Source organism: Simochromis diagramma, unplaced genomic scaffold (genome assembly GCF_900408965.1).
Source record: "Simochromis diagramma unplaced genomic scaffold, fSimDia1.1 OVJJ01000322.1, whole genome shotgun sequence".
Classification (NCBI taxonomy): Eukaryota; Metazoa; Chordata; class Actinopteri; order Cichliformes; family Cichlidae; genus Simochromis; species Simochromis diagramma.
Genome location: NW_024386731.1, coordinates 678,781 through 822,959, shown reverse-complemented (window position 1 = coordinate 822,959; position 144,179 = coordinate 678,781). Strand labels below are relative to the sequence as shown.

General features: G+C 40.2%; 3 protein-coding genes and 2 long non-coding RNA genes across 5 annotated transcripts; 4 read left to right on the top strand and 1 right to left on the bottom strand.

Moving 5' to 3' along the window:
- Positions 1-22,192: 22,192 nt before the first annotated feature.
- On the top strand, positions 22,193-25,737 carry LOC120727778 (zinc finger CCHC domain-containing protein 18-like). The gene is made up of 2 exons (XM_040022309.1): positions 22,193-22,699; positions 23,004-25,737. Exon 2 carries the CDS (start codon positions 23,981-23,983, stop codon positions 25,700-25,702), a length of 1,722 nt encoding a protein of 573 aa, XP_039878243.1. The 5' UTR covers positions 22,193-22,699; positions 23,004-23,980; the 3' UTR covers positions 25,703-25,737.
- A 1,380-nt stretch (positions 25,738-27,117) lies between these two features.
- Positions 27,118-30,161, top strand: LOC120730713 (uncharacterized protein K02A2.6-like). Its single transcript, XM_040027206.1, has 3 exons — positions 27,118-27,343; positions 27,940-29,945; positions 29,982-30,161. Exons 1-3 carry the CDS (start codon positions 27,118-27,120, stop codon positions 30,159-30,161), a joined length of 2,412 nt encoding a protein of 803 aa, XP_039883140.1.
- Positions 30,162-35,279: 5,118 nt separating this feature from the next.
- LOC120727727 lies at positions 35,280-36,878 on the top strand. Its single transcript, XR_005694585.1, has 2 exons — positions 35,280-35,787; positions 36,092-36,878. It is a non-coding gene; the product is annotated as an uncharacterized LOC120727727 (long non-coding RNA).
- Positions 36,879-50,232: 13,354 nt separating this feature from the next.
- htr2aa (5-hydroxytryptamine (serotonin) receptor 2A, genome duplicate a) lies at positions 50,233-143,939 on the top strand. The gene is made up of 3 exons (XM_040022017.1): positions 50,233-52,418; positions 115,620-115,820; positions 140,864-143,939. Exons 1-3 carry the CDS (start codon positions 51,977-51,979, stop codon positions 141,724-141,726), a joined length of 1,506 nt encoding a protein of 501 aa, XP_039877951.1. The 5' UTR covers positions 50,233-51,976; the 3' UTR covers positions 141,727-143,939.
- LOC120727676 lies at positions 96,297-101,805 on the bottom strand. Its single transcript, XR_005694579.1, has 3 exons — positions 101,614-101,805; positions 101,388-101,462; positions 96,297-97,392 (listed from the first exon to the last, which is right to left on the bottom strand). It is a non-coding gene; the product is annotated as an uncharacterized LOC120727676 (long non-coding RNA).
- Positions 143,940-144,179: the final 240 nt, after the last annotated feature.

The following is a 144,179-nucleotide window of genomic DNA, read 5'->3' as shown; positions in this document are numbered from 1 at the left end:
ATCAGAACATGACGGACTCATGAAAGTGTTATCCCAGACTCCAGATTCCTTAGATTTCTATCTGATAGGCTAAGACAAAGTTGTCAGTTTCTTTAAATGTTTGAAAAATTAGCTTTTCTGTATTTTTTTCCCCCTTTTTTTCAATACGAGGACAAAAGGGAGAAAATGGTGAACTGAAAAAAAGAAGACAGCTCTGTCATTTCTGCATTAACAAGCCTCCGTTTGATTGAGTTTCCAAGTCACATCTAACAGGACTTAAAGGATTTGCCTTTGTCTTTTTCATTGTAGGTAGTCATAATGTTTTATTATTCTGTAATTTGATTACAGAAAAAAAAAAACTCCCTTTTAACAGGAAGAAACCTCCGGCAGAACCAGGCTCAGGGAGGGGCGGCCATCTGCTGCGACCGGTTGGGGTGGGAGAAGGAAAACAGCATAAAGACATGCTGTGGAAGAGAGACAGAGGTTAATAACAGATATGATTCAATGCAGAGAGGTCTATTAACACATAGTGAGTGAGAAAGGTGACTGGAAAGGAAAAACTCAATGCATCATAGCCTACGTCTATTGCAGCATAACTAAGGGAGGATTCAGGGTCACCTGGTCCAGCCCTAACTATATGCTTTAGCAAAAAGGAAAGTTTTAAGCCTAATCTTGAAAGTAGAGATAGTGTCTGTCTCCCGAATCCAAACTGGAAGCTGGTTCCACAGAAGAGGGGCCTGAAAACTGAAGGCTCTCCCTCCCATTCTACTTTTAAATACTCTAGGAACAACAAGTAGGCCTGCAGAGCGAGAGCGAAGTGCTCTAATAGGGTGATATGGTACTACAAGGTCATTAAGATAAGATGGGGCCTGATTATTTAAGACCTTGTATGTGAGGAGAAGGATTTTGAATTCAATTCTGGATTTAACAGGAAGTCAATGAAGGGAAGCCAAAACAGGAGAAATATGCTCTCTCTTTCTAGTCCCTGTCAGTACTCTTGCTGCAGCATTTTGGATTAGTTGAAGGCTTTTCAGTGAGTTTTTTGGACATCCTGATAATAATGAATTGCAGTAGTCCAGCCTGGAAGTAATAAATGCATGAACTAGTTTTTCAGCGTCACTCTGAGACAGGATATTTCTAATTTTAGAGATGTTGCGCAAATGGAAAAACGCAGTCTTACATATTTGTTTAATATGTGCATTGAAGGACATGTCCTGGTCAAAAATGACTCCAAGGTTCCTCACAGCGTTACTGGAGGCCAAGGTAATGCCATCCAGAGTAAGAGTCTGGTTAGATACCATATTTCTAAGCTTTTCAGGGCCGAGTACAATAACCTCAGTTTTATCTGAATTAAGAAGCAGAAAGTTAGCGGCCATCCAGGTCTTTATGTCTTTAAGACATTCCTGCAGTTTAACTAATTGGTGTGTGTTATCTGGCTTCATAGATAGATAGAGCTGCGTGTCATCTGCATAGCAGTGAAAATGTATGCTATGTCTTCTAATGATACTGCCTAAGGGAAGCATGTATAATGTAAACAGAATTGGTCCTAGCACTGAACCCTGTGGAACTCCTTTAGAGGTGAAGAATAATTTTACTGGAATTATATTGTAGTAATGACAGTGATTCAATTATTTCCTGTAACCTTGAAGCCATTTAGTTACTTAAACAGAGTGTGGTGTTGGAACCTGCTGATGATGTAGTGCATAATACATTGGGGATCAAATGAGTCAATCCCTTTTTTGCTCTGATGTTTGAGCTGTTCTTTAGTGAATGTGGATACTAAGATTATTTTCAAGTGAAGTGTTTCCCTCCTCTGTTTTGCTAAAAGTCTCCCTCTAAATGCTGATAATTGTTGGATCGTTCAGTGAATGACATTTAGGATATTTATTGTAGTTAACAAAAAGAGAGAGCACATTTCTCATATATTGGCTTCTCTTCACTGGATCCCTGTTAAATCCAGAATCTAATTTAAAATCCTGCTCCTCACATAAAAGGTCTTGAATAATCAGGCCCCATCTGATCTTAAAGACCTTATAGTACCATATCACCCCATTAGAGCACTTCGCTCTCAGACTGCAGGCTTACTTGTTGTTCCTAGACTAATTAAAAGTAGAATAGGAGGCAGAGCCTTCAGTTTTCATGCCCCTCTTTTGTGGAACCAGCTTCCAGTTTCAGTTCGGGAGACACTATCTCTTTTAAGATTAGACTTAAAACTTTCCTTTTTGCTAAAGCATATCGGGGTGGATAGGGGACCTTGGATCCTCCCTTAGATATGCTGTAATAGGCGTAGGCTGCTGAGGGATTCCTCATGTGTTAATTCACCTCTCTGCATTTAATTATGTGTTATCATTATTCTCTGCCTCTCTTCAATAGCATGTCTTTGGCCTGTTTTCATCCACTCACCCTCAACTAGTCGTTGCAGATGGCAACGACTAGTTCCTGGTTCTGCTGGAGGTTTCTTCCTGTTATACGGGAGTTTTTCTTTCCTACTGTTGCCAAAGTGCTGCTCATAGGGGGGTCATATGATTGTTGGTGTTTTCTCTGTTTTCTTTGTATTATTGTAGGGTATACCTGATATTATTTCCCTGAGGAAACTGTTGTTGTGATTTGGCGCTGTATATATAAAATTGAATTGAACTGATTGTCAGTGCACGGCAGCACAAACAACACAAATCACAGAGGAGTGCTTAACTACTGCAGAGTAAAAAAATCTAATGAAAAACTGTTGTGTTGGTGTTTTCCTCAATTCTACTGTGTCTAATTATCTGAAAGTCTGCACGCTTATATACACACACATTTCCTGGATTGTCACTGTTGATGTATTACATAAAGAAAAAAAAGGCCAAAGAAAATGAACCAAAAAAGCTCCAGTCTCACCAGTCTAGAGACTTTGGCAGTGGCCATCTGGCAATCACTGGGCTCTAGAGCACAGTGGTTGGCTGAAATTGGTTCCAAAGACTTACACAGTGTTACACAGTAAATCTTGTGATTGCTTTGGCCACTAGCATGTTACCACAGTGATCAGTAGTTTAGGAGGAGGATGCCGACTTTTCTGAAAACACTACTCACTGAAAGAGTGAGTGCAATGCAAACCAGAAGCATCTAAAACATGTTAAAACGTGTTGATTGCAGTAGCAATGCATGACTTTTCCTTTGGAAGTGAACAGCCTTCTTCTCTGGTTTGTGATGCACTGTTTAAATTTCACTACTTGGAGAGTAAAAGGTGAATGTTTGAAGATAAGTAAGCATCTTTGATGCAAACTTCAGGTGAATCTGCTAGAGCCAAAGTAATCACAAGGAGCTTTTTGGTGTGGCACCGTTTTTGGGAACAGCCAATAATTTTTATACTAGTTAGTACATTTGCAAGGAGCAGCGAGCAATAGTTAGTGTTAGCATACCTTATTAAAAATATAATGGCTGCAAGAGGCTACAGTGGTGGATTCACTGCTAAGGTGCTGACATCTCTATTCAGTCCCAATGCATTACCACTTATAGGTTGGTCAAGGATCGGCTGATGTCTTGGGTGTTCAACCTGGTATTAGTTCTCTTTGGAAATATTAGAATTGATTTCATATGAATCTTATGAACAGTATGACCCCAACACCTTGTAAAGCAAACCAGAAAACCAAGGGAAAGAAAGCCTGATAAGTCTGATAGATGAGCCACATCACCATGACACGTTTGAGTCCATGATTTTTATCCAGTTACTTGTTTCAGATGCCTTTCAACTACACAATGAGACATCAGCGCAGAAGAAAGGATAGTTATACATTTAAATCAGGGTCAGGAGCTCAGTGGAAGACAAACAACAGACGGACAGATGTGTGTCAGCTGTGAGCTATTATTAATCCTGCAGGAAAGTAGGGCCGGCTGATTCCTACAAAACACAAAATGCGTACAGTGTGTTCACATATTTCTTACATAAGACAAGCACTGCCGAAGAAGGATTTCTGCATCATAGCTTTGCAATATGAGTGTGAGGATCTGGCTGGTGACTTTATATTTTAAAAAAAAAACCCTTCTTGGAAATCAGTCAGGAGGGCAAAATATAGCTAGATTTGTGTTTCGCTCCAAGTCAGATTCCTGATATGTTTTAATCTCTCTTGAATCACAGGAAGGAACTTTATTAGCTTTTTTTTTTTTTTTTGCCTCAAAACGTTTGAGACTTGATTGCGAGACAACATTTCACTCTCTCCTCAGCACTTCAGAAGCACTGCAGAAGGTGATTGTAGATTAACTTTTTAAGCTTGAATTGAAAAGGTGGAAAAAAGCTTCATGCTTTGATTTTCACCCCAAATAATTTTATGAATAATAATGATTTGCCAAAAAGTACTATAACCTGACGGTGACCTTGCGGTTATATTTTTGTGTCTGTCAATAAATTTCACTGAAAGGAAAAAAATATAATATAAAGATATATTTCTGCAATAGTTTAATTTTAATTGAATGAATACCTTAAAACCTGGAATGCCACATATCCATCTACCAGCCCCAGAACACAACCTCACCGTATTCTGCAGCAAGACATCTCTATGTCTTTGTGCATTTCCATGGTGTTGAGGCTTCCTGAAGATCTGTGATCAGCCAGAAACCTGTACCAGAAACATTCACTGGACAAGCTGTAGTTCACAATTATGTTAACTGATGACATGCAAGCACAGATGTGCAAGCATTTTCAGAACATATACTGTATTAAAGTGCCTTGTAATGTAACTTTCTGTAGCCTAACAGCCTCAACTGATTTTGACGTGGACTGAAGCCTTCTTTTTCCCCGGTGAAAGGGTATGGAGTTTATGCTACCTCCCAAGGCTTTGCCTCAGGGCCTCTCTTCAGTACTGCACTGTTGGTCGTTTGTAGCTAGCCAGCAAATGTTCAGTGTCTGTTTGGCAATGTTATATCTAACAAGATGCTAGTGGAGTGGTGTTGTGGTTAGCGATGTCACCTCATAGAAAGAAGGTCCTGGATTCAAAGCCTACCTGGAGGCGGGCGGGCAGGGGGCTTTCTGTGCCGAATTTGGATTTTCTCTCCAGGTACTCCACCTTCCTCCCACAGCCCAAAGGCATGCATGACATTTTGGTAATTAGTGATTGTAAATTGGCTGTTGCTGCAAACGTGAGCATGACTGTGTACTCTGCCTGTCAGCCTTATACGGCTGGAGTAGGCTCCAGCCCCCTTGTGACATGCAAGCAAAAGAAAATGGATGGATATAGAGACAAGTTAAAGAGAGAGAGCTGAGATCCCAAGAAGTGCCTATGCTTTGTCTGTAAATTATAAATAAAACCTACTGCTGTGTTATCTGTATCACCCTGCAGCATATGCTCTGGGTTATTTGGTTAAACAGTGGTATTTGGGGCAGTTTTGGGGTAGGAGGTGTAAATGAGTGGGTTTTTTATGCATAGACATTACTATAGTGCCGTGGAAAAGGGTTTGCCCCCTTTCTGAATTCTTAGTTTTCACATATTCGTCACATTGAAGAGTTTCTGGTCATCCATATTAGACAATAACCCAGAACACAGTTTTTTTTGGCAATGTAATTTATTAAGGGGAAAAAAGCTATCCACATCTACCTGGCTCTATGTGAAAAAAATCAATTCAGCTTAATTTTATTTACATAGTGCCAATTCACAACAACAGTCACATGAAGGTGCTTCATATAATTGCCCTCTAAACCTAATGACTGGTTGTACCAATCTTGGCAGCAAAGCGTGCAATCAAGCATTTCTGATAACCAAAAATGACTCCTTCATATTGCTGTGGAGGAATTTTGCCCACTCTTCTTCGAAATGTAATTTAAATTCAGCCATATTGGAGAGTTTTTGAGCATGAACAGCCTGTTTAAGGTCATGCCACAACACTTCAGTAGGTTTTAATTCCAGACTTTGACTAGACTACTCCAAATCATTCATTTTGTTTATTTTGAGCCATTCAGAGCTGGACTTCCTGGTGTGTTTGAGCCTCAGGATATGAACTGATATCCAAACACTCACTTCAGGGTTTCTGGTAAAGAGCATTTTTGTTACCGCCACTTACAACAAGTTGTCGAGGTTGTGAAGCAGCAAAGCAGCCCCAGACCATCATACTACTGCCACCATGTGTGACTGTTGGGATGAGGTTCTTGGATAGTTTTATTCCCCTTTTATAGATGAAGTCACTATTTGAAGTCAGCATTTAATCTTTGTCTGACATTAAAATGTGATGATTTCAGTTTGACAAATATGCAAAAATACTGAGCTATCAGGAAGGGAGCAAAGACGTTTCCACTTGACTGTACAGTATGCATGTCCCTTCTGTGTTTTTTGGTTTTAATGTGTTGCAACTTTTTTCGTGAGCAGCATCAAATTCATGGACCTTTTGGGGGACTCTTTTATAGTCGTCAGACAGTCTACAGAAGAGTGCACATATGAAACATATCAACACTTTATACTGATGTCTTTTTCTTGAAACATTTTTTAAAATGGTTGGTGGTAGATTGCAGGATGCCATAAGGAGACTCCCCAGTGTTCGACTTGGTGAGAAATGTCTCGACATTACTTGAATGCTAGGCTGCTGCCATGAACAACTACCCTTGAGTATGTTTTTTGTGATGGAGAGATCATTCAGAGTAGAGAACGAGTTGGATATGGGCATCACATATAACAGAAGCCCACTAGAACTCGCAGCTTACCTCAGCCACCCATCAAGAAGTCCCAACCAGACTGGTCCTGAATATGGACTGGTCCATTTCTTTTAAAGCAAAACTAAACTTTACAGGACTTTATGAGTGACTTTGGAGAGTGCCAGTTTAGATTCCTAATGGTATCTAATTTATCTCCTGCAAAGGATTCAACAACTAAAATACCAAAAAGAAATGACTTGCATAACAAGCTGAAAGGCTGCAAAGTAGTTTGTTACTGCACTACAAATCCTGCTTTATAGTGCAGAGCCCTGAAGTTGTTGAAATTAATCCAAATGAGAAAATCTGAGCTAAACAATCAAAAAGAGATTTCATCTGACACCAAAACTGGGAGTGAAATGTCAGATTGAATGACATTTTCATGGCAATTTAATGAAAAATCTGAGCCTGCACTAAAACTCACTGACTTTAACAATATTGAATATATAAAGTACTTCAGTTAATGCACATTATATTGATGTCATTCCTTGATTAAACCCAGAGTCCCAAAGGCCTGTTGCTAAAAGATACAAATTGCTTGTACAGTACACAGTACAGTTGCTTGAAGACTCCGCTTATTTCCATTCTTAGAGACTTTGATTTGCTGGTGATTGATTTTTTTTATTTTGTTTTACTTGGTATTCATTGTGGTTTAATAGCTCTCATGCAGACACCCTATTAATGTCCCGGGCTAATTACGACAGTCAATAAAACCAGTCAAGCACACTTGTAATTATGAAATATGAAGTAGTTTCAAAGGCAGAACGAGAACAAGGACGAGAACAAGGGTGGATTGAATTTCAACCAAAAAAAGAGACATGTCAGAGTTCCCCTCCATTGTGTTCCACGTTACTCAGGAAGTGTAAGTTATTTGTTATTGTTTATCTTTCATAATATTGCTGCAGTTATTACCTTGTATAAAAAAAAAATGCAAGTTAAAATATTCATCTTATTCCTATATTATTTTTTTCTAGCACTAGCACCTTCAGAACAGCGATATAGAGATGTGAAGCCAGGTCCTTGTTTAATTTCTTTCACATTAATTGGAACAATACAGAGTCATTTCTGTGAGAGTCATCACAAACACAGAGGGCTAGTGGACAGAAAGCAGTACTCCTCGTGGCACATCTGGCAGAGATGACAAGGAGCCGTTGAAGTAAAGAAACCAGACTAAAGATGCATGGAAGATGTTTAACACTTGAAATCTTAACATAGGCTTGATAAGAAAAGAAAATTACAGAACCAGGGCATTGAAAAAAATTGTATGCATACAGGTTTTCCTTTATATAATTACTGGACTTTGTGAGATAGCTGAACATATGAGGATTGCTGATTACTTGGAATAACCTGAAATTCATTTGTGGTCTGAAATAGCCTCACAGCCAGCTAACTTTACTAACTTCAACTAAATTAAAGCAAAGTTAGCTATTATACCAATATAACTGTTCTACAAAGAGTATGTAGTGGGATAATTTAATTTAGAGACAGTATAACTGAGTCAACTGTAGAAACAATTAAAACCAACAGTGACAGTAAGTGATGAATAAAATAAGATTGAAAATGACTAGAACAGAGACATGAAAGGCACACACGGGCAAACATTATGAGACACAGAACATGAGCCTGCAAATTAAAGCAGGATCTGGTGCTTAACAATATAATTTCAGATTTAGCGCTCGGTTTTCATGGTTACTTCTTGATTTAGTCGTTCGTTTTTAGGAACTGCACTAAAGAGTATGAATGGCACGCAGATCGTCAGCAGAGCAATACGATCCTAAAAGAAAAAGGCTCCAGAGTCTTGCAATTTTTGAGTTTGTGTGAGCTGATGACAGTTGTGTATTTTTTTCTTTATTTTTTTCAGACCATTGATATCTATCAATGCCTGAACAGTGGAGCAGTGATAATGAAGAGTCTTACATCTACGGCTTAAGACCTATTAAGCTACAACGTCATGATATACTTAAGTATCTTTGGGAGTATTAGTATAGTATTGTGTATATAGTATTATAGTATTGTGAAAAAACTTGTGGATGAAGTTGTGGAATTATTCTTCCTGTCTGCTTCTTAATAGGCTTCGCCTAGAATTGTTCTAAACCGCACAAAAAATAAGAAATAAAATAAGAGCATGTAAAATTACCATCAGATTTATGAAATGTGTTTATTGGTCAGTTTTTTCAATCTGTATAAATCCACAGACTACACTCCCTTCCTACAGTCTGCATAAAGCCACACCTCCATTTGTCTGTATTAGGAGACACGCTTACATCCAGGTGAAGTGATGTCTGGCTGAATCAAACAGGAGGTGAAAGCCAGAAAAGACACATCTTTCTAAAATGTGTTGAAATGTTTAAAGACAGACAGTCCTTCATTATTTGTTTTTATGGTCTAAAGCACTTCTGAATTTGCTAATAGAGTATCCACAAATTCAGGGGTTAATACTGATGAATTAAACCTTCATAAGTATTGTTTAAACACACATATATGTGTTTCAGTGTTTGTGAGGGCCTACCTCTCTTTCTCACACACACACACACACACACACACACACACACACACACACACACACACACACACACACACACACCAGTGTGGGTGAGTTTTCAACATTGAATCACTGCAAATGTGCTGTCAGCATTTCGACTCTGTGACAGCTTTAATTGGCTGAGTGCTCATATTTGTACATATATGTTTATGAGGGAAAAAGATTGAACTGGGGGATGAAACTACAGCAGAGAATCCGGAGATGAGAACTAGAAGCGAACTGGAGCGCTCCTGTTGCGGTCAAACTAAGACGGAGTATTGATCTTTATAAGTCCCCACTCATAAATGGTAAAAGAACTTAAATGTTTAAAACTGAATATTTTTGACTCGGACCTGATTAGATAATCAAATCATTTCATTAACTTTAATTAAATTTGTATCTGATATCCTGAAATAGTGGCTGGAACACCTGAAAATGGACCAAGACTGTCAGCTACAGATAAGATATCCCACTCTGATGCATCCTCAGTTTTCTATAATAGACTCATATACGCTATCAAACACATTATTTTTATTTCTGTTGTTGTATCTGTGCGAGGAAGTCACGGTTTGACAGTCTTCTTGAACATCTTTAGGCGGTGATGTCTTTTCTATTGTTCAGATAATTGTGTTTCAGATTGTGTCATAAAACCCTGCAGGCTTTATGTGGCAAAAAGTAATTCTTCACTCCAAGTTGTCAGTGTGATGCTGACGAAATAAACAGCCCGTAATGTAAAACGTATTCCACTCAATGAATTAATGACTTCCTTTTCTAAATGTAAACTTGACATGAAATTCTGAATTTTATGAATCCGAACTTGCCGTGGAACTTATATACACATTGAACTTGCTGTGTTTTTGTGGAAAATTTGTCCTCAAAAAACACAATGTGTAAAAAATGAAGTTGACATGAAGTGATTATGAACTGGTCTTCCTGCTCCTAAAGGAGAAAAGGAAAAAAGAGGAGACTCTGGGTTCATCCATCTCTCATGGGAAAGCAGCAGCAGGGAGAATACCATGGTTTGATCTAGGAGTTAAAGCTTTCATACATATGAAAGGATGTGAGTGGGACAGTTTGAACTCTTGTTATTTCCCTATTATTGTACATTTAGTACTGGTGCAATATTTGAGCTATGAATGCACTTGTTACCAAAAGCAGTGATCTGATTGGTCAAATCTTGGTTCAAATAAATAAATGCCACAAATTCGTCCAGTGAAAATACACTGGACGAATTTGTGGCAGCTGTGTTAAGAGTAAAAATATTTCAAACGCACTAAATATTTTTATTGATTTTACAGGTCAGGTGTGTAAAGGCCTTGAGAGTCTTGGCTGGTCACTGTAAACTGGCCTGTCTGAGTTCATTTTAACCAAATCAAAAAGCTAATGGGTAAAATATATAGTGCACATTTATACGCTAAACCGATTAACTTTTTGTGCCACCCCTGGCAGCAAGAACTGCAATCAAACATTTCCTATAACTGGCAATATGTTTTTCACATTGCTGTGGAGGAATTTTGGCCCAGTCCTCTTTGCAGAATTATTTTAAATCGGAGGGTCTTCAGGTATGAACGGCCTGTTTTAGGTGATGTCAGCACAGTTGATTCCAATTCCTGACTTTGACTAGGCCACTTCAAAACCTTTCTTTTGTTTTTCTTTTTGGAGCTATTCAGAGGTAAACAATCAAGTTGAAGAAATATAAACATTTTGTAATTTTACTTGATGTTTTGTCATTGATTTATTATTCTACTGTGGTACGAAAGACCACAATATTCCCGCTTGTTCATGTTGACTGTACTAAACTATATAATCACTTAATCGATTCAATTAAATAGCCCTTGTTTTGAACAGCTTTAATTTGACAGTTTCAAGCTGTCACTCTCTGTCAGTAGGTTGTTTAAAAAGCTCATCGGCAGCTTCCAAACACAGGAAACAACTGGTGAAATGCTAACAGTGCAATTACAGATGGTGAAAACTGCTTTGCCTGCTCAGATCAGATCTGCTTTTATCACTTTACCTCAGTGTGCACATCAGATGAGCGGTCAGACTGGGCAGCATCACCTCATCCTCCATCACACTGAACACTGGTGCTCCACAGGGGTGTGTACTGAGCCCTCTCCTATACTCACTCTACACCTATGACTGCACGGCCACTAACAGCTCCAACATCATTGTAAAGTTTGTGGACGACACTACAGTGGTGGGTCTCATCACCAACGGTGATGAGACGGCCTACAGGGAGGAGGTCAGCGCCCTGACCCACTGGTGTCAAGACAACCATCTCACCCTCAACGTCGCAAAGACAAAGGAGTTGATAGTGGACTTCCGGAGGTGCAGAGAAGTACACACCCCCATCACCATCAACGGCGCTGCTGTGGAGAGAGTGAGCAGCTTCCGGTTCCTTGGTGTACATCTGGCTGAGGATCTTATGTGGTCAGTACACACAAACAAAACAGTGAAGAAGGCGCAGCAGCGCCTCTTCTTTCTCAGGAGACTGAAAAGATTCGGCATGAGCCCCCGCATCCTCAGGACCTTCTATCACTGTGCCATTGAGAGCATCCTCACTGGATGCATCACCACCTGGTACGGCAACAGCACCGCTTACAACCGCAAAGCTCTCCAGAGAGTAGTGCTATATATTTATTTTATTTATTTATATATTTATTTTATTTTTACTCTATTTAATTTGTAAAATATGTATACACACACACACACACACACATATACACACACGTAGACATACATATTTAGTATACACATTCAGTAATATGCATACACTCTTATATTGTACATATATTTATTCATATAATTCTCAGATTTAGCCATTCTGTCACGGCGGGGTGCGCCGGTGTGAAGAATGAGGTAGACCCAAGAGCAGACACGGTGGAGACAGAACTAGGTTTCCAAAATAAGGCAAGCCTTTATTGTGGCTGAAGGCATAACGAAAACACTAGGGAACACTGAAACTGGGAAAACTAAGAAGACAGAGAACACTGTGTAAACTAAAAAGGCTAAGACACTCTGTGAAGGAACTATGGAAAAAAACTATAAACACAGAGTAACAAAGCAGGCTATGAAACACAGTGTCACAATAAGGGAAACTACAAAAATACGAGGTGAGGATCACAGACGATCTGACTCTGACACAAAGACACACTGGGCTTAAATACACTGAAGAAGTCATCAAGGAATTAGAGACAGAAGGGGAACACAGCTGGGAGGAATAAGACCTAATGAGACAGGGGGAACAAAGCTAGAAACACTGACATAAGACGGGAACATGAACCTTCAGAGTAAAACAGGAAACAAGACACCACTAAACAAACACGCAGACACGACACAGAGAGACAGACTAGACACTGAACTAAACCTGCAATAAACATGAGAACACAAAAACCTACGAACTAATCCCTAAACAAGAATAACCGAAACATAGAGTCATAATCATCATAATAAGAAAAGAATCCAAAATGCAAAAACATAACAACTCAAAATACTGGGTCAAACTGACCCAGAACCGTGACACATTCTTATATTTGCTTGTTCTTTTGTTATTGTACTTTGCACACCTCTGTTGCTTGTGAAGCTTGCACACAAGAATTTCACTCACATGTACTGTACCAGTGTACCTGCACATGTGATGTGACAATAAAAGTGATTTGATTTGATTTGAAATGAATAAAAGTCATATCAGTAAAATGTCATAAAATGTCTCAGGATCCTGGAAAAACAAACTTTCCTTTTGCATTTGTCATTTAATCCATTGAGGCTTTGAAAGAACTTGGTGTGCCCCGACAGCTATAGAATTTCTTCACCAAAGAGGGCATGTAGTCCTTCACATCAAGTCTAAATATATCAGCTAAATCAGAGCTGAAAGGATAGAACTCCAAAACTGTCATGCCTGGTGTGTCCCTCCCACGTTTCTTGTCATAGCTGTTTTCACCTTTGCTGTTATTGAAAGAACGCTACAGAAACATCAAACTTGCTCACAGGATCACCAGACACTGAATGGAAGGTACAAAACGTGTATTTTTGTGTTTTATTGTGGGATTTGTTTTCTCTGCATGAGTGCTCATCTGGAGGATTTTGTTATTTATATGTGAAGGATAACAGGTGATCCTCTGGTCCTCTTCATCCCTCTTTATCTCCTTCCTACCCCACTGACTCCATCCATGACTTCATGACTTATCCCTGCTGTCCATCTCTCTCTGCTTCTCTTATTGCTATAAAGGCATTTCACTGTGTGTGTCACATTTATTTTCTATATGTTCTACAGCTCTATTCACAGTTTTTCAATTTTAATACTGTTTTTGGTCATGATTTTTTTCACCAATGCACATCCACTCAAAATGTGTGTTTTGATGTGTCAGCGGGAGTGTCTGGTCTCTCCTAACTTGTCTTTTGCCTGCAGTCAAGGGTGTGTTGTAACCCAAACCTCTATCTTTTCCTAAACCAAACCAAGAACAATTTAGTGCTAAAACCTAAAAAAGTTGTTTTTAAAGCATAAACCCAACCACCCACCAAAGGTGACTAAACGGATGGAAAACACTAGGGTTCGACAGGGATGCAAGCCCCTTCCCCTTTCACATCTGTAAAACAGGGCCATTCAGTCCTGTGCATCAGAGCACTAATGCTAAAGGACTCCTTGCATTTAATGGGAGGATGCAGCAGGGATCTGACAAAGTTGCAGCACACACACATATTTGATATTTGTTGTATAAAAAGTTGCATATTAAATAGTGAAATGCCACATGCATTTTCTTTTCTCGCTTTTCTAGCAAACATGTACAGTATTATATGAATCAAAATGCACATTGCTTTGTATCTTGGTCTCCCTGACAACACTAATGATGTTTTGGTTTCTGTCACTTCTGCAGCTGATCCATAACCAGGCTGCACATAAGTGGTCCGCAGGTGCGCATGGGCTGTCAAAATAAAAGACACGCACCAGATAAGAAGTTGCAACGCGCCTTTGCATACATAAGATTTTCTGGAGGAGGACAGATATTTGTTTAGAACTCTTAAAAATGTCGAAGAAGCAAGCTCCTTTAAGCAATTACTTTGGTGTTCCTCCACCTCCAAAGAAATGTCAGAAGGAGTCCGAACCACAAAAGAAGCACGTATTCTCAGAAAAGTGGAGAAGGTGAGCTGGCTTCAAACAAATGATGAATGCAGATGTGGTGCAGAATATGCCGTGAAAATCCCACTCTAGCGGACAAAAACAGTGCCTTTTATATGTACGCAAACACAAGTTGCAACTTCTTATCTGGCACCCCTGTCCATAACATTATTGTGTCCTTAAAAATCTTCTATTGGGTTTTGTGGTAGCTTGGTTTTGTCTACTTCCACTGTGTTTTATTCAATTTCTGTTGTGTTTTGTGTGTTTTTCTATTTGATGGGATTTTCTTAAGTTTCTTAAGTCTGTTTGATCTTTCAGGGCAAACATAATTGTTATCAGTTTGACCTTCAGATCAATTCACCTTAAAGGAGAGGTCAGAGGTCAAATCCCACAATAATTTAAATATCTCTCTCTCTCTCTCTCTCTCTCTCTCTATCTATATATATATATATATATATATATATATATATATATATATATATATAAAATATTGTAATTTCTATATGTTGGGAATACATATCACACTTGAACCGAGCCTGAAGACCTTGGTGAATATAAAGGAAATATCAATGTGTTGTTAACATGACCCCACTCAAGACCCTTACAAAGGTTTTATCAGAATTCATTCAAAACTATGGTGTTTACAGACAGAATGATGATACGCACGCACACAAACACTAACAAAAGGAAGTACCACCTTGGCAGAGGTAATGAGAAATTGGGCAAAATGTGTTTTGTGCTTTGTTGAACTATAAACCTTAGTGTACTGATAAACTGTTGCAAGGTGCAATTAAATGTGATGTGAAATGGTGAGAGTTAAAATAAAATCAAGAGAAAGTCACATTCTAAAGATTTGGTGGACATGTGCATACACACACACACACACACACACACACACACACACAGTGTCAAACACTGTAAGTCTTTTGGCCAAGGCTTTAGCTGATTGATCTGTCAATACAGGGTTTATGTTTTTTTGAAAGGCTCTGTGAGGCTGTAATTCCTGCTGTCGCTGCAAAAAAGGGACAGGAAACAAATTAGAAAATGAAAGTGCAGAGCGATGGTTCTGCAGAGAGGTTGACACACAAGCTAGCTAAAAAAAGAATGAAACTGAGTAAATGAAAAAAAGTGCAAGAGACACTTGGAAACTCAGTGAGTGAACGAGGGAGACAGTAATTACCCTTCTGACTGAGAAGGACCATAAGGTTGAAAGTGAAGATGAGTTAATGTGAGAGACTAGCTGAAAAGGAGGGTACTTTATCTAAGACTCACTGCACCCTTAAAGCCTCTGATGCGGTTTCAAATTAGAAAATTATCCTCAGTGGAAAAAAGGCAACATTTGTTCAAATTACTGTTGTTGAAAAAAGCTGAAACTGACTAAAAACAAACAAAAATCACATCAAACACACCTTTGGTCCACTTATCAAAACCAGTGCTTGAATCAGACTAGAACGCATGTATGGCTTGTTTTTCTGTTGAACTGAGGATGGAAAGCTCCCTGGAGAAAACCTTAAGAACATAAACTCTGTGGTATAGGCTCAAAGTTCTGAACAATTAAAGGGAAAAATCATTATCAGTTCAATTCAATTCAATTCAGTTTTATTTATATAGCGCCAAATCACAACAAAAGTTGCCTCAAGGCACTTTGTATTGTACAGTAGATACAGAGAGAAGCCCAACAATCATATGACCCCCTATGAGCAAGCACTTTGGCGACAGTGGGAAGGAAAAACTCCCTTTTAACAGGAAGAAACCTCCGGCAGAACCAGGCTCAGGGAGGGGCGGGACCATCTGCTGCGACCGGTTGGGGTGAGAGAAGGAAGACAGGATAAAGACATGCTGTGGAAGAGAGACAGAGGTTAATAACAGATATGATTCAATGCAGAGAGGTCTATTAATACATAGTGAGTGAGAAAGGTGACTGGAAAGGAAAAACTCAATGCATCATAGCCTACGTCTATTGCAGCATAACTAAGGGAGGATTCAGGGTCACCTGGTCCAGCCCTAACTATATGCTTTAGCAAAAAGGAAAGTTTTAAGCCTAATCTTAAAAGTAGAGATAGTGTCTGTGTCCCGAATCCAAACTGGAAGCTGGTTCCACAGAAGAGGGGCCTGAAAACTGAAGGCTCTGCCTCCCATTCTACTTTTAAATACTCTAGGAACAACAAGTAGGCCTGCAGAGCGAGAGCGAAGTGCTCTAATAGGGTGATATGGTACTACAAGGTCATTAAGATAAGATGGGGCCTGATTATTTAAGACCTTGTATGTGAGGAGCAGGATTTTGAATTCAATTCTTGATTTAACAGGAAGCCAATGAAGGGAAGCCAAAACAGGAGAAATATGCTCTCTCTTTCTAGTCCCTGTCAATACTCTTGCTGCAGCATTTTGGATTAGCTGAAGGCTTTTCAGGGAGTTTTTTGGACATCCTGATAATAATGAATTACAGTAGTCCAGCCTGGTAATAAATGCATGAACTAGTTTTTCAGCGTCACTCTGAGACAGGATATTTCTAACTTTAGAGATTTTGCGCAAATGGAAGAAAGCAGTCTTACATATTTGTTTAACATGTGCATTGAAGGACATATCCTGGTCAAAAATGACTCCAAGTTTCCTCACAGCATTACTGGAGGCCAAGGTAATGCCATCCAGAGTAAGAGTCTGCTTAGATACCATATTTCTAAGCTTTTCAGGGCCGAGTACAATAACCTCAGTTTTATCTGAATTAAGAAGCAGAAAGTTAGCGGCCATCCAGGTCTTTATGTCTTTAAGATATTCCTGCAGTTTAACTAATTGGTGTGTGTTATCTGGCTTCATGGACAGATAGAGCTGGGTGTCATCAGCATAGCAGTGAAAATGTATACTATGTCTTCTAATGATACTGCCTAAGGGAAGCATGTATAATGTAAACAGAACTGGTCCTAGCACTGAACCCTGTGGAACTCCATAATTAACCTCAGTGTGTGAAGAGGACTCTCCATTTACATGTAGAAACTGGAGTCTATTAGATAGATATGATACAAACCACTGCAGTGCAGTACCTGTAATACCTACAGCATGTTCTAATCGCTCTAATAGGATATTATGGTCGACAGTATCGAATGCTGCACTAAGGTCTAGCAGGACAAGCACAGAGATGAGTCCACTGTCAGAGGCCAAAAGAAGATCATTTGTAATCTTCACTAAAGCTGTTTCTGTGCTGTGATGAGCTCTGAAACCTGACTGAAACTCTTCAAATAAACCATTCCTCTGCAGATGATCTGTTAGCTGTTTGACAACTACTCTTTCAAGGATTTTTGATATAAAAGGAAGGTTGGAGATTGGCCTATAATTAGCTAAGACTGCTGGGTCTAGAGATGGCTTTTTGAGTAAAGGTTTAACTACAGCCATCTTGAAGGCCTGTGGTACATAGCCGATTATTAGAGATAGGTTGATCATATTTAAGATCGAAGAATTAATAAATGGCAGGACTTCTTTGAGCAGTTTTGTAGGAATGGGGTCTAAGAGACACGTTGATGGTTTGCAGGAAGTGATTTTTGAAGTTAACTCAGAAAGATCAATTGGAGAAAAAGAGTCTAACTTAACATCAATGGTACTAAGAGTAGCTGTAGATAATATTACATCTGTGGGATGATTATTGGTAATTTTTTCTCTAATGATTAAATTTTTATTTGTGAAGAAGTTCATGAAGTCATTACTAGTTAACGTTAAAGGGATGGTTGGCTCAAAAGAGCTCTGACTTTTTGTCAGCCTGGCTACAGTGCTGAAGAGAAAGCTGGGGTTGTTCTTATCTTCTTCAATCAGTGACGAATAGTAAGATGTTCTGGCTTTGCGGAGGGCTTTCTCATAAAGCAACAAACTATTTCTCCAGGCTAAATGATGATCCTCTAAATTTGTGACACGCCATTTTCTCTCCAGCTTACGAGTCATCTGCTTTAGGGTACGTGTTTGAGAATTATACCACGGAGTCAGGTACTTCTGATTTGAGGCCTTAGTTTTCACAGGAGCTACAGTATCCAGAGTCATACGTAGTGAGGAGGTGAAATTATTAACAAGATAATCGACATCTGTTGGGGTAACGTTCAGATAGCTGCTCTGCTCTATGAGCATTGAAGATGATAACAGTGGGTGGATTAGTGATGTGCGAATCATGAACGAATCGTTCAATACTCGAGAATCACTTTACTGACTCATGAATCATGATTCACAAGTCCAACTGACTCACTGACTCATCCCTGTTGCTGTTAGCAGCAATTTATCTTGCTTATAATTAAAATTGTGGAGAAAAACACAACATCCAGTATCTTAACAAAAAAATTTCTGCTCTGAACTGGAAGAAAAAACCCTGAGTAGAAGCTCACATCAAGACAATAGCTCCTCGGTTCACAGTAGCATCGCTCTGCTAACATGCTAACAGCACATGTGAGCTACTCACCCCCTCCCTTCCTGTGCTGAATCATAGAGCGAACGAATCACTCACTCACTAACCCCCTCCCTCCTGTGCTGAATCATAGAGCGAACGAATCACTCAGGACTCGCTCACCCCCTCCCTCCTGTCTCACAGCTTCTTCTTCTTGGTTGGCAAACAATGTTAAGGCGCATTACCGCCCCCTGGCTCACAGCTCAGTGGACATTTAAATGAGAAAATATATATTTAACACATTTAAGGAAAATACTAATAAAATGAAAATAAACAAAATAAATGTTTATTAAGCAATTTTGATAGGAAATTGCTTAATTTTAGAAATGTTTTTGCTCTTTTTTGCTCTATAAAATAGTTGTTTTCTTTTAGAATCATTCATCTAAGCAGTAGGATTTACATGAAAAGAGAAACAAATTAAGTTTGAGTGAAAATGTACATTTTCTGCACTCTCTGGTCAACTGACTCAGTGAATCAAATGACTCAAAAACTCGATTCACTTTGGTGAGTGACTCATTAAAACTCGATTCAGTAAAAAGAATCAAATTTACCATCACTAGGGTGGATTACATTCTTAAACATAGTTAAGGCGCTTTCAGAAAGACATCTACTGTGATAAAGTCTACTCTCCACTGCTGTGTAATCAATTATTGTAAATGTAAATGTTATCAGGAAATGATCAGACAGGAGAGGGTTTTCAGGAAACACTGTTAAATGTTCAGTTTCTATGCCATATGTTAACACAAGATCTAGAGTGTGATTAAAGTGGTGGGTGGGTTCTTTTACATTTTGAGAGAAGCCAGTTGAGCAATTTTAGCATCTACATGGATATTAAAATCACCCACAATAATTATTTTATCTGAGCTCAGAACTAAATTAGATATAAAGTCTGAGAAATCAGAAACTCTGTGTAAGGCCCAGGTGGACGATATATGATAACAAGTAAGACTGGTTTCTGAGTTTTACAGCTGGGGTGGACAAGGCTAAGCATCAGGCTTTCAAATGAATTAAAAGTCTGTCTTGGTCTTTCATTAATTAATAGGCTGGTGTGAAAAATTGCTGCCATTGTGCTTCGAGATTTCTGGTAGTTAGAATGACTCGGGGGTGTTGATTCATTTAAACTAACATAATCATCCTGCTGCAACCAGGTTTCTGTAAGGCAGAGTAAATCAATTTGTTGATCAATTATTAAGTCATGTACTAACAGAGACTTGGAGGAGAGAGACCTAATATTTAATAATCCACATTTCACTGTTTTACTCTTTGGTTCAGATGTGGATACTTTATTGTTCTTTCTTTGTAATTGTTTATGTTTAAGTTGTTTGTTGCTGGTTTTTAGTTCGTTTTTTGTCTTTTTGGGAGCTGACACAGTCTCTATGGAGATGGGTTTTTGGGGGGGGGGGGGGGTAGCAGGAGGAGAGAAGCTGCAGAGAGGCGTGTAAGACTGCAACTCTGCTTCCTGGTCCCAACTCTGGATAGTCATATTTTGGGGGGTTTAATTAATTTGTCCATATTTCTAGAAATGAGAGCTGCTCCATCCAAAGTGGGATGGATGCCGTCTCTCCTAACAAGACCAGGTTTCCTCCAGAAGGTTTGCCAATTATCTATGAAGCCCACATCGTTTCTGGGACACCACTCAGACAGCCAGCAATTTAAGAAGAACATGCGGCTAAACATGTCACTCCTGGTCTGATTGGGGAGGGGACAGAGTCCAACATTGTTTTGGCAAAGTTACACATGATTCAATATTGATTTTAGTGACCTCCGATTGGCGTAACCGGGTGTCATTACTGCTGACGTGAATTATAATTTTACTGTATTTACGTTTACCCTTAGCCAGCAGTTTTAAATTTCCTTCAATGTCGCCTGCTCTGGCCCTGGAAGACAATTGACTATGTTGGCAGGTGTCTCTAGCGTCACATGTCTGAGAACAGAATCACCAATTAGTTTGACCACCGGCGGGTGTCGCTGAGTGGGGAGAAACGGTTAGAGACATGAACAGTTGGTGGTGTACCTGGGGCTTCTGTTTAAGACTATGCTTCCTCCTCACCGTCACCCAGACGCCTATCCGGACCGGGGCCCGCAGCAGCAGCACCCCCCAGCCCCACAGAGTCTGGGGCAGCCTAACCCGACTCCACCCCAGAGAAAACTGCACCCACCCCATCATCCAATCATCTCCCAAACTACACAAGACAATAGACACCCAGGTTGAGTTCATTCTCTACCTCTCCTATATCTCTCCCCCACCTGCAGAGTGAGCTCCTGTAGAGAGGAGACCACCTGCAAAGATATAACAACCTCCCCACCAGTTAGAGAGCCCCCTAGTTGGGCCGATGCACCAGAGGTCCCCTGCACTGGGGCTGAGCCCCCCTGCACCCACCCGCCCACAGCTCCGGCGACACAACAGCCAGGACCCAAGCCCTCAAGGCCCAGCCAGCACCCCAGACCGGGGGCGGAGCACCCCCAGAGCCACAAACCTCCACGCCCGTCCCGGACCCACCCAGGGGCAGCCAGGCTACCAGGCCAGTAACCAACGTCCGCCAGCACAGACCCTCCCCCATCTCCGCTGTACGCAGCCACAAGGAAAACACCATCTAAGAGCCACCAGAGCCCCTAACCAGGTCATGGCCACATCCCCCGGGTTAGGCCCTCCAGGGAAAACATCCCTAGGGACTCCCCAGACGCCCTAAGGCCGTCCCTACCCCCATATCAACCACAATAGCGAAGGCAGGACCAAACCATGACCCACCACCCCCACTAGGTGATGAAGCCGATCAAAGGAGCCCAAAGGGATTGATCAAATGTCAGGGCTCTAGAGTGCAACCAAATTTTTCAGTGGTGCGACTAAAAAAAAATATTTGGTTGCACCTGTGCGACCAACTGTTCGGGTAGCAAAAAAAAACAAAAAACTGCAACCTTCCCTGTGGTCAACAACAGACACACATTTTGCCCCTATCGTGGTCTAAACCAATCAGAGATAGTAAGGGGCGGGACCTCGCTGATTGGCCGTGGTCCAGTTGAAAGTGCAGGTGGAAGTGGGAGGTGAGTAGCTTGAATAAAGCGATATCAATTCATTAAATCCTGAATCAACTTTTAATATAACTGTGTTTTGCCAGAAAAGCCAGATTCTCAGATTAAAGCTCACAAAACCATTTCAACAACAACCAAACAGCAAATGAGAGCAGGTACACGGATTCCACACAAAGACGTAAACACAGAACGGACACGACGCATCAGAATCAACTTTGTCTTTCGCGGCTTTCTCACCCGACGGCCCGTAGACGGACACGCTGTCGGAGCTTAGCGATTCTGATGCGTCGGGTCCGCACTGTGATTACGTCTTTTTGCGCTGATTCTGAGCTGCAGGTTTTGTCTCTCCAACCAAAATTCACCGAGCCAGCAGCAAAAGAAGCAGCAAACTGCGCTTCACATTTGATCAATGTCGTCATGAATTTTGCTGTTTTGCTTCCACGACTATTAAAATCACACTCCATGCACAGCTGGTGTAACCCTGGTTAACATAGCTATCAGTAAATAAAAGCCTGTTAGTAAAAACAGTCATAAGAAATATATTACAGGTGATAAATAGTCAATAAATAGATCATAATGGTTAGAAAATTCATTAAAAACATCAGCAATGATATAATTCATGTTATAGGATTTCATTTGTGTTTAAAAATATGTTAAAAGGGTACAGAACTTGCTAATTCATGGTGTTTTATGTTCATCCAGGTAAAATGGCTAAAATATGTGTTGAGACTCTTATTGTGAAAGGGCACGCTGCAGCGTGACTCCTGTGATAGCCACACCCAGTCGGGTTGTTCCTTCTTTTTGATGCTAGAGAGAGAGAAATGCAGACAGTCCTTGCAGAGCTGCTGCTTAAATGAGTGGAAAAATAGTAAAAATAAGCCAAAAATCTACTTAAAGCCATTTTTGTGCCCTGGAGAATGTATTTTTGTTTTTCCGACCTGTCCTTGCCTTGGTGACGTTGTGAACATAACCAAACGGGACTTGGTGAGTTCAGAAATTGTATTTTATTTCATGCAAGAAATGTTTTGTTGTATTATATTGCTCATTTCATGCAAATGGAGAGCCAAGGTAGCAGATTTATGTTGTTTTATGTTAAAAACGGTGGATTCGTGCTTAAACGACACACAGGCTGTACTTCAAAGGCCTTTGACGGTGTTTCAGCGCGCCATATTGGCGTCACCTCATTTACGGCTAAATAAGCTGGAAAAAACGGACTTTTACTGTTATTTAAGGGCTACCCGTGTGTTATTTTCGAATGTTTATGCACTTTATTTTGTTGTTATGGTAGGCCATTAAGGTTTGGATCGGGAAATGCTGAGCTAGAATCGGAGTTTGATCCGCTGAGCGAGAAACAAGATGGCGAGCCACCCACGGACCCATTGAACTGTACCGAGCAGGAAAAAGGAAAACGCCCCCTGCTGGACGTTGAGCTCTTTCGCTGAAAAAAAACTGGTAGGATTAATCCATACACCTCTGCAAAAGAACAGCAGGACTTTCAAAGCACTGGATAATCATTCGGAGCAATTCCAGGATTAATAGTTAAAGGACACAAAGAAAACTTTCTTTTGTTTGTTTAAGGGATTTATTCAGCCTTTTGCTGAATTGTTTTCAGTTTTACATTTATTTATTTATTTTTGTAATTTATTTTGGTCAACCTTACCTTTTAATGCTGTAATGGTGTTAATGGAAATGTAAATAATTTTGTTGGGTTAAAACAAAATAAGAACTGGTTGAAATTTAAAGGTGAACCTAGACCAAGATTAAATTAAATCTTGGGCCTAAAGAACTAAAGTTGATTTAAAATAACACAGTGTTAATGCAAGTAGATCAAAGGATAAACTTGAACTTAGAACTTGAAATAAATAAAACAATAACCTAGGTTGAAAATAACATCCTTCTAAAGCCAAATAAAAGGTTTTGAGATAAATAGGATGAACTAACAGAACATACTGAACAAAAAAGGGAAAGAAAATATCTTGTTTTCCTTAAATGTGTGATGTTGAATGTTTTATGTAATGTGTCTATAACTGTCTATTCTCTGTCTTCACAAAATAATAAGCCGGCAATTTAAACGTATTTACTGGTCTGTGGTCTTTATTACATGCTGCGCTCATTACTGCTCTAGTAGTCGAACCTAACTGGTCCTAGTATACTGTAACGACTCCAGAAGTGTTACAGAAGTGGCGAGCCAGCCAGGAGCAGTAATTGATCCCTCAAGCTTTTTTTTTCTGACCCAGACCTCAAAAATAGGCCAAGTCCAGCAAAATGGAAATAGTTGACAGAGAGAATGTTAAGATCCCAAACTCAGTTATTGTTAGTGGGATTACAGGCACAGACGCTGATGAAGCTTTAAAAGACTTTTTAAGCAGATATGGTCGAACAGCGAGAACCCTTAAGATAGATGACCCTAAGTCTTCTTACCACAAAAATGCTATTGTAGAGTATGAGAGTGGAGCTGCTCTGTCGACACTTGAACCCTTACTACCCTACACACTTGAATGTCCGAATGAAGTCACTTATCAGATACGAGCCTTGTCACCTGAGTACATCGCAGCTGTTACCAACATCGCCACCAACAGTTTTTTCAATGAACTGCAAAGCATTGCTAGACTTAGTGGCAAATCTTTTGAAGCTGTTCTGCATGAACACCTTTCCCAATGTGCTCAATCAGTCACACACAGCACAGAAGCTCCTACCCCAGACGCACAAAGTGAACTAACAACCCAAGTACAAGCAAACGACCAACCTATCCAAAGTGAAACTGCAGAACTGATCAAAGCTAACATATGCATCAGCGATTCTGAGTCAGTCAACCAGACACAACCAGATCTACAAACTACCATTCCGCAGAGCTTTATAACACACCCTGATGTGCAAAAGGTTGTAGTAGAGCACATAGTGCGAAGTGAAGCTCTTGTCTCACCAGTGAGCGCCTCCTTCCGCCTCAGAAATTTTTCAGGCAAACTGCCCTGTCCTAGTCATGAGGTGGACTTTGATACATGGCGCCACAGTGTAGAGCTCATACTTCAAGATCCCAATCTGTCTGACTTGCAACGCTCGCGGAAAATCGTAGACAGTCTTGTACCGCCTGCTGCTAACGTGGTGAAACCTCTGGGCCCTGAAGCTTTGCCTTCAGCTTATCTTGAACTACTCCATTCAGCTTTTGGCACTGTGGAGGATGGCGACGAGCTTTTCGCCAAATTCCTCAACACATTACAAGATGCAGGTGAAAAGCCTTCACACTACCTCCATCGCTTGCAAACAGCTCTCTCAAAAGCTCTGAAAAGAGGCGGTGTCGTAACTAGTGAAGCAGACCGACACCTTCTGCGTCAATTCTGTCGGGGGTGTTGGGATAATGCCTTGTTAACAGATCTTCAGCTCGAAAAGAAAAAAGATAAACCCCCCTCATTCACTGAGCTGCTGCTACAGTTGAGAGTAGAAGAGGACAAGCATACTGCAAAAGAAAGCCGAATGAAAAAACATTTTGCTGCCACCAGACCAAAAGTAGCCTCTCACTCTGTTGCTGCAAATGCCGACTTTCCTGCGCTCACCATGCAAAATGATCTTACTGAAATGCGAACACAAATAACTGCGCTGCAGAGTGAACTGACAAGATTGAAACCCCAGAAAGTAGACCCGCCAGTAGATGCTCAAAAGGATCTGGTCACAGAACTAAAGGCACAAATCAGTCAGCTTCAAAGCCATCTCGCAACATTAACCCCGAACCCTCCTAGGAAAAAGTCCAACCCTCCAAAAGCTACTGCTAAGACCAACTCTCAAGTACCCGAACGAACCCCTTTGACATCCCAAGCTGCGAAGAGTAGGCCCAGGCCAGGTTACTGTTTCCAGTGCGGCGAAGACGGCCATATTGCCTCTGTGTGCCCAAATGACCCAAACCCGTCTTTAGTCACTGACAAAAGGAAACAGTTGAAAGAAAAACAGTTGCTGTGGGATAGACAAAACAAGCAAACACAGCCTTTAAACTAAAGGGAGCCCTCATTGCGGGACAAATGGGTGCTACGGACAAACTAGTCCCACTGAACCTTCACATAAACCCAAAAAACGATTCTCAAACAATAAATCAGCCACTGTGAAACTACCCAAGGGTCTAATTGGAGCTAAGTACACTGCTCAAGTAAAAATCAATGATCAAGCTTGCAACTGCCTTCTTGATACCGGATCGCAAGTGACCACAGTGTCCCGATCGTTCTATGAAAACAATCTTGCAGACCTTGAAATCCATCCAATACAGGACCTGCTAGAAGTCGAAGCTGCAAATGGTCAGAATGTTCCATATTCAGGCTATATTTGTGTCGACATTACCTTTCCAAAGAACTGTTTTGGTACTGAACTTACTGTGTCTTCTCTTGCATTAATTGTTCCAGACACACGCTCTAGTGTTCAGTCTTCTCTCTTAATTGGCACTAACACTCTTGACCTTGTCTTTGAAAGCCTCTCCTTGGCTAATACAGACCTCAGTATCCTGCCTTATGGTTATAGAGTAGTGCTGAGCGTGTTACAACAAAGACACAAGCAAAAAGAAGACGACAGCCTTGGTCTTATCACTCTGTCAGGTGAAAGAGCCTGAAGTCATTCCTGCAGGCCAAAGTCGAGTGTTAGAGGGTTTAGTCCACGCAAAAACTGAACACTCAGGCGGGTGGGTAGTAGTCGAGACCCCCTCTACATCCTCCTTGCCAGGTGGTGTCTTGGTCACCAACTGTCTACTTACCCTTGCTGAGAAACCCTCACAAAAGCTTCCAGTGGTCCTGCGAAATGAAAGTAAGCATGACATAGTTATCCCTGTGAAAAGTGTCATTGCTGAAATGCATGCTATTCAAGAGATCATACCAAATAGTCAGACCACAGAGCAGTCCAAACAGACTCCCAGCTCAAACCCTGCTGAGCTTAATCTTAACTTTGCTGATTCTCCAGTCCCTGCTGAATGGAAAGAACGAATCACACAAAAGTTAAGTGCTATGTCGGAGGTTTTCGCACTACACGACACAGACTTTGGTTGCACTAACAAAGTAAAACACCAAATCAAACTGAGCGATGAAACCCCCTTTAAGCACAGACCCCGTCCCGTACGACCACAAGATCTTGACGCCGTACGGAGGCATTTGCAGGAACTAAGCGATGCAGGTGTCATTCGCGAATCCGAGTCGCCATTTTCCTCACCGATAGTGGTGGTAAGGAAGAAGAATTGAGACGTAAGACTCTGTGTAGATTACCGTAAGTTGAATCTGAACACCATCAAAGACGCCTACGCGCTTCCTAACTTGGAAGAAGCGTTCTCCGCCTTGACAGGATCGAAGTGGTTCTCGGTTCTTGACCTCAAAAGCGGGTACTACCAGATCGAGGTCGATGAGGCAGATAAGCACAAAACAGCCTTCGTATGTCCGATGGGGTTCTTCGAGTTCAACCGGATGCCCCAAGGCATAACAAACGCTCCCAGCACATTTCAAAGGCTGATGGAGAAATGTATGGGCGACATCAACCTTAAGGAAGTCCTGGTCTATCTAGACGACCTTATAGTTTACTCCGAAACCCTCGAACAACACGAGACCCGCCTTCTCCACGTGCTTAATCGTCTCAAAGAATACGGTCTGAAGCTATCGCCTGAAAAATGTATGTTTTTTCAGACGTCAGTTCGGTACTTGGGGCACATTGTCTCCCAAAACGGTGTAGAAACAGACCCCGAGAAAGTAGCTGCGTTAAAAACATGGCCAAGTCCCAAGAACTTGAAAGAACTCCGCTCCTTCTTAGGGTTTGCGGGGTATTATAGGCGGTTTATTAAGGACTTTTCTAAAATCGTAAAACCCCTTACCAACTTAACTGCCGGATACCCCCCACTGCGAAAAAACAATGGCTCTAAGTCCAACTACGTCCAATACTTTCAGCCCAAAAGCTCCTTTCGGGGAGAGATGGACTGAGAGTTGTCAGAAAGCGTTTGAGACGATTATAGACAAACTGACTTCTGCCCCAATTTTAGGCTTTGCCGATCCCAAGTTGCCTTACGTATTGCACACAGATGCAAGCACAATTGGGTTAGGGGCAGCTCTTTATCAAGAGCAGGAGGGAGAGTTGCGAGTAATTGCATACGCAAGCAGAGGACTATCAAAAAGCGAAAGCCGTTATCCTGCTCATAAGCTTGAGTTTCTTGCCCTCAAATGGGCTGTAACGGAAAAGTTTTTGTGATTACTTGTATGGCAGTCCTTTCACAGTAATAACTGACAGCAACCCCCTAACTTACATTTTGACCACCGCTAAGTTAGACGCGACGAGCTATCGCTGGTTGTCCGCCCTGTCCTCTTTCGAGTTCCAGCTTAGGTACAGAGCAGGCAAACAAAACATGGACGCAGATGGCCTATCTCGTCGTCCGCATCTCGAGCCATTAAATGACCTTGTCTCCCTGAAGGAACAGGAGCGGATCCGTCAGTTTGTGCATCACCACTTGCCTGGCACCGATCCTTTCACTCACGTTCCCACTCAAGCTGTCAGTGCAATCTGTGAGAAACATCTAGTCCAGTCTCTTGACACAGACCATGCTCTCGCCTGCCCACTCGTAACTTCACTGTCTATGTCCGTTGATGCTGTTCCCGACAGTTTCGACCACTGTGATGCTTTTCCTGTCATCCCAAGCTTGTCAGAAGAAGAGATAAGACAAAGTCAAACAAACGATCCTGCTATCAGTGAAATCATACACCAGCTTGAAACAGGTGAAACATCTCCTCCTACTGTACGCAACGAGATCCCACAACTTAGCATCCTTCTGCGTGAGTTAAACAAACTTGAGTTGCAGAACGGGATTTTGTACAGAAAAAGACAAGTAGGCGAAGAGACACAGTACCAGCTGGTTCTTCCTGAAAGTCTGAGACCTATGGTGTTCAAAAGCCTTCACGATGACATGGGTCATTTTGGTTTTGACCGGACCCTTGATTTAACCAGAACCAGATTTTTCTGGCCAAAAATGGCCTCAGACATAGAGCAAAAGATCAAAAGCTGTAGCAGGTGTGTTTGTAGAAAGACCCTGCCAGAGAGGGCGGCGCCCCTAGTAAACATTCAAGTCACCAGACATCTAGAGTTGGTGTGTATTGATTTCTTGACGATTGAACCAGATCGCAGCAACACTAAAGATGTCTTAGTTATTACAGATTTCTTTACGAAGTATGCTGTAGCAATGACAACTCCCAACCAAAAGGCTAAAACTGTAGCCAAGGCCCTGTGGGAAAACTTTATAATCCACTACGGTTTTCCCGAGAAGTTGCATAGCGATCAGGGAGCAGACTTTGAGTCAAAAACTATCAAAGAGTTATGCGACCTAGCTGGGATTCAGAAGGTCAGAACTTCACCCTACCATCCCAGGGGAAACCCTGTGGAGAGGTTTAATAGAACCCTGCTAAACATGTTGGGTACACTCAAAGACGAAGACAAGAACATTGGCGTGACTTTGTTAAGCCACTCGTTCACGCGTATAACTGCACCCAAACATGAAAGTACAGGGTTTACGCCGTACGAGTTAATGTTTGGCAGACAGCCTAGGTTACCCATTGATCTTGCCTTCAATGTCCCCCTGAACCATCGCCAGCAGCAATCTCACTCACAGTATGTTAAAGCCCTCAAATCTCACCTTCAGGAGAGCTACCAACTGGCTACCAAAAATGTTAGCAAAGTTGCTGAACGTAACAAAACTAGATATGACAAACATGTAACCGAATCTGTCTTAGGTGTCGGAGATCGCGTGCTTGTAAGGAATGTTCGGATTAGGGGAAAAAACAAATTGGCCGATAAGTGGGAGTCCATCGTCCACGTGGTTGTAAGTCAAAAAGACAACCTCCCAGTATACACAGTCAAACCCGAGCATCACCAAGGTTCCACTAGAACTCTCCACAGAGACCTTTTGTTACCTTGCGGGTTTTTGCCAACTGCCCCTGAAAATCCTCCAGCAGTCCAAGTAAAGCCTCATCGGCCAAGCACACGTCAACACCCAACAACTGATCCTGATGAACCTGAACTTGAATACCACTCTGAGGAGGATAACTACCCTCTGTATTACCCTCCACTTCCTCCCAAAGAGATCTCAAGGTCGATTGAGGAATACGAGGTAGTTTTTCCTCCCAAGGCTAAGTCAAACCATGCTAATGAGCAACCCAAATCAGACAATTCTCAAGTCTCAGAAAATGTGACAGCGCCTGATATTGCTCAAGAGCACATGGACATGACGGAAACTGTAAACTTACCTGATTGTGGAAACCTACCGGATATGGAAAACTTACCTGAAAATGACAAAATACCTGAAATGGAGAAACCACCTGAAATGGAAAACTTGCCTGAACCTGCAAAGGAAGGAGCTCAGATAACTCAACAAAATGAAATGGACAATGCATCGGATTCAACGAAAACTAATGATGAGGAAGCAACTCAAACTCACGTGAATGGAAACTGAACCTGAAACTGAAACAATGAAACTGAACCTGTAAACAATGAAACTGAAAGAAATGACCCCGAAGCAGAGCAATCAGTCAGAAGATCATCCCGAGAGAGAACAAAGCCCAAGCACTTAACATACCCTCAATTAGGCAACCCTCTTGTTGGCATAGTTCAGTCTTTGTTCCAAAGCTTAAGTGAAGCTGTCACAGGCTCTATTGAAATCCATGATATCCAGGTAGTCTGATTTATGCATTATGCAAAGGGGCTTGCATACATTTAAGAGGGGAGGAAGTTGCCGAGCCGCGCAGGGAGCAGTAAGTGATCCCTCAAGCTGTGTGTTGTTTCTGACGCGCCGGACCTCAAAAATAGGCCACAGTCCACAAAAGGAATAGTTGACGAGAGAATGTTAAGATCCCAAAACCAGTATATTGTTAGTGGGATTACAGGGCACAGACGCTGAAGGAGCTTTAAAGACTTTTTGAAGGCGATATGGGGTCGAACGCGAGAACCCTTAAGATAGATGACCCTAAAGTCTTCTTACCAACAAAAATGCGATTGTAGAGTATGAGAGTGGAGCTGCTCTGTCGACCTTGAACCCTTATACCCTAACACACTGTGAATGTGCCAATGAATCACTTATCAGATACGAGCCTGTCACCTGAGTAACATCGCAGCTGTTTCCAACATCGCCACCAACAGTTTTTTCAATGAACTGCAAAGCATTTGCAGACTTATGGTGGCAATCTTTGTGAAGCTGTTGCATGAACACCTTTCCCAATGGTGCCAATCAGTCACACACAGCACAGAAGCTCCTACCCCAGACGCACAAAGTGAACTAACAACCCAAGTACAACAAACGACCACCTATCCAAAGTGAAACGGCAGAACTGATCAAAGCTAACATATGCATCAGCGATTCTAGTCAGTCAACCAGACACAACCAGATCTACAAACACCATTCCGCAGAGCTTATAACACACGGATGTGCAAAGTTGTAGTAGAGCACATAGTGCGAAGTGAAGCTCTTGTCTCACCAGTGAGCGCCTCCTCCGCCTCAGAATATTTCAGGCAAACTGCCCTGTCCTATTCAGGAGGTGGACTTTGAACATGGCGCCACAGTGTAGACTCCATACTTAAGATCCCATTCTGTCGACTGCAACGCTCGCGGAAATCGTAAAGTCTTGTACCCAGCCTGCTCTCATGGTGAAACCTCTGGCCCTGAAGCTTTGCCTTCAGCTTATCTTGACTACCCATTCAGCTTTTGGCACTGGTGGAGGAGGGCGACGAGCTTTTCCCCGCCAAATTCCCTACCACACATTCAAAGATGCAGGTGAAAAGCCTTCACACTACCCCCATCGCTTGCAAACAGCTCTCTCAAAAGCCTGAAAAAGGGCGGGGTCGTAACTAGTGAAGCAGACCGACACCTCTGCGTCAATTCTGTGTCGGGGTGTTGGGGGTATGCCTGTTAACAGATCTGCATCGAAAAGAAAAAAGATAAACCCCCCCATCACGAGCTGCTGCACAGTTGAGAGTAGAAGGAGGACAAGCATACTGCAAAAGAAGCCGAATGAAAAAACATTTTGCTGCCAGCACCAGACCAAAATATGCCTCTCACTCTATTGCTGCAATATGCCACTTTCCTGCGCTCACCATGCAAAATGATCTTACTGAAATGCGACACAAATAAGCTGCGCTCAAAATAGTGAACTGACAAGATTGAAACCCCAGAAAGTAAGACCCACCAGTAGATGCTCAAAAGGATCTGCACAGAACTAAAGGCACAATCAGTCAGCTTCAAAGCCATCTCGCAACATTAACCCCGACCCTCCAGAGAAAAAGTCACACTCCAAAAGCTACGGCTAAGACCCACTCTCAAGTACCCGAACAGAACCCCTTTGAATCCCAAGCTGCGAAGAGTAGGCCCAGCCAGGTTACTGTTTCCAGTGGGCGAAGACGGCCATATTGCCTCTGTTGTGCCAAATGACCCAACACGTCTTTAGTCACTGACAAAGGAAACGTTGAAAGAAAAGCATTGCTGTGGGATGACAAAAACAGCAAACAAGCCTTAAAACTAAAGGAGCCCTCATTGCGGGACAAATGGGTGCTACGGACAAAACTAGTCCCACTGAACCTGCACATAACCAAAAAACGATTCCTCAAACAATAAATCAGCCACTGTGAAACTACCAGTCTAATTGGAGCTAAGTACACTGCTCAAGTAAAAATCAATGGATCAAGCTTGCAACTGCCTTCTTGATACCGGATCGCAAGTGACCACAGTGTCCCGATCGTCTAATGAAAAAACTTGCGAGACCGTGAAATCCCAATACAGGACTGCTAGAAGTCGAAGCTGAACAATGGTCAGAATGTTCCATATTCAGGCTATATTTGTGTCGACATTACCTTTCCAAGAACTGTTTTGGTACTGGAACTACTGTCGTCTTTTTGCATTAATTGTTCCAGACACACACGCTCTCTATGTTCAGTCTCCTCTCTTAATTGGCACTAACACTCTTGACCTGTCTTTGAAAGCCTCTCCTTGGCTAATCAACCGCAGTATCCGCCTTATGGTTATAGAGTAGTGCTGAGCGTGTTACAACAAGAACACAAGCAAAAAGAAGACGACAGCCTTGTCTTATCACTCTGTCAGGGAAAGAGCCTGAAGTCATTCCTGCAGGCCAAAGTCGAGTGGTTAGAGGGTTTAGTCCACGCAAAAACTGAACACTCAGGCGGGTGGGTAGTAGTCGAGACACCCCTCTACATCCCCTGTGCCAGGTGGTGTCTGGGTCAACCACGTCTACTTACCCTTGCTGAGAACCCTCACAAAAGCTTCCAGTGGTCCTGCGAAATAAAAAGTAAAGCATGACATAGTTATCCCTGTGAAAGTGTCATGCTGAAATGCAGCTAATTCAAGAGATCATACCAAATAGTCAGACCACAGAGCAGTCCAAACAGACTCCCAGCCAAACCCTGCTGAGCTTAATCTTAACTTTGCTGATTCTCCAGTCCCTGCTGAATGGAAGAACGAATCACAAAAAGTTAAGTGCTATGCGGAGGTTTTCGCACTACACGCAGACTTTGTTGCACTAAAAGGAAAACACCAATAAACTGAAGCGATAAACCCCCTTGCACAGACACGTCCACACACATAAAACCAAACACCAAAGCAAGGAAACAACCAAAAAGATCTTGACGCCGTAGGAGGCATTTGCAGGAACTAAGCGATGCAGGTGTCATCGCGAATCCGAGTCGCCATTTTCCTCACCGATAGTGGTGGTAAGGAAGAGAGAATTGGAGACGTAAGACTCTGTGTGATTCCGTAAGTTGAATCTGAACACCCAAAGACGCCTACGCGCTTCCTAACTTGGAGAAGAGCGTTCTCCGCCTTGACAGGATCGAAGTGGTTCTCGGTTCTTGACCCCAAAAGCGGGTACTACCAGATCGGGTCGATGAGGCAGATAACACACAAACAGCCTTCGTATGTCCGATGGGGTTCTCGAGTTCAACCGGATGCCCCAAGGCAATAACAAACGCTCCCAGCACATTTCAAAGGCTGATTGGAGAAATGTATGGGCGACATCAACCTTAAGGAAGTCCTGGTCTATCTAGACGACCTTATAGTTCTCACTCGCGAAACCCTCGAACAACACGAGACCCGCCTTCTCCACGTGCTTAATCGTCTCAAAGAATACGTCTGAGCTATCGCCTGAAAAGTGTATGTTTTTTCAGACGTCAGTCGGTACTTGGGGCATATGTCTCCCAAAACGGTGTAGAAAACAGACCCCGAGAAGTAGCTGCGTTAAAAACTGGCCAAGTCCCAAGAACTTGAAAGAACTACGCTCCTTCTAGGGTTTGCGGGTATTATAGGCGGTTTATTAAGGACTTTTCTAAAATCGGAAAAACCCCTTACCAACTTAACTGCCGGATACCCCCACTGCGAAAAAAACAATGGCTCTAAGTCCAACTACGTCCAATACTTTCAAGCCAAAAAGCTCCTTTCGGGGAGATGGACGGAGAGTTGTCAGAAAGCGTTTTGAGACGATTATAGACAAACTGACTTCTGCCCCAATTGAGCTTTGCCGATCCCAGTTGCCTTACGTATTGACACACAGATGCAAGCACAATTGGGTTGGGGGGCAGTCTTTATCAAGAGCAGGAGGGAGAGTTGCGAGTAATTGCATACGCAAGCAGGACTATCAAAGCGAAAGCCGTATCCTGCTCATAGGCTTGAGTTTCTTGCCCTCAAATGGCTGTAACGGAAAAGTTTTGTGATTACTTGTATGGGCAGTTTCACAGTAATAACTGACAGAAAACCCTAACTACAGTTTGACACACGCTAAGTTAGACCGCGACGAGCTAATAAAACCATGACCCACCACCCCCACTAGGTGATGAAGCCGATCAAAGGAGCCCAAAGGGATTGATCAAATGTCAGGGCTCTAGAGTGCAACCAAATTTTTCAGTGGTGCGACTAAAAAAAAATATTTGGTTGCACCTGTGCGACCAACTGTTCGGGTAGCAAAAAAAAACAAAAAACTGCAACCTTCCCTGTGGTCAACAACAGACACACATTTTGCCCCTATCGTGGTCTAAACCAATCAGAGATAGTAAGGGGCGGGACCTCGCTGATTGGCCGTGGTCCAGTTGAAAGTGCAGGTGGAAGTGGGAGGTGAGTAGCTTGAATAAAGCGATATCAATTCATTAAATCCTGAATCAACTTTTAATATAACTGTGTTTTGCCAGAAAAGCCAGATTCTCAGATTAAAGCTCACAAAACCATTTCAACAACAACCAAACAGCAAATGAGAGCAGGTACACGGATTCCACACAAAGACGTAAACACAGAACGGACCCGACGCATCAGAATCAACTTTGTCTTTCGCGGCTTTCTCACCCGACGGCCCGTAGACGGACACGCTGTCGGAACTTAGCGATTCTGATGCGTCGGGTCCGCACTGTGATTACGTCTTTTTGCGCTGATTCTGAGCTGCAGGTTTTGTCTCTCCAACCAAAATTCACCGAGCCAGCAGCAAAAGAAGCAGCAAACTGCGCTTCACATTTGATCAATGTCGTCATGAATTTTGCTGTTTTGCTTCCACGACTATTAAAATCACACTCCATGCACAGCTGGTGTAACCCTGGTTAACATAGCTATCAGTAAATAAAAGCCTGTTAGTAAAAACAGTCATAAGAAATATATTACAGGTGATAAATAGTCAATAAATAGATCATAATGGTTAGAAAATTCATTAAAAACATCAGCAATGATATAATTCATGTTATAGGATTTCATTTGTGTTTAAAAATATGTTAAAAGGGTACAGAACTTGCTAATTCATGGTGTTTTATGTTCATCCAGGTAAAATGGCTAAAATATGTGTTGAGACTCTTATTGTGAAAGGGCACGCTGCAGCGTGACTCCTGTGATAGCCACACCCAGTCGGGTTGTTCCTTCATTTTGACGCTAGAGAGAGAGAAATGCAGACAGTCCTTGCAGAGCTGCTGCTTAAATGAGTGGAAAAATAGTAAAAATAAGCCAAAAATCTACTTAAAGCCATTTTTGTGCCCTGGAGAATGTATTTTTGTTTTTTCCGACCTGTCCTTGCCTTGGTGACGTTGTGAACATAACCAAACGGGACTTGGTGAGTTCAGAAATTGTATTTTATTTCATGCAAGAAATGTTTTGTTGTATTATATTGCTCATTTCATGCAAATGGAGAGCCAAGGTAGCAGATTTATGTTGTTTTATGTTAAAAACGGTGGATTCGTGCTTAAACGACACACAGGCTGTACTTCAAAGGCCTTTGACGGTGTTTCAGCGCGCCATATTGGCGTCACCTCATTTACGGCTAAATAAGCTGGAAAAAACGGACTTTTACTGTTATTTAAGGGCTACCCGTGTGTTATTTTCGAATGTTTATGCACTTTATTTTGTTGTTATGGTAGGCCATTAAGGTTTGGATCGGGAAATGCTGAGCTAGAATCGGAGTTTGATCCGCTGAGCGAGAAACAAGATGGCGAGCCACCCACGGACCCATTGAACTGTACCGAGCAGGAAAAAGGAAAACGCCCCCTGCTGGACGTTGAGCTCTTTCGCTGAAAAAAAACTGGTAGGATTAATCCATACACCTCTGCAAAAGAACAGCGGACTTTCAAAGCACTGGATAATCATTCGGAGCAATTCCAGGATTAATAGTTAAAGGACACAAAGAAAACTTTCTTTTGTTTGTTTAAGGGATTTATTCAGCCTTTTGCTGAATTGTTTTCAGTTTTACATTTATTTATTTATTTTTGTAATTTATTTTGGTCAACCTTACCTTTTAATGCTGTAATGGTGTTAATGGAAATGTAAATAATTTTGTTGGGTTAAAACAAAATAAGAACTGGTTGAAATTTAAAGGTGAACCTAGACCAAGATTAAATTAAATCTTGGGCCTAAAGAACTAAAGTTGATTTAAAATAACACAGTGTTAATGCAAATAGATCAAAGGATAAACTTGAACTTAGAACTTGAAATAAATAAAACAATAACCTAGGTTGAAAATAACATCCTTCTAAAGCCAAATAAAAGGTTTTGAGATAAATAGGATGAACTAACAGAACATACTGAACAAAAAAGGGAAAGAAAATATCTTGTTTTCCTTAAATGTGTGATGTTGAATGTTTTATGTAATGTGTCTATAACTGTCTATTCTCTGTCTTCACAAAATAATAAGCCGGCAATTTAAACGTATTTACTGGTCTGTGGTCTTTATTACATGCTGCGCTCATTACTGCTCTAGTAGTCGAACCTAACTGGTCCTAGTATACTGTAACGACTCCAGAAGTGTTACACTAGCTCTCTCTCTCTCTCTCTCTCTCTTTCTGTACTTCAAGAACAGTTTCCCGTCTCCAATCTCTGTTTTCTGTATTATTCATTCGCTTATTACCCACCAGTCTACCGTTGTTTACAGCGCTGTTGGCTGCTGTCTTTTTCTTTTCTTTTTTTCACTTAAATGACCTCGGACAAGAAAGCCTATTTTTTCTGTTGTTCAATACTGAAGAAATTTAAACTTTATATGCAGAACATTGTAGAATATTTTTAAGGTTATCTGCTATAAAAAGCCAGACCAAGAAAATCTCCTTCATGTTTTTCTGTGTTTTATTCTCAGTTACTTTCACACAAAAGCATCTGCTGTGATGTTCACAATTCTGATGAAGTCAGTACTGATAAATGATCAGAATTATAATATTTCTGACTGTCTGAGGCTAAGTTGAATCGGACTTTGAAAACCGGAATCGAATGGATTATAGAAATCAGTGATGACACCCAGCCCTAGTGAGCAGCCTAGGCACGACAGAAGTGGATGTAGCTGTAATAGGAAAAGAACTATTGCTAACTTTTCTGTTAAGGCCTGATCCTTCTGAAATTCATAGCCAGTGCTCTGACACGGTGTCATCAATCTTTGAATGCTGAAAAAGCACAGTGTATCCAGAAAAACGCATTATATTATATAAATTATTATAAAATTTGTGTGCGCCTAACTTTTGTGCCGGTATGTCTAACTTTTTAAAGTTAGGCGTACCGGTACGCCCATGGCAAAAAGTTAGTCTAGAGCCCTGAATGTGATGGCAGAGGCTGTATCAAGACTAATGTGATCTATTAGATGTTTTTTATCTTGGTTAGAATTAAGATTATTTTTATTTTTCCAGTTAATGAGGACCATTTTCTGAAAAGTGCTTGAATTTCAGATGTGGTACTTAAAAGTGCTTGAAAGTGTAACTGTATTTCATTCACCATAAATAACTATCTGATTGAATAGTTTTCTTATCAGATAGAGAAATAAAATGAGTCGCAAAATGTAGAGGCAAATTTTCCCCGCCTGGGCTGCCTTGCGTTTCAACGTGTGACCCCGCCCCTTCCTCGGACAGTCGGGGATGAGTGCGCTAACATACCTGTAGGTTGCCGTTTTAATGAGTGTTTGATGGAAAACAACAATGGCGGAGTTTGCGCTCTCCAGTCGCATGATAGGTGAGTCCTAGTAAATAATTTTCCAGTACGTGTACGTTACACATGCTATTTTTAAAAAATTATGATTATTATTTTGCTAGCTATCAAACTTGCTGGAGAAATGATTGAAATGCAGTATGGCAGCGCTATTATGGAATATGCTGTGAACTTAGCTAACATTACTTAGCAGTAATATGAGTTAATTTACTCAAGTGAAAGCTTTAAACATTAGCCTGATACATAACTAGCTAACTTAAGGCTTTCTGGTTAGCCCTCTGGGGTCGACGGACCCAGAGTCTCCATTTCAACTTGGTTCGAACGTGCGGACTTCAAACTATATACCAGTTTTTAAATTGTGTTGATAGGCCACGTAAAACCGGTGGTTTTTTTTGTGTTTAATAAAACAGTGTCGTTTCCTCCGGGAAGAAACAGTAAAAATGGCGTTTTCTAAGGAGAGCGCTGGCAGACACGCTTTGCTTGTGAGTGAAAAACAACAGTCATTGGTGAAAAAAGAAAAAACACTCCTTCCCTATTCGTGGAAAAATGTACCATGTCGACCAATCAAAAAAATGATATGGCAACATATGGCATTTGGTTGTTTGGGAAGAGGGGGAAGTTTTAGGAGTGAGCGAAAGAGAGAGAGAGACAGTTTTGATATATGAGAAATTTGTGACGTTTACCGTATTTGGAAAAAGCCACCAAAGACAGATTGCAGTGTAAACGCTGAGTGACACACCTGCTGATTTATCCCTGTGCTGTTCTCATCTGTGTTATAGTGGATACAAACTATTTTTTGGCGTTGCATAAATAATTTGTGTGCCTTCTTCTTTGATGCAGAACACCTGATTGTTCTGTAAATAGCTTTAAATGGTTATATAAAAAAAACGTCAGAGCCTTGGCTGCATTTTTAGGTAAATAGTACCATATAACTTTGTTGTTTACAGAACTTGTGCATATTTTTAAAAATGTACAATTTCTATTTGCATTTCAAGTTATGAAAATGATTCGTTAAACATGCTTGTGGTTATTACAGTTAAAAATTTCACTTTCTACTTGTAAAATTTTGTCTGAATTTAGATAAATTGTGCTGATACAGTTTGTCAAAATGAGAAATTAACAGATTGGCAAGATAAACAGTTTTTAAAGGTGAAATATAGAGGCCAAATCAAAAGTAGTCAAAAACGGCCAATTATACCCTGGACCCCAGATTTTTTGAGTATTTGAAATAATGGTAATATGAGTGATCCATATGGTCACAAAGAATAGCCACTTGTTTCTGTGCTACCAAAGTTCTCCGGCTTTCATTCAAAATGTGTTTATCGTCATCTGCACATTAAACTACTTAAACATTATAAATGTCTTCACGTTCACACTGAGACCTGTGGGGCACTATCAGCCACTCAGACAGTACACACATTTATGTGTTTTTGTATATGAATATTTCATACTTTAAGGCTGCCTGTTTATTTAAGGGAGATGAACAAAATACATTGGAATTGTACATAATAATATCACGGATGATAAATTCAGTAGATTTTAAGTAGATGCTTGTGCATTCTTAAAGTCTTATATGTTGAATTGAACTATGTGATCTGTTCAAAGCCTCCCAGTCAGTGCTGTTCTCTGTGCCTGTCTGACTGTACATGATGTTATTAGCACAAACACTTTAAAGGTGATCATTTAGGACTTCAGCAATAATACAGACAGCAATATAGTTAGCAGTAAAACAGTTTTATTGGGAATTAACTTAAAAACCAAACAAACAACAAACAAACGCCTGTGGTGATGCGAATTGAAACATGCATTCTTTTTGGGAGGCGGCGGTGGCAGCATGTGCTGGAAAAGCTTGAAAAGGGACATTGAAAGTGCTTAAAAAGTGCTTGAATTTGACCCTGAAAAAGGCGTATGAACCCTGACTTGCTCATCAGAGGTTATATGATGTTGGGGTTTTCTCAGTTTTTTGTGGGTTCTTCGCCTTAAACCATAAATCACCTTGAGGCAATTTTTGTTACATTGTACAACTTTCCTCTTTATCATTAACCCCATGTTACCATTTTACATAAAATGATCTTATGCCTTTTCCCCCTAATGTCCCATGTTCTCTTTTCTGTCATTTCCTGTCAGTGGAAACTTGGACTTACTGCAAGCAGTGTAAAAACAACTAATGCAATATGATAATTCCAAATGTCACCTAAAAAGTGTAACATATTTCTTCCTAATAAACTTGTTTCACATACATGTGGGCTATTTCTTTAAGATTTTTGTGGCACTGATAAAGTAAATAAACTGATAAACAGCTCGCCTATTTTCCAAAGAATAACAAAGGTGCAGTCCCTCTGCTGTGAAACGTAAACAGTTAATGTGGACAGTAAATCATTCTTCATAATGGATCTGTTCTCTCACACAAAGAGCAGTAATAATGAGTCTGAGCCTGGCTTTGTGGCGTGCTCGGTGTGGTGAGGAGGAAGAGAAAAGAAATCAAGTCCTCGCCCTTAATTCATTTTACGGATGTGCCGCTGTATAGAGTGCAAAATGGACCAATACAAAATGAAGAATACACACTATTTGTTACAATTAGTGAGAAGCATGTAGCACAAAAACACAATTAACACAAATCGAAAGCTGCGTTCACTGCTGTTGTCAATGAGCTTTTCTTTGCCTACAAAGGCTAAACAAAGCATATTGATGAAAAAGAGATGGTTGTTAGATCTGACACTCATTACGCGCATGAGTCGGAGACAGAAAGAGGCAGTGCAGGAGAAAATGAGGCAAATCGTCGGAGAGAGAAAGCAAATGGTTTATGCTCTTCATTATGATTTTCTGTTAACAGCTTCTGCTTCATTGAAGAGCGTCTGTGTGGTGACGGCCTTTTGTTTCACCAGCTGTTTTGGAGCGTAAAAACACCTTTTTACCTCACCTAAAGGGAAGTGAAAGGAGAGTGTCAGCAGCACAGAGAAATTACACAGAGTCGGATTCAAACATCGCATAAGTGGTATCGCTGAAAAACACACCTGCTGTCGCCCGACACCTATATTACAAGCAGTTGTACCATAAAATCTCAAGTGAAAGCTGGAATTTAAAGTTAAACTGACATGAACAATTTTAAAATGAAAGGTTAAAGTATAAACATTCATATTCCCACCCGATTAATGCACTTTCCGAGACACAGGCTGTTCTGTTATCTTGGTCACTTTAAGTTTAAGCAAATGACAATAAACCTTTTACTTCCTCATATAGTTGCCTGCTGCTCTGTGCAGAAGTCCTATGTACGTTACACACTTCACCTACAGCAGGCCTTGTAAGCATTAATAAAATATAACCTGCAGCACAGCTTTCCAGCAGAAACAAAAGAAGAAAAACTGCATGGAAATATCCACAAAGATACACCCTGAGATGTAAATACACGTGTGTGTTAACCAGCTGTCATTTCCAAGGCACTGACGCTCCAAATGAAATCATTATCTCATGATCAAAACATCGTCTGACAAAGGAAGAAAAACACAGGTTAATAAGAGCAGCCGTGCTGTGGGATCCGCCATGCTGACATTTAAAATGAGTGATGACAGAAAGTTAGTGGGTTGTCATGTTCAAGTACAGATGTGAAGCATCTCAATGGGCCCCTTGCAAAATGTTTTTATAGCATCATTGAAAACATGGGTTTTAGAAAGTGTATTTAAGCAGTGACTCTGTCCCCAGTGTTCACAAAAAAGGCACTAATTGCACTGCTATCTCTAGCAGCTTATTTACTTGTGAATTTGTAGCACTTAAGTCTTGATGGAAATTTTATTTGATTGATTTTATCATCTTACAAGAGAAGAATACTGCATTTGTGCATGATTATTTTCCTTACTGACAGTATGCACTGTATGTGTGCCTGATCTGTTACAGTGAGCGTTATGAGTGACTTGCTTTTGTTTTTTTTGATTTCCTTATCCTTCATCAGAAGTTCTTCAATTGAGATATGAAAAATAGTGAGAGTGTTTTTGTTGTTTCTTTTGTTTTTAGTGAATGAAAATTTCTAAGAATGATTTGGTGATTATGAAGGGGGGTTTCTGATTTCTTCCTCCAACACAGCACAAAAAACACTAGAGAAAAAGCCTCTCTGAGTCTCCAGCTGAGGGATAATCTTAATTGTTCCCCTGCCCAGGAGTGAGACTATTTCCTTCTCCTGCAGTGTTGAATTGTGGGATTGTGGAAGCTCAAGCATAACCCCTCCACAGTCCATATGCATTTTTTCCCTATAATTCAGTCACCCTTTTCTGTTATTTTCATTTTGTTGGGCATACTTGTCACTCACTTGCAGCAAACTCAATGTTTTGTTACTGAAAAAAAATCTGTATCCAAGGGTCATTAGTCAACCACAATCATTATGTTACTATCAGGCAGACTTTTTCTGTAGAATAGTCATCAAAAATGGGAATTGTGCAAGTTTTCCTTTTATATCACACAGCAGAAAACTTGAAGAATGGTGTGTGAGTTTGTGGCTTGACATTTCCCTCTTGTATCCAGCCTAGTATACGCCCCAACTGTGTCTTTGTTAATTTGAAAGTTCACACTATGATGGATAACACCAGGAACTCCATTTTTTCATTGTTGTTATTTTTTACCTCTCTTTGTATTTACGTGTAATTCACATTTCAAATCTGCCGTGTCCGAGCCAACACAACAATCAAATGTTGTTGTGATGACTGAGATACAACAAATTCAGTTTTATCTACATAGCACCAAATCACAACAGTCACTCCAAGGCGCTTTATATTGTAAGTTAAACAAAGACCCATTTGAGCAAACACTTGGAAACAGTGGGAAAGAAAAACAGGAAGAAACCACTGGCTGAACAAGGCTCAAAGATGGCAGCCATGATCTGAATGATGGGATAAATGATTATGTGGCAGTGGTACAACCATATAGAGCCCCAAATTATTAGCTGTGTGCTGTTGTACAGTATTTATGTCCAGACTTTTATTTCAGTCATTTATGTATTTGTGTGATGACTAGTCAAAGTGGTGGACCCAAACACAGACACAAAACACTCACTGATAGTGGTTACAGGCTGAGCTCCTGAGTGGAGGTGTTAATAGAAGGGATGTACCAATCTGATATACAGTCCGATCCTGGCCCAAATTACTGGATCGGATATTGGGATGAAATAAGAAATGTAACCTGACCCATTAAATGTCAAAAAAGCGCTTCACAAAACTTGCGACATCGCATAACCCAATGCATGGTCTCACACATGTTGTTGTGTGTGAGACCTGTTGCCATGTCAGCGGTGTGGAGTTACTTCAGAAAAAAAAGAGCAAGACCGCAGAGTCTGACTTATGCAATGCAAGTGTTTCATGATGGCAGCAGTGTTGGGAACTTTAACACCACTAACATACTTAAACACTTGCAGAAATACTAAGGAAAGGAATACATGGAATTTATCCAGGCTTCCAATGCTGAGAACAAAAAAGGTACTGTATCAACAAGCACTTTTGGAAACCATTCAGAAGCGTGAGAAACTCCCTCCAGAAAGCAACAAAGCAAAGCTGATAACGGAGAAAATTGTTGATTTTATAGTGCTTGATGACCATACCCTTTCTGCTGTGGAAAATGCTGGTTTTCAAGGCTTAATGGAGCATTTGGTGTTGCCAAACTGCCATTTCATCTCCAAGCAAGCTATCCCAGAGATGTACAAGCAGGTGTCTAATTTCCTCTCTGAATGTTTGGAAAGCATTCCCACGTTAAACTTAACAACTGATATTGGGATCTTGGACGTCTGTCCATCGTCATTTCTAAGTCTGACCACACAATTGACAGACTCAAGTTTTACTTTTACACTATAAAAAAGCAGTGTTGTAGACTAAACAGTTTCATGGTTAGCACTCAGGAGAGTCCATCTCTACAGCTATGGAGGAAATGTTGGAAAGAAAAATTTAGAAAAAATAAATCCACGTTATTTTGCAAGACAATGCCAGCAAAGGTAATGGATCAGCAAGGAGTTACAAGTTTGGGATGCTTTCAGCACACGTTGCAAGTCGTGGTGAATGAGGGACTGCTAGCACCAATGTAGTGGATGTGACACTGTGGTAGTTGGAAGAAAAATAGTGGGTCACCCTCAACACAGGCATATTCACGTTTAGAGGACATTTGAATGGAGCTGAATATGCCACCAAGAGGAGAGTGTGTGTGTCAGAAACGGTGACGTCATTCTAGATTAGATTAGATAGACTTGTCGTTCAGTAGATACACCACCAGTGCATATTAGAAAATATGCTGCCTGGCTCAAAATAGTACAGCAAAGTATGTTGAAATCCATAAAATGGACATGGAATAAAGAGCAAGAATGAGGGCCCAAGTTTAATCACCCTACCTGATGATACATTTAATATTATCATTTGGCTATTCTTATAATTTCAGGGACTTCACAAGTGCAGAAACCTCAAAACAATCAAAAGCTACTTTAATGGTAGAGGTATGGAACATGGACGAGGTTTTGAGGAGAACTACTCATGAAAGAATAAAGTTACGTTGAAACCAAGCACACCATTGTTTTTCTTGTGACATTACCAATAAGTTTGATGTGTCACATGGCCCTCTTCCTATTGAAAAAACAAAAGTTGTATCCAAGATGGCCGACTTCTAAATGGCCACCATGGTCACCACCCATCTTGAGGAGTTTGCCCCCTCACATATACTAATGTGCCAGAAACAGGACTTTAATATCACCAACCATTCCCATGTTATTACGGTGTATCCATATAAATGGCCCACCCTGTACATTAGATTCATCAGAGTGACATAATGTTTGGCATTCTTGGAGTCAGCAAAGAAGACTCCTCGGGTGGAATCTACAAGCCCAAGAGACTTGAAAGTGTTTTGGATAAAATCCTGAAGGAAAACACTGTAAATCCTGTTCCTCAGTGAGCCAACCATTCAGCGTTCAGACAATCCACTGCTGTACTGGAAAGTCAACCAACCTCGATTGCCCACTCTGGTTTCTACAGCAGCTAAATTTCTCTGTGCACCTACAACAAGTGTGGAGAGTGAGAGACTCTTCAGTACAGCCTCTATTGTTATTGATGAAAGGAGAAGCAGCCTGACAGCTGAGAAGGCTGAAATGCAGATCTTTCTAAAGAAAAACCTCCCTCTCATGTTAAAGTGGATACGTTACAAAAGGGTTATTAAAAGAATGAGCTTTTTTTTTCATTAGAGTTTGGGCAGCTAACGTTTTATCATAAAAAAGTGGTATCGTGCCATTCCTAGTTAATAGCATAGGGACTGGGCAGGTAGTGAGCTGAAGAGTGGACAGACGGAAATCGGCCGAAAGGGGAAGAGGAATCAAGAGGGTGTTCTCAAATAAACAGAAGCCTGAGACACTGAGACACATACCAGAGGAACCAGTACAAGGTTGAAGTCACCAGAATGCTAAAGACAACTTAAACTAAACTGGTTACCACATCACTACAATGTAATAATCTGGCAATCAATGAATAAGTCCTTTTATTCAGGCAGTGATCAATGGATGTTGCAGGTGTGCCAGCGAGAGGCCAGACTGGATAGAGAGCACTCCCTCCTGGAGGACATCACACAGCTGGAAAGACCTGTCTGTATTCACATGCTCACAAAAAATGGGTAAAAGGGGGAGAGAAAGACAAGATGAGAAAGAGGAAGAAAATAAAGAAGAAAGGAGAAGGATAGTCCTGTTAGAGGAGGATAAAAGGGGGAAATCTAGGAGCTGACAGGCACTGATTGACAGCCTGGCTCTAATGGATATCTACTCCCTTTTCAGAGCACAATCAGGTGAGGAGAGTGTGAATCATGCAGAACCCAGAGGTTCAGAGGCTACCTTCAGGTCCTGAACACAGGTACTTTCATGCAACAGAGCACAAAAGCAATGTTGGAGGGAATGAAACTTGTCCATTACAAGTCATGGTTGTACGTAAGGCATTGTAAAAGGTACCTTTTAAAGTGAGCTGAATGGTTCCCAGTATTCCTGGGTTTTAGTCAGACTTCTACACAGAGATCAGTCCAGAAAAGCAATACTGCAACATCACAAATCATGCTCATGACTTCTTTTTTGGTTAAACTTCCTACTAGTATTAGATATTTAACACAAGGTATTAAAATCTAGGTCGATAAGTAACCATTGATGTCACTCATGTATCTGAAATGAGTTTAAAAAATATCTGAATTGTCTGAGTCATGTCCACTTTTGAATAACTAATGTACAATCTAACAGGTCCAATTGTACACATAAGTGGGTCTGTATGGCAGACTTTTGTTGTAATGAAGAATTCCTTCTCTGCGCTCCACCTAGGCTGTCAGATGTATCCAGAGAACAGTTGCCTTTCCTCCAAGACCTCACAGTGCCCATCAATTTCTAACAGAAGAGTTTGCCCTGATGTCACAACATCGATTTTCCTTAAGCTCTCTCTCTTTGATCTGAACTGCCATGTTGCTCTCAGAAACAAACACTTGAATAATACCTGCATTTTTATATTGGATTATGTTGGTTAGTATGTTACCCACTCCCTCAAGAGGTGTGCTCATTCACCTAATTTGCACTGCTTATGGTGGATGGCTTGCATTCATACATTTATGGATTAAAAAAAAAAATAGCATCCCAATAGCAGTGTGCTTGTGGCCTCTGTAATATGTACACGACTGAAAAAAATGTGGACAGTTTGAACACAGACTTTCTGTATAGTACAAAGCACTATGAGCTGCTTCCAGATATGAATTTACTTTTTAGATGAATGCCTAATGTGTTTGGAAATGTGAGATTGCTTGTAATGTGTTTATATTAGTTAGACTACAGTCTCCTCAGTTCTCCTGCCTAATATGAAGCTTTGTGTCTTCATTTAGAGTAGACTAGAGGATGGAAACCTGCAGTAAATCTGTAATTGACTACAGATTAAATAAAGTGTAACCTTTCATACACATGCATTTCAGGCTTTAGCACTCTTGGCTCAGCATTCATTTTTTGATGAGTTGATGTCATCCATTGACCAGTTGAAATTGTGAATGCTTTGCTTTACTTGTGATTACAAGCTGAGTGTCCAAACACCAGCACAGATGGCAGCAAACTAAAATGCATCTGTTCAAATGTATCTGCACTTTCCGCCAGCCAACCAAATCATGTCGTGATTGGCAGCCATCAAAAATCTTCTGGTATAATTCTGGCTGGATGTTTGACCATTTTTCTTGTCAGAGTTCCTTTAACTTGCTTTGTTTCCTGTCATTTGGGGCGATCGTGGCTCAAGAGTTGGGAGTTTGCCTTGTAATCGGAAGGGTGCCGGTTCGAGCCCCGGCTTGGACAGTCTCGGTCGTTGTGTCCTTGGGCAAGACACTTCACCCGTTGCCTACTGGTGGTGGTCAGAGGGCCCGGTGGCGCCAGTGTCCGGCAGCCTCGCCTCTGTCAGTGCGCCCCAGGGTGGCTGTGGCTACAATGTAGCTTTGCGTGAATGGGTGGATGACTGGATATGTAAAGCGCTTTGGGGTCCTTAGGGACTAGTAAAGCGCTATATAAATACAGGCCATTTACCATTTGTTTCCTGTCATTTACCCAGCTTTTCAGTGTAGTCCACATATTTTTAACATGGTTAAAATCAGGGCTTTGGGAAAGCCTTTCAAGAAGCCTAAGGTTCTCAGTCATCCAGGTCATCGTAGTCTAAGTCTAACATTTCACCTCTCATCTGAGAAGCTTCTTTAGTGGTAAGAGCAATTTGTGGAGAGTCCCAGATTTTAAGCCCTATGGAAGTGTCCCCAAGAGGGTCATGGACCCCCTATTGATCTTCTACCTAATCACACGAGCCAAGGTGTGAAAAGGGGTGTGGGTCACAATCAGCCAAGGTTTCGGGTGAACCCATTGTGAAGCCTAGCCCCACCCTATCATGTGATTTCCTGAGGTCAGATGGCCCAGGATGTGAGTGAGAGTTAAGGTGTCTGTGGATGGATCTCAAAACTGGATTATAGATGGCAGACAGTTTGTGTCATAAACCACTGCCTCTGTTCAAAGATGGTCGCTCACAGCGGACATACATTGCTTCTTTCACTCCTCTTACAAACCATCTGTCTTCTCTGTCCAAAATGTGAACATTGGCATCCTCGAAAGAGTGACCTTTGTTCTTTAGATACAGATGGACTGCTGAGTCTTGTCACATCGAGGTGGCTCTTCTAAGTTGTGCCATACGTTTATGAAGTCCACTTCAAAAATGTCTTCAAGGAAACTTAAAGAAGTCCAGATGCTTTTCTTTCCAAGGTCCTTAGACCTTTCCAGAAGCCTAATGTTAGCCTGCTTTATCCATTTAAAACATAGTTTTGATGTGTGTTTGGGATAACCGTCCTGTTCGAAAACTGAGCTGTGTCAAGTTTCAACCGTCTAGCTGTAGATTTGAGGGTAAGTTGAATCATTTGTAGGTAGTCCTCATTATTCAATCCACTTTATGCAGTACTACTAGCAGCAAAACAGCCCCAGAGGTTTGATCCCATGATGATTGACAGCTGGCAAAATGGCCATAAAGCTCAATCTTTGTCTCATGTGACCAAAATTTTTCTCCAGAAGGCATTTAGCTTGTCCATGTAAACAGTTGGAGCAGGCCCTTCTTTGTTGGTTGGCACCTTCTCATTTCATAAAAATGTAAAACACCTCACTGTGGACAATGATGCTGGTGTTCCAGTGGTTTTCAGGCTTGAGTCCTGGTGGTTCCTGGGTTGATCCTGAATAATTCTCTCATCTGAGGGTGACAACTGAGGTCTTCTCCCCAACCTTGGCAGTGTGGTGGCGACATATCTAAATAATTTGAACTGTTTAATCTGATGATCCTGGAATCTGCAGTTGTTTAGAAATGACCCAAAAAGCTCTGACCTCAACCCTATTGAGAATGTGTGCTCTACACTTAAAAGTCCGCTCTGTGCCAGGAAGTAAACTCATTTAAATGAAGTCTACTAATTTTGCCAAGAGGAATGGTCAAATAGCCAGGCAAGCTTGTTGATGGCTACAGCAAGTTTGACCAATTGCACCTGGTCAAGGAACAACACCTGGTCATGGTACAACTTGCTAAAGGACATTTTACAAAATATTAGCACAAATGTATGTATACTTTTGACCCCTGTGTGGATTAGAAAAGATCCAAAATAAATTCAAAATTGTGCACCCAATTCTTGTTTTTTTAAGTCATTAAACATGTATGCAATACAATCATTCCACCAAAGAAATCACCCATGATGATATATATATATATATATATATATATATATATATATATATATATATATATATATATATATATATATATGAGTACAAGATCCATAGAGGCTGGGGTCTATCACACCAGGCAAGACCCCCGGTGCAGGCTGTGTAAAGATGCCCCAGAGACAATCCAGCACATAACAGCAGGGTGCAAGATGCTAGCAGGCAAGGCATACATGGAACACCATAACCAAGTGGCCGGCATAGTGTACAGGAACATCTGTGCCGAGTATAACCTGGAAGTCCCGAGGTCAAAATGGGAGATGCCCCCAAGGGTGGTGGAGAATGACCGAGCTAAGATCCTGTGGGACTTCCAGATACAGACGGACAAAATGGTGGTGGCTAACCAACCGGACATAGTGGTGGTAGACAAACAGAAGAAGACGGCCGTAGTGATCGATGTAGCGGTTCCCAATGACAGCAATATTAGGAAGAAGGAACACGAGAAGCTGGAGAAATACCAAGGGCTCAGAGAAGAGCTCGAGAGGATGTGGAGGGTGAAGGTAACAGTGGTCTCCGTGGTAATCGGAGCACTAGGTGCGGTGACTCCCAAGCTAGGCGAGTGGCTCCAGCAGATCCCGGGAATAACATCGGAGATCTCTGTCCAGAAGAGCGCAGTCCTGGGAACAGCTAAGATACTGCGCAGGACCCTCAAGCTCCCAGGCCTCTGGTAGAGGACCCGAGCTTGAAGGATAAACCGCCCGCAGGGGCGTGCTGGGTGTTTTATATATATATATATATATATATATATATATATATATATGAGAGGGCTTTGGCATATTGCTGAATATGGTAATGCTAGTAAAGTGAATTGAGAGAGATGCAGGTTTAACTTGAGTGAGAGAAACACAGAGAGAGTGTGAGAGAGCGACTGAAGGAGGGAGAACAGGACTTCCAGATTCAGGAATAAGAAGAGGAAAGAGAAAGCGGCACAATAAATAGAAGAGAACGCTTGACAAAGAGAGACAGAGACCGAGAGAGGGAGCATACCAAAATGGTATGCGGGGGAGAGACCCTGGGTAAAAAGGGAGAGAAAGGGAGAGAGCGAGAGCAGGAGATCCCAGTGAGAGAGCTGCAGAGAGAGAGGGAGGGAGAGACAGGCTGCATGTGAGAAGCAGCGTGAGCGAGTAGAAGCAGAATAGCATTCAGCTCCTGTTCACCACAGAAGACGACTCAACAACTTAACGGCACTCTCCTGGAAAGCTGAAAACACACGGAGCCTCTTCAGTCTGCTGATGGGAGAGAGAGAAGAAGTTTGCTTTCCTCCTCCTCCTTCTCTTCCTTCTGCTTCTTTTTTAGTTTTTTTCCTTTTTGGAAAGTGACAAGATATGGAAATGTGCAGAATGAATGATCAAGGTCTGTGAAGGAAGGAGATCTGTGTTTATTCATGAAGGATTTGAAGAGTGACTGACATTTTCCACTGAGGGCTTATGCAAGTACAAGGAGGAAAAATGTAAGGAATATTTAATTCTCTGGAGGTCTGACATTGTTCTTAGTTACAGTGAACAAGGAATACTTTCTTACTATGAGTCAAGAAATGCGAGTGAAGGAAGGAGACTGGAAAGTTAGTGACACATACTCACACATGTCAGATATCATCATGTTCATCATCCATGTCTGTCGGCTGCCGACGCACTCTCACAGGTGCAGGGATGAGTTGAGACGAGAGAGCGAGGACGCTTGAAGATTTCCACACACATTAGGAAACACGCACGTACAGCATAATGACATCTGTGCAGGAGTGTCAGCTAGGATAAACAAATTCTGAACATTCACACGTAATTCAGGGTTTGTGTAAAACTGATAACACCAGTGTGTCATTATACTGTTTAAGAATGACCATTTCAAGGCTAGAGGATTTTTTTATTTGTTTGTGTTCTCATACTCCTTAAAGATCATACATTAAAGACTGACTGAAAAGAAACAAAGTTACTGAATAACTGCTTCAACCAGGCCATGAAATTCTGATTTGTAACATTCCCGACTTCACATGGACCTGATATTTTTAACATGAACACAGCCTTGACTTCAAACTCCAAGGAGGAGAAACCTGCAACTGCCATCGCGCCAGCTTTGAGTGGATTCTATAATCAGAAGAGATTTTTTTTTTCCTAAATCACTGAAGACATGGGACCTAAAACAACTCTGTTCTGTTTGGGATATTTTGGGCAACGGAATACTTTTGTTTCTTTGTTTTCACAGAGCCAGATGACGGACTGTTGGCACAGTGAGGTTATTAACCAAGCGAGATATCATTTTTAAGCGTTTGGCATTGTCCTGTGAGATCAAACAGCTGCTCTTCTGGTTGCGCTGAATTCAGCAGAATGCTATTTTTGTTTCCCCGTTGTGGAGATGATTTTTTGATCCTCTGACAGTCAATCCGGGGACTTTTCTTCTTTTTTTTTATTTGACATGATGGAGCAAAGAAGTGGTAAACCATATTGAATTACAGGTTAATTGCTCGAGTGATGAACGGTGTTGTATTTATAATATTCAGAGCAACGGGAATGGAAAACAAGTGAGCGATGAACAGACTTTCCTCTTTTCTCCGCCACTCTGACCCACTTTCCAGGCAGCGGTCCTGAGCATTTATCGAGCTGACACCATGAACCTGCATGGTGGCAATGTGTCAGAGTTGATCTCTAACACTGTCACAGCCGTTACCACTCTGGGGTCTAACCCCTGGCCTCCACGTGAGGAAGGTGGCCTCCAAAGCGGCAATGCCACAAACCTGGGCTGCCAGAGGAACAACGTGGTTCATAATGGCAATGACGCACAGCTGGGGAACTGGTCTCACCATAACGTGGTGGGAGTCTACGGGTCTCAGTGTCCTCCCTCGGAACAGCTGATGCAGAAAAACTGGGCAGCCCTGCTGATTTTAGTGGTCATCGCTGTCACGGTCATGGGCAACATCCTGGTGATCCTGGCCGTCTCCCTGGAGAAGAAGCTGCAGAACGCCACAAACTATTTCTTGATGTCACTGGCAGTAGCTGACATGCTTCTCGGCATCTTGGTCATGCCGGTTTCCATGGTGACCATTCTCTATGGTAAGCATTGAGTGACACTCATATTGGGCTTCATTAAGTTGACATTTGGTGTGTTGCTGACTCGAGTCCAGCAGGCACAGTGCTTTGTTGTTGTTGATGTGGGCTTTTTTTCTCCTCAAAGAATGAATGGTTACATGACTAATGACTAAACAAACTCCACCTGCCTGCATGTGTAAAGCTTTGTTCAACTGCAAATCATTTCTGAGACATTGGTGAGAGCAGGAAGTGAAGAAATCACATTAAATCTGACGTTTTTCTTTGCATTTTGAAAAACTTATATTTGGTTTTTAGAGAACTGCTCTTGAAAATATGTCTTATGAGGCAATCCCAGTCTGTGCATGTTAGAATTCATGCATGGCTGTGGCTTGAGGACAGATGGAGAGCAGCAGTGATGGAGGTGTTTGGTGCTGTTGTTGTGAGTGAAGTGTTTACTCCAAGTGCTACTTCAGCACGACAAGAAAGGGGCACACAGAGGTGGTGCAGAGACCAAGTTACTGCAGTCCTTCAAATCACTGTTTCACAAAAATACGGCAGCATGCAGAAGTTTGGACGTCTTCAGATTTCTGTTACTGTGATGAACACAGCATGAAGTGATCTTTAAAAGGCATAAAGTTATAGATTAAAAACTTTCTTTTTTTTTAGAAAAAAAAAGGGAGAGTGACAGTAAATACGAAGAATGTGATTCAGAAGTTTGGGGGACTCTTTAATAGAAATGACCAACTATTACCAAGTTGTGTCAGATTTACTTGTTGTGCTTGGTCACACAGTAGTCATCAGGAAAGTATTGCAGTTTTCAAATCTAACAGATCCCCATTTTCCAAGAGAATGCTATAAGAACAAAACAAAAATGTAGCTGGTCTGAGCTTGGAAAGAAAAGTGTCTGGACTTCTTTAAGTTGCTTGAAGATGCATTTTGGAAACAAGTATTGTGGACTAATATAGTTAAAAGAGAACTTACTGAAAGCCATGAGAAAAATGTGGGGAAAAAAACAATGCAGAATTGTTAAATATAGGGCTGATCAGTCACACTTATATATCTGTTCCAACCAGTAACAGTATGAGTGAGCAAGAATGAATTTCATTAAATATCAGTGAACAGTAAAATAAATAATAAATAAAACTAAAGATTAAATTAAAATATTTTCTATAATCCATAGGTGGAAGCTGAAGGTTTTACTATGGCCCTCATAGTCACCCTGATCAAAATTTTAGAAATCTGAGGCTTTATTTCAAGACAGCTGCACATGCAAAGCAACCAAGAAATTTAAAAGAACTACAAACCTTTTGCAGGAAGGAAGAAAAGGCAAAAATCCTCCCAAACAAGAACTGAACAAATCTTAGCTGCTACAAAGCTGCAATAATTACTGAAGAGTGAGCTTCTAAGTTCCCAAAGCTTTTCTTCAGACTCCTTTACTTATTTGTTACTTTAAAACTGTTCTGGAAACAGAAAGTTGTTTTCTTTAAATCAGGTATAACATGTTAATCACTGACAGGTGCAGTAGATAACACTTATTATCTCTTCACCATGGCACCTGCTAGTGGCTGAGATAAGTGAACATTGATGGTGAGGGGTGATGTGTTAGAAGCAGGAGAAATAGGCCACATTGTGACAGTTAGATGACTGGGTCAGAGCATCTTCAAAACTGCAGCTCTTGTGGGGGGTTCCTGGTCTGCAGTGGTTAGTATCTATCAACAGTGGTCCAAGGAAGGAACAGTGATAACCAGTGGGTCATGGCCTGCTAAGGTTCAGTGATGCACACTAACTGGTCTGCATTGCTGCAGAACATTCAGGGTCCCCATGCTAACCCTTGTCCATGACAATGGGCACGTGAGCATCAGAATTGGACCACGAAGGAATGGAAAAGGGTGAGCCGATAAATCATGTTTTCCTTTATATCATATGGAAGGCTGGGTGCATGCGCATCACTTATTTGGAGGACACCTGGCACCATTATGTACTATGGGACAAAAGAAAGCAGGTGGAGGCAGTGTGAGGCTTTGGGCAATGCTCTACTGGGAAACCTTGGGTTCTTCCATCCGTGTGGATGTTATATGACATCCACCACCATCCATTTGAGATCTCAAATCTAATTTAAGCATCTGTGGGGTGTGCTTGACAAATAATTCCGATCCTTGGAGGCCCCAACTCACAACTTTTTCAATGGAACAAGCAACATGGGGACCAACACAATATTAGGCAGGTGGTTATAATTTTGTGCCTGAACAATGTATATACTACCAGCAATCACATAAAGCCATAGTACTGTTAGGTCAGATTCAGTTCAATTTAATTCAGTTCAGCTTTATTAATATAGCACCAAATCACTGTGGCACAGCCAAATAAAGATGTCGAGATGTGAAATGACCACAGTGAAACTCACAGTGGCTGCATGCCTGTTGTCTACTCCCAGCTCCTATTGTCTCATAACCCAAAATGAGGTTATTCAGAATTCAGAGACTGCCATTTAGCACAGCCTCTGGGTGTCTCTAGAAGTGCCTTTAAAGAAAAATGGAGACCACATAAAGGATGAGGGAGGGATGATTGTCACAAAAAAAGAAGTCCAATGGCCCAATCAAGCTTTCATATTTGGGGTAAGTAGAGATGGCCTCTCTCTCCATTGTATGTAAGCTCTGCTGTCATTTCTGGTGGTTCATGTGCTGCTGATTAATGCCGCAGGAAGCTGAGAGTTTCCTCTGCCCTCCTTCATTTTCTTTGTTGATTTGCCTCTCACTGTCCCACCATACCCAGATAACCTCTCCAAGACATACACACATACACCCACCTTCCACCGTCCTTCACTGTTGCCCATTTCCTGCTGATCCATTCTCATCTTCCTTGAGCTTCCCTGTGTCTCTGTAAATGTCACGAGCTGCTGCTCACATAAGAAGCTTTAAGCCCTAAGTAGCAAATTCATTTGCGTGAGAAGAAGTGCAGCAAATTAGTCAAAAGGAAGAGTGCTTCCAAAAGAACGACCTCCAGTGCCTATTACTCGCCTTCCCTGGTCTTTAATGAGAAGACAAAGGAACTCATTAGCCACACTGATGCAAAACAAACACACACAAAGCAATTATTTTCTCATGTTGTTACACCGTTGCAGTGATTGTGATTTGTTTACCGATTCACTGAGCAAACGCAGCTTTGTTTCAGGGTGAGAAGGCATAATGATGATATTACAAGTGATCTTATGAAATGTGATAGTAACCATGAGTGAGATTTTAAGAGGTTATTATTGATGTCAAAAAGAAGATTATAGGCGAAATCAAGTGGCGAGGTTATGGATGGTTATTAACGAGGTCACGGATGAGTTTGTGCTGCTGAACTTGTCAAGATTATATTTGTAATGGGGTCAGTAATGAAGCTAGGAGAGCCCACATTTTATGCATAATAATAAGTGAGATCACTGATAAAGCTGAACCAGTTGAGAGGCCCTTGGGCAAAAATTTATTGCGCAAGTGCCAAATTACCATTCCAGCCAAACCTCCTGTGCTGAGTCATAAACTTCTAACAGCTAAAACGGTGCAATTAATTAGAGAAAGTGTAGAAGTGAAAGAAGCCAGCTCAAGTTAAAAATGTGGGCTACTTAATTACTTTTGGCAAGTTAGACCTTTCATCAATTAAATGTGTTGCAGAAAACTCATCTAGCTAGCACCTGCTCCACCTGAATTTCAGTCTACAATCTGAGAAGGTGCAGAGGTTTTCTATACATACACTGGGAAAGACATGAATTTCTCCTTGAATACTCTACATTTATTCTCCGAGATGTGCTAAAACTTGAATAAGTGGAATACAAATGGAGATGGCGAACATTCACCTATAAAGTTGCAGCAAGTGAACGGATCTGTTTCACTTTTTACAGCTTACTACCATTTGGCAGGTATTCAGGAGCTTCCATGCAAACTATAGGTTACTGTGACAACCAGACACAAAGGGAAGGAAGTTTTTGATACAGCACTGTATACCTCGTTACAACCAATTTCTTGCTTGCAACTGCCAGCAACCATTCACAACCCCTAGCGTAGTGGTTGAGGACACTGTACTTTGCTCTAGTGACTGGTAGTTACCAAGATATCACTGACCAGTGTCTAGGGCTGTGCAAATGTGGCTTTAGCAATCACTTCATATTGACTTCCACCAACGATTTGTAGCCAACTGGGGGATAAAGTTACCAGGGTTCACCATTTGGTCCCTAGGCCCGTGTGACAGTGGCCTAAGTAAGCATGGTAAATAGTATACTGGCCAAGTCAGCTACTATGAGACAGAAAATGACAACAATTAGACACTTAAAAACTTCAGAACGATGCATAATAGCAATAAAAAGTCAACATGACTACAGAGAGATACGTCAAAAGACACATAAACAAAAGTGATTACAGAGGTAAAAAACCACTACAAAGAGACGTAACATGACAAGTACAAAGACACAAAACAGCAACATTCAAATTGACTACAGCAGGGATAATGCAACCACAGAAGCATATGAGACAGAGCAAGCTGGACCGTAACTACAAAGAGACTAAAGCTCTCTTTAAATCACTCTCCATTGTTTTATTTTCGTTTTTTTTAATCCTGCTGTCCTGCTGCATAGAGGAGTTTGGCCTTTTTCTTGTCTGTGCTCAGGGACTCAGTCCATGGCAGCCTAGGCATGCTCACACTGTCACTGTATATGTGTTGACACTCACAGCATGGTGTCTCACAGAGATGCCAGCATAGCTGTTATTTGCCTTGATTTTGGGAGAGTCGGATGTACCCAACATGAAAATGCTTTGTCTTTAAAAAGGCCTCCGGAAGCTTTGTGGAGCAAAAATACGTTTCTTCACTTTTTACACTGTTTTGAAATTGCATTCCTTGAATGAGCCTTGCTGAAGCAGTCAGGTTTCTCTTCAAATATACGGTTATATTACTCAGACAGGAAGCATAGCCATATATCTTATTAGGGAGTATGTTAAACATGCCACGTGCATATCAGCTTACCAGCCAAATGCTAATACTTTGTGGCGTTGGCTGGTGTGCCTGTCTTGTCTGGTCATGTTGGCAAGTGGCCAGGTGATGATTTAGAGATCCAGTTTTGCTCTACAAATCTATTTGGCTAAAACAAACACCCCAAGTGTCTTGGGAAATTGAGGATTAACATAACATTGTGGCTGTGTGAACACTGTGGACACAGAGCTTGTTTCTCATCCATTTTACATAAAACCACAGGGGGCAAATACAGTTCTTACTGTGCAGTGCTGGTTTGCTTCTCCCCTCTTCCATGCCTTGTTTTTGTCACACGGTCCCTGGAGATGAGCTGTCAAAATATACTTGACAGACTGAAGTGCTCTCACACCTTATAAAACCCTCCTGACACTCCTCTTTAATGCTTTAAAGAGCTTGAATAACTTGGGTTTCACTTGACTAGAATTTGCACCCATGATAGTTGAAGATGTAGAGTCATACATCACCTAAAACAGAAAAATAACTGTTGTTTCCTTTTAACAGATGTTTCCACCAAGTTTTAGAGATTTCTTTGGAGACATTCAGGGACTATGTTTACTCTCCCTTCAGAGATTGACTGTGTTTTGTAATATAACTTTATTTCAAAGTGAAGGTGAAAGTGTGGTTTGTTAGACTGCATTGGAACTCTTTTGCTGTTCTTCACTACAAAAAGAAGCATTGGAAAACTTGCCATTGGAAAATGTCAATATTTCAAAGTGACCAAGTGTTAAAAGTTTAGGAAGCACAGAACTGGCAGCATCCTCGAGAGAGAAACTTGACTAATTGGCAAGCCTGAACACTAGACAAGGAACTTATATAAATAGAAGTAGTTGTCATTTTATTCTTTGGCCATTGTGTTCGAAGGCCAGTGTGCTCAGTTAGCAGCAGTAAAGTGCAATTCCTCCGAGACCTAATGTGGGTTCGTTAGAAGTCACATTACTTTCTCATTTTGACATCACTTGGAGTTGCAAAAAGAGCATAACTAGTGTTGTTTGACCTCGTATACTTTAAGTAGGGACATGATTGCAGTCTGTTGTTATGTCCAGACTGAGATCTCTTGACAGCTACTGGATAGATTATAAAGATTTAAATACTAATCAGTGTCAGTTTCTAGCTGTTATTCTACAAACTGCATTAATTTCTCCAGCATGCTGCCATATACTTGAATCTTCAGAGCTTATATCCATATTTCATTATGTTTTGAGACTGTGTGTGCCAGGAATTTGAAAACATGATACGGAAAAAATGAGCAGTTACTAAGAAACACATGACGAATGAATACGAAACAACCTGATAATTAATGAATTCATATTAAGTGGTTCCTGAGCAACACAAAATTGCAGGGAACTACAGATAATGATGAGTTACCATGGCCCAAATTTTGAAATACTTTAACAATGCATCATGAGGTAGCCTTACTTCTGTAAAACAAAGACAAAAAAGTCAGTTTTATGTGGCACAAACCACAATCCCTCATTCATTAACTAACAGTTAAATTACTTGTTGTGACTTCCCCAGAAAGAACTCAGTGGCTGTTTGCCATATTCAAATAATGAAAGACTACTTAGTAACTACCCTGTAGAGAAGGGAAACAAGGCTTTCCTGAAGAAACTAAGCTTTATGGGAAAGTTCTCAGAGGACTCACGAATTCATTCATTAAACAGCATTCAATGGCCGCTGTCATTACACAAATACCTAACTGTTGGTTTTCCATTGACATTCAATAAGGGTGTCTTCATGCATTTCCATAATCATTATTAAGTGCCACCGACATCATCTGCTGTGACATTCGTAAATAAAGGAAAAAAGGACAGACGGCATCAGGAAGAAGATAGGGAAAAAGTTTCTACTACAGAAGGTGAATGGTTAGTAGGGAAATTAAATAATTACTTTTGGCTGAGTAAAACCAAAGCTTTGTCATTATCTGTAACATTGCCTCACATGTAAAGCATTATTATGAAACATGTATTTGGACTGCAGTAAATGGATTACATACTGTGGTCCTGCTGTGGTGGTCAAAACACAAGTTATACAACATCATTCAGAGGATTAGGATAGAGATATAACTGTGAAAGGCAGTTGCACATGGAGACAACATGAAGCATACCATCAGTCTGATATCATTAAGATTTGATTCGTGAACAGTTTATTGAAAGTAAAGATTATGGTTTACATCTGAAGTCATGTGTTTTTGGTGGTATGGCTCTGTTCTGGCACCTGAGCAAGCAGCAAGACCACAGATATGACATTCACTAAGTCAAATACAGCATGAACAGAGGAGCTGTGGTGAAGGTGGGTTCCAAAGTGGTTTGCAGATGTGCAGAAGAGTAGGCACCACAAATAGTGCATTCATTGAGTATCAGCTGATTCAGGTTGGCATTGAGATCAGCTGATCTCCTGGGATTGTGGCTGAGTGTCACTATATGGACTGCCAGAGGTAAGGATAGGCTTGATTTGTGAAATTATTAGTTGTATTGTATACTAAGCTAAAATCAAAATAATTATGAGCTTGCTAAGAGTTAAATTGGGCTGCAGCCCTGGATCAACCTCTCTTGCTGAACTTAAATCCATTCCTGATGGACTTTTAGAAAACTTAGTTTAACTTCTCCTGGTTCTAAATCCTGCAAAGGAGGAATTAGCCATACCATCTGGCATTCACTCTTGCCTTTTGACCCCAATTCCAAAAAGAAGAGATTCAGTGTAATAAATAAAAACAGAATGCAATGATTTGCAAATCCCATTGACGCTAGTTTTATTTACTATAGAACAAAGAAAATTTATAAACAATTAAGAAAGAGGTAACATCTGGGGATTGAGGAGAGCAGCTGCCGGACTTCTGGGAGAGAAATATTGTCCCGTTCTTATCCAACAGGATTCTAGCTGCTCAGCAGTCCTGGGTCTTATTTATCTGTGAATACAATCTGCAGTTTGCCGCTGTCTTGCTGAAATGGGCAAGGCTTTTTCCTGAGGTAGGATCTATATGGGAGCACTTGTTGCTCTAAAACCTGAATAAACCTTTTATCAGATGTATGAGCTGCCAGTTCTATAGGCACTGATGATGCACTGCCATGCCATCAGAGATGCAGGCTGATAATAAGTTGGATATCCCTTCTCTTCTTTAGTCTGGAAGATGCACTCAGTGAAGTTTTCCACGTTCAATCGTCCGTCCACAGAACAGTTTTCCATTTTGCTTCAGTCCATTTTAAATGAGCTTTGGCCCAGACAGGAATGCAGCATTTCTGGATTATGTTCCGGTATGGCTTCTTCTTCAGAACTGTAACCTGCATTTGTGGACAGCACAGTGAACTGAGCCCACGCAGGGATTTCAATGACAGAATCATACCTGTTTTTAATCAACTGCCTTCTGAGTGCCTAAAGATCACAGGCATCCAATACTGTTTTTTGGCTTTGTCAGTATTAGATGATATTACGTATATGATATTCAAAGTTTTAGGATTTTATGTTGAGCAACATTATTCTGAAACGCGACCTCTCTAAGATGCTCTTGTTTTTTAATATCCAATCATGTTACTCGCATGTCGCCAGTGAATGTATTATTTGCAAAATGTTACATTTTAACAATTCTTATTTTCCAGCCTTTTGTTACTGCATGTTGTTCAAAATGAGCTAATATTTTTTTATGAAATAGTGAAATGTCTCATTTTAAACATCCGATATGCTTTCTAGGTTCTATTGTGAATAAAATCTGGGTTTATGAGATTTTCAAATGATTGCTTTCTCTGTATTCTCTGTCTTCATTTTTAAATCACATTTCCCATATACTGTTTCCTACCTCATAATAAATCAGAATTTATGGAACAAACTGATCACCCCAGGGCAAGTACATATCATTCGTCAATCAGCCTGTGCTGACTGATATCAAAAGACGTTGTCTGTAGAAGCATGTGTGTTTAAATGATTTAGGTGTGTTTCTGTTCAGTGTGGACTAACAAAGCTGTCCACACACTCAAACAACTTCTCAAATGGAAGCAGTGTCTCTTCTTAGCATAAAAGGCCAGCCTTCTTTCCAATTCAGTTGGTTGGTAATCAGTGCTTGTTGGTGCTAAAACACTAGTCACTGGTCATTTGGTAAATAGAGACAATAGTGAAAAACAGGCTCTGTGGGAACAGAATTTTCCAGCTTCAAGTCAATGAATGCTTGCCAGGTTCTCCAGTTTGCCAACTTCTGCTCCTGCTCCTGTCTCAGTCCAACCTCTGCTGTCTGGATAATTTAATATCATATAGATTTTTTTTTTTTTTTTTACATTTTAGCTTCAAATGCTCATTTTCTCCCTCTCATCCCTCCCTCCCACTGGGCTTTTGGGCTTGTTGATGTCTTTCCTCTTGCTTTGCAGACTTTAACGCCGCTATTCATTCATCACTTGCAGCGTTTGGTTCCTGTGTTTCTGATTTAAAAAGTTCACCTCTTAGAAGGTCTCTGGTAGAAAGAAAAACAAGCACTTCTGTATCAAAGCCACTGGATTTTGCCCGCTTGTCTTGGATGGGCAGCTGTGTAGAATGAGATTTACTTAAAAGATTAGGCTGTGTTTCTCCTGTGGATTCCCCTGTGATTCTCTGCCAAACCAAGCACTGACTCCAGATCTTGTGCATGTTACATAATTCAATGACGGAAAAACTATAAAGCTAAAAAAGGGAATTCTTTTTTTATTTACTGTCTAGTTTTGGTAATAGAAGTCTGATGTAATATCAAATGTCACTAATATTTTTATTTATTTATTTTTTGTTAATATGTATTAACCATTCCCACTCATGCTAACTATTAGGGGTGTTATTATATACTGATTCTGATACAGCTAAATATGCTGATTATGAAGGACAGGGAGGTAACAATACAAAAATAAAACCACGCTTAAGAATTACAAGTAAACATATAAATAAATAAATAAATAAATAAATAAATAAATAAATGGTTAGCTATAAAGCATTACAATGCAAGTGAGAATGGAGCGTGAAATTCTCCAGGTAGATTTGCGTTCATGGTAATGTGGGAAAGCTAGCAGAATGCTGAACAGGAAGCAGAGGCAAAGGCAAACCTTTGATCTTCTTTCCAATGCTCCCCTGTGTTCATGAACTTTGAGGAGCAAACTAAAGGAATGAGAGTGTGAATACAAGAAATGAGTTTCTTCTTTAGGATGTCTCGATTCACCCTTCAAGACAAGGTGAAAAGCTCATACATTAAGTTTAGAGTCAAGCTCATGCTTCTTTAGATTGGAAGGATGCGGTTGGAGACCCAGGAGTAGATCCCGAGTGGGATAAAGAGATAATATAATTCATCCAGCCTGGCATTTCCCAGGATCTCCAAGGAGGAGCTGCAAGATCTGGAATCTGGACTAGCTTTCTTTTCTGATAGCGACCCAATCTTTAGGTCTTAATTAAGTCCTGCTTTGAAGCCTCGAGCTGAGCATTGACAGAGAAATCATGGGGTACTTCACATTGAAACAGTACCAATGGTACTGTTGTGCTTTTCTTCTTTCTTTCTGACTCAAATGAATTCCAAAATCCGTGTTTTGTAAAATAAGACTTGAAACGTGTGACTCAAACAATAAACTCATGAGCAAAGTGTTGTCTGCAATCCCAGTGAAATGAAGCTGGTGTCCATTTTCACAATGACTCTTATGGTCTAATGGCGCCCCCTGTGTGCCATTAGAAAGAATGCAGGTTTAAAGTACTTCAGATTCAGATTCGTAGGAATCCGTAGGAATACAGCTAGAAAACAGCTAGCTTAAAAACAGGCCTAAGTAAAGAATGAGCCTTTGATGCATAATATTTTTGAAAAAAATTACATAGAACATAGAATTTTCCTTTTTTTTCTCTGCTACTGTAGTTAATAAAAGAAGATTAGATGTTTGGACAAACACATTAATGAACCTAATGCAGGTTTTTTTTCTTGGCTATAAACCAGTTTACAGACTTTTTAGTCCATGCAGATTTGAACCATTTGACTGGGCATTCACTCTTCTGCAATAAACTGTAGCTCCCCACATTATCCTTTGTTCCTGTGTTTAAAGAACACAAACCTTGTAAAAATTCATAGTTTTCCCAGAACCTTGAACTTAACCCTGTCCAGCTCCTCTGGGATGTACTAAAACACAGACTGTGAGCCAGACCCAATTGGATGTTACGTTTAATAGCTACTGGAAAGGGTGTAACTAGAATAGTGCATGTCTTTACAGCAGCATAGTGATAATATTGTGATTTGTAATGATTCCCATTCAGGGAACACTTATGGCTGTTGTCTTTCTTGCCTATGTTTTCGGTCCTGACTGTGTGATATTATTTCAGCAGCCTCCATATTTTTGTTCGGTTCATTGTTTTATACTTCAGCAGAGTGAGTTCATGATTCATGCAGTAAACAGCCTTATCAAGCAACAGATGAAAATACAGCTGAAGTCATTACAGGCCGGGCTGTTTGTTCTTTCACCTCATCAGGTTTTGTACCATCTACTGAAATAACACTGCAAGAGCAGCTGGGTTCTACACCATCCCGGCCCCCACACATTCAGAATCAAATGGTCCCCAAGTGTAAAAATTGAGCACTGTTATATTCTAAAAATTCAAAATCATAATAGAGGCCTCTAAAGGATGCATTGTTTATTACGTTTATGTAATGTGCAAGTGACATAAAGAACAACACTGTAACTATGACACTTAAAATAAAATAAAAAATCACATTGGTCCAGATTAATCTCTGAGGGAAGTGCTGCGTTGCCCTCATAATCCATCATTTTATGCCAACCAAGGATTACTTGATTAATTGCTTAGTTAATTCACCATCTTCGTTTTACTCACTTTTTAGGCACAAATGCCCAACAAATATGCTTATCCCAGCCTCTCATTATAAATATTTTCTTTCGGTGCAACCAGCTCACACAACCCTGAAGAGATTTGTGTCTCCTCATGGGCTCAAACCTGGCACATGTGTAAATCACTACACTACACTGAAAGTCCAAATACAAATAAAGTTAACAGCTACAACCAACATGATCACATCAACACATTATGCATTATACATACAATTATAAAATACCCTTGCTATATAAAAAGAAATCTGCTATGCAGATGATACCCAGCTTTATCTATCCATGACGCTAGATGATGCAAATCAATTAGTTAAAATGCAAGAATGTTTTAAAGGCATAAAATCCTGGACTTCCTCTAATTTCCTGCTTCTAAATTCAGACAAAACTGAGGTTATTGCTCTCCGCCCTAAATATCTCATAAAGATGTTGTCTAGCGATAATCTAAACATGTACTGGACAAAAGAACAGAATGGAATACAGGTGTACAAGAACAATGAGCAAGCGATAGATAAAGTAACATGTAAGACAGTAGTGACAAGGTAGCAAAAAGAATGGTTTATTAGCGTGCAGGAACATGTCTCAGTTTTATTGTGTGGCTAACTATCCACTAATCATGAGAAAGAACACAATGAAAACATTTCATAAAGCAAATCAAGAACATGGATTAAAATTTACCAGTGGTTGTTATCCCAATGCCCAGTTATGTGTGTGCACTTACCAGTCTGTAAAAAGGAGCAGTTCCAATGACAATCTGCTGCCAAGGCTGGAAAGAGTTGAGTCTTTAGTGAGGCAGGTAAGAGGAAATTGTAGTTATTCTAGCTGCACAATTAACAACTTAATGCTGATTTGCTATATGTTATTTCTGCTGCTTGCACAGTTACTTGGTGGACCTTGTGCCTGCTGAAGCTGCATACACAAGATACACAACATATATTTCTTAATAAATGCTAAATAACTGCTTTAACACACCACTTGTAGCCCTTGTATTCATATCGCTACACTTTAAGACCATGCACAAACATTAGCCAAACATTTCAGAAGAGGAATTTGAAGAATAGTAGTAGACGTCTTTGTGAGAAGAGGTGGTAGGTCAAAAGCAGAGCAGGCAGGAATATATGGACAGATATCTCTGAAAAGCCGTAATAATAATTCAGCTGCAAATCATCACACAACTACAGTACTGATAACAACAAGTAAACACAGCATTTGTGAATTTCTCTTGTCAAGTAAACTTTTCTCTTTTGGTCAGATACCTGCAGACAAGCTGACTTAGATGCATGTAGCCTTCTTTTACAAATTGCAGTCTTGCAGGTGGTGGTGCAGGAGTGAACCTTCAACATAAAGCCTTCATATAGAAAACTAATTCAAATGCCTTTTTAAAGGAATTTCTCAAAAGCTATGAATGTATAGCACTACAGCATCTTCCAGCATCCCTTTATGTCAACTTCTTAAGTGCCGAGACCAAATAAAAACCAACTAAGAACAAAAGGCGGAAAAGGTTAAGCAGATCAAACATGGCTTAGGAAATTCTGTTTTATGGTGCTCTGGGGTTCTTTCCTTTTAGAGATAAGGACTTCTGACAGGCTGTGGACACAGTTTGAGCTTTAATATCCTGAGCTCACATTTTACACTGCAAAGTAGGGCGGGTGTAACAAGTCTTATACAACAGCTAAAAAGTCTTCAGATGCTGGTTTTGTGGTAGCATTGATTGATGAGGCTACGCAAAAATACTCTCTAATTCCTCTCTTGATAGAAGTGGGGATAAGGAAGGGATGTAAGCAGAATGTGACTGAAAGTCAGCTGAGATACAACGTCCCATGTGGAAAATATCCTCTGTTGTGCTCATCCATTTGTGCTCAACTGCTCGAGATGGAGGAGATTTTTCTTTTTGTGTCTCTGAGCCGTAGAGCGAAGCACAAAGCAGCCTGAATAAAAACAGAGCAGCAGGCAAGCGTTCAAATCATCCAACATCCTCCTTCTCCTGCTCGCTCGCATGACCAGATGGAACAAAGTGAAACAGATGCAAACAAAAGGGCAGACCCATTATAAGGTTCTGCTTCCCAGATATGAAACCACAGGGCAAAAGGTATAGATGTGAAAAACAAAAACAAAAATATGATCATGGGTGGAGGGTAGTGAATAGGTTAACAGATAAACAGAGATACTGTATAGCGAGATGAGAGGAGAGGGGGCATGAGATGAATGCAGCCTCTGAAGTCATTTAGGGCAAATACAATGGCTGATATCTTATATAACACACTTTATTTACATAGAAAACCCGGAGGCAAAATTCTGCCAAAAAAGATGAGATAACGCTTCATTGTCTGTTAACACGAGAATCTGCCGTGGATCATATGTTCCAACAGTCACCAGAATAATGATAGTAGAACATAAAAGAAGCTCTAAAAATACTGTATAAGAACATAAGCCAAGTGAGCAGAGCAGTCTGCAAGTGCCATAAACAAAGTCACGAAGAAAGAGAGACAAAATATGTTTAACAAAATTATCTCAATTTCAAATTTTATTCTACATGAAAAATAATCTCCCCACCAAGCCAAATCTCTGAGATGCATTCAAATATATAGGCTAACAAACCAAAATGATTTTATTATTAATTAAAAAATGTCAAAAAAAAAAAACAGGAAAAACAAACAAAAACACTCTAAACTTGTATAAAATGTTCAAATGCAAGAATAAAATGTCCATCCATCTCTAAAAATGTTGGGACAGAAGCAGCACAGGTTGGAAAAGTGAGTGATGCTAAAAAGAGAAAGCTAAAGTAACATTTAACTAGTTAATAAAACTAACTAGTAAATAAAACTAACTAGTTAAATGTAACATTTAACAAGTAAAATTTACTAGTTAGTAAAACTAGCTAGTTAAATGTTACGGTTTGCCGCAAACCGTCAGGCGTCTCAGGAGGGCAAAGCGGTGCTCTACCTGCGCTGTGTACAGTGCTGGCGGAGCGCTGCTGACTTCGACTGAGAAAATGGTCGAGTAGTGGAAGGAATGGTAAATGGCCTGTATTTATATAGCGCTCTACTAGTCCCTAAGGTACGGTGGCCCTGAGAGGCCAAACGGACTGCAACTTCAGAAAACACTTGCAAAAAGAAAAATGCTGCAAAAAGAAAAACGCTGAAAAAAGAAAAAATGCTGCAAAAAGAAAAACACTTGCAAAAAGAAAAATGCTGCAAAAAGAAAAACACTTGCAAAAAGAAAAATGCTGCAAAAACAAAAATGCTGCAAAAAGAAAAATGCTGCAAAAAGAAAAATGCTGCAAAAAGAAAAATGCTGCAAAAACAAAAATGCTGCAAAAACAAAAATGCTGCAAAAGCACACAAAGCACAACGGAAATAGGAAAAAAGACAACGGAAATGTTTCTGGGGAGACAATAACCGGACGGACCAGTTGGACGAACCAAAACATGTATGTATGGCTGTATCCCAATTCAGGGACTGTTTCCCAATTCAGGGTCTGCAGCCTTAAAGTACACAGCCTTAAAGTACACAGCCTTAACGGTCCTCAAGGGCCGCGTACTCAAAGACTGCTGAGGCCGGAAGTACAAGGCTTGTAGGCTTGTGAGATGGGACGGTCTAGCCTCCGTTGCGCTGCCCAGGTTGCCTAGCAACCATGATACTAACAGCTGGAAACGTTTCATACAGCTTTGTTTGACAGAAATGAAGGAGAACATATTTTGTACATTTGTTTCTACATGAGCTCTGTGTGATTTGATAAGTATCTGAGGCTGAGACCACAGGACTGTAAAACATGATTGTTGGGCTTCATTTCTGTACTGAACAGTCATTTAAGATTAGCTAGTAAATAACAATTAGCTCATGTTGTTCATGAGACTAAAGTCATCTCACTTTGGTAATGTAAATATAATATGGCCAATATTATATTAATCCTTATTAGTTATTACAGCAGTGAGCTTGAACTCTGTGCCAAACACTGAGCTTCAGTAAAGATTGAAGTTGCATTTATTTATATTTCCTATCACCTTAAATCTTCACTTAAACACAAGTATCTGTGACAGTGTATACTGTAGATGTATTATATATAAGAGACAAATATTGTTCTTTTAATATGTTGGCATTACTAAATTTGGCTCAATGCTTACATATATGTGTAAAAAGAAAATGTACGAGCTGTGAAAACTGTTTCTGATAAAATGAAGAGTTGACTGATATATGAAATATTCCTTTATTGGGTGAGAAAATCAGACCACGTCATAACTGCTTTAAGTCATACAGAATAGATATCAGAGCCTTAAACAGGCTGACTTCTGCTAAATGGGTCAAACTGGGCAGAAAGTATCCAAACACATAACATCATTATAGAATATGATGTAACACTATAGATCAACTTAGCTCAGAATATATAAAGCATATAAACAATTACAGCAATATGATGCAACAAACACAGCAGTACTACTAATCCAAAATACTCAAAGCTTCATAGAACTGAAACAAACATTTATTTTTAGTTCCATTCTGCTGCTGATACATACTTTAGGTTTCTGAACATTAAACTTGTTTCTGCCTTTCATAGTGTGTAACTTGAAGGCCCTGAGTACTTTCTCCCACACTGAAAACACTGGAATGATAAAATTATTTGAACATTACCTAATGAGACTGATTCAGGACAGACAATTAGTTATGTTAAACTTTTCTAGCAGTCCTTCACAAACAGGGAACAGTCTGTCTATTCTCTCCATCTGTCAGCTGCTGCTGGCTCTTCCTCCTCCTCTTCCTCACACACTGCTGAGTTTGTCCTGGTGGATCATCAAGGGTCTCACAGATGATGTGCAGCAGTGGGTCCCTCAGTCTGTCCTCACTCTGGATACTTGCAGTTGTCACACATGGAAATCAAATGTGTGATAAGCTGCAGGATTCAAACACAAGTGTAACTTATAAATAAATGTTCATACTTTTATTCCACAATCAGGGAGAAAGAAACAGAGAGAGAGTGCAGGATAGACAGACAGGTGACAGTCTCAGGTGTATACACTGCTACAAACAGGAGGATTTAGTGTTTGTGTTATTACGAGTGCTAAACAAGAGGAGTTCCCAGATGGTGCAGTGGACACATGTGTGACTCTTGTGATTAAAGCATCTTTCTTTCAGCTTAACGAGTGAACCGTCAGCTCGTTCAAACACACGTTAAAGTCCGTTTGGCTCAACACCACCGAACAGAGGCAGCAATATAACATAGCTAACATTAACAGTGCAGTGAATCCTGCTTGTGCCGTGATATTCAGGACTGCAAACTGAGCAGCATCACTGACTTTCAGCCTGTTGTGTTTGTGGATATATGACTGACTTTAATTATCCACAAAATCATCACATTCTCTATAAGATTAAGGTCGACTATCTAACGGCGTATAAAGTAAAGGCTTTAAAACAAAGTAAATGCTGAAAGTACAAAAATCGCTAATGTCACATAACTTTGCCGGCATGTGGCCAACAGTAATGTTTTAATGTTCCTCATTATTAAACATTTGCACATAAATAAGTGACATAATATTCAGAACTTACTTTTGAAAGTTTACTCTTTGGCCGCCAGAGATGGGCAGTAACGTGTTACTTGTAACGCGTTAATGTAATCAGATTACTTTTTTCAAGTAACGAGTAAAGTAAGGGATTACTATTGCAAAAACGGTAATTAGATTACCGTTACTTTCCCGTAGGAACGCTGCGTTACTGCGTTACTAAAACCGTGATTTTTTGCAAGAATGTCTCATGACAGTGACGTAAGCAAGTGCGCCGTTAGTGACAACAGCTGTGTGCAGATCAACAATGGATCACATATCGATTGTGGGAGAGAGTATGAGCGTGCAGCGTTTAAAGCGTGAAGTACTGACCTTACTTTGAGTTTGATTCCATAAAAAGTGACAAAAACATTAGTGTCCGTTGTGCGTGGGAAGAAAACGTCTTTTTACAGCGAAAAAAACCCCTAAACTTCCGAGCAAGCTCCGAGTGCGCAACGACGTAATGGGAAATTCACAGAGAAACTCGCGGATTCTTCAACTGACCGCGGCACACCTGCACCAGGGTAAACCTCCGCCTACCGCAGTCCTGCTTTACAGGTGAAAATAGAGCAACAGGACCGCTGAGTCTTTGACTTTATTTATTTTCTGCTGTGTTTTACTTGCATCTATTTGAAAGACTGAGTGTAAACACAAAAAATATTTTGTTTTATGTGCTGGAATGTGCAGAAAATAGCTTTAAATGTTAAACTAATTTATTCAAGTCAGAGAATGTTGCATATAATTAAATTTTTGCTTGATGCATAAAGTTAAATGATTAAAACTGATAAAACAAGTTTAAAAAAAGAGACTTTTCCATTTGATTACATTTTGTATGATGGATTATGTAGAAAAAGTAGAATTGGGCTGAAAGATCTATCGCTTTATCACCTCTTCAGGTTGTAAATCGTGTTTTTAAAAAGTAACTAAGTAACTAAGTAATTAATTACTTTTGAAAATAAGTGTCAGGGGTTGACATTAGTTCAAACACAGATAAGAGAAATGAGACAACTGCAGACCGACTCAGAGAGTATTTAAAACATGTGCGCACGGGTGAATGCCTCTGAGAAGACACACACATCGAGCGCAGGCTTGCTTGCTTTATTTATAGTGAAAGTAAGTTACATAGTACTTCCTCTTTTAACTGAAAGGGGAGAGGTCAGGCATTATCTCAGCTTATCTGACCTGCACACATACACTGAAAATAACAATGCAGAAGTATATCATGCTTATCTGACATCACACACTGAGGAAAGGAATGCATTATGCTCTTCTTTAACACTAAGCTTGGTTATGTGAAAATATATGAACACACAAAATATAAGGCACACTTGGTTATATTGTATTATGAAGATTTGGTTATAATGTATAATGTAGAAAATCTTCTAACAATAAGTAATCAGTAAAGTAACGGGATTACTTTTTGGGGGAAGTAATCGTAAATTAGTTACTGATTACTTTTTTCAAATAACTTGACCAACACTGTTGGCCGCTCCGCTTCTTTGAAGTGTCTCCCAATCCCAGTGCACTTGTTAGCAGGTTTTGGTTCGTGCAACTGGTCCGTCCGGTTATTGTCTCCCCAGAAACATTTCCGTTGTCTTTTTTCCTATTTCCGTTGTGCTTTGTGTGCTTTTGCAGCGTTTTTCTTTTTGCAGCATTTTTCTTTTTGCAAGTGTTTTTCTTTTTGCAGCGTTTTTCTTTTTGCAGCATTTTTCTTTTTGCAAGTGTTTTCTGAAGTTGCAGTCCGTTTGGCCTCTCAGGGCCACCGTACTAAGGACCCCAAAGCGCTTTACATATCCAGTCATCCACCCATTCACACACACATTCACACACTGGTGATGACAAGCTACATTGTAGCCACAGCCACCCTGGGGCGCACTGACAGAGGCGAGGCTGCCGGACACTGGCGCCACCGGGCCCTCTGACCACCACCAGTAGGCAACGGGTGAAGTGTCTTGCCCAAGGACACAACGACCGAGACTGTCCAAGCCGGGCTCGAACCGGCAACCTTCCGATTACAAGACGAACTCCCAACTCTTGAGCCACGACCGCATACTTCGAGGACCTCCTTAATCCCACTGACATGTCTACCGAGAAGGAAGCAGAGTCTGAGGATAAGGGGGATGACCCATCCAATTTCCGGGGGCGAGGTCACTGAGGCAGTTAAATAACTCCTTGGTGGCAGAGCCCCTGGTGTGGATGAGGTCCGCCCCGAGTTCCTGAAGGCTCTGGACGTTGTAGGGCTGTCCTGGTTGACACGCCTCTACACACCTCAGATACAGGAGGAACAATTCCCTACTTTCATCTCCGTAATATTAACCGTCTTCATCCCTCCCTCACACCACATAGTACCGCCATACTTGTCAATGCTCTTGTCACATCTTGTCTGGATTACTGTAATTCTCTTCTCTATGGTCTACCTCATAAATCCCTCCATAAATTGCAATTGGTTCAAAATACAGCTGCTCGTATTATTTCCAGAACTAGAGCCACTGAACATATAACACCTGTTCTTAAAAAGCTCCACTGGCTCCCAATTCACCTCCGTGTCAATTTCAAGATCCTGCTTCTCACTTTCAAAGCGCTTCATAACCTTGCTCCTCCATATCTATCCGATCTTCTCCATACATACTCACCCCTTTGTACACTCCGCTCTTCTTCAGCTTCCCTTATGTCAGTTCCACCTGCTCGCCTGACTACCGTGGGACTCAGAGCCTTTAGTTGTTTTGCCCCGAGACTTTGGAATGCACTTCCACTTGCTCTACGGACCACACACTGTCTCACCACTTTTAAATCACTACTCAAAACTCATGTATTTAGAATTGCATTTTTACCTTGCTCAGTTTTTATATTTGCTTTTATACTTTTATGACTGTTTATGTCTAAATTTTATCTACCATGTTTGCTATATATGCATTTTTCTTATGTTTTTTATGATATTGTTTACGTGTTACTGTAAGGTGACCTTGAGGGTCTGAAAGGCACCTATAAATAAAATGTATTATTACTATTATTATTAATGCAGTTTTTGTCCTGGTCACGGAACATTGGACCAGCTCTTTATCCTCTCAAGGATACTTGAGGGTGATCGACAGACGGATTGGTGCTGCACCGGTCCGTCGTGGTGAAGAGAGAGCTGAGCATAAAAGCGAAGCTCTCAATTTAATGGTCGATCTACGTCCCTACCCTCACCTATGGCCACGAGCTGTGGGTAGTGACCGAAAGAACGAGATTGCGGATACAAGCGGCGGAAATGAGCTTCCTCCGAAGGGTGGCTGGCCTCTCCCTTAGAGATAGGGTGAGAAGTTCAGCCATCCAGGATGGGCTCTTCCACAGCGAAAGGAACCAGCTGAGGTGGTTCAGGCATGTGACAAGGATGCCTCCTGGGCGCCTCCTGGGTGAGGTGTTCCGGGCATGTCCCACCGGGAGGAGGCCCCGGGGCAGACCCAGGACACGCTGGAGAGATTACATCTCTCGGCTGGCCTGGGAACACCTTGGTGTTCCCCCAGATAAGCTAGAGGAGGTGGCTCGGGAAAGGGAGGTCTGGGCTTCTCTGCTTAGGCTGCTGCCCCCGCGACCCGGCCCCGGATAAAGCGGAAGAAGATGGATGGAGGGATAGTTAGTTTTACTGATTTACAAAAAGCGTCTTAGAAAGACAGAGTTTTTTCTGCAAAAAAACCCCAACACAAAAATGCAAAAGAAAAAAAATTAGTGGAATAACGTTAGAATAATGTTACTCAATATAACATTTTGTGAAGACTTTGAATATCTCAACAGATTTAGTACATTGTCAAAATCTGGAGAAATCTCTGTGCGTGGGGATAAGGCTGGGAATCACTGTTGAATACATTTGATTTTCAGGCTCTCAGGTGGCACTACATTAAAAATAGACATAATTCTGTCATTGAAATCGCTGCATGGGCTCAGGAATACCAGAAATCACTATGAGCATAGTGCTATGCTAGCCACAAATGCAGGTTAAACCTCTATCAAATGAAGAAAACACCACATGTAAACATGATACAGAATAAGCTGTCATCTTTTAATTGCCACAGCTCCAAGTGAACTGAGGCAAAGTGGAAAACTGTTCTGTGGTCAGATGAATTTAAATTTTAAAATGTTTTTAGGGAAAAAATGGACACCGCATTCTCTGAACTAAAAAGGCCATCAAGCTTGTTGTCAGCGCTCAGTTCAAAACCTGCATCTCTTATTGTATGTGGGTACACCAGTGACTATGGAATTGGCAGCTTGCGCTTCTGAAAAGTCACCATCAGTGCTGAAAGGTATATACAGGTTTTAGAGCAACATGTGCTCAAATCTAGATGACACCTTTGTCAGGAAAGCCCTTGCATATTTCAGCAAGACAATGCTAAACTGCATACTGCATCTATTACAACAGTGTGGCTTCATAATAGAAGAGCCAGCCCTGATTGCAGTGCAGACTTTTTACCAACTGAAAACAATTGACATTATAAAATGAAATAAATGCCTAAGAAAAACCAGGACTACTGAGCAGTATTGTTAAAATGACAAATTTTCACATCATAAACATTTCATACATTAGCTATGTTCTATTGTGAATAAATTATGAGTTTATGAGATGTGCAAATTGGGGTTGCACTGCAGGACTGACACAGAGAGACAGACAACTATTCCCAATCACACGAGGGCCAATTTGGAATCAATCGGGCCTAAGAAACAGGTCTTTGGGAGAAACTCTGAGTTCCCAGGTAGAGGCGATGCAGGCACAGAGAGAACACGCAAACTCCGCAAAGAAAGGTCCCGGCCGGTGGATTCACTGGCCAGCCACAGTGATTAGCAATGTCACATTCTTCCTGTGAGGTGACAACATTAATTGCCTCAAAAAATGCTAATTTTGTCAACATTGCAACATAAGTGAAAGTGTCTTGTGAACTTATTCCAGTGTCTATACTACCTTTTAATTTCAATGATAATCTCTATAACAACAGATATTCAAAAAAAGGCACGTCTTTTAAAGTCGTGAACCAAACCTTACATTATTGCAACTTATTGCAAAATAATCAAGAGAGAATCAAACACTCTTATTTAAGCTAGTCGATAGTTGTGGACGTTCACTTCTAAACACTTTTCTCCTGAGTCCTGAGAGCAGCATATAATTAATGTTGAGTAATTAGGGCTTATGATGACACACTGAGGCAGAATGTTGTAATTTGGACTGAGCACGTTTGTTTCTCAGGGGAGGAAAACTCACGTTTCTTTCCAAGTCCACTGAAGATGAAACTCATCAGCTGCCTTCTCACACGTGTAGCCATCTCAGTGCTGTTATGTCACATACCTGTTATAGCGTACATGTGCTCTATAACGGGTAAGTGACACAATCTATAACTCAGACACATATATGCATATGTTGACCTTTAACTTAAATTTCTGTCTTGTTGTTGATTCTACTGAAATATGAAAAAAACAGTGTTGCATCTGCCAAAGCTGCCCTCTTTATCCCTTCACCTTACTCTTCCTTTAAATAACTTCAAATTGTATTTTGAACGTATATATTGAAACTATATTTTTATACAAATATACTTTTACCAATTCTATATGTATTTTTGCACTCACTTACTGCTTTACATTGTATTGCGAAAAAGCTCAGTCTCCAGCACAGACATAATTTCCCTCATTGACTTAAAAACATCTTTTCCGCTGTTATTGGTACTAAAGCTAAAGCCTCACTGTTCATTGTTAACAGTTTTTCATTAAGAAGTTAAGTATTATGTCATATGGTGCATGAGGGCTGAGTCTTCAGCTGATGTAATGTGTATTAAATAAAAGCATTCACTGCTCATATAATTTCTTTAGAAGTATTCATGCTCACATCCACTGGAAACTGTTACTGCTTTCATGATGTTGCATTAGACAATGTTGCATCTTGGAGCTTATGGATGTGTTAGCTGGTCTAAACTGTGGATGGAAAAATCCATTCAGATAACAGTATTGATTCTTATTTTCTAAGATTCACTGCCTATAGAAAACCCCCCACATTTTTGTAACACCTGAATATAGGCCTTGAGAAAATTACTGCTATATTGACTGGGATCAGCTTTGCTTTAGAGCACAAAGCCTCACAATTCAAACACTGAAACCGTTTAAAATAACCAGCACCACAACAACATCAGGATTGGTCTCCTAAGAGTGTGTCCAACACAAAACTCTACTGTTTAGTCTGTTGAGGTAAATATGTGGAATGTGGGTGATCTTGACACAAAGAAAACTTTCATTGTGGCTTATGTTCACAATTAAACACAAACATGAGGAGCTACGGTATCTTCTGGACAACAGAGCAGCACAACACAAGTGTTCATACGGGTGGCTGATTGGGGATAAGAAATGGAAACGTGAAAGTAATCATACACGGGTGAGGACAATCAGAGAAAAATGAAGGGAGACAGGAATTAAAAACAAGAAAACAAATCACATAAGGAAAACAACTATCAAAGTAAAGTAGGGAACAAACCAAAAAGGCAGATGATTAACAGGAAGAACATGATTAGAAGGAAGACCATAGTCTGGATTTGGTAACTTAATAATTAGCTTCATAAGGTTTGAAAACTTTGTGCTCCGTTGACACAGATTAATGTCTGCATCCAACTTCAGAACATCTCACCACACTGAAGCAATTTACAAGTATTTAGCTAATATCTGCTATCATTAAATATATCCAGCATACAAACACATTTCTTAATGGCAGCAGTGCATTTGGTCATAATTTGGTTGCATAATTTTGTAGCAAAATTGCCAAATGCTAAGCAAACTACACAGAGGCTTTTTTATAGATGTGGATGTGTTTTACTAATCTAAGTGTGATGTTAGATGAAACTTGGAGTAATGCTATTATAATGCTATTATCAGCATGTTGGGGCCTGTTTGCTGGTCACATCAATGTGGGCAGAGACCCTGAGGCATAACCAGAACATACTAGAGGGATTATATCCCATCTGGCTTCAGTGTCCTGCGCAGTGGGGGCAGGGGGCTTATCCTGATGTCACCCTGAGTTTGGCCTAGTTGGATGGATGGACTTTAAATGCCATTCTTTGTCAGAGTAAGAAAATGAAAAGAATGAAACCTGGACACTCAGGGATCTGTGTCCTGAGGTTTCACAAGCCGTCATCCACGTGTGTGGAAATGAGATCACTTCTGAAAGATTTAATCAAGTTCAGCCTCATCAAACACTGCTTTTCAATGTAGCCATGTACCATGAGTTAACCATCGAGAGTTTGAAATTTATTTTCTGTTATTATCAGTTTAATGAAACAGGATGTTTGAATGGTAATTATCCCTTTTTTGATTTACCTCTGTTTTCATGTGGTAGTGTTTAACTGTGTACATGTGCACTCTGTCTGATCTCACCATGTGCTCATTGCAAAAGCTTTTCATGTGCAAAACAGAGTCTGTCCCAGCTAATTAAATGTCTGTTTAATTCTTTACTCTTTTGCTCTGAACAGTTTGACAGAAAAGACAATTAAGACAAAGTTCCCTGCAGCAACAGAAACACACAAACGCAGATAAACTCAGACACACACAGGAAGGTGGTCGATGAGGATTAAATAAATCGCGGCGGGGGTCCTGTTGATTTATTTACATGCTTTATCTTGTTTGCTCGCAAGCTAGTCACTAGCTAATTAACTGTGTGTTGACAGTAATAAAGCATGGCAAGGTGTGTTGTCAGAGCCCATTCATAAACTGAGATAATTTCCAACACTCCCCCCTTGGGGAGTATTGAATGGGCCTACCTAGCAACTCCCCAAGGGGCCTAAACGTTTAGAGCAAAATGTCTTCAAACCAGTTTCACAAAAGAAGCTCTTCAAAGAAGTCATATTTAATGTTTGCATAAAATGATGCAAAAAAAGGAAAAGAAATGTGTCAATTGTTTCAACAAGAATGTTTCAATTTAAACTGTTCACAAAAATATGCGGCAGTAGCCCTGCTATTTGAAATCTTCTAATATTTCATCCCTTCTAGTGGAATCTTAACTAATCGTTGAAGTAAAGCAGAGGTTAAGTCAAGTCAAATTTTTATTTCTACAGCACAATTCTAAACAATGTCAGGTGCTGAATAAAGTTCTGTTCAGGTTGTACATAACAGCCACCAAATAATATTACATACAATCAGTGTTGGGAAGGTTACTTTTAAAATGTATTCCATTACAGATTGCAGAATACATGCCCCAAAATGTATTCTGTAACGTATTCCGTGACATTACTCGATGAGAGTAACGTATTTTGAATACTTTGGATTACTTAATATATTATCATGCTGTTTACAACTACGTGAATGTACTATTGCTGTGATTTATTACTCTTACTGAAGGTCTGCGGCTCCGAACCGTAGTAAAGGGACCTCTGACTAATACGGTTCCGTGTTGGGCTCGTAGCCGAAAAATAGCTTTACTTTGTTGTGTGGGTCAACTTTGGTCGCGAGAGACAGAGAGAGACGTTGAAAGGCTGCTCCAACGGAACTTATTGTTTCGGAGGAAAACACGAACAAAGCGTACAGTCGAGTCTTAATAGCTTACTTACAACTGGGCTTGTCAGGCACTCTTCTTGGCTGCAGTGGTTTTTATTATATTTACATGCTTCCAGCTCCCGTTTCTGCTCGATGACAGCTCGTACTTTTCTTTTTTCTCCCTCCTCGCGCTCACAGACCCATAACGTGTAAGGCAGTCCATTCTCCCTGCAGCACGGACTACACTGCCCATGATGCTACATTCTTTAGAGCTATACCTGTAGCATTCTGCCTATTAGCTTAGCACAACAACAACAACAAAAAGGTGCTCTCTCACCCAGGAAACACGCAGAGAGAGAGAGCGTCACCCTGTAACCATGGCAACCGTAACGCTGCTACCTCGAACAACAGAACATAGCTGTCAAACAAAACCCAAACAGTTGTGACCTGCGACAATACGGGGAGTGCAGAATTATTAGGCAAATGAGTATTTTGTCCACATCATCCTCTTCATGCATGTTGTCTTACTCCAAGCTGTATAGGCTCGAAAGCCTACTACCAATTAAGCATATTAGGTGATGTGCATCTCTGTAATGAGAAGGGGTGTGGTCTAATGACATCAACACCCTACATCAGGTGTGCATAATTATTAGGCAACGTCCTTTCCTTTGGCAAAATGGGTCAGAAGAAGGACTTGACAGGCTCAGAAAAGTCAAAAATAGTGAGTTATCTTGCAGAGGGATGCAGCAGTCTCAAAATTGCAAAGCTTCTGAAGCGTGATCATCGAACAATCAAGCGTTTCATTCAAAATAGTCAACAGGGTGGCAAGAAGCGTGTGGAAAAACGAAGGCGCAAAATAACTGCCCATGAACTGAGAAAAGTCAAGCGTGCAGCTGCCAAGATGCCACTTGCCACCAGTTTGGCCATATTTCAGAGCTGCAACATCACTGGAGTGCCCAAAAGCACAAGGTGTGCAATACTCAGAGACATGGCCAAAGTAAGAAAGGCTGAAAGACGACCACCACTGAACAAGACACACAAGCTGAAACGTCAAGACTGGGCCAAGAAATATCTCAAGACTGGTTTTTCTAAGGTTTTATGGACTGATGAAATGAGAGTGAGTCTTGATGGGCCAGATGGATGGGCCCGTGGCTGGATTGGTAAAGGGCAGAGAGCTCCAGTCCGACTCAGACGCCAGCAAGGTGGAGGTGGAGTACTGGTTTGGGCTGGTATCATCAAAGATGAGCTTGTGGGGCCTTTTCGGGTTGAGGATGGAGTCAAGCTCAACTCCCAGTCCTACTGCCAGTTTCTGGAAGACACCTTCTTCAAGCAGTGGTACAGGAAGAAGTCTGCATCCTTCAAGAAAAACATGATTTTCATGCAGGACAATGCTCCATCACACGCGTCCAAGTACTCCACAGCGTGGCTGGCAAGAAAGGGTATAAAAGAAGAAAAACTAATGACATGGCCACCTTGTTCACCTGATCTGAACCCCATTGAGAACCTGTGGTCCATCATCAAATGTGAGATTTACAAGGAGGGAAAACAGTACACCTCTCTGAACAGTGTCTGGGAGGCTGTGGTTGCTGCTGCACGCAATGTTGATGGTGAACAGATCAAAACACTGACAGAATCCATGGATGGCAGGCTTTTGAGTGTCCTTGCAAAGAAAGGTGGCTATATTGGTCGCTGATTTGTTTTTGTTTTGTTTTTGAATGTCAGAAATGTATATTTGTGAATGTGGAGATGTTATATTGGTTTCACTGGTGAAAATAAATAATTGAAATGGGTATATATTTGTTTTTTGTTAAGTTGCCTAATAATTATGCACAGTAATAGTCACCTGCACACACAGATATCCCCCTAAAATAGCTCAAACTAAAAACAAACTAAAAACTACTTCCAAAAACATTCAGCTTTGATATTAATGAGTTTTTTGGGTTCATTGAGAACATGGTTGTTGTTCAATAATAAAATTATTCCTCAAAAATACAACTTGCCTAATAATTCTGCACTCCCTGTATGAAACAGGGAAGTACCACCGTGTAATCCATTTATCTCAACAAAGTAACTGTATTCTAAATACCACCTTTTTAAACGGTAACTGTAACGGAATACAGTTACTCATATTTTGTATTTTAAATACGTAATGGTGGTACATGTATTCCGTTACTCCCCAACACTGCATACAATGCAAATAAAATAAATAAGACTGCATGTTAAAGACAGAGAAGTCTGCTCAATTAAACCTGAGAGCAAGCACACCACTGAGACATTTAAGAACAAGTAACACAATTTTAAACTGGATTCTGAAGTGGAGGTCAATATGGGTGCAATGAGACCATGCTGTTTCTTTCCTGTCAAAAGGTGAGCTACTGCGATTTGAACAGTTTGCAGTCAACAAAGTAATGACTGATCAGAGCCAACATATACAGAGCTAATCTGTTTATCAAGAGTCACACCAAGGTTCCTTGTAACTGGATGATAGTAAGAGACCAATGACTCTGTCATACCCATCTAACAGGCTGGGTTGCCCAAATAAAATTTCTGTCTTACTTTTGTTCAGACTGAAGTCGTTTATATCTACAATCATGACATCTCTAAGTATGTATCTAAGACAAGTCACCAGTACCTGAATAGAAACATGGATGCTGCTTTGTCAGGGCAAATATATCTGTAGGTCATCCAAAAAGCAACAAAAGTTTAAAAAAAAATCGACCTTAATGGAGCTCTACAAAAAGAACAAGGAACAGGACCCAAAAGAGAACCTTGAGGTACCCCACAACAAACAGATGACAAATACTACCCTAAATGGACAGAGAAATTCCCATCTGACAAATACAACTGGAACTATATAAAAGCTGTACCTTTAATATCTACATTCAATTCAAGCTGTGACAGAGACAAGCTCTGATCTATATTGTCAAATGTTGCAGTCAGGTCCAAGACCACGAGGACAGCAGAATTACCGGCAACAAAACTTGAAAGCAAGCCATTAAAGACTCTTAGAAGGACATTTTCTGTGCTATGAGGTTGCCACAGATGTCAACAACGAAACAAAAAAGGCAAACAAACAAGAAGGACCACAGGCCTTTGTCAGAGGCCATCGTCAGCTTGCGATAACTGTCTGACTTTTTCTTTCAGGTTACCTGATATCAATCACTATCGACATTTTTGGTTTACAGGTACAAATGTTAATCTCACGCTCTTTCTTTTCTCACTCTCCAACTTACACATATTACACAAGTCTATATAAATGTATGTGAATCCGTTTTTTTAGAAAGAGAACAGAAGTTACATGGCCACTGCAGCTGTGTGACTCATGGACGCAGGGATGAGGGCTGTGCGCACACATCTCATGTCGATGCCGTTACCATGGGTGATTGTAAAGCCCATCGTGTTGCTGAGTGGAAATGCAGTTGTTAGTCGTCAGACACACATAGAAAGAACAAAAATATATTTTTAAAAAATCCTTGATTATAGCCCACATAAAAGACCTGTCCATATATAACTGCAGGTTTTTGAGCAGCACATCAAAAATGACATAATCATGTGTTTACCGTGATAGATACATTTCAGATGTATGTTTAACGTTATATTTCTTTAAGTAACAAGAACATGACTAATTTCTAGTAAACCTTTTTTTGTTTTCTTAAAACTGCTAGAATTTTTCAGTGTGCTTCACTTACTGACTGATTTTAAACAATATCTAAACATGGGGCCTTACAGTACTGCAGTAGTTTGGACTGTTTCACTGCAAGACGCTCCTGGATTCAAGTCCACGGTCCAGCTGTGTGGAGTTTGCTTCTTCTTGTGTCAGCATGAACATGAACTCAGATTCCTCAGTCCAAAAACGTGCATAGGGTAAATCGCCGATTCTAAATTGGCAGTAGGTGTGAATGTGAGCATGAAAGGTTGTGTGTTTTTCTGTGATAGACTGGCATCTCTCCAGTCGGTATCATACTTTTTGGACTGGATAAGCACAAGAAGTTGCATGGATAGAATATGAACTTAAAATTTTACTGTAGTTGGAAACTTCAATAAAATTCATATGCCGCCAAATCACTACACGAGTTACCTCACGGCACTTTATATTGTAAGTCGACGATGTTAAAATAATACAGAAAAAAACTCCAACAATCAAACAATGGAAATGGTGGTTGTGGGGCACTTTGCATAATTTGACCAGCCCAAAAACAAAAAGTCAACTTTAAGCTATTATATGGACCTAGAGCTTATCTTTGACAAGAGAATAAAATGCATCAATATATTTAAACTCTGTAATGATAATCTAAGCATATACATTAATTAATAACTGAAGGCTTTAAATGAATGTAGCGTTCTAAAGGCTGTAACCTCCTTTAGACATGTCCCTGCATGCTGCAGGTATTGTTGCTAGAAAGAGAGCGAGTACTGTTTCTGTCAACCTCAAACAAAAGTCACAGAATTTTAATGGCAAATTTGAAGATTTTTTTTAACAAAGGTAGGACTTTGGCTGTATTTAGACAATTTATTTTTTGTGGTGCTGGAGGGAGGGGGGAGGTAAAAAGGCAACATTTTCTATGTTCAGGCTTATTGAAAAATTGGTTTGATAATGGGCATTTAGTAGCCCACGTATGCTTTGGTTGCACTCAGAATAACGAGCATTGCTGTGGTCACTTCTGAGTCATCGAGTCCCCGGTTCTTTTGAACACCAGAGTAATAAAGATACGTTTTTGAGCATCTTTAGACTTAAGCGACTTTGAAATTGTCTTTTGGCTCGTTTGTCTACACTCAACAAAGCCAGAGGAAACTGATGTGATTAGATGAGACAGCTCCTTGACAGACAAATGACTCGGCCTTTTATCAAGGCAGTATAATGTAATCAAAGGAGCAGATTATGTGCTGTCAGAACGTCTCAGAGACTAGAACAAAGGTGTGGAAGCAAAAGGGAAAAGAAGTCCAGTTCATCCGATGATTAGTGTGTGAATTAGCCGGTGAATCAACTTCCTTTCTCTCACACACCTGATTAACAGTCACAGAGTATCGCTGAGTTTAGGATCATTTAAAATTTTGTGCATGTTGTGTTAGAGGGGAACTCTTTAGTGAGACAAGACGAAACCACACATGCATGTCGGCTCTGGTTTATATAGACTGCAAGGCCATTCATTGAGTTACTCTCTTGATCCTAATTTGAAATATTTTCACTTAATTTCACAGATTTATTGTTTTTGCCTCAGGTTTCAGTGCGTGCTACCATAAAGTTCCACTCTGCTGCTGAACGTGTACATTAAGGTCATTGTGGGTGGAAAACATTAATCACAGAAGCTCTCAGAAGCTCTCGCAGCTCTCATTGTAGAGTTGCTACCACGTCTTTGTTGTGGCTGCACTGACAGATCACTGTTTACTGATTACAGTGATCAGAGCTGTTATTTGTGCAATTACATTAACACCGAGAGAGTGCACAGTGAACTTTGAACACGAGAAGCTTGAACTTCAAATACAGAGCAAAAGAAGGGACAAAATACTAAATTGCAAGTGTTTGACACATGACTAATCACTGTATGTCTGCTGTATGTAGCTTCCAAACACATCCACTGGAAATTATGTTGAAAAAACACATATTCAAGGAGCTAGTTCATCAGTATAGGGACAGATCATTTGTCACTGCTCTTGTTTTGAAAACTGTAAACATGCTGTCTTTATCATAAAGCTGTGTTTCCTGAATACTCATGATTAACAGAAGGAAAGAGAAAAAAAACAAAATCAGATTTTCTTTTTAAATTTATTTTGTGAAACTATGCAGTGCAACGGCCTGGGATTCATGCTCCAGGTGAGGCTGCTGGATACTTTATGGTGTTTTGACAGAAATCTTTTGAACTGTACTTGGGGCAGACTGGAGCAGGAGATTGACGGATGAATTTTTACAATCTCTACAGCAGGGGTGTCAAACTTATGGCCCACGGCCCATGATACAATTATATCCAGACTATGAGATAATTTCATACATCAATAATTAATGGCCCATTGGTATGTTGGAGTCAAATCTTCAGTCCTTCCGAGAATCCATGCAGGCAGGGGTGGGACTTTATTTTGATGGGCACACTATGCGGCCAAGCACATGCAAAAACAGACTGGATACCAAATTATAAAATTAGGAGCTGGCTAAAGTGATATCTGTTTTTATTTCAAGCCATTTTCCATTGTGGAGGACAAAAGGTTTCTAACTTGTCCAGGCCTTAAACCTGATGTATGTTCTCCCTAGTAAGTGCACAAAAATAAGGCTTTTATGAAAACACTAAATACTGAAATAACACTGATATAATAATAACAATTATTATTATTATTATTATTAACTTGTTTGATCTGCTGCTCACCACAAACAAGTGCAAGTAGAAAATTTGGACTTTTAACTGTGTTTTCATTCGTTTTACAGCTTTACATACTAATAAAAACCTCCTTTATGGTCGTTCATACTACACAAAATAACTAAGCAAATGACAGAAAAGTTTCTGATTTTTACTTTCTACTATAGAAATTTCATTTTTTTTCTACTGCAATCCTAATATAATTATTATAAATGTGTATACATATATATATATATATATATATATATATATATATATATATATATATATATATATATATATATATTAGGGGTGCAACGATACACAAAATTCACGGTTCGGTTCGGTTCGATACTTTGGTGTCACGGTTCGATATTTTTTCGATACAAAAAAAATGTTCATGCCTTTTTAATTTGTCATTTATTAAAATTATAAATATATATTTTAACTCAAAGGTACAGTTTTTAAATTTAACCCTAACCCTTGTGCGTGTTTTTTATTTTGACAGCGAATGCGCACCTGCGGACCACTTATGTGCAGCCCTGGTTATTTAGCTCGTCATATTGCAGCCACAGAAATTCTTTTGTCCATGAAACCATAAAGCTGCACTTTCTTTTTGCCTTATAGTCTGATTTGTCATAACTTCTCCGTTTTGTGGTAAGCTTTTCTTTGGCTGTCACTTCTTCACCCTGACCTGTCTTATTTGGCTCAGCAGAACTAAAATATATATGCTGCTGGTTTTACACACGCACTCACATAAGCTCAGCGATTCTCTGCGCGATCAACCTCTCATATGTTTAAGCTTGCTGCGGGAGATTTCACTTGTCATAGTAAGCTAACGATTAATAAGACGATGTCAGAGGAATTGGTGCGCAAATTATCATCACTCACAGATCAGTGCTATCGCTCTCTATACACAGTTCGCATGATTGCAAAGTGAAAGCAAAAAACAAGCGCAAATTCAAACGCGATTTCAATATGTCACATATTGACAGTGGCTCACCGATGCCAATGACATAATTACCCAGCTACATTTCTGAAAGAATGCAAAAGCATTGACATATATTTTTCCTTCCTACAATAGCCCGACGGGCAGGGAAGGGATAGATTTTGGTAGCCCGACTGAAAAAATCGCTAGCCCCAGGACGTCGGGCTAGCGATATTGCGAGCCCTGTATCTGATTGAGGAATCATGCATCTTTGGAAAAGAGAGTTTATTACAGAGAAATGTCTCTTTCCAAAATAAAAGCTATACTATCCGCTTCTTCTGGGCTATATTCTCAGCAGCATAAGGAGAATCATGTGCTAACAGCTGTCTAAATGACTCGGCTAAAGTTAGTAGCATGCTTGTTGTTTTTGTCTTTGCACTAGGATGATGTCGGCGTAAATGTGCAGTCATATTCATTGTGTTCCCACTAGTGCTGTCAGGTTAATCTCGTTGAAATGACCTTAACGCCACAACATGGCAAATCTCCGTTAACGAGCTACCGCCGATCGCCCCGTGCATGGGGCTAGACGGCAAACACGTTAACGAGCTAACTGCGCTAACACACTAGTTCCCACCCATGTAATTGAGCATTGCATGGCACATCCAACATACTGTTTTACTTTAGTCCATGACTCGCTTACCTTCAGGGTCATACGTCACATGAAAACCAAAATAATTCCAAACGCCAGATCTGAATGAGAGTGGGGGAGGTCCATGTTGCAAGGAGAGCTTAACTTCTGTCTTGCTAGCTTGCCCTGCGCTCTTCCTTCTGACGATGCTGTCTGTGTTGAGCGCTCAGTGGATCTGCGCTCGACAGTGCAGCCTAGGCGGAGTAGTCGAACGCAGATTCACTGAGCGCTCAACACAGACAGCATCGTCAGAAGGAAAGTTGATAAAATAAATTACAAATGTTGTATTGTTCGATACATATGCGTACCGAACCGAAAGCACTGTATCGAACGGTTCAATATCGATACGAATATCGTTGCACCCCTAATATATATATACATATATATATATATATATATATATATATATATATATATACATATATTATACTTATAATTTAGTCCAAAGAGTTGTACTGACGGATCTCTTTGTCACAACAGTTTTTCATTATGCTGTACAAAAACAGTTAAATATGTAACTTCTTTACACTGACAGGAGTTTCACTGGTCTGGAATGTAAAATGAGTTTGACACCCCTGTTCTACAGTGATGCTATGGTAAAGAGAGAGCTGAGCAGTAAGTAAGTTGATGCGGGTAGTGATTGATAAAATAAGTCTTGAAGAACAAAAATGAGCTTCCTCCCAAGAGTGTCTGTGGTCAGCTTTAAAGATAAGATGAGTTCAGTCCTTCAGAAGGGCTTCAGTGTAGACACACAGTCATACACATTGTAAGGAGTCTCTTGAGGTAGGTTAAGCATCTGTCGAAGATATGTCCTGCATGCATCCTGTGAGGGGTTTTTGTGTATGTGATATATTTAACCAAGTGGAAGCACACACAGGAGTTTAAATCTCTTGTCTGTAGGGCTGCTCAATTAATCGAATTTTAATCACGATTACCATCTGGGCTTTCAACGATCATTAAAAATGACTGAGCCGATTATTAGCCCCTCCCTCATGCTTTATTCTCGCGCTGCTCCGTGTGGCAAATCGAGCGCACCTCTCTGCATTTCGAACACGGGTCACAACAATTAAGAGGACCCGAGGGAAGCTCGGAAAGCTAAGCAGAAGTTATTTGGAGAGGAGAGTGACTGCCGTTGGTTGAAAAGAGTTTAAAAAAAAACTTCAGTGGTGTGGAAACATTATGGGTTCGCGGAGTCAGACGTGGATCAAGTAGACACAGTGTGTAAACTTTGCTACGGTGTCGTAGCTGCACCACAGAGCAACACTGCAAAGTTCACTAAACATAGATGTTTACATTTTTCAATTATTTTTTATATTGCAAACTCTTGCACTGTTATCAGTATTTGCACACTATTTTATATTATTTTTTAAAGTCATTATTCAATACATTGTTATTGTTAACCCTTTAAATCCCTGTAGAACCTGAACCCTGTAAGCTAGCACGATAATTTGTTTTGCATATGAAACCGGAGGAGTTGTACTTACATCTTATGCCATCAGCTTGTCCTCGGTCACGGTTTCCTTCCACATAAAGCTTTGCAAAAATTGCATAAAAAGCGCTTGCAGGAACAAAAACATAATATTCCAGAAACACGCTTTGCCGATCCGATCAGCTGTTCGTAACACTTCCCACATTGAAAAAGATGTCAACTCGAACTATCGCATGTCCGCCATTTCCTGTCCGAAACCGGAAGTGACATCATTTTCGCGGAAAATGTAGTTTTTTACTTGTAGGCCTTAAAAGCCTATACTGGTGTTTTTATAAGTCATGTTTGACTCTATACTTTTCTGAATACTTTCTGGGATGCTTAGAACTCTAATTGCACTGCTGGAAATAGTTTATTTTGATGCACCTGCTGTTTTCTTTGCAAATTTGCATCATAGGATTGTTTGTTTTTCCTGCAGTATATAAAAATTGCTGTATCTCCAAAATAAAACTATGAAGACACTCAAAATAAATTTCCTGTTGTTGTAAACTATTTTTTGCAACTTTTTTGTATTTAAAGTTTTGAGGGATAAGCCTCTTAAATTTCCCCAAGTAGAAATATATGTAAAAAAAAAAAAGCAAAAACGATTTTCAATTTTTTTGTAGTTTATTGCACTTTTTTGCAATTAATGTGGTTACTATGGACTTAATGCAGACATATTATTGAAATATGGGCTATAACAGTTGTATTGATGTATAGCAACTTGAAATGCTCCCAAAAATGGCACTACAACATGTAAAAAAATAATATAAGCTCTGGCGGACTTGGTTCTATGGTAGGTCTTAAAGGGTTAAATAAATATCGTCAAATAATCGAGATCTCAATTTCAGTGAAAATAATCGTGATTATCATTTTTGCCATAATCGAGCAGCCCTACTTGTCTGGCTTGGAAATGCCTCAGTATGAGTGACATTTTAATCAATTTAGTAATTTCGGGACAGTTTTGGTCCACTAAAAGGGTTGTTTTGTAACGCATGGTGCTTCTTTTTTTCTACTTCTACTGAATGTCCAGTGTTGATGTCTGTAGGACCTCCATGTACGAGCTATTTATAATTCAAATTTGGTCGTTGTGGATGTCTTTTCAATGTCAAAAACAAGACTCATTTAAGTGTTGTTGTTATACTGCTTCTATAGGCTCTGTAGTCCCGTGTTTTCAGAGGGTGGAGGGCATGTTTTCTATACAGAAACAGTTAAGTGTGAAGGAATGCAAAACATCTGCATGACGGAGCAGACTGTTGATGCTAAAACAAAAAGGAGCAGCTGCACCGTGGATTTGGAGCAGAAATGTCCCCAGCCTCTCTCAGGCAGATAGTCCAGTTCATACATGCACACTCGCACAAACTTCTTGTATTTTCTGTCGCAACTTCTCTCAATCCTGCTACAACACAACCACATTCACTTCCTCTTACAATCAGCTCTCAGTAAAACAGGTCACTTGTAAAAATGAACCATATATAATGCAAATTCCATTTTTTTTCCAAATGCTTTAGCCATTATTATTTTACATTTTAATATGAATTTCAACATTTTTACTATTTCAACACATTTTAATAAATGACAGTTTTAATCCAGCTACAAACAATTTTTTTTGCCTGTCCCGTTTGGCTCTTTTGCCATCAGAATTATTGTCTAAAGGCGAAGAAAGATGCCCAACGGATTTACTTTACCAAATGGACCATCCCAGCCTTGCCATAATGGTCCATTTGATTCACCTTTTATTGTTTATTTTATTTTCACTTGCTGAATACGGGACAGACTTGACTGGGGAAAAGAAAGAGGGAAAGAAAAACAGCTGAGAAGAGGGACGGGGGAGAAGGGCAAAAAACAAAAACCAACAGAATAAGCAGAGAAGAAAAAATGCATATATCGATCACCTGGATCACCTGTTGAGAAAGAAAAAAGAAAACAAGCAGAAGAAAACGAGAGCAACATAATAAACAACATCACGATGATCTATGGGAATGTAACAGTAAATACTAAATATTAAACATTATTGTGCAGCACGTAAGATCGACAGCACACAGTGTGCTTTGAGGTAGGAGCCAAAAAGGGTGTAGTTTGTGTGTGTGATCACCCGTGTGTACACCTGTGAGCATGAACGAGCTTGTTTTTAAAAGGTTCCTTCATGTAATGATCTGCTAGAGGGTGTGGGGAGCCACAGCCTCGTCCTCCAGGGCATGAAGCAGGTATGGAGGAGATCAAAGCTCCAGACATCCAGAGGTCCCCAGAACACAAGAGACCAAGGAAGACCAACAGAGGGGCAGCCGCGCCACTATCCCAGAAAGAGCTGAGGAGAGTCCCAGATGAGGGTTCACTCAGCAGCCACGGAGCAGAAGCCAGGGGGAGTTGCAGTGACGTGCCCATGAGCTCCGCCGGCAGCCAGCTGTGCCTGAGTGACCGAGCCCCAGGCCGAGAGGCCGGGGGCACCCCACCTCCGAAGTGGCCCGAGCGAGCCCCAGGCTCCAGGCCCCGATAAACAGCCACCAAGGAGTGAGCCAGTGTGTACCTGGACGCCCATCCCCGGACACAAAGAACCACCAACGCACCGATGTCTGAGGGAGTCCGCCACTGGCAGGGGAAGTGTTGGTGGGGGGAGATAGGCCTCCAAACCTTGGAGGGCCTGAGATGTCCCCAGAGAGGTGGCGTCTGATACCCAACCTGACATATAGACACAGACATACAGGCACACACAGATACAAACATCCATTCCCACCCTCATGCTCTCATATCCCCTTACTCCACACTCAACCAACGTGGAGACAGACATAAAGAGACGCTGTACACACGATCACACTCCCCAAGCGTACTCTACGAACCGGGTCTAGGTACCCTTGCCCCTTGAGGGGGGAACTGCACCCAGACCCAGGTGGTGTTACCCTTTTCCCTGAGGTGGGGAGAGGCAGACCGCCCCGACTCCGCAGCAGCAGGGAGGCCCCACATTCCAGACCCCAGTCGGACGGCCAACTCCTCCTCCTAGCCCCCCCGCTCCAGCAGGCCGCAGTGAACGGGGATGAGAGAAGATTCCAAACCTCCCTCCACCCGCTCATTGTAGTGTTGATGCATGTGTGTTCTAAGGTGCATTTAAAACCCAGGAGGGCATGAAGCTACCTGCCAGAGAGCAGCAGGTAAGCGCATAGCCCCTCCTGCTAGCCCTCAATGTCTACGTGTATTTAAAATTGAGAGGTGGGCAACGACGCCAGGGGTGAGGTGTACACCCTGATGGTCTTTTGGATTCCGTGTAGCGTGCCCACCCCCAAGATCCTATATGAATGTGTAATGAGAGTGTGAGTAATATGAATGTCTAAGTTGTGGGATAAAATTGAGACACAGGCAGCCAGAAGGGGACAGAGGGGGGGGGATGCCATACCCCTACTCCAAGGCCCTGCATGTGTGGGTGGTTGTGGTGGAGCGGGAAGAGGGAGGCAGCTGGAGATGGGGAGGGAAGGAAGGAAGGGGCAAGTGACCCCTCCCTGGGGCCAGCTCCCCCGCTAACCCCAGTAGGCACCCCCATACTCCGCGACCCGCCAGGGAAAGGGGGCCCAGGCCCATCCGGACCTTCCGAAATATAGAAAAACAAATAAGTCAATAAAATAAGTCAACAACAACTAAGGCAGTTAAAACCAAAATGTTTGGATCAAAGTGTGTTAAAAGCCAAGTCGCAAATATGTGTCTTCAGTAACAATTTAAAATGTTCGATTGTTTGTGCAGATCTAATATTAAGAGGAAGACTGTTCCAGAGTCTGGACCTGCCATAGAGAAGGCTTTGTCACCACGAGACTTAAGTTTAGTCCGTGGAATAGTTAAGGATAGTTTTGACATAGCTCTGACTTCCGTTTAGTGCCGGTTAGTAAACGAGCAGCTGCATTTTGGACCAACTGGAGATGATGAAGAGAGGCCTGGTCCAAACCAAAGTACAGAGAATTGCAGTAGTCGAGTCTGCGAGTAATGAACAGATGAATAACACGTTCAAAGACATTAGCTGGATGGTATGGCTTAACCTTGGCAAGCTATCTTAAATGAAAAAAGCTGGATTTGACTAATACGTTCACCTGCCTACACAGTTTGAAGGAACCATCAAGGTACACACTGAGGATTTAACATTTGACTTACAATCGGGAGATAAGGGGCCCAGAGGTGTCAGTGTGTTTATTAACGAAGTTCCCAAAAATGACAACTTCTGTTTTGTTTTCATTTAAGTTAAAAAATATATAAAGACATCCACTATTTAACGTCATCAAGGTAGCGTAATAACAGCTGAAGTGAGTCGGTCCCTGCTATTAAAGATCTGCAAGTCATCTGCAAAACAGTGAAATGAAAGGTTGTACCGTGAGAAAATCGACCCCGGTGGCAACATATACAGTGCAAATAAAGCAGCAAGGTGGTCATTACCCAGGTTTTGTTCTTCTCATTCAGCTGCCTGCTCAAGAAATGTGTTGCTGTTACCTTCACCCTCCATTGGTACTTCTCTAGCTTCTCATGTTCTTTCCTCCTCATGTTGTGTCATTCTGTATTGCTACGTCTATCATTACGGGTGCCCTGCTCTGCTTGTCTACCACCACTATGTCCGGTTGGTTAGCCTTCACCATTTTGTCTTTCTGTATCTGGAAGTCCCACAGGATCTTAGCTCAGTCATTCTTGACCATCCCAGGGTCCCATTTTGACCTCAGGATTTCCAGGCCATACTCGGCACAGATGTTTCTGTATAGTATGGCGACCACTTATTTATGGCGTTCCATGTATGCCCTGCACTGCCACTGCTGTTATGTGCTGGACTGTCTCAGGGGCATCTTTACACCTGGTGTGGTAGACCCCGAACTCTATGCATCTTGTGCTCAGAGCTTGTTCCTGTGCAGCCATGATTAACCATTTCAGTCTTCAAAAGTAAGTTTAAAAAAATATATTTGAACTCCTAAAATCTGTACCTTATCACCAATGGAGTCAAATCTGAGAACGGGGAATGAGAACTTCCAAAATAGTTTTGGGACAGGAGTTGAGGAAATATAGTGCATGCTAAAAAGGAAAACTTTTCTCTCAATGACTTAGAGATCATGAATCCATTCAGTCCTGATTCATTTCTTAAGCTTATGCCTACTAAGTTCTGTCACAGCTTTGGTGATCAGTGTGTAGGTGCTCTTATTTGATAAAGTGAAGCAGAAAGTTTGAAAGCTTAATATGTGATGGAGATGTAGTGCTGCCTCAGTTTCTTGTGTGATTTTCTTCAGTTACCAGGAAAGTATGGGTGCGTCTTGCTGCCTTTCTAGATTTGTTCAGTCACTTCAAACACAATTGTTCTCGGTTTGTCCTTCATCTATTAAATCATGCCACTTTCTCATGAGACCTTATGTTTAGTATTCAGGAACTGGTTTTATCTCAAGCTGTAAGTCAGAGAGAACCCTCCCGCTGACCTCTTCAGTCTCTCCTGACTTCATATTCACACTGACCTCCTGTCTGCATGCTGAAACACAGACAGCTGGTGTGATGCATTAATGTCACCTCCTGCAACACAATTCAGTTCCTCAGATATCAAAAGGCAGTAAAAACGAGGGAAGTAGTTAAACCATTTTACGAAGGACAGTGTTCAATATGTGTGAAGGATAAATCTCTTTAACATACAGTGGAGTACAAAAGCCTGAGACCACTTATGAACAGACTTCTCTTTTACTTTCATTTCAAATTAAAAACTTAAAATATTTAATTAATTAATTATAAATGATAATGTTCCATTCAATTTTATTTATGTAGCACCAAATAAAAACAACAGGTGCCTCAGGGAGCTTTATATTATAACCCTACAATAATACAGAGAAAAGCCTACAATTAGAAAACCCCCAATGAGTAAGCACTTGGCAACAGTGGGAAGGAAAACCTTCGTTTGAGCAGGAAGAAACCTTTGACAGATCCAGGCTCAGGAGGGGCAGCACTCTGCCATGATCAGTTGGGGGTGTGGAGGAAGAATATCAGTTTAATAACATGACTGAAAAAATACGTATACATTTCAAAATATCATTATAGGTGGTTTGACCACCTTTTGCTTTACTGACACGACAGTGATACCACAAGTATGAAACCTGATAAAAAATATCTAGATCCCCTTGTGCATCGGTCTAATGCAAGTTATGAAATAGTCACAAAATTTTATCTGATTTGCTGTGATGAACACATATTTTTCACTTTTAAAACTTTTTTTATGTTCCGGAAATGAAATTTATGGTGTCTATCAACATTTATTTATTTATGAACTGCAACCATAACTGCCCAGAGCTGTTACCAAGATAGCTAACAAGTTACAAGACATGAAGGACTTTGATAACTTGCTTTTTTCTGTATTTTGTGTCTCTATATTTGCTGAATGTACAGCTCTTCAGCCCCTGAGGCAGCAGAAGGAGCACATCAAATACTATCCAGAACCAGGCAGAATGTAGGCTTTGATACACCCAATAAAACGCCTAACTGTCATCAGAATCCACCCACCATCCATCTTCTGCTCACAATGAGGGTTGCAGCGGGGCTGGAGCCTTTCCCAGCAGTCACAGGGCAAGAAACACTGCACACTTTAGACAGTTTGCCAGTCTGCTGCAGGGTAAAGTGAATACAGCAGTTCACACTATCCTTGTTTGATTTATGCTTGATATAAATAATGTAAATATCCCTATATAAAAATATTTTAACTTCTAACAGCTGATTAGTCTGAACAAATGTATGGGGATTTGATCCTTGGTTTAAGACAACTTATCTACAGTCAAACAGCTACCATGGAACAAGTTCAGTATTACATAATTAACTGAGATTTGCACCACTGCAGTTTGTTAAAGTCAACTTTGAAAAAGCTGTGCGAGATGTTCAGCCAGCACTTTCCCAAAATCAAGGTTTTTTTTATTGCAGCAGCACTGCTTTGCTTTAAAGAAATTTGCATACTGGAATTCATTAGCATTCAGCTACAACACATCCCACGAGTGTCAATCGATGGTGCACTGTCACAGCTGCTGAGGTCGAGAGCAAGGAAATACATATTGTGCTTTGGGCACAAAGAGATTTTCCAGCAGCTTCACGCGAAAGAAAAGAAAATAGATAAAAAGTTGAGCTGACAAGCGAAAACGCCGGGTCACAGAAATGAAAACACCATCAACACCCATCACTGAGGAAAATGAAAGGAAAACACAATGAAGAAGTGACAAAAGCCTGACAGCCTCATCTGGATGTACTGTGGGATTGATATTGTAAAGGAGCAGCACAGCAGTGACTAGCCTGACCAGCTCTGGCTGTTTTTGATTGCCAGTGGCAACCTTTCACTTTCAACGATGACTCAAGGCACAATTTTGTTTGTTCTGGCTTTTTCTTCAATGTTATGGTCTATTTCCACACTCAGTCTGATTCTAATGCTGTAGTGACCCAAGTATGGGATGGTCCTAAATACCATTTGACCCATTTTCCAATATCTGTTTTTCATGGTGAGGAAACACTATGAACCTCTCTCTGAAAGTTCTGCAGAGGTACTATTAATTCAAGAAGTCCTTCATTTTCTAACTGAGACATAAAATGGTAAAAGCCAAGCTACTGTATATTTTCTATAATACATACACTCTCCTTGTATTCTATTATACTCTTGAACCTTAGTGAAAGGAGAGCGTGTGAAAGACGTAATGTGAAAAGGTTTAAATTAGTAACTTCCAGTGCAATCAGCGCTTTCATTTTGAGAGCTTTCACATCTTGGAGTTTTGTTTATACTAGTGGGAATAATGATGCTGTCTATGGATTTAACAGAGCGTGATGAATATTTTTCAGCCAGTGATGAACACACAAAAAAAGAATACCACCACCACATTTTGCATGATATCATGATGTTTGCCTTGCTTTGTTCTCAGCTTCCCTTTTTTTTATCATACACTGAGTCACACAATATTTGAGCTGCTGGAACCCATAATCCTTGATTCTCACCTGCTGCACCATCTCAGGTTTTTTTATTAATGATTTTTCCCACTTTTTCTTGTTTTTTGTCTCCTTGTTTGACGATTTAGAGTTTGATAATACAGGTAGTTGTCTCCATGACTCCTGCTGCTTCCATGATTAACAATCCTCTCAGAGTCACCTGCAGATGAATATGTTGCTGATTATAGCAGCTTATGGTATAGCTGCATAAAAAAGTCAGCCAGCTGGAGTTTTCTATATTTTTGCATAAATATGACCTACTTGCATAACATCATGTTATTATCACAGAGCTTTTCAAAGTAGAAAAAGGAACCCAGTAATCCAAACGAAATGAAAATATTGAACCTGATCATCTTTTAAATGAGGGAAATTTTTATACATGATCTTATATATCTGATCACTTGTTGTTATCGCCTTACGGAGCAGCAAATGCAAGCAGGTGCTCTCAGTAACTGACAGCCAGTTGTAGGTATTAGCTTGGGGAGGCTTCAGGCAATCCCTCCATCCAGAACTGGTGGTTTCCTCACATTTAAGGTTTATATTTAAGATGCTTCATTTGTCATTGTAGAAAGATACAACACAATTTCATCTGGTGACTCTATTAACCAAAAAACTTAAAAAGCTAAAGGACATAAACGAATACAAGCTATATATACAAACAACAAGAATATGTACAAACATTGTCTTGATTTTCTTTTTTGAGGTTTTAACTAGACTGTTCCAATAAATTGCCTTTATTTTGCTTTTTTTTATACAGCAGCATTTTCACATTTGTATCCCTACCATGCAAACACAACTTAGAGGACTTGTGAACACGGTTCAGTGTGAAGTTAAGGCCTTTACATACCAGACGCGTAAAATTGGTGTGAATACATTTTGTGCATTAAAAATATTTCTCGACTCACCTGTTCTTAATGCAGCCGTTCACACTGCGTAATTTCACAGGATGACTTTGCAACATTTATTTTTTAGATTTAATCTTGTTTTAAAAAAAAAAAAAAAAAAAAAATTATGCAGATAAACAGATCTGACCAATCACAGGGTCATTTAGTGATGATACTATCAAAACATTGTAAACATTCATTCATTCTAGACACAATACTGATTCTAGGCGATGCCCCTTGGTCACTCACCTCTCTGAAATAATATATCTGCTTCCTCAGATGTCCTAACTGTCGTAATCATCACCGACATCCTGAAATCTGCATGAAAGCAGTCATCACACAACTTCAACTACTGGATCAAACCATGAAACTCTCCCTGCTGCTGCCTTCTGTTGAGAATTGGATGAACTCAGAATCTCCATTTCTTTAACTTCTTCTTAAACATCAGCACTGACTCATTGCTCGATGTCAACTCCATTTTCTTTTTTGTAGTACATCTGGTGTGTATGTACGTACGTTAAAAAGGAAAGAAAAAAAAGAAACATCGTGAATTTGATGACATTCTTTCGTAACGCTTTTATTTATCACAATACCCCTGATCCTGAGTTGTTTTGAGCCCAGGCAGCTGATCTTTGTTGGTTGATCACTACTGGTGTTCAGTTTCCTTCAAATGTCAAGTTAATATTTTCTAAGTCTAGTTAATATTTTTTAATCTCACATGCATTAACAACCAGTTTTTAGGTCCTCTGGAATCTCTCTTGCACTCTTTATGTTTTTTCTGAATATTATTTTTTCAATTTTTTTTCCATGACTCGCTTCTTGGAACATACTATGAAAATTCAGATGTAGAGCCCTCCTCCTCCTCTTCTTCTTCTTCTTCTGGTTGCTCCGTGTAGGGACCTTCAGCTCCTCTTCATGTCTTTGTGACATAGATCCCTGTTGAATTGAAAAATCCCATATGGATAATAAATAGTAAAAACTTATAAAAGACTTGCATAAGATGTGGCTACTTACTTCATACAGTGAATCATAGAAGGCTTATATGATTTACTCATGAAAGTAGCCACTTTCATATATTGTTTTAGGAAGTATCCAAAGCATACAAGTTTCATTTATATAATTTTTCAAGGGCTCTTATATCTGTTTTCACTCTTGTATGCTTTTCATACAAGTTTCACACAAGACAGATACAAACTTTATAAGATTTATATATACAGTGGGGCAAAAAAGTATTTAGTCAGCCACCGATTGTGCAAGTTCCCCCACTTAAAATGATGACAGAGGTCAGTAATTTGCACCAGAGGTACACTTCAACTGTGAGAGACAGAATGTGAAAAAAAAAAAATCCATGAATCCACATGGTAGGATTTGTAAAGAATTTATTCGTAAATCAGGGTGGAAAATAAGTATTTGGTCAATAACAAAAATACAACTCAATACTTTGTAACATAACCTTTGTTGGCAATAACAGAGGTCAAACGTTTACTATAGGTCTTTACCAGGTTTGCACACACAGTAGCTGGTATTTTGGCCCATTCCTCCATGCAGATCTTCTCGAGAGCAGTGATGTTTTGGGGCTGTCGCCGAGCAACACGGACTTTCAACTCCCGCCACAGATTTTCTATGGGGTTGAGGTCTGGAGACTGGCTAGGCCACTCCAGGACTTTCAAATGCTTCTTACGGAGCCACTCCTTTGTTGCCCGGGCGGTGTGTTTTGGATCATTGTCATGTTGGAAGACCCAGCCTCGTTTCATCTTCAAAGTTCTCACTGATGGAAGGAGGTTTTGGCTCAAAATCTCACGATACATGGCCCCATTCATTCTGTCCTTAACACGGATCAGTCGTCCTGTCCCCTTGGCAGAAAAACAGCCCCATAGCATGATGTTTCCACCCCCATGCTTCACAGTAGGTATGGTGTTCTTGGGATGCAACTCAGTATTCTTCTTCCTCCAAACACGACGAGTTGAGTTTATACCAAAAAGTTCTACTTTGGTTTCATCTGACCACATGACATTCTCCCAATCCTCTGCTGTATCATCCATGTGCTCTCTGGCAAACTTCAGACGGGCCTGGACATGCACTGGCTTCAGCAGCGGAACACGTCTGGCACTGCGGGATTTGATTCCCTGCCGTTGTAGTGTGTTACTGATGGTGACCTTTGTTACTTTGGTCCCAGCTCTCTGCAGGTCATTCACCAGGTCCCCCCGTGTGGTTCTGGGATCTTTGCTCACAGTTCTCATGATCATTTTGACCCCACGGGATGAGATCTTGCGTGGAGCCCCAGATCGAGGGAGATTATCAGTGGTCTTGTATGTCTTCCATTTTCTGATGATTGCTCCCACAGTTGATTTTTTCACACCAAGCTGCTTGCCTATTGTAGATTCACTCTTCCCAGTCTGGTGCAGGTCTACAATACTTTTCCTGGTGTCCTTCGAAAGCTCTTTGGTCTTGGCCATGGCGGAGTTTGGAGTCTGACTGTTTGAGGCTGTGGACAGGTGTCTTTTATACAGGTGATGAGTTCAAACAGGTGCCATTCATACAGGTAACGAGTGGGGGACAGAAAAGCTTCTTACAGAAGACGTTACAGGTCTGTGAGAGCCAGAGATTTTCCTTGTTTGAGGTGACCAAATATTTATTTTCCACCCTAATTTATGAATAAATTCTTTACAAATCCTACCATGTGAATTCATGGATTTTTTTTTCACATTCTGTCTCTCACAGTTGAAGTGTACCTCTGGTGCAAATTACTGACCTCTGTCATCATTTTAAGTGGGGGAACTTGCACAATCGGTGGCTGACTAAATACTTTTTTGCCCCACTGTATCTTCTCCATACGGGATACTGTTACTTCCCCCTCACCGCCTAGACCCCTCAGGGGAACGTAACAAGTGTTGTTCTTGATATTTGTACATATTTGCCCCTTTTTGTTATGTAGTATTTACCTGGGGGCTCTTCTTCTACTTTTAGGACTTGAGTGACAATCTGATACAGGAGTAAAACCAGTAATAAGTCAGTAATGAAAATAAAATTTAAGACCTCAGTGGAAAAAATAGAAATCTCAGATGGTTCACCGTCTTTTACTACAAGTGTAGCTAATTTTGTGCTTTATTTCTATTTATACAATTGTGAGCATTTTCATCTCTCTGCTTCTGATCCTTTCTGTCTCATGCCTCACTCACTTCATTTTTGTTCATCATCAACATTGTCTCTTCCTTTTCGTGGCTCTTGTCATCATTATGTTATTTGAGTTTTGACTCCTTTTCTGTGCCTGCATGCAAACCTCCTGCCTCTTTCTCCGCATGCTTCACTAGTGTCTCTGCTCTGTTGTTCAGCTGCTGGCTTTCCTCACGTTTCATCTCCCGTGCTGTCATTCTGCTCTTCAAAACTAGCACAATCAACTTATTTTATCACCACAAACATGCTTTAGATGGAGCACTGGAATAATTACTGGCTGAGGCTTTCTCTCAGCTCCGCTGGGTGCTGTGGTTCTCTGGGGGAACAATTTCATCTGCGGCTGAGCATTTTCCACCCTGATTTCTGGAATAAAAAGCAGCATCTGAATATACAGCTCTTTAGACCTCAAGGCAGCGGGAGGGCTGAGTAGAAACCCCAAATTAATGGTTTATAGTCCCAATTTGGGAATTTAACATGATTACCATTATAATTCTCTTCACATTTTCCAGGAGAGTATACATTTCACCTGTTGATGTTAAACCCCTCCAGTGCCGAAGAAAATGATACTTAACCTTTAACCATTGTGTTGATGCTTAGCTAGGTTTGGCATTAAACATTTCAGTGTTGACAGCATGTTTGTCACTAATAAACAACACATGAGAGTTCTTTTCTAGTTTGAGAAAGAATATATTGTTGGTTTTTAAACATTAAAAGCTGTTCTAGTGGAGGGACATGGTCACTTTATTTGGCATGGATGGCGAGTTGCAAATTCTTCAATGTTGCAAGACCTGTGTCTGAATTTGTCTGTGAAAATGTAACCTGTCAGGACATGAACTCAAAGCCTGTCACAATAGATTTTTATATATGTTCTAATTGTGATAATCAACTGTTGCATGGATCAAGAGTTCTGACAGCGGGGAAGTTCACTGCAGAAGGTCCAGGCCACAAGCCTAGACACCAATGGCAGCCATATGAACTTGCTCGTAGAGGTTTGAGTTTCTTTGTATTACTGTAGGGTCTTTACCTTACAGTATAAAAAGCCCTGAAGTGACTGTTGTTGTGATATAGAGCTATAAAAATACAATTGAAATAAACTGAATATGTCAACCACTGGTCATAAAAATGGGTATTCCAAGACCATTTGCAAGAGGTTTGGATGTCGCTAGCCGCTTTGAAATTCTTTACCAAAGCATCATTAAAACAGGCCTATTGACCGGTCGGTTACCACCTGCCAATCAGCAGCCAGAAAAGGTTGTCTGTGATAAGTTGAAGGGTGGTGGCAGCTGCTAACAGGAAATTGGTCACAAAGTAGTATGTAGTGCTCTACGATTACTTTGGTTGGTCACAGGTTCCCTGTATGGAAGACGATGACTTGTCTGCAAACACATGCAGGCTGCAGAGAAACTGGAAACAGACTGTTCACCTTCAAAGTAAAAGTTTTTCCTTTAGAAATGTTTGCAGAAGTAAGATACAACTCCCACTCCCTGCTTTCAGTTTGTGTTGCACTTTTTCAGGTTTCACTGCTGCTCAGAGAGTTAATGACAACTGTTTGCAGTCAAGTCAGCATCTTCTAAACTACAGCAGACTGTAGCAGTCAGCTAGCAACCAAAGCAATCACAAAATGGACAGGGCAGTACCGTCTTTTGTGACCAGTTTCAACAAAACAACCAGCCAACTTCAGCAACCACTGACCAATTGCTTAAGGAATGCACTTTTTTCCCCTAATGATGGGAGATTGCCAGGGGGGGGTCACCAACCTGTTAGGCCGAAAACAGAGAACCAAACTGTTAGTCGACGTACAGGGCACAGGCACACTAAGCAGATGAAACACTCTGAAAGCAGATAAAAGAGGAGCAGCAGCATTAAAAGCAGCTATTAGATTAAAAATGAAGTCCCCATTAGCTTTTCTAGCATGTGTGTGAGTGACTCAGTCTAACTTGAGCGAGTTGCAGCAGTCACAGAAAAATGAAGCTGTCGCCTTACTTCAGTCAGCCATAAAACTCTGTCAAGGCTGTGTCCAGGCAGTTGAAGAGGGGAGGACCCAAAATGCAAGACTCGCAAAGGCAGATGTAACTCAGAGTACTCCGCTTTATTGCTGGAAAGGTACAGAGCAAAACTAACTAACCTGGTTGGCTGGCAAGCAAACACAGGACGTGAGAGTAAGTAGACGTTAACAACACAACAGAGAACAAAGGAAACACAGGGCTTGTATACACATGGCAGTAATCAAGGGATGAGAGACAGGAGGGGAACACACCTGGGAGAAATCACAGCTGACAAGACAGGGGAAACGTAACCTGAACACACTGACACCAGACACAAACCTTCAAAGTAAAACAGGAAACAATTTAAAAGGACGCAGACAGACACTGAACTTCATCTAGAATAATAATCAATACTATAGAAATATACCAAAATATAGAAAACTGAAAAAGCTGGGTCAAAATGACCCAGAACCGTGACAAACATGTAGATAAACTGAGGCTGAAGTATAGAGGGAAGACAGCCATGAATGGTGGAAGAGTTGGTGTATGAATGACTGTGTGTATGTGTGTTCTTGACATGATGTAAATTGTTCATTTTTTAAAAATGACAGCAATTGTTATCACTTATTTATCACAATACTCTTTGTAGAGACAGCTCTTTTTAAAAAGCTCTGCGTTTTCCTACACTGAAATGTTACTATATTATTTATTTTTTATTAATGAAATTTTATACATATTTTGTTAAGTAACGTTAATTAGATGCGATATTGATGCTACAGCCAGTTTCTGGCCACTTATGGAAAACTCTATTAGTCAAAAGGGAGATGTTCCACTATACTGAAATATGGTGGGGGAACATGGCAGTTTTCACAAACTGGTGCCCTGTCCTATATATTTTTAAAAGATTAGTCATACATTCATGAGAATTTAATCATTTGCGCATTTACAATAGCCTCAAAACTTTACTGACTGTATCTTTAACTCTTTACTAACATCATTAGGTTTAAGTCTTCAGGAAATTAATGTAGAGTGTGAAGTTTTCTAAAATCAAAGACTGTGTGTGTGTGTGTGTGTGTGTGTGTGTGTGTGTGTGTGTGTGTGTGTGTGTGTGTGTGTGTGTGTGAGAGAGAGAGAGAGAGAGAGAGAGGGAGAGAGAGAGAACATGAGTCAGTGTGAAGAATTCATGCTGAGTGTGTTTGTACGTGATCATCTGTCTTCATCTTTCCTGCACAAACTCTCCTCCTTCCTCTCCTCCTCTTTCTTTTCAGCAGATTTCTGTATCTGTCTTTTCTCTCGGCTCATCTTTCATCAAATCAACCTTTCTGTTTGCAACTCTGCCCTTGTGGGAGCTCATTTTCCCGCTCTCCATTTCCTGTCACTCTTCTTCTATCAATTATTTTCATATTGCTTCACTTTTGAAAGCACACAAACCTGGCCAAGAACAAGGTGGTGACTGAGCCTTTGCACTGTTCTTCTCTGTTTGCTCTCGTTGTTGAGATGAAATCCCACCCTCTTAATGATGACAATGTTCTGTTTCTTCTCATCTGCGATCCTTTTCAAATCAAAACCCAGACAACCTTGCACCCTGCCATTCCAAGCCTCTTCTTTGTCTTTACTTTAAAAATCTGCATCTGTTTGCAAATGTTGGCTCTGCATAGAGAAAGTCTGAAAGCGTGTTTGTCTCTTTTCTTCATCTGCACTGATCCAGTTTTATGAGTTACATCACAAATCTCTAAGCTTCAGTATCTGGCTCCACTGCGTTCTGAGTGCTTCGGATTCATTCATTTTCTAGCCAGGGTTTAGATTCAAAACTTAGTAACTGAGTTAGAAATGCATATATACGGTATAAGTAGCCACATATTGCAAGGTTAGATAAAAGTGCTGCAGTTTTTTTCATGTAATTTGCATTTGAATTCCAAAAATCTGATCTGCCTGAACAGAATGATACCTTTCAAAGGAGAGTGATGCGAGGACAGCCAGATCTGTCACGGAGACTTCTGAATACAATTTAACCCCATCTATAATGGAGTCAACTCAAAAAGACCCTTACAGACACAAAACTCTAACAGCAACAGTGTCAGGATGGACTATCCATTATCTGTCCATTCTGTATACCCATTTGATCATTTAATAGGAAACTGAAGAGGTAAAGAACAGGTGTGGAATAATAACATGTAAATAATAAATGTGCATGTAACATAATGGTAATAAAATAATGTCCCTGTCTAGTGAGATAATAGTGCTCAAAATCAGGCCCATTTGAGACCATTTGACCCAAGGACACAACTAGTACAACCAGTACTTTCTCAAGTACTAGAACTTCTGAAGACTTCATCTGCAGTGCTTAACTGTGAACTGAGGCCTTTGCTGGTGGCTTTTAAGGCGGTGCGTCCTCTAAAGCAGTAAAAAAGTCTGGGGGAAAATGTTGACCTAAAGTGGACTTACCATGTTTTTGCCCTATTTTCTGTTATATTATTACTGTTAATTCTATTAAGGTCTATAAAACATCACTGCCAGAAATGATCTTTTCTACCCTAATGCTGAACTGAACCGTGAATCAGAACATGGAAGAAAGAAAATAGCGATTCTAAATTTCACACGCAAAAAACTATTTACATATTTATCTTTTTTTGATACCCCAGAGGCTCGAGTCCATACTAGATCATACATGACCCAAACAAATATGATTGTAATCTCCTCAAGTAGCCAGGACCTGTGATAGTAAATGTAATGGTTCTTAAATAACGCTTTTCAAACCGACGTGAGAACTCGAGGCACTTTATACAGCATGTCACTTTCTTACAAGCACTTTTTTCCTCCTACATGTAAGTGCTTTCTATCTAACATTCTCGCTTCATCGAACACATCTGGAGCAACCAGGGAATCAACCATCAACCTTCTGATTAGTAGATGACCTGCTCTACCTGCTGAGCCCCATCCATTTGTGGTGCTGTATTGTGCAGACTTTTGTACCCTGACTACAATCTTAAAACTCAAATTGCCTTACAATATAACACACCATGGGGTCACTGCTGTGAGCTGGCACTATATAAATAAAACTAAACTGAAATAAATAGAAATGTCTGGGGAGAAGCAAGCAAATGTCCCACATCCTGGTGCACATCAACCTGCAAGCTTCATATCTCACAGTTACAGTTACAGAGACACACATCAGTGCATCTTTAAACTTTTTCTAAAAGAAAAGCATGTCTGCCAACAGTGGGATTACTGCGTGCTATGGGGCGAGTTTCCACATAACGTCAGAATCACACTAGCAGACAGAAGGGCATGTTTAAGTGGCAGAGGAAGCAATAAATTATTAAATATAGGCTTGATTATTTCATTTAGGACAGTGAAGGATCAAATGTTTAATAATTTATCTTCTGGTTTCCCATTTTCACTTTTAATATTCTTTCCTGGTGGATTTATTCCCATGAAGATTACACTGCTGCGAGCTATGAGTCAGACTCCATCATTTTTGTTTTGTCATTCAAGTCTAAAATTTAACAAGCTTAAAAATGCATGAGTTCAGCTTTTGTGTGTGTATGAAAAAGGCATCTGTTAACCAGCAGTTGGCAGATGTTACTCGTAAAACTTCCTGTAACTCGAGCAGTGCACTTAAACAAAAACCTCATAACGAAACACACAAATAAACCCTCCAGAAACATCTGAGACCTGCAGTTAACACAGAGCTAAAAAAAAAAAAGAAAAAGAAAATCTTTCACTTATGTTTGTTGTTCTTCCTCAGGGCTCCGACCTGCTGAAGACCTCCAGCTTGACAGCTTAACTGTAGGTTATGTCACATTAAACTGTGCGCTGTGCTTAACGGTCTGAAGGATTCACGCAGCGCAGTCACCCAGATTTAACCTCCCTGAGAGACGACTGAAGTGATCCAATCTATTTACGTCTGTGTCCATCGGCAAATCAATACTTTGCGCTCGGTTCTCCTGCTGTTCAGCTCTCCAGACAAACCACATCAAAACCCCAAAGAAGATTTAAAAGCCTGACCCACTGTTCACCCTAATGGTTTCACAATGAAAACACCCCAACTCATCCCACTATACCTGCTGGCTCTCCAGCTCCACGGTCTCACCCTGTAACCACAGTAAATGTGTCACAAAAGCTTTCATCAAAGTAAAACAAAGACTTGCTGATATTTCTGTCATAAATCTCATTACACTGTGGGTTTTTTGGTGGTCACAGCGGAGAAAGGCAGGAAATATGAGGAAAGATAAGGGGCAAGGTCCCACAATTAAACTGGAGACTCACTGCCGGATGCGTTTGAACCCATGTGGTATGTGCCCTAACTCTGAGCTGGGGGATCTTTTTTGAAAGATGCAGTTCTGTACATGCAAAAGTTTCAAGCCAACATCATCTCTTTATACTTCCAAGGAGACAGACTTTCTTCTATTTTTTTTTTTACGTGCTCTTAAGTGATAGATATCCAGGGTTTCTGAACCTTTGTCTTTGGACATTGGCTGCTTTTTCACTTATTTTCCATTCAGTCCTTCTACCTGACCTTTTTTTGTCTGCACGTAACAGACAGGTGAACAAGGAACCATGTTTAAATTACATCTTTAGGCACTTTGTTACAAGCAGCATGTCAAAAAAGACATCACTTGTTCCAATTTCTGTGGTCTAATCAACAAAAGATTGCCAACGATAATGAATGTTTGACATTGATAACACTGTATTTTTGCACCAACAAGCCATTCTCAAAGAACTCTTAGCTGAAAACTTGGCATATCTCAGCCTAGTCTTGTGTGTCCTTAAAAATTGCGATGATTTTCCAATTTCCCATGATCCCCCCCCCGCTTTTTCAGGACTGTCACAAAGTTATTGTGCTGCAAGCCTGAAGTTACAAACAAACAGTGAATCTGAGCAGTGGACGCTGCACATTGATATGGTAGTATGGTTTTTAGAGAGCCAAGTAGGCTTTCCCCAAAACACACCCTGTTTTATCCCACTTTGTGACTCCAACAGGGGATCGTAATTTACAAGATGAACAACATGTTTTATTCTATAGGAAACTGGGGATGACAAAGCCCGAAGAACACAACGGTTCTTTGGTCTTTGAACTGTGCTGTGTCACCTGGACAGGCAGAAAATCCATTGTTTTCCCACTGATTGAACCATGGTACAGAGCTGACTGGGTCTAATTGGTGTCAGGCACTGAGAAATAATGTCACAGTCTCCTGCGGTCTGACACCTCTGAAGCTGTTGAGGCTTTACAAGCTGGGGAAACAGCAACATCAAACTACTGGTGGCTCTTTGAGAAAAAGAAGGGTGAGGTGACAATGCCGGAACATGTTGGGTATAACGCGACAGCAGCAGTTTCATGAGGACAGCTCTCTGTGCATCAGCAGGAGGGGGAGCAAACAGCTGCATCTTGGTGGGTCCTAAGAGATTTTTTTTTTTACTTATTCTCTTTTTTTTTAGGTACATGTGGGGAAATCTCTCAGAGAGGGATAATTCAATGTGGTTCCAGGTCATTGCTATCAGAAGTTATGGAGCCAGTAATAATGTGATACTTTGTAGATCCCTGAGGGGGATTGTCTTTGTGTTGCTCTGTGGGAAAGTGAGAATGGAGGATAAGCCACAGCACAACATCCTTGTTTAAACATAAGATCCAGTGTTAATGCAGGTTTTTCTTCGGTGTATGCAACCCTTTAATTCAGCTCATCTTATGGACATATATGTGCACAGGACAAGAAAAATCGCTTGGTCATCAGAAAAACTATTAATTTGAATGAAACTTGCCTTTATTACCCACTGAGTGTATTTCAGCACAGCTTAAAGTTTCATTATCTCATTCAGAAATTAAAAAACAGTTCACTAAATGTTCAATGAATCATCAAATTAAGTTATTAGGAAACACTGTTAGCTTATTCAACCACACAAATGCTCTGCAATACAGGAAAGATTCACCTTGTGAAAACAAGACATGATAGAGGCCTTTTTCATATCTCTGTATAGGTAGTGTGTTTAAAAAACAGAGCTCTGTCTCATCAAAATGAAAGCTGTGTATACCAGCTGTGTAGAATGACAGCAGGTCTCCACACTGACTTATTTCAAGCTGATGTTCATTACTTGGGTGCCAAGGGCCAAGTAAGGGCCATTTAGGGACGTTTTGTCAGAGCCTCTAGCATCTGATAGGAACACAAGGTGTCCTGGGGTGACGTAACTGGTTTCCAACTCTTCCCATGTAAAAGCTTGGAATCACACTGAAACACACCCTTAAGCCCAATTTAATTTTTCAGTGTGCATGGTTAATGTTTTGAATTGGCAAAGCAAAGCAATGTGCAAAATGCAGACCTGCTAAATACAAAACAAATGAAGTCTACTAATGGTAGGTCTTGTGAATGCTACCCTGGGTTTTATTTCCCTACACATGAGTGTAAAAAATTACTTGATTACACAGTGATCTGGTGCCCAGTTTGGAATATGTGTAAAGCCAGGGTACAAATGCGCCTCAGTTTAGCAGTGTTGATCATTTAAAATGACAAATATCACCAGTGGCAGCTCATAAAATCTGTAATGTATGTGTCTATTCTGATTGTTTAAAAGAGGCATCACTTTGTGTAACAATTGTAAGAGTTCACATTCTTGCTATTAAATGCTGTTTTTAGCAAACTGGGATCGACACTGGATCAATAACTGACGTACAATTTGGGAAGATGTGCTATTCTAATGGGCTGAAAAAAAGCGACAGCCTGACAGGGTGCTGAAAATAATTTGATCACCTGATCGGTCGGTCTGAGATGAGAAACAAATCCAAATTCTCCAGGACCAGGACATTAGACACAAAGGGAATACATTCAGCAGAAACTGAAGTTTTTAATGAATGATAACATGAAGACGGTAGGTCTATTGAAATATATGTTTACATTAAAAGCTTACAGCTTTCCATTTAGTATCTTGTTTTCTTTACATGCCATTCATTTATTTTTATTTTTATTTTTTGACTAATCCTGATTTGGAAAACTGTATATAATAACCAAAAGGAATTTGGTTTAGGAATTATTATTTGTTATTACTATAGTAAATTAAATATATCATAACAATCACAGCATACATATGTATATATACTATATTGCCAAAAGCATTTGCTCGTCTGGCTTCACACACATATGGACTTGAGTGAGATCACATTCTTAATACACAGGTTTTAATAAGCTTCCTATGAGGTTTACCGATGCGTTTATGTAAACTTTTTAAAATTCTTCCAGAAGCGTATTTGTGAGGTCAGGCACTGATGTTGGACGAGATGCCTGGCTCGCAGTCTTCATTCTAATACATCACAAAGTTGTTCTGTTGGGTTGAAGTTGGGTTGACTGACGCAGGCCAGTCAAGTTCTTCCACATCAAACTCACTCATCCATGTCTTTGATGTAACATTTGGATGCCGCTGCTCAGGCATGGAAACTCATTCTATGACGCACACTATGCACTGTTCTTGAGCTAATCTGAAGGCCACGTGAAGTTTGGAGGTCTGTAACGACTGGCTATGCAGAAAATTGACAATCTCTGTGAATTATGGCCCCAAGTATCTACTGGTATGGCTCTGTGGTTTTACGTGGTCTACCACTTAATGGCTGAGTTGCTTATCACTTCCACTTTGTTATAATACCACCAACAACTGACTGTAGAAAGGCGAGGAAATTTCATGACTGGACTTTTTACACAGGTGGCATCCTATTACGACACCACACAGGAATTGACTGAGCCCCTGAGAGTGACCCATTCTTTTGTATGAATTAAATAATTTGGGTGTTTGAGGGAATACTTTTGGCAACACAGTGTAGGTCTGTAGGTGCCCCGTCGCCTCCTTAAAAGGTGGGCCAGTCTGAACTGTTGCGCCTGTGCATTTGCAGAGACATTTGTTTATATCATTTCCTTAACTGTGTATGGGAACAATTGTATAAAAAGTACAGGAGAGACAGATAAGATATATTTTTTAAAACTAGAACATATAATTGAACTGTAGGTCTAAGGTATATAGCAACTAACTAGCAAGTGCTATTAAGAAATATTTCACAACTTCTAACCATTCAATTGATATCCACTTAGTGTATGTTGGTTAATTAGTCAGTTAGACAGAAGATTTGTTTAGGCTTAAAGTGAGAAATGCAGTGTTATTGGCCATCAGTAACCTAACACTGGGACAATAGGACAACTATTATCCAGTGGTTATTAGAATTTCATTGATCAAAATTCATGCAAAATCATTTTCATACAGTTGCCACGAATAGGAAAATAAATAGACACTAAAACTGAATAAGACACAAGGCTGTAAAACCCCTGAGAGTTCTCCTCACATCGAATACAGCATGAATTATACACATTCAATATTAGTACTGATAATATCAGTAACTTCAAGCATTTATAGTATTCAGAGGACAAAGTTGAAAGATTTTGGCAAGCTGCTAACTAGCTTGCTCTTTAAATCTAATTTGGAAATTGTTTTCATATATTTAAAATCTCATCTGATAAAATGCAGAATCTGCCCACCTGAAACACAGGACAGCACAAGTGCAGGCCATAAAAGAGAGAAAAGAAAACGGTTTGTGATCAGTGCTGGAGTATAATGGGCCTGATTGAGAGAGAGAGGGCGAGCGCAAAAGAGATTCACAAATGTAAAACAAGGTCAGAGAGACAGAAAAGGACATATAGGCAGACAGAGGACAGAAATAACTGTTCAACATGACCATCAGACAGAGACGATGACATAAGCAGCGCGATTAAAATAAAAAATCTACGGGAAAAGAGGAAAGTAGTGAAGTGATGAAGTGATCATGACGGTGAGGAGAAGGCGGTAGAAGAGAGTCTGGCGGTCACCATGGCGACATCGAGCAACGTGGATGAGTCATCTCCTTCCAAATAATAAAAGCCTGGATCAGGTTGTCTCTCACCTGTCACATGGTGGGAACAACAGAGAACGGAGGTGATGAGGAGGAGGGTGCGTAAACACTCCACCATGATCTGGAATATGATGGTGCTCACGATGATCTGGCTCTAATCCCCTCAGCTATGGATCTATTTTTGTCAACACCCTTGGGATGAGATCCTGGGGGAGGTGGTGACAACTTGGCCACAAAAAATCTCCCAGATACTGACAGGGACTTTTTGTCTACATATTCTATATGGGCTGATGTTAAATTCACATGGTTGAGCTGATTTATTCAATCAAGGGCTGGTTTCTGTATGCGTACATTCATTCAGTTTTTCATGATTATGCAAAATTAAGGTCCCAATTGTCCTTAAAGATCTGCATCAAATCCTCAGTGCCATTGTTGACATCTCTTAAAAAAGCAGACATGGTAGGTGCATTTATTCTTGCTTTTCTTATGGTCTTTACAAAGAGTAGGAGGGGGCCTGGCTGCAGATGCATGGAGGATTACATTTTGTGAGGACTGAAACTCACCATAATGTCAGCTATTTAGCTGTGAAAATCAGTTTTAAGCAAGCACTTGGCAACAGTGGGAAAGAAAAACTCACATTTAACAGGAAGAAATCTCATGGTTCACAGAGGGGCAGTCATCTGCCATGAGTGGTTGAGGTTTAGGCAGAGCAAGACAGGACAAAAGGCACACATGAGAAGAATCAGTAATGGTTAAATGCAATACTGGGGTGTAAACACAGAGTGAAAAAGAAGTGAATTAAGAGGAAACACTTATCATGGGAGGCCTCCAGTATCCTAGGGCTATGGCAACGTAACTAAGGGAGGATTCAGAGTAATTAGATTCAGCCTTATAAGCTTCGTCAAAACGGAAAGTTTCAAGCCTAATCTTAAAACTAGAGAAGGTGTCGTTGTAGTTCCACAGAAGAGGGCCCTTTCACCCACATTCAGTTTATTAAAACTCCTATTGTGATAATATGGTTCTATGATGTCTTTAACATGAGAAGGAGAAGTTGAGGAGAAGGATATTGAATTCGGTTCTTCATTTAACAGGAACCAACAATGAGAAGGCATTATGGGAGAAATATGGTTGCTTGTTCTATTCTCTGTCAGCATTCTTACTGGAGTGCTCTGGATCGACAAAATCTTTTTAAACAACCTTTACAACCTGATGATAATGAAATAATCCAGACTAGGAGTAAAAAAATGCAGTAGTTTTAGTTTTTCAGTGTAACTCTGAAAATATTTTTTCTAATTTTAGAGATATTGCACAATATCATATTAGGATATATTTTGGTCAAGAATGAGCCCAAGATTTGTCACAGTGTTACTGGAGAGCAAGTTTATGCCATCTAGAGTAAACATCTGGTTATACACTATGTTGTAAGTAAGAAACCACGTTTATCCATAGCCAGCGTGTCAAATTCCTTTCAGTGTCACTTGCTTTGGTGCCTGGAATACTATCAGCTAAAGTCACTGGAATCTTTAGCTTCGTAAATCTAAGATTGGTCTTGCCAATAACCAGAGTTTGTTTGTTTTTTTATTTGAGAGATGTGTCTGTGAAGGTTCTCAGTCATCCAGGTCATTGTAGTCAAAGGAGCTTGCAAAGAAAAGCGTCTGGACTTCTTAAATTGCTTGAATACGTTTCACCTCTCATCCGAGAAGCTTCTTCAGTTCTAAGGTCAAATGGGACTCCCCACCATTTGACCTTAGAACTGAAGAAGCTTCTCGGATGAGAGGTGAAACGACTTCTTCAAGCAACTTAAAGAAGTCCAGACGCTTTTCTTTGCAAGCTCCTTTGACCATTTGAGAGGTATGTTGCTCTGTGGGGAAAGGGGCTTGGTGGAGTACTGGGTGCTTGCTCATCATAGCCACACAGCTGGCCAGATTTCCCAGCTTCTGGGGTAATATACCAGGACTAGCTACCTTTGCTCACGCAGGCTACTTGGGCCTGGCTATCTACAGGGTTGTTTAAGGGGGGTTTATGGTGTGGATTCAGTTATCCAAATAAATTAGTCTGATCTCCAAAGCTACAACCCGATAACATTTATTTTAAGTGCCATTAATGCTAAAGGAGGGCAAAGAGTGAATAAACATTTATAAACATTCTGCTAATGGTGCAAGAGTATTGATCTAAGCTAGCAGAAGCTAACCTAGCTAATCACTAAAGACACAAGAGTGAGTACCATTCAAAAATTGTTGAGATCTCTTCGAAAAGTGTTTATTGAATGGGACATTACCACATTTTCATCTACAGATGCCATTTATCGATTTATAGACATCTCCTGATGTATTGGGATTGGTGCAATGGAACTAGCGAGCTGCTTGGGGTGACACCCCCAAAGTGGCCAGTGATAAAGAATTATGATAACGTTTGCAATTTCAGTTTTTTAACCCTTTCAGTGACAAAGACTCAATAGTAATCTTCGCTGTTTTTTTTTTTTACTTTCCGTGTCTGCCATGTAATAGGTACTGCTGAATTTGCTTTGTAAATAAAAAATTTTCTGCACTCAAAATGTGAGGCTTTTATTTGTTTTTAGTTTTTCACTATTTCTCATTTCATTCCATTTTGATTTTATAGTTTTGATTTTCACTGCTCTGTTTCTGTGTTATGCAGCTTGAACTGCCCTGTGCAGAAACAACCTCTATAAATAAACTAACCTTGATCTATAGAACATAAAAAGCATATCTGCTTCCATTCATGATAATATTCATAATATAATATGATTTACATCAGCAGCTGAGTAGTTTCAGGACCAATTTAGAGGGCTATATTTAGAAATGACTGCTGCAGGAGCAGCACGACAGCCATGAGGGAGACATGCTGTGGTTGTGTGTGTGTGATTTGAAGATACGTGCATGTGTGTAGAAACATATATTTCCAGCCTGTGCACCTGCAGTTTAGTCAGTGGTGGATGTATCTGGAGCACATTCTCAGTTCGAGGCGGGCCTAAAAGCCTTCGGCCTTGTTCCATCTGTATGACTCATTCCATTTATCACTCTGCAGTGACTGTGTGATCAGCTTTTTAGAAGCTAACAACACACAAGTCCATGAAAACCACCACTGCAGCACAGCTAATGTTCTTTATCACAGACACAAGTTAAATTAAAGAAAATCTGCAGTCTAGAACAAAAATAAATATTGTCCCTGTGTATCATTACTATTCATATTAGAAAGACCAGCTGCAAAAACCTATGAAATTAGCCACTGGTTATCATGAAGCCACCTCCCTTCATGGGAAAATTCCCTGGAGATATAAAAGGAGAAGAGAGACTTCTCTGCTTTTAAGTGAACTATGAAATACATTGCTAAGTTTTGAGGGACATAGACATACTTTCAGTACATGAGGTATAGTGACTGTATTGTTCCAGTTAGTCCTCATGTTTCATCTTACTCCCAATCGCTAAAGTTAGATTTATTCTGTGGTGTCATGCCTCCTGCTTTTTCTTGTTCTTGCAGTTATGCACCATGGTTCCATACTTTCCGTGTAGATGCCCGAGCCACATCGGCAGGCTCCAATCTGTGTTAAAAAGCAGAAAATCCATTTCCTCACCCATGTCTCTGAGTCCTGTATGATACAGTAGGAAACAAATTTTAATGCCTCCTTTATCCTCGGTCTGATTCTTTCAAACAGTACATAAAGCTTGTAAAGACGAGGATGCAAACATACCGTTCACTTTGAGGCTCAGCTAATTCTTCAAAGCAGCATACTGGTAAAGCACAAATACCACCTTTTAAGGTATCTTGTGGGCATATTTCTTGCTAAAAAATACCCAAGCATGAGGTCATTTTACACATATTACAATACTATATTATTCTTAAGATTCCAATGCAGCAGTTGAGGTTTAAACTACCTCCATTTCTAAACTGGATTGAGCCATGAAGAAGTAAAACAGTGAGGTCATGACCAGGTTAGGCTTTGTTCCACTAGCTTAAATGCAAGCTCTTGTGGGAATTTCAATGGTCTTTGTGAAAAAGGATAAGCATTCTCTTGAGTGTTACTTTGTACTGCTGCTCAGACACATTTTATAACAAAATTAAACCTGGATTCTTGTTTGAGAATAATCCAAGAAAAATAATTTAATTTCATATCATGATCTCTTCTAATGTCAGTTCTGTGAGGACCTTTCAGAGTAAATAAAATAAGATTGTTATTCAGTGACAATAATTTATGTTTGGAAGTGGGACTCTGTTCTGAGACCTTCCTGGCCTGCCACTCACAAATGTGCAAAGTCAAAAGGCAGCGAGAGCAGCTGCAGATTTGTCTTATCAGTAACAATGACATGACTTTAATTAAGTGAGAAAGAACATGAATAGCATGATATGGAAGAAATGAGGGTGGAGGTGGCTTTGTGAAGGAGCATGAGGAGCATGAGCCTGCATACAGTGACAGCTCCCACTGTATGCAGGCTGAAGCAGGTTACAGAGCACACCCCAAGTGAGATTTGCCAATAGGATGTTCATCTGAGTATCCGCAGAGCAATCAGCTGATGATTTTGAAAACAACTGATCTGCCAAGATTGCTGGCTGAGCTTCAGGCTACGGCCTGCCAGAAACAATGCTATGCAGAGATTTTTCAACATTTTCAGCAGCTCGCACAGTGTTTTTCTCCTCTGTGATTTTGTTAATTCCAAATTTTGTGCACCCAAACTCATTCATGGATTCACCTCACTGGTCAAGCACTGACAGTTAAGATCAAGAGTGATTTTAAATGAAAGTTGCTTAAAAACATCAGTATTTGAAAAAGTACCATTTCTGAGTGATTTTGAAACACGTTTTTAAGTGGCATGTTCTCAATAAATGGTCTCTACTGAATTTTAATTTTAAGTCTGTGAATATCAGTCAGGTGTAAATAAAGCTTAACTTTGGGGAAAACCTGAAAAATGCAGTTTTAAATAATTGAAGAAAGATATTTATCAGTCAAGTAGCAGAAGATGTAATGTTGACACCACACAGCACTAAAATGCATCACTGTGTTGATACAATGCAGTGAAATTGCCTTTTGGAGGATATCATCCGGAACACTGAGACTAAAGCACCATTGTTCATCCAGGTAAAGCTATTTTCACAGATTCAACAAATATGTACTCTCTGCCCTTCTGCAGATTACGGTTGGCCCCTGCCCTCTGATCTTTGCCCCATCTGGATCTATCTGGACGTCCTGTTCTCCACAGCATCCATCATGCACCTTTGTGCCATTTCTCTGGATAGATACATCGCCATACGCAACCCAATCCACCACAGCCGCTTCAATTCTCACACCAAGGCCCGCATCAAGATCATGGCAGTGTGGACCATTTCAGTGGGTAAGTACACACATGCAGACCTAAACACCAACTATCTACGGTCTATATATCTGTCAGTAAATTGTAGGATACTGAAGTCTTCACAGAAATGCTGCATTAAATTGAATTTGAGATGCCTTCAACACTAACAGGGAGAAAACACCAACTGGCAGCAGCATGCAGTATGTCAGTGAACAGAGCAACAGGGATATGATGGGATGACAGTGTGGGACATTTTGAGTCTTGGCAGAAGAAGCTACGACAAGCAATGAGAATGGACAAGAAATGTTGGAAGTGCAGGTGGATCAAGAATGGATATTGCACTTCACATTGATTTAAAACAGGGAGAATACAACTTTGAAATCTAACCAAAAAATAAAATGGTTCAGAAAAGTGTTATGAATCAAATAATACCACAAAAAATCAAAGCACATTCTTCTGAAACACTGCTTGAAAAGCCTTTAATTTCCTCCAGTATTGATTATTCCCCAGTGAATAAAAAGCTTTCATGTCATAATGCTTACATTATGATTTTATGGTTCTCATTTTCAAGCAACTCAACAAAACCCGGAGGTGTCCATAGTTTATTTTTTTAGGTTTCTTATAGAAAAACTAGTCTTATACTGTAGGTATTAAGCATCAGACAGAGAAATGCAAAATCTGTAAAAAAAAAAAAAAAAAAAAAATGGCAGCACGGCATAAAATTCAAAACAAAAGACATGTCATGTGAAAACATCTTGGATCACGTTTGTTTATGTGTACTTAAGACCTGAAAAGATCTTAAGCGGATCTTTAAGGTCGTGATGCTCAAATTTTCTCATTTACAGAGAGGCGACCCTTCTTACTCATGGTCCTAAGTATGTGATAGAGTTAAGACACCAGTTAACAATCCATAAGTAACTCAAAGAGCAAACCTTGTGGGACACAACAATTAGTGAAACACAGATTATTTAAAGATTGCCAATTTGTAAATTTAAGCTGCCAAACATCATCCTGGGTAATGCTAGCTTGCCAGGTACAATAAGGCCTCAGTCACACAGGCCTATGTGACCCCCTGACAGCCTCCAGTTGCTAGAGAAAAATGTGTATTCCCTGAAGAGGAGCTGCTGGGTGCTCCTGGCTCTTGCTAAGTTTAAAGAAAAGCAGAAAGCACCCAAAATCCCTTTATGATTGCTTTGGTTGCTAGCAAATTGCAGTTTTCACTCTCAGTTTGCATGAAAGATGCACTTGCCAATCATTCTTTGAGCTGTAGTGAAACTTAAAAAAAAAAATCTGTGATGCAATAAAGAAAGAGAGACTGTGTACAAGTAAACATTTTGTCTGCAATTAACTCATTTGCAAAGGAACATCTTTTACTTTGAAGGCATATGGTTTCTGATTTACATCACACATTTCACAGTTTCAGTAGAGCTCTTGAGTAGTTTGTTAGTATTTGCAGGGAAACACAAAAACTACTGGCAACCACGGCAAACTGCTACAGACCAAATTGATTGCAAAGAGGTTGTCAGTGCAGAACTGTGTATTTCTTTGTAACCAGTTTCTCATTAGGGACTGACAGCAACTACTTACATTGTAGAATTTACACTTTTCCTTTCCAACTGGTAGTTGGCCTCTTTATATGACTGGGGTCTAACCATGTATATAGCCATCTACTAGGTCATCAAGGTGTGGCCCTTACCAGTATCTACAGAGGATTCAGGCCCGGCTCCTGTCAGAGCGAGAGAGGGTTTTTGAAACCTCTGCTTTGTGCTTGATTTCAAAGGCAATTAATTGAACATTTAAGTTCACTTTGTATCTTATTCTGTTTTCATAGACTGTGGGCTAGCAGTCTTGTGTGGCTTGCCTAAAGCAGCATTCATACAAGGAGTCACTTTTATTGACTTCATTAAAGTATAGAAAAGGTGAAATGAGGATAATGTGCTTCTTGAGGCTAAGAGCCATTTTCCCCAAAGTTTCCCAGCCACACTGTTGAAACAGTAATGGGAATAAGTCAATACACTGAGGTTTTAAAACAGTGGAACTACACCAAACCTAAATCACTCGCAGAAGCCTTGGTCTACATATTTTACATTTATTATTTCAGTTCAGGATTCTTTTACTTTATTGTTTATGCTGCTGAAATTAAAAGAAGTCTCTGTAAAAATGTAGCCATGTACATGTAAAATGTTGCCTCTCTTAATTCTAAGATGTTATGTGCAAGAGCATCATAAAAATGACCGTATATTTAGCAGGTCTTAAAACTACTTACATAAAAATGAACAGCAAAGCAAGAATGTCTTTTTTTATTGACCAAAAATGAAGTCAAAATGCAGAAGCAATGTTTGAAAAACGAATTCCATCCTTAATACTTCCACAGGAAATAACAGGGTAAGTAGCAGCCATGTCCTGCTAATCAAATTACTGGATTAACTGATCATCAGCAAATATGAGCACATCTATAAAAATATGGTTTTCGCTGTTAAAACAATGTCAAAGAGGAAATACATCACCAACCTTAGAGAAGCAACTGTTGCTGCCCATAAGTCTAGAAAATATGTGATTTCTTTATCATGTGACTATAATATATATTAACAACACTGTCTTCACCAGATTTACATAAAAAATTAAATATTCACTCAAATATTTGCTAATTTTTCAATAATTTACTGTTGAACTCATCATGTAAACTAAACTTAGAGGACAATTTGGTGTTTGATTTGACACAAGGGTTAAGGCAGTACATCAGTGCTGTATTTTATTTGACATGTGCTCTTTGTAAATATCGGATCTCTAATAAAGGCCAGGATTCTTTTGCTATGATTTACTTGGCTACTTAGCTAAACTGAAGTTACTTAAGAGAGAATATAGTGAAGAGGAATAAAAAGAGTACAATCCTATTCATCAAAAGTATTGCAGCCAGCTCCTCATAAGATGCAATTTTCCACAAGATGTTTATGGCTTCATATAATTTTTTGTAAAGGACGGGGAACAATCAAGTCTTGATAATTGGTTTCTGCTAGTCTGGCTGGTTGGCTAGCTGTTCAGTTCAATGGACATAGATGAGCAGGAAATGTAATGCTGAAATCAAAGATCTCAGCTTCACACGATTGCATGTAACCGGCAGTGTGCAAAAACATCATCAGATGTTGGTGAAGTTTGCACTTTTTCTGCTTCAGTTTTTCTGTCCCTGTTGGTTTCCTTAACTCATTAGTTGGCATGCTCTTATACTAAACTAATTAAAATGAGAAATGTTAGGAAGATTTTTCTCCAAGTCGCAGCATGCCGAATACTCAAATTTTATCAAATTAATGGGTGATGATAACATTCCAGCTATATGTCTGTGTGGTTGGGCTCTTTGTGGTGAGGGCTCCATCATTCGTCAGTCCTCAGTTCACAAGAATCACTATATCCTTTAGAGTATTAGTCAGATTTTAGTAAACTTGCACCTAATGATCACCTAATGGGTTTTCCCCAAAGCTTAATATCATAAAATGACCAATAAATATAACCTGAGAATTATGATGAGTGAGCTGGATGAGCTATGACATCACTGATGTTCTGGATTTGAGTATCCTTGATTCCTGTTCATTCATTAATTTTATTTTTGTGTGTGCTTCCTTTTGTTGAAGTGCGAATGACCTTTTGCTTGCTTTTAGTGCCTGCTCGTTTGGCTCTTTTGGTTCACGGCCTGTCTTTCCAAACGTGTGGTATTGTGTGTTTAGGGTCTGTGATCTATTAGATACCTAAATACTGATGTGCTGGCATAGTGTCAGACCAATGGCAGAACAATAAAACTCAGAAAACTCACCTATATAATGTAGTCAATTTGTATGTAAAAGAAAAAGAAAAAAAAAAAAGAGCCGAATTACATACAAAAGTCAACATAGCCACAAAAAAACATCTACAACATAAAATTATGCACAACAACCAAGAAAGAAAAACCTGACTTAACGAGAAACAAAATGAGTACAACGATAAAGCTGCAGAGAGATAACAACAACCAGAATCACAAGACTCACAAGACCCAAAATCAAGATTGCAAAAACAAAGTTAACACAAAATCTGTCCAGTCAATTACGTGAAAAACCTCAGTTATTTAATGTGATTGTTCATCAACTTTATAAACATACTGCAATTATTGCCCTTTAAAAATGTCTAATTTTACAGGGAATTTTCTAGAAAGCTGAAAGGTGTGTTTTGTTCTGTTGGCTAATTATTTACGCACTGCTCTCCCCTACATAAGCTGTCTTTACAGGTTAAAACTATCAGTATTGGTATCAGCAATACTGGCTCTGTATTTACTTTGTATCGGAATAATACCAACATTTGGAGTATTAAACAGCACTAGAGAAGAACAAAGTTATAGCACAGAAAGACCTATAATGAAACTGAGTGTTGAAAATAGTTACTGCAGTCACTGTCTGCGTTTTTCACATTATGTTTTTTCTTTTATCTTTGGCTGCTTTTTTCGGGCTTCTCCAATTTCCAGAGAACTTCGATGTCTCTCACTTCCCTGTTCCAGCCAATGATTAACCAACGAGCATTAGACCACTGATTGTGCTCATCCACATTGGGCAACAGTCAGTTTGGATTTTGGAGGACTTCATTAGAGCAGATTTGAATGGTTTTAAAGCCCTGTCTATAAGCCCTCTACATGTAAGTACATTACCAAACAGACACAACCATGGTGGCAAAATTTAAGCATAAGGCCCATCCTCAAAGGCAACGGCTTCTGGTATGCAGCCTCAACCATGATATATCCAAGGACCCAAGGACAGCAAGAAAGTCCAATGACAGTGGACTTGTGATTCTTGTAAAACCATCAGTTTTAGCTGCAAAAAGAGCAACGGAGAGATGAAACTGGCAACTAGTCCTACTGATTGCCAACACTTTGGGGTGATCAGAACAAGAAGAACCAGAAGATCCCAAAGAGTTAGTGACGTTTTCACAGAGTTACTTACAGAAACCTTTTGCAACGTTTGTCACGATCCTGGGTCTTATGACCCAGTGTTTTGAGTTTTAGTTCTTTTGATGTTTATAGTGTATGTTTAAGCTTATTAAGTTTCCTATGTGCATTTGCTTATTAGTTCCCCCTTGTGTTTTCAACCCCTGTGAAGTCTCCCTTGCCCTACGTGTGTTTCATGTCTGTGTGTCTTATGTTGTCAGGTCTGCGTCTCATTATATCTCCTGTTTTATTTTGAAGGGGTCCTGTGTTCCTATGTTCAATGTTTTTAGTGTTACTCTCTCCTTGTGATGTCGTTATGTTCATGTGTGTCAGCTGTTTCTCCATGTGTTCCCACTTCCCTCATTATCCTCCTGTGTGTATTTAGTCCGTGTGCTTTCAGTCATTCTTTGTCAGGTTGTCTGCTCATCCATGTCACTACTTCAGGAATCTATGTCAGTTCACCATGTTTAAGGTTTTTTCATGTTTAGTTTTAGGTCACCCAGTTTAGGTTATTGTTTAGTTTCACCTATGCCCTTTTGTTTGTACCCTTTTTGCTAGCCTCAATAAACGGCTTGTTTTTTGTTAAATCCACGCCACGTTCAGTTTTTGGAGTCTGCGTTTTGGGTCCTTTTGTCAACACATACAGTCTGCCCTCGCCGGACTGTGACAACGTTTGCATCTTATTGACCTTGTTTACTAAATGAACTCAATTATAATAAATTCATTATGTTGGCTTCAGCCAAATTAATCCGTGAGTGAGTTTGGACCTTTAGGGAGGGTAAGAACTGCAACACCGAAACAAACCAGTGAAAAAAGTTTTCCCTGAAAGAAATTCTGATTGTGAATGTAATAATGATTAAGTCTAAAAATCAAGATTAGAAATCAGCATGGTGCTTAGTTAAAAGAAAATAATGTCCGACCTGTGTTACCCTCTTGTGCTTTTATGTTAGTTATGAAAATGGAAATTACTCACACATTATGTTCTTTAAATACGGGGACGATTTAGACAATATAATATTAATATTTCATCAACTGGAGAAACTGTCAGGTTAGCTCTGACCATTTTCTGACCTTGTAGCTGTGACAGATGCAGCAAAAATCACTGATAAGATCTTTTTTCCTCAAAATACTACTGTCAGTAAACACAATATCCACAAAGAAATGTGACATACCTGAAAATCTTCAGCTCCATACAAACACATCAGTCCAATCTGCAACACACAGTTAAACAAAAAAGGTAAGAGGAAAGATCTCGATGAGCTTTAATGAAGCATCTCAGCCTCAAATAAGCACAACACAAGCATCAGCGTGAAAGACATTAGACTTTCTAATGGTAGAGGTAAAGGGCACTGGAGGAAACCGCACTACGAATGCATTAATGGTTTTGGTTATTATCCCGCTTTTTATACAAAAAGCATGGTGTACTGCTTTTAAAGAATGACAAAAAGACCATTTTTATCTTCGTCTAATTTATTTCAGTGATCTCAGGGTCTAGTTGCATCTATACCACAGTCTGTATATAAAGAAAAAACTTTTCATCACAACGAGAACTTGAAATATATTACACATATTGCAGTCGTAGCCGGGAGATACAGATGTGTTATTAAGGTCCCACCTAATTAACAGTGTAAAAAGTGTTGTTTTTAGCACATGCTGTAACTCTGTGGAATTCCAGCTCCAAGTGTCAGGAAGAGTCAGTGAAAAAACTGCATTCTGTATAATATGTTTTAACCATTGCTTTAATGCCAGCAGCATTTATCCAGCCTCTCTTATGACGACTTTCCCCAGTGCTGTTTCTGTGAATCTTTCAAATAAAAACATAGTTACATAGTTTGAAGGATTATGAACGCTAGTTTGGTCCCAGGTCTGCAGTTTGTTAAATCGCCTGGATCAGTAGAAGGGTTTCTAATCAACTTCAATCAGCAGCTTAGAAAGACTGGTGCATAGCCATTTAATAAAGGTCAGATCTAATGTAGGTGTGTTAATTAGTGCTTCGGTATCCTTGAACACTTTAACTGGGATGGTGTCTAAAAGACATTTGGCATTAAAAGACATAAAGACATTTCCTGTAGTTAACTCCTTAATAGTTAACTCCTTAACAGCCTTAATATGAATTAATCAGGTCTTTCAGGATGATTTCAAAGATTCTGCTCTGGATGGTAAAACATGCAGCTTGGAGAGGCCACAAATTTGGACTCTGGAACTTCGGGGAAAAAAAGGTGAAGATATACAAAGTAAATGGTCACTTAAACACTAACTCAACAGGCACAAGCCGATGATTGTGTCATGACCTAAACCTAAACACGAAGAAAAATCAGTGGAGAGACGTTAAAAGAAAAGTGCATGCAAGCCAAAGCATCATAAAAGCATCCTATGGGATTCTATGATGAAAGACGTCAGTTTCTTGATGCTGTAGTGCGGATGAACTGAAGGGTACTGATGCTTCCAGGCCCAGGTGATAAAAGCACTCCTGCTAGCTAAAGAATAAAACAAAACTGTAACTGTGATCCTAAAAGCTACTGTTGAGTGTGATTTAAAATCTGACAAACTTCCTTTTTGTAACTTTTTGCTGTCTTTTATTCAAATACATTTGATTTGACATTTGTACTTTTTCAAATAAGGCTTAGGTGTCCAGATATTTGTTTCAAGGCTAGCGAAGCGATCTAAAGGGAATCTGTACACCTTTATGCTCATCTATAAAAGAACCTTCCTTGCAGTTTGATTCATTGTTAGTCAAGTAGTTCAATCAAATTCAAGAAGTGATATATTTTGGTGGAAGAAATTAGCCACAGTTGTTTGTATAATAGCAAATCTAAAGGTCTTAAAGGCCTCACAACATTTAGAGATGAAGAAAAAATGAGAAAGGAGTTCAAAGGAGTGAACGTCCTTCCTTTGATGGCTGAGGAGGCAATAAGAGCTGTAAGACGGGAAAAGGTGGATTACAACAATTTAATATTGTTACAGTGTGTTGTTGAGAAATACACAATTCAGCACTGAAATTATAATAAATTGATAAAGTCTGTTGCTATGACAGGACCATCATAATGAGTCAAATTAAACAGTTCAAAGAAATGATTGTGAATGAATGAATTCAATAGCAGCTTTCACATTTGATGAAGGACGTGGGGTGGAGAAAAGAATTAAAGAAGCAAAAACAACCATAAAAAAACATTTATTTATTGGGAAACTGAAACAAGAGACAACTTCCCTCCAAATGCTTTGTCCATTAAACCAAATAACATTTTGTCCAGTCATTATATTGTCTCCAAACTTTATTGACCAAAAGCAAAGACACTGATTTATTTAGAGCTGTCAGCCTCCCCTAATGCCTCCGAACTCCCGAATGACCCTGAATTCCATGTTTGCATCCTGTTGGCTCCACTTCATTAACTCTGTCCTTCTGCACCGTGGCTGCTAATGACTGACTCATACCACAGTAGCTGACTAATAATTTAGCCTTCCATCCTAGCCCAGCTCCACAGCACGATAGCAAAGATTCACTCATCATTTACTGTATACTCCAAATAAACTGACGCAAGTAAGTAATTTCCATGAGATCCAGTTTCAGGTGGAGTTAAGTTTGACTGCTATAAGTGTGCTGTTATACATTTAATGGTAGTGATGTGCAATACCACTGATGTCCTTTTCTAATCTGATACCACACATGACTCTGCTTACAATCAGCCATTACTGTGAGCTGATTGAGTGAGCGCATGTGTGTGTTTTATTGCAATAAAAATAAAATAAATGTTCATATCTCCACTACTCAGAAATTGTAGATGCACCACCAGTTTTCACCTCGCTGCACATTAATTAAAATCAGCTGACTGAAGCTCAGTAGCTCGGTTTGAAAAGGAAAAGCTAAGTAGATGTTGACCGGTTGATTAGTGGATGGCCCACTCTTCTTCCTGTGCCGCATCTCTCCAGTAGTTATTTTGTGTATATTATTCATTTTTCTTAAGCCTACACATTGTCAGTGTAATTTAGTAGCACAATGTAACTCAGTAATAACAAATGCCAAATAATGCAAAAACACAAAACCAACCAAAGAAGAAGAAAAAAAGCCTAATTGCTAAAAAGAAATTCTGCTATTTAAAAAAAAAAAAAAGTAAAACAAAGAAGCAGTTTACAAATGTTGCTACAGGAGGCACACCTGATTGTCCACTAATGAAGACTTTGTCCACATATTCACATTCTTTGTTGTGTGACTGTGTGTGTGCGACATCACTGTATGAACATGCATGCAGAAAAATACCATAAAATGACAATTTAAGTGAAACATTACAGCAGAAAAAACCTAAATAAAGGACTAAATCTACTTAAAATGGACAGATATATTTACAAAACAGATACAATTTACAAAACAGATACAGTGTGAACACAAGATGCAAAAAAGACCACAGACACACAAACAACTAAAAACAAATGTAACCAAAAAACTGAGGTGTAAACTCAACAGAAACGCATAGAGAATGACTTTAAAATCACCCTGAAAAATCAGAAAGGGGTTCAAAGAAAGAGCCACTACTAACGAGAAAGAGGTTAAACTGAAAGCTAAAAGGATAATACACACAGATGTAAAGTAACCACAAAAGACATGACTGAGAGACTCGACACGACCAGGAAAAGGGGAAAAGAATGAAAACAAATATGTGCAAAATGACCAGAGAGATCAATCAAAATGAAAGAATGAGAGACAAAGAGATTCACAACACATCTCAGTGTCTCGTGTCTATGAGGGGAGAGTGGGAGGGCTTTTTCACATCTGTGCCCAGGAGCTTTTTTCTGATTTTGATCATTTCACCTGTCCTGCTCAGTTTCATTTCCACACTGTTTCCCGAAAGCGTCTCTTGTGCTTGGTTTCTGACAGGAGACATGTTTTCTGTCCTCCAGCCTTGAGGGGCTACATGACACACAGACATTAAAGTTTGTTTTGGTGATGCAACCTGCACTGGTTAACGTTCGGCTGAGAACTTTTCTTCATTACTCTCGGTTATTTCACGCACGCAGGAACAGTTCTGCCTGTGATTAGTTTTAGCTGGAGAACAAACTTGTCTTTCCAAACATCCTCATTTAAACTATCACCTCACATCTCTTCAGGCCGCTGGTTATTTCCATTAGTTGTATTTCCTGGCTAAAACAGTTTACCTCTTACTTAATATCTTAACATCCACCAGTGAGCATGATGGTGGTTAGCACTGTTGCATGGGTTAAATTTACTGGTCACCCGGGGTCTTTTTGTGTGGACTTTTCTCCTTTTCCAGTGTTGGTGCCCCCCAGGTGCACTGGCTAAAGCTTTAATTATACTTTTGTCCACATGCTAAGGTCTGCTTCGGTCCAACTAACATAAAGTTCATCATCAGACCATGAGCGCAAGAGTCCACGCCAACGTTTGAGTGCCTCCCTGTTTTTTGTGAATGCACAGACTCAAAACAAGACTTACAATATGCCATGCACCCCAGGCAGCAGACCTCAAAGTATAACAGGAATAACTACCCATTGTGTTGGTAGCACCAGAGTGTAATTTCACTAGCTGGGCCCACGTCCTCATTTTAGGTTTGACAGTGTTTTAGTAGGTAAAAGTGAATGCTTTGACATGAATTGAGCTGCGGTTTGGGGAAGGCATCGAAGGGGACTGGCGATGGTTCCTGGGCCTGGCAGATCCCCGTGTACTAAATAGAAGTGAAGAAGTTAAAGAATAGAGAACAAGGAGGGAGGGAGGGTGGGGGAACCTATTTAGATGACAACCGGAAGGAGCGTGTTTGGAGGCGTGGTCCTGCTCCTGAAATTCCAATACATTATCTCCAATAAATATAGTAAATTCAAAGTTTATCTCAACAGTCCAACAGTCCAAAAGCAAGCCTGAAGGGTGTAGATGGGAGCCTTTGTGGCTCTACATCTCTCTGTTTGCCCTGTGGTTGGAGGGCTCTCTCCTTCACTCCTTGTTGACAAAGCAATTGAGAGTATTAATGGACACCCATCAGGTTACCTACAGCTAGTGATGTGTCCTGTGTGTCGAAGCTTCGAATCGTGCGTCGGGTAATCGCGGGGGCGTTTTTCTGAAGCGCGTATCGAGGCTTGCTTTGATTACGTATGCAGTGACGTTCGAGGCCTCGCGGGCAGTCCGTACCACGTGACTGATTCAGGGACTGGTTCACCGGTTCGCGCCAGATTCGAAATAACATGGGCAGGAAAACAGCTGATTCCCCATCACACCGTGTTGTGGAATTGGATTACGTACGTGCTACATAGTTACTTGTGCATTTCTTCTTCGATGGAACCAGCAAGGAAGAGATGTTTTTTTTTTTAATTTTGTCTCTCCTAATAAAGTATGCACACAGTAATAAATATCACAAATGATAAACACCAAAATATAAATAAACAACACTACACATCCTATAATCTGATTTCTGTCTTTTAGTTTATTAAAAAGTGAAGCACCAAACACTAGTTTGTGTCATTATCCAGATGTACATAAGGTTTACACATCATTATAATCAAAGAGCCCGCTTCACTTGAATTGTCCACTTGATGGCGCAGTAGAGCAAATGAATCATCACAATGCTTCGAACCATGAGTCGACCAATTGGATGGAAAGCTTCAGTTCATCATGAGGCTTCATCTCACCATCACTACCTACAGCACTCTAAGAGGAATTATGCCAAAGCTGCATTTTCAGCACATGCTAATCAAGAATCATTACAGGAGCTAGAACACGTTCCTGGAAAGTCCATAGAAGGTGGATGTTAACAGGTTAATGTCTCTAAATAGTTAATATAATCTGCTCCTGGGACTCTGGGAAGCATTAATCCCCTGCAGCAGAGGGAACTCTTGCTCTTTCTTGGGGCCATCCTCATGTGAGAGTTTCATCACAGTGTTTGATGGTCTTTGCAACTGCACTTTAAACTTTCAAAGTTGTTAAAAACTTTCCAGATGTGTTGGAGTTATTTCTTTTTTTTTCTTATTTTGGTCTTCATTATTCTTCCACACTGTAAACTGTAAAACAAAGGGGAAAAAATATTGAAAAATTTGGCTGACTGGAAGGTTCGACATCAGTCTAAAAGCAAAAGGTATTTTTTTAAATTGCTGAGTGGTGACGTGCTGGTAAAGTACACCGCTGCATATAATGGATAAAACCAGCAGTATGCTCTTTAATAGCGCTCAGTTTCGATGCTCTTGGTTCCTTTTAAGAGACCGACCCAAGTCTACCTGACATTTTCGTTTTATTTTCTTCCTTCGTTACTCTCGTCTTTCTTTCAAAACATTACTACATTGCATTGACATTACACTGACTCTTTCTTCAACGTGGTTTTTCTAATTAACATTTTAAACTGCACTGACACTGGGTTAAGAACTCAACTCCCTGATATTCAATGAACTTTTCAGTTTGTTAACTAAAATGAAGCTGCTGCTGATGAATCAGTCAGTATGTGAAAATGTCGAGATGCAGGGAAACAATCGACATGTGACTAAAGATTATGGCTACACTAATAATATATAGTTTGTTTAGAATGACGCCTGCTACAGTGGAAAAATGTTGCCACAAAATGCTGGAAATGCCATGCCTATACAGAAAAACAGGAACAGGAACAGGAACGGCCTTTGCATTAAGTTTGCTCTAAAAGCCACAGACACGTGACTAGCAGACAGTATGCAAGACAAAATGTGAAATGCACTAAAAATATTTCTATAAATTGTTTAAACAAATCGGTTTAATTACACAAGTGCAGCCAGCAATCCAACATATGTGAGGAAATGTGAGGAAAGAGATCACAGCATTTAAGTATTATTTGATAAATATAAAATGTTCCCTGCAGTATATTTGAAAGCCTCCTGTAAGTGCTTAGAACTTTTATGTGTAATATACTATGCATGCAAAAACCTCAGGGCTAAAACCTACCAACTAAGCGGAGGCTCCACAGAGTCAACATCACGATGAGTTGAATAATGCGATGTCAGTGGGGCAGGCAGCCAGTCCTGCCTTCAGGCACATTGGAGCACCCCGAACACGCCTCAGTGGCACACTACCCCGCCTCCTAGGGATTGAGTTTGTCTGAGAAAGGAGGAGAGCGGAGCCCGGTGGCTTCCTTGTCGGAGTGTTGTGGTTGTTGTTAACTCACACCTGCTCAAGCTACTGCAGTGAGCTGAGGTTATAGTCTGATCTGATTGGACCTAGCATCAGGACTTACACATTCCTGCACAGAGGAGGATAGGAGGGTGTAGATGCTCACACTGACATGCATGAATGCATGCTGATGATGTGCGAGTGTGTGAGATAGTGAGAACATCTCTAGAGTTACATAACTGAAATGTTCATGTATTTCTTTACAGATGCATTACGCTGCACTCACAAACCACAGACACACAGGCCTCAAAAGCACCCTGAAAAGGATTTTAGAATGCGGCAAATGATAAACTAAAAATTATAAACATCCTTCAAGTGTTCTCTGAAAACATCATAAGAACTTGTAGATAAATTTGGCCATTGTTATAAAAATGAGGACCTGAATTTTTAAATTTTTAGATTTTTTAGATGTGTTATTTTGACACAGACCCCTACATGTGGTGAAGTCGCTGTGCTGACTTAATCCTGAGAGCAGCCATAGGCATGAACAGTTTTTTTGAAGAGTAAATGTTAAAACTGAATCACCACATAATCGTTCCTGCTTGATGTAAAAGACCTTAATAATAAATGCATCAGTATTATGTACAGAGGAGAGAGGAGGAGACAGTGTTGGGGAGTAACGGAATACATGTACCGCCGTTACGTATTTAAAATACAAAATATGAGTAACTGTATTCCGTTACAGTTACCGTTTAAAAAGGTGGTATTTAGAATACGGTTACTTTGTTGAAATAAATGGATTACACTGCGGTACTTTCCTGTTTCATATTGTCGCGGGTCAGGACTGTTTGAGTTTTGTTTGACAGCTACGTTCTGTTGTTCCAGGTGGCAGCGTTACGGTTGCCATGGTTACAGGGTGACGCTCTCTCTCTGCGTGTTTCCTGGGTGAGAGAGCGCCTTTTTGTTGTTGTTGTGCTAAGCTAATAGGCAGAATGCTACAGGTATAGCTCTAACGAATGTATGGCAGTGTAGTCCGTGCTGCAGGGAGAATGGACTGCCATACTCGTTATGTGTCTGTGAGCGAGGGAGGGAGAAAAAGGGGAGTGGAAAAGTATGAGTCATGAGCAAAAACGGGAGCTGGAAGCATGTAAATATAATAATAACCACTGCAGCCAAGAAGAGTGCCTGACGAGCCCAGTTGCAAGTACGCTATTAAGACTCGACTGTACACTGTGTTCGTGTTTTCCTCCGAAACAATAAGTTCCATTGGAGCAGCCTTTCAACGCCTCTCTCTGTCTCTCGCTAGCAAAGTTGATCCATACAACAAAGTAAAGCTATTTTTTGGCTACGAGTCCGACACAGAACCCGCTGCATTAGTCAGAGGTCCCTTTACTACGGGTTCGGAGCCGCGGACCTTCAGTGACAGTAATAAATCACAGCAATAGTGCATTCACGTAGTTGTAAAAAGCATGATAACATATTAAGTAATCCAAAGTATTCAGATTACGTCATTGAGTAACGTAACGAAATACGTTACAGAATACATTTTGGGGCATGTATTCTGTAATCTGTAATGGAATACATTTTAAAAGTAACCTTCCCAACACTGGGAGGAGAGAGGTACAACACTGAGCATCTACAGCCATCTGTAAAACACCTCGAAGCTCTGTCATAATTTGGGACTGACTTTCAGCCAGTGGTGTTGGACATCTTGATAAAATTGATAGAATTACAAGTGCAGAGAAGTACTGCCAGATCCACCATGCAATACTGTCTGCAAAGTGTCTGATTGGAATCGGCTTCATTTTTCACCATGACAATAATCCCAAACGCGCTGCCAATCCAATAAAAGCATCACCTGGTTAGAAAAACACACAGTGGGACACTCAGTCATGGCCTAAATCAGGGGTGGTTTAAAACATTTGTACAGCGCTACATATATTTTGCTTGGGAAATTCCTTATATAAGGTAAAATTATTCAAGCTCTATTTTATGAGTGCATAGTTATCTATTTATACCAGAGAGTATCTTGAAGTGGAATCAGAACCTTTTAGAACAAAGTGCCTAGTGTTCTAATTTATGTTTGTCTAACATTTCATTTTCTGTCTGTGAATGGCTACCCAAGCAATATGGGCTATGTGGGTCAGCTGCTAAGCTTGCCAGGGAAAAGGGGAAGCTTCCCTTTATTTGTCAATTACATGGTTCACGAGCATAATATATTCACTCAGTCTGATTTCATTGTACTTTGTCAAAACACTGTATTTAACCAAGCCTGAAAGATTATTAGAATTTGAAATGAAAATACTTTCAGAATCTCAGCATCAGGGTTTGAACTCAAAATGCACCTGAAAACTGGATAGAAAGAGTATTGATATGATGTATAAGCAGGTTACCTTATGCAGATGAGCTACTGCATAACAATCAGCACATTGTTTGTGCAATAACAAACAATTTAGGTGTCACAATCTGTAACATGGCTATTATAATGAAAGTGGAGATTATATCAAAGAGGAGAAATGTATAGAAAAAAGTGTTAGGTGACAAAAAAGAAAGGAGAAATGAGACAGGGATGTTGGAAACAGGGCCAGATGTATCTCCTTGTAACAGCAGTTGATGTGTGAGACATTCGTAAAAGTGAGACTCCATCTGCTTGTGTGGGACAAACATCTTTAAAGACTCATGAATTTCTAGCATTGCCTGTTAAGCATGAACAGCACAAATATTGATTCACTGGAGTGGAAACATATTTTGACACAAACCACATTTATTACAGACCATTTCCTGAGAGGCTTGTTTTCACTTTTCCGCTCAGTGAAGTCAGAGAGAAGACATCTGCGTCACTCAGTACTGAAGTCTTCTTTTGTTTTTGCTGCTTTACCTCCTGCTGGGGCTCTTACCTGATATTATGTGAATAAATGATCACGAGGCAGAAAGCTTCAGAGTGAGCGGAAGAAACTGCATTTCAGGTAAACAACATACAGTTAAATGCAAAACATTTACATCACTTATAAACAGTTGCTAGTGTCCAAGTGCTCAGCAACTTGGCAGAAACTAATTGCATATAGATGGTTAAGATCAGGCAGAGCATCAGAATAGGGGAACAGAGGGGATTTAGGTGACTCTGATTGTGGAACTCAGAGTTACTTAAGAATGTCATAAATTGTTTCAGAAACTGTTGAGCTACTGAAAGTTTCCCGCACAATCATCCGTAGGGTTCACACAGACTGGCCTAATAAAGAAAATATCCTGTGAGAGGCAGTTGTCTTGGCACAAATGCCCTATTGTTACCAGAGCTCAGAGGAGAATTTGGGCTGACAGGAAGGCAAAAGTAATTCAAATAACCACTTGTTGTTTGGAAGAGCATCTCTCAATGCACAACAGCAGAAGACCACACCGGGTCCTTCTCTTTTTATCTAAGAACAAAAAACTGAGCCCACAGTTTGCATAATTTCACCAAAACAGGACATATGCATCTTTGTTTAATCAGTGACCTTTACTCCTGTTAATTGTGTCAAATTTCAAAACCTGCTGCAAAAGAACTGGGACAAAGCAATCACTGAACTGTGGAGAACCTGAAAACCTTTCATCTGTTAAATAGAAAACAATAGAATTTTCAAATTTTCGTTTTTGTAACATTCATGAAAACATTACCCAAGAACTTAGACTTACACTAAGCTCAAATAAGTGACATTTATCTCATTCTCAGTTTGAAAGGGAAAAGCCTCAGTATACTTCCTCCATACCCTTCAACTTTTCCTTTAAGTGCAGTTTACTGTTGTCTTTGTCATATTGCAGCTTGCTGTACCAATAGTAAAATTAATTTAATTAAAAAGAGATTATGATCCAGGGCGCTGCAGAAAGATCCAAAATAAACATTCACGTCTGGAGACATGAATGGCACAGTCCCGTGCATGAAGATAGAAAACAGGCCCATTCAAAGGTCAGAATTAAAATGGATTTAACAGAAGAATAACATGACTTGGATGCTGCCAACTCTTTGTGAAAAATTGACTAATTAAAGCCAACAGCAAAGACCAGAGTCTTTGTCACCACGACATGTTTGCCAATTTTGTAGCCACTTGTCATCCTGGTGTCTTCCAGTACTGAATGTCAACATATTTACAGCAGGAAATAAGACTCTAATCCATCTAGAGCTGCTGCTGTGATGTGAACAAACCCTCATCTAACTAACAGAGTCTGCTGGCTACAACCCAGAGCTGACGGCTGGCAGGAAGAAAAAAACCCTCATGTGGTTGTGGTTGCATTATTTTTCAGTCTCAAGATAATATCTATATTTGTATAGGTTTACAATCTATTTCCTCTACTCCTCTTTTATATGATTGAGAACCTGATCTTCTTCTTTGGCCCAGAAACAGCATTTATTGAACTAGTTGGTTCTGGGTTAACTTCAGAATCACAACTTTCTTGAAATTTCTCAAACTGAAGAAAATTTCTTAAGAAGTCCAAAATAACAAAGGAAAGAAATGTCATGTGCTTTTGATTTGAATGTGTGAGTGTATGTTCATGAGATGCCTATAGCAAAACTACACATTAAAGTACTTTTGACTCTATTGTGGATAGTGTGATCAAAATTTATTTTAACTGTGTATTTCAGACCAAAATTAAGGCCAAGTATAAAGATGGGTGAGGTCTGGCCCATGAGTACTCTTGTAATAATGTGGTAATGACTACTGATACTACTCATGGATTTGACTATCACCAGTGATGAATCACTGATTTCATATTCATCACTATATCCTCAGTGGCTCTGATAGAGCAGAGCACTGGATTTTCTCCATTTGAATCATCTCATAGCAGCACTTTAGCCAAAAACAGACACAAACAGCTCAAACGGACGACACATCTGCAAACCTCTATGGCAAACAAATCAAGACTCACAGATCAAACAAACCAGCAGTAAAAAGGTTGTGTGAGTGTCTTTGAATTCAGCTCTCTGAAGGTTGATCATTTTCACAAGAGAAGAGAAACCCAATATCTTCCTTAGTAGTCCATTTGCCTCGAGGCTGAATGTGTGCTACAGTAGCCTTTCTTTCAGCTCCAGACAGAAAACTAACAAAAGTTTTTTTCCATCTGTAGAACTGCAGCTCTATGGACTGCTTTGTAAACACACAAAAACAGTAGAAAATTCACCGAGTTCACTGAGATCACATTCTCTACATTCTCATGATATGAACATAGACTGCAGCTCCTGACCTGCATCTGCAGGATTGTATGCACTGCACTTAATTTGTTTTTCAATGCAAAAAATTTCTCCATCGTAGGATCAATAAAGTCTTATCTTATCTTATGATTCCCTACTTAGATGAACAAGCAGGTGTTTCAAAAACAGCTGCATGTTGACTGGAGTTAGAGCTTATCCTTGTAAATTTACAAAAGCATTGAGTGAAGATAAATATGCTATCATAATTCAAAATATATTATCCTACAACACAAGTTTGTGGAACATCTGGTATCAAATAATAGAGATAAAATGCATGCAAGTTATTAAATGGTTGTAAATCTGCTACATTTCTTCAGCTCTTTCAGTTCTGATTGTAGTATTCCTGTAGTTTCATCTGTGGTCCTTTTGACGTCTCATCAACAATAGATACTGCCATTCAAAGTTGCCGGCTTTAACCAGAGGTCAGCCAACAGTCAGCCAACAGGGATTCTCCCCTTCATTCCTTGGGGCGTATCTGTTTTCCACTATAAACACACCCCTTTCACTCAACTGCAGAGTGTAACCAAGAAATGCCGCATTCTTCAAAAAACCTTTGACTTGGATTGTCAGCTATAGATGATTTTCTCTGTATTATTGTCAGTGTTGGGGAGTAACGGAATACATGTACCGCCGTTACGTATTTAAAATACAAAATATGAGTAACTGTATTCCGTTACAGTTACCGTTTAAAAAGGTGGTATTCAGAATACAGTTACTTTATTGAAATAAATGGATTACACGGCGGTATTTTCCTGTTTCATATTGTGGCGGGTCAGGACTGTTTGGTTTTGTTTGACAGCTACGTTCTGTTGTTCCAGGCGGCAGCGTTACGGTTGCCATGGTTACAGGGCGACGCTCTCTCTCTCTCTGCGACTGTGTGTTTCCTGGGTGAGAGAGCGCCTTTTCGTTGTTGTTGTTGTTGTGCTAAGCTAACAGGCAGAATGCTACAAGCATAGCTCTAAAGAATGTAGCATCATGGGCAGTGTAGTCCGTGTTGCAGGGAGAATGGACTGCCATACACGTTATGTGTCTGTGAGCGCGAGGAGGGAGAAAAAGGGGAGTGGAAAGGTACGAGTTGTCATCGAGCAAAAACGGGAGCTGGAAGCATGTAAATATAATAATAACCACTGCAGCCAAGAAGAGAGCCTGACGAGCCCAGTTGTAAGTAAGCTATTAAGACTCGACTGTACGCTGTGTTCGTGTTTTCCTCCGAAACAATAAGTTCCGTTGGAGCAGCCTTTCAACGCCTCTCTCTGTCTCTCGCAAGAAAAGTTGACCCACACAACAAAGTAAAGCTATTTTTCGGCTACGAGCCGACAGGGACCCCGCCATATTAGTCAGAGGTCCCTTTACTACAGTTCGGAGCCGCGGAACTTCAGTAATAGTAATAAATCACACAGCAATAGTACATTCACGTTGTTGTAAAAAGCATGATAATATATTAAGTAATCCAAAGTATTCAGAATACGTTACTGTCATTGAGTAACGTAACGGAATACGTTACAAAATACATTTTGGGGCATGTATTCTGTATTCTGTAATGGAATACATTTTAAAAGTAACCTTCCCGACACTGATTATTGTACGGTCTGCCTAATAACATAAAGCATTGAGGCCACTGTTTTGATTTGATGCTATATAAATAAAACTGAAATGAATTTCACATTCTGCAATAGCTTTCATTGTGAACCTCTACACCCATTAAAATATTAAAAAAAAAAACCCTTAAATCAAATGGATAAAACTTTACAGTTAGTTTGACCATTCAAACATTTACTCGCCTCTGTCAGTGCGCCCCAGGGTGGCTGTGGCTACAATGTAGCTTGCCATCACCAGTGTGTGAATGGGTGGATGACTGGTTGTGTAAAGCGCTTTGGGGTCCTTAGGGACTAGAAAAGCGCTATATAAATACAGGCCATTTACCATTTTACTGTGCAAATCACCAAAACTATTTCCAGTAAACAGTTCCTCATTCATCCATTCAAATCTATACTCTAACAAATAGATACAATTTAAAAGTAAATTAAATACAGAAAAATAATATTCTTGCACACAAGCCTCCTTGTAGATCCCAAACCAGATGTGGAGTTTATTTCTGAGACTGGTAGAACTTCATTTTTTATTGAGCCTAAATTGTTGTTTACAATAAATGCAGTCTACTACTATGTGACTTCCATAAATTTAAGGTTTTCCTTCCTGTTATTTAGTGGTGGGGTTTTTTTTGGTTTCTGGGAGGAGAGTACATGCTCTCACAGTTACCCCAAGATTAATAAAAAAAGAGTGATATACTAAGTAGCAGACTACTTGAATAAGCAGGCAGAAGTGCAATATTTTCCGCTATGACCGTGAATTTATTTTATAATTTTTAAATTGATATTACGCTCATCTATCAGCCGGTAATCGGTCAGGACTACATCAGGCATCCATCATTGTCCTGTCAGGGATGAGCCATTTTAAGCGGCTGCATCTGTTAATTCATATAATGATGTTCATATTATGTAAGCAGCTATTAATGGGAATAATTCAAGCAATGAAAAAACTGATTTTTTTTTTTATTTTGTGCTATTTTGTCTTTTCTGTATTTGCAGTCTGTTCACGCTGCTTCCTAAATCCCTCTTCTTCGTTGGTAAATTGATGATGTTGTTAACCTAATTTTCCTTTTTTGTGTGTATTTGCACCAAACAGATATTATACAATATAACAACACGTAAGAAAGTGCCCCAAGCAAGTTTCCTGAAAGCTTCTTTGTGTCTTTCTATTTCTACAGATCTCAGTTTCCTAATCCCCAGTGACAAATTTCTTATAAAATCTTTTTATCAGTTATGTTGGCCCATATAAATCCTAATGCACATCTAAGCAAAGTTGTTTCTTGGCAGGAAAAATAGTCCCCTGTTCCTTAATCTAACAGCTCATTCCACCTCCACACCTCGCAGTTAAAGCAGGTACAGAGAACTAAAAGAAATCACTGCTTTTATCAGATGAATGCAGTACAATAAAACGCTTATAGTCATCTTTTTTTTGCTTTCAGAGTTCTAAGCACAAACCAGCTGTTTGAAGCATTTTCCAATCAGATTACAGGCTGCACTGATTCTCCTAAATGTCTTGATTTATACTTCCAGACTGAAGCATTCTCCATCATCTCTCTCTTCTTCTTCATCTCCTTTGTGTCTCCCTCCCCTCTGTTTTCTCCCACTTGATCGTCTTTCATCTTCTTTTCCACCTCTGATATAATATTTCCTGTCCGATTTGTTTCATGTCCTCAGTGTTGAGTTTGCCATCAGGGACAAGAGAAGGAGGGCAAAAAACACAAAAAACAACAACTAGCTTTTGATTTCTGTGATTCTGTGTGATGGATGCTTGAGGGACTTATCTGAAGAACAAAATTAATCCAGGGACTTGTATCACCGTCACCTCGACAAGTAACGTTTGATCGGCTGGATATGAAGCAGACAGCAATTTAAAGTTACTAATGATATTTCCTTTCTCTTTGAATCCAGCTCTGTTTTTCAGTGTTTCTTTTTCTCTGACACCTTCAGTCCGTCAGCTGCCTAACCGCTCCACAGTAATGATGAAAAATACGTCTGTGCCTAATCACCTGCTTTTTAAAAACATACAAAGCCACATATCCACAGCAGACAGCCTCTACTCACCTACAAAATGTAATTTTGTAATGAGGAGCTTGATAGCACATCGACATTTAGCCTGAATGTTATCACCATGGAGTTTAATAACAGCACAGCAGATGCCATATCATGCTTGTCTGTGAGCCTCGAGTCTAAAAGCACTCTTCAGCTCTCAATCAAACATTGTGAGCGTGTCTGAGTTTGCATTTGTCACGGAGGGACAGGCTGCTACGTAAGAGTCTTGGGCCCAAAGTGTCAGGGCGGCTCTGGGTAAAATCCATCTTTAATGTTTCTCATTAGAAGGTTAATCAAGCAATAAGACATGCCAGAAATGACCAAAAGTTAAAGACTCTGACAAACTCAACCTAAACTACACAAAAATTATATGAAGAGATTAAATGGCAAAGAGATCAAATCCAACCACAATAGGACATGACGAGAGTCCAAAACTCCTTTTAAGAGAACAATATCATATTTCATATAGATAGTCTTTATTCTTTTTAAATGTACTTTAAGACGTTTGTAGTGAGATAATGGAAGCAAGATTTACTTACTTACTTTACTTTCATTAACCAAACTTTTATGGGAGCAGGCAATGGATAATGGGTATTAATTTGTTAATACCTGGACATGAGTAACTTTATTTGATTATATAATACTACACCACAGTATATTTCCAAATAACTGGTCAGCTTTTGTTTTTAGTGTTTTAGTGTTGTTTTAGTGACGTTGCAAGAATTTCAACATTACATTGTAACAAGTTCAAAAGTTCAAAACAAGGATTCAAAAGCATCATATTAAAGTCCAGGTGGAAAGAGACAAAAAGGCTGCAAAGTGGCACAAAGTCCTGTTGTATTATTATCATAATCACACACAGGTTATCACGACCTCTAAAGCTGCCTATTAGACTGCACACTCTTCAAAGATCTTCAAAGCTGTTCACATTTCTCCCAATCAAAAAACAAACTTTAGTATCTGAAGCAGCTGTAAAACCAGATTTTTTTTTTCATTTCAGATTTTACACAAATAAAGCATAAGCACTCGTGAAATATGTACAGCTCTTTGGACTGTCACCAAATCTTTTACAGTCCTTTGTGCTTTCTAGAGGACCAACAGAGCCAGCAACAGCTCAAAGTTACTACAGCTGCTTTAATACAATTCCCAGATGATGTATCTTACTGATTTTGCTGTCATTGTTGTGTTTTGTAATGCAGAGCACCTTCTGAAACTGTACTACAGCATTTGCAGCTTTAAATACAATACCATCAATACTTTTAAAGTAGAAGGATGACAGTCCACCCACCCACGCTCCCTGAAGCAGGCAGCTGTATGTTCCTCTATGTTCCAGAAACACTGTTGTCATGGTGTTTCTGTTTCACGTTTCAAAATTATACATGCATGACTGTTGTCAATAAACTGATTAACTGGCTGATCATTTCTGCACCATCTTTCTCTTGAGAATAAAGCAAGACGAAGGCCGACTGGGATGGGAGTAAATATCTCTTTTATGAGGGCTGCAAAGCTTCACAGTGAAGCACCGAAACCAGTTTTCTGTCAAACCAGCCAAACTTAATGAGAATTATCCATCTTTGACCCTCCTGCTCCTAATGTGCAGCAACAATTTCAGTCTACCTTCGCTGCGCCCGTCCATCTCCAACCATCTCGCCCTCCTCCTCTCCCCGCTCTATCTCTGTCTCTTTCTGTCACTTTCCTTCTATTTGTTATGAGCCGGTAATGAGAACATGGCGTGCTGGAGATTGCTCAGTTTATCTCCTTCTACCCAGTTCCTGCTAGTATCATCCAAAACCTTTTTTTAAGACATTTTCTTATTACATTTATCACAACGTGTGACTGCCAAAGCCCCTGCAGACAATTAAAAAGAACAAATAACCCAAAACAATAAAGGAAGTTCACCGTTCAACGTTTTAAAGCCGATGTATATCGGGTAATAAAATGGGCAAGTATGCAAGGTGAACTGCTACTGTCAGCCACAGAGAGAGAAGGAAACACTGTCAAACCTCAGATTCAGCCCACAGGAGTAAGGTGGAGGCAAACCTGCACTTTCCTCCCACACTGTGACAGACAGAAAAATGGAAAAAATTGTTTTAGCTGCAAACTTAATGGAAAATTTGACGCCTTTATTTGGGAACAGATACGGTCCAACTGTTGTGTTCATGCGGTGAAATAGAGCAGACTGGTGAGCTCCACTCAAAAGAAATATTTAAGCTCAAAGATCTGACTTAAAGTAATTTGATTACATTTAAATGTAATCCATGTAATTTTGTTACATGATTGCAACGTGAAATGTTAAAGTTAATGGAATCTGGTCAAATAAGTGTGTTCGATTGGTATACATTCAGTCTATATTTTACTTAACAAACAATTATTTGACTACATAAACCTTTGATTTAATATATGTGAAATATATGTACACACTGTCTGTGTGTATACAGTACTTCTGCTAAATCAGTGGTTTCAAACTGTGGGGCAGGGTCCTGGAGTGAGACAAGGAGCCACCACAGGTGTAGTTCTATGACGTGAAGTTGGATGAATGTCATTTTCTTAAGGAAAAATAAGCTGAGCTTTAACCTCCTAGGACCTGGCGTCCACATATGTGGACATCACATTTTGGGATGTCTGGACGAAAATACTTAATTTTTCTCTACAAGGGCCTGATATCCACTTACGAGGACATTATACTGCCACTGTTCTATCAAAATTTAAAACCAATGTCCTCATATGTGGATCTCATTTGTCTCAGAAATAAAAATTAGGTGATAAAACAAAAAATCTGGTAATTCTTTGTTTTTACATTCATCGGGTCCCAATCAACCCAAATAGCAAAGAAAAAATTAAAATGCATGCCATGAAAGAGTTCGGGTCTTAGGAGGTTAAGTAACTTGGATCTTTGTTTTATTGTTAATGAGTGATAGAAACCGTGGGCTGTGGGACGTGAACTTTTTTCAGCGTCTCTATGCCAAAAAAGTTTTGCTTGTTTACACAGATAAAGCCTGCAAATCAGTATGCTCCGATAATAGTTTTGATTTATGACTATAAAACTTAAACTCATGTGAAAATCCATCCACTGCTGCACAAAGCCAGGTTTCCTCTCACCAGCCGACCCTAATCTCCTCTGGTACAGACACAAACACTAATATCTACACGAATCACAGAGGTTGTTATCTAATTGTAATGTTCTCCTCATGTCTCTGCTGTTGTCTTTCTCTGTAGGGATCTCAATGCCGATTCCTGTGCTGGGTCTCAGAGACCACTCTAAGGTCTTCAAAGATGGCAGCTGTCTGCTGACAGATAACAATTTCGTGCTGGTCGGCTCCTTCGTGGCCTTCTTTATCCCCCTCACCATCATGGTCGTCACCTATTTCCTGACCATCAACGCCCTGCAGAACGAAGCCACCCTCTGCTTGGACCAGCTGGTCCCACGGCCCAAATGGAGCACTACCTTCACCTTGAGCTTCTTTCCACAAACATCTTTGTCCTCCGAGAAACTCCTCAGGCGATCAATAAGCCGTGACGCCACAGGCAGAGGGAGCACCAGCGGGCTGGGTGGCGCCCGTGGGAGCATATCTGGCTCTCTCTTTGGGCGCCGCACCATGCAGTCGATCAGCAACGAGCAGAAGGCTTCAAAGGTCCTTGGGGTGGTGTTTTTTCTCTTTGTGGTTATGTGGTGCCCGTTTTTCATCACCAACGTGCTGGTGGTGGTGTGTGAACCTGACGTTTGTGACCCGGGAGTCATGGGAGGTCTGCTGAATGTTTTCGTCTGGGTAGGCTACTTGTCCTCTGCAGTCAACCCACTGGTCTACACGTTATTCAATAAGACGTACCGCGCCGCGTTTCTGCGATACGTTCGCTGCCAGTACCAGCCAGAGAAGAAACCTCTTCAGCTTATACTGGTGAACACCATCCCCCCACTGGCTTACAGCTCCACCCAGCTACCTTTGGGAGACATCGGGAAGTTAGGAAATGGAGTGGCACACTGTAGCAGTGGAGCAAAAGAGTTCTCTTCTCCTGGGCAGGAGATGGAAAAATCCAGGCAGAACAAAAGCCAGGGAGACAAAGACGAGAGCTGTGTGTAAGAAACTGAAACAAAATCCTGGTTAAAGGCCAATCCAGTGCAAGCAATTTCAGTTTCGCCCCTCTGTGGTTACAGTGTACTCAGTAGGAAAGGGTCTGAGATTTTAAGTGCCAAAGACAATGTGCCTCAAAGTCAGGGGTTCAGAAATACAGAGGTCACTGAAAAAGCAGAAGAAGCCTTTAAATGCTCAACATTTCCACAACAGTTTCCTCAGATTCACACAGCTTCATCAACAGATCAGGTGAACAAGGTCTGTGATTCTCCTCAAAAATGTTGTAAACAAGCATGTGCATCACAGATCATCATCCCCATCTTCAGTCTCGCTGCTCTTTCAGAATCTTTTGTACACTGCCACAAAAGACAAAATTACTCTTGAAAAACATATCAATTAATTTTTTTTCACCAAACAATCTTTGAAGGTTATCTTCCAGTCTGAGAGTCAAATCGGAGAGATGAAAAGACGGTACCGTCCGTGTGGATGATGTGAAACACAGTTGGGCACATCCCAACAAAACAGTTCTATTTTGTTACAACACTTTGGACAACAAGGGTGAAAAAGTCAGACATTGTTCACATAACTACATTTTCCATGGATGCTCAGCTGCTCTAACCTCAGCTGCCCCTTCATTTTGCCAGCTCCCTGGCATCAGTCATGTGGTGTCTACCTTCTATCATACCTTTGGGTGGATCAGTGGGGATTAGACTGGATTTCCTGCCACCTTATCAGATGATAGTGTTGGGAGGAGGAAGAGCCAGGACGAGCCTAATACACCAGAACTCCAGACACTTGCAGAGGTCAGATGAAGCTGTCAAAAGGGGATGAAAAAAAAACTTCTGCTGCTTCTGTATTTTATGTTGAAAACAACAAAAGAAAGAACATGTCTGAGGCAGACATTCAGTAATTAGAGAGAATCCATAAATGAATCTATATTTGTATTTTGTGCACATTTGTGAATAAACGTATATGACTGTTGAGGTTAAATAGATTTTATATGCAAATGAGAGGATGATTAGTGAAGCTGACATGGTGCAGGATGAGTACAGCAGAGTAGGAGACATTTGATTGGCAGGAAAAAGTGTATTTAAGTGCAGTTGTATCCACTGTAAAGGTCATAGTTTATATTATGTTCAAGCCAAACTATCCGTGCACACTGGCATTTTTATGATGACATTTCCAAAAAAAAAATAATGCTTATATACTATCTAGTGTGTTTTGTTTTTTGTTTTTTACTGTTTTTGCTAATATGAGGAGAAGGATGTGAAAGGAGGAAAGTAGCTGGAACAGTGCATGAAGGTGAGCTTGCACCATGGATTTATTGCCAGGAAATATTTGGAGCGGCGTTTCAGACTCAGTCTCAGTGCCTGACACTTGCATGGGCTTGGTCTAAAATTGTGAAAATCACTGTCTGCACTATGAATGCACACACCAACCTTGTCTCACCCCTAACTCATCACATAGCGATGTTTGGTCTGGACCACATGGATTCAGATTTTGACACCCTGGATATCCCTTTAATGTTGCTTTTGCAAAGTGCCACCTGGTACGGTTTACCCGGAGTCCATCAATGTATGGATCAGGCAATAATGAGCCTGAAGGTAAATGTAATCCTGTGGTGTTTAGTTCATTTAAATCCAACTGAAAATGAAGATAAGATGGTGCACCCATTATTAGAATTAGAGCAGAAGAAGTTTCTGACCAAGCATCACTATGTAAGGAGTAAGGAATCAGTTTAAGGTGCCCTGTGGAGTTGTGTTTAAAACAAACACCAATTATGTTCAGCAGTTCTTACCAAACCCACTCTGTTTATGAGCTTGTTTCAAAGAGGCCAGAATGACACAGTATTAGCAGAACCCAACTTTTCAGTTAGTGCAGGTCCCAATGAGCCTCAGCAGCAGTCACTGTGAGAGCTAAATAATTTCACCTACTGGTTAAAAACCTAGAATATGGGAACTCCCACTGATAGCACGACCATCAGTGTCGTATTACATAGTTATGTATTACTTTGCCATGAGCCAAAATCTTTGCAGGGTACCTTTAAGTGAGTCACTGTCTTTTAATACTGCACCCAACATCCCACCAAAAGTCACTAACCAAGTGTAAGGAAAGGACAAAAGGAAAGTAAATAAATGGAATTCGCATGATAAGGTGGGGCCAGGTTTCACTATGAGCTCACCCGAAACCCTGGCTGATTGGGAACCACACCCAGTTTCACACCTTGGATCAGGCGATTAGAGGATCATCAGGGGGTCCTTTTGTCCCTCTGCGGGGGGGATACTCCCACTAGGTACTCCCCATTTGACCTTAGAACTGAAGAAGCTTCTCAGATGTGAGGTGAACGTCTTCAAGCAACTTAAAGAAGTCCAGACGCTTTTCTTTGCAAGCTCCATTGACTAAATAAATGGTGTTGCATATGTTATGCAGTTAAAATACACACCTACTCAATAATTTAAATT

Coding starts and splice junctions, on each gene's coding strand:
- htr2aa (XM_040022017.1), top strand. CDS start 51,977: ATGAACCTGCATGGTGGCAATGTGTCAGAGTTGATCTCTAACACTGTC. Junction 52,419..115,619: donor CATGGTGACCATTCTCTATG/GTAAGCATTGAG, acceptor GCCCTTCTGCAG/ATTACGGTTGGCCCCTGCCC. Junction 115,821..140,863: donor AGTGTGGACCATTTCAGTGG/GTAAGTACACAC, acceptor CTTTCTCTGTAG/GGATCTCAATGCCGATTCCT.
- LOC120730713 (XM_040027206.1), top strand. CDS start 27,118: ATGGGGTTCTTCGAGTTCAACCGGATGCCCCAAGGCATAACAAACGCT. Junction 27,344..27,939: donor GAAGCTATCGCCTGAAAAAT/GTATGTTTTTTC, acceptor GTCCTTTCACAG/TAATAACTGACAGCAACCCC. Junction 29,946..29,981: donor ACATGGACATGACGGAAACT/GTAAACTTACCT, acceptor CTACCGGATATG/GAAAACTTACCTGAAAATGA.
- LOC120727778 (XM_040022309.1), top strand. CDS start 23,981: ATGGAAATAGTTGACAGAGAGAATGTTAAGATCCCAAACTCAGTTATT.